This window comes from Oryctolagus cuniculus, chromosome 10 (genome assembly GCF_964237555.1).
Source record: "Oryctolagus cuniculus chromosome 10, mOryCun1.1, whole genome shotgun sequence".
NCBI lineage: Eukaryota > Metazoa > Chordata > Mammalia > Lagomorpha > Leporidae > Oryctolagus > Oryctolagus cuniculus.
Window position 1 is genome coordinate 14,787,280 of NC_091441.1, and position 144,179 is coordinate 14,931,458.

Below are 144,179 nucleotides of genomic sequence, written 5' to 3' on the forward strand. Positions count from 1 at the left end.
GCCAGGGAGTGCAGTGGAGGATGGCCCAGGTGCTTGGGCCCTGCACCCCATGGGAGACCAGGAAAAGCACCTGGCTCCTGGCTCCTGCCATCGGATCAGCGCGGTGCGCCGGCCGCAGCGCGCCAACCGCGGCGGCCATTGGAGGGTGAACCAACGGCAAAGGAAGACCTTTCTCTCTGTCTCTCTCTCTCACTGTCCACTCTGCCTGTCAAAAAAAAAAAAAAAAAAAAAAAGAAGAGTATTTCTGGAGGCTGGCATTATGGAAGAGTATGTTAAGCTTCTGTCCGCGATTCTGTCCCAGTTGCTCCTCTTCCAGTCCAGCTCTCTGCTGTGGCCCAGGAAGGCAGTGGAGGATGGCCCAAGTACTTGGGCCCTGCACCCGCATGGGAAACCAGGATAAGCACCTGGCTCCTGGCTTTGGATCGGCACAGCGCACAGGCCGTAGTGGCCATTTGGGGAGTGAACTAATGGAAAGAAGACCTTTCTCTCTGTCTCTCCCTCTCTCACTAACTCTGCCTGTCAAAAAAAAAAAAAAAAAAAAAAAAAAAAAAAAAAGCTACCATCTGCAATGCCAGCCACCAATATAGATTCTGGTTCAAGTTCTAGCTGTTCCATTTCTGATCCAGCTCCTTGTTAATGCATTAGGAAAGCAACAGAAGATGGTCCAAATATTTGGGTCCCTGCACCCACCTGGGATACCTGGATATAGTTCCCTGCTCATGGCTTTGGCCTGGCCCAGTCCCTGACATTGCTGTCATTTGAGGAGTGAATCAGCAGCTGGAACATTGATCTCTCTCTGTCTCTTTCTCTCTCTCTCTCCTTCTCTCTCTCTCTCTCTCTCTCTCCTCCATCCCTCTGTTAACTCTGGCTTTCAAATAAATAAATAAATAAACAAACCTTAAAGAAAGTATTTCTCCTGTGACGTAGCAGATAAAGCCTCCACCTGCTGTGCCAGCGTCCCACATGGGCACTGGTTCAAGACCCTTCTGCTCCATTTCTGATCTAGCTCTCAGCTATGGCCTGGGAAATCAGTAGAAGATGGCCCTAGTGCTTGGGCCCTGCACCCACATGGGAGACCCAGCAGAAGCTCCTGGCTCCTGGCTTTGGATAGGTGTAGCACCAGCAAATGGAATACCTCTCTCTCTCTCTGTTTCTCTCTCTCTCACTGTCTGTCTCTCTCTCTCTCTTTCTGCCTCTTCCTCTCTCTGTGTAACTCTGACTTTCAAATAAATAAATAAATCTTTAAAAAAGAGTATTTCTGAACCAGATTCTCACTGGATTTTCTTATCAGTTTAGCCTTGTTTGAAATCTTAAGGTATTCTGTTACTTTCTATGTTAATACTTATTATAATAAAAATGTTAGACTTAGTGGTGATTTTGTTTTATTTCCCTCGTTGGATGGGAAACTATGTGACAATCGAGACTAGGTTTACTGCCTCTTTGATTTCCTGAGGACTCTCATTATTCTCAGCTGCTATCATAAAATAATAATCCTGCACACCTGGATGAAGTGAGCGTTCCCAACTTCAGCTCTGTTGACATTTGGGGCTGCATAATTCTCGGTTGGAATAAAGGCTGTCCTTGCCATTGTGGCATGTTTTGTAGCATCTCTCACTTTCAATCACTAGATGGCAGTATGAGGCTCACCCACCCAATCCGGCACCCACCACATATACCTCGATGTTGACCATCAAAAAAACCAAAACCAAACAAAAACAACCAAAAAAACTCTCCAGATATGGCTTCATGTCACCTGGGGAATATAATCACTCCTGGTTGAGAGACCTGATAAAGAATATCACAGCATTTAAAATGTTTTCACATAAAAGATGATTATTGAAAGTTGAAAGAAAGGAGTGACAAAGTCTGACTTAAATTTAGCTAAATCATGTAATTTTCAAATATTCATTTTAATAAATTAAAAAGATATCAAATAAATGGAAGAAAAGTAACCAGTATTTATATGGTATACCCACAAAGTATTAGGTACTCATCTTATTATGACTTGTGTAGTGATCCACAAAATGTAATGAAATAAGGTAATACCAGAATGCAGAGGTCTTGCTCTTGATATTGTCCACTGGAGACTCACAATTACTTTAATGGTAAAGGATTAGCATAATAGTTAGACTTATGGGCTACAGAGGTAGATGGAGAGTCCCAAGCCTGGTGCCACCACTTTATAACTGTGGGATTTAGGTCAAGTTACATGAATTCTCTGAGCATCAGTTTTCTCATTCATGAATATGGGTTTAATCACGGTGTTTGCCTCAAAGGATTTTGTGAGCATTAAATAAAATAATGCATAGAAAGTGCTTAGAACATTTCCAGACCCTAGTACTGTCAACCTAGAAAGCAAAGTGAGGCATTCAAATATGAAAATAGATTATTGGAGCCCAAGTGAGAACAGCCATCCAGGAATACATATTCTGGTTGCCCAGAATAGTTCTCCTAAAAGATGTATGTGCAGTTTAACATAGAAACCAAAGAAAGGAAGGGAAATAGGATAAGCAGAAGGAGTTACCACAAATGGCTTATTACAATTGCATTGGTTGACAAGAATAACACAAGATGTTGATTGCCTATTCATGGAATAAATACCAGGATAAATAGCAATAAGTGGAGACATTCACTTTTCTTGAGTTATTTACTGCCCACTTTGCATCAGCAACTTAGCTAAAATAGCCAATTAGGAATGTATGTGACTGCTCTTACCTAGTTTGGCTCTTGATGGGATCCATGCAACTCCTGTCCTCTAGAGGTCAGCCTTGTCCAGAAAATAATGCATTAAACTGGTAAATACACTAGCTCATCTTCACCATGGAAATCAGCCTTACAATATATTGGAGAATGTGTGTGTGTGTGTGTGTGTGTGTGTGAGAGAGAGAGAGAGAGAGAGAGAGAGAGAGAGAGGGAGGGAGAGATTTACATCAAAAACTGGTGTGGTTTAATATGGCAGACACTCACACCTACACTCAAAAAATTTTCCCTAGAGTGAAATGGTGACAATAAACATTTGATGGAGGGGAGAGCCTATTCAAGAAGTTTGAGGGGATCTAAAATTAGCAGATCCTAGTTCTATGGAGTTAATAAGTTACAGGCACTTTGGGAAAAAATGGGCGTCGCTAGTTACATAGGTCAGAAGTGAACTGCCAGACGTGAATGCTGGAACAATTGAGTAAAGGCCACTCACTCCCTGAGGGTCTATGTTGTGCCTAGGAGATTACAAGGTGCTTTATATACAGCCTCATATTAATCCTCTTAACGACTCTCTGTGGCTAACACCAGAATTAGTATTTTGAGTGGGGAGGAAGCAGGGATCCAGTGAGGCAAAGTATTCGTTTTCCCATGGCACTGGAGACTGGCTTTGAGACCAGATCTTGTTGCCACCAAAAACTTAATGTTATCACTGTGCTGCAATATACTATATTTTAATGTCATCATGACTTCTCAGGCCTTAACCCAAGCATTAATATAAGCAATTTTCAGCCATGGCTGAAGTTCTTGACAGAGGCTTTTTTTTTATAGGCAGAGTTAGAGAGAGAGAGAGAGAGAGAGAGAGAGAGAGAGAAAGGTCTTCCTTCCATTGGTTCACCCCCCAAATGGCTGCTATGGCGGCGCGCTATGCTGATCCAAAGCCAAGAGCCAGGTGCTTCCTCCTGGTCTCCCATGCAGGTGCAGGGCCCAAGCACTTGGGCCATCCTCCACTGCCTTCCCGGGCCACAGCAGAGAGCTGGCCTGGAAGAGGAGCAACCAGGACAGAATCCAGCGCCCCAATTGGGACTAGAACCCGGAGTGCCGGCGCCGCAGGCAGAGGATTAGCCCAGTGAGCCACGGCACCGGCCTTGACAGGGGCTTTTAAAAGTTAATCATATCACACTGTAGGTCAGTCACTGGCTATGTTTTAATAACGTAGTTGAAGACATGAAGGACATGTTGCTTGAATTTTTATATGAAAAGAATATAGAAAGAAAAGTTTGGATAATACATTCAGGGTACACCAAATCAAAAGTGGGGCAATACATGTTAGGATGCGAATCTGGTAGCCCACGCTAGAAAGAGACTATCCAGGGTTCTCATTCATACTATTTGGGGAAGCAAGGGAGAGGGGAAGTCAAAGAAAACTTACCTATGGTTTTTGTTTTCAGAGATTAAAACACATGAGGTGTGTGATGGAATTTGGAACCAGTTGAAACCCTGTGTCACACAGACAGAGCTAAAGGGTCTGCTTATCAAGAGCTTCACCCCCTGGGGCCAGCGCTGTGGTGCAGCGGGTTAATGCCCTGGCCTGGAGCGCTGGCATCCCATATGGGTGCCGGTTCTAGTCCCAGCTGCTCCTCTTCCGATCCAGTTCTCTGATATGGCCTGGGAAAGCAGTGGAAGATAGCCCAAGTCCTTGGGCCCCTGCACCCCTGTGGGAGACCCAGAAGAAGCTCCTGGCTCCTGGTTTCAGATCAGCACAGCTCCGGCCGTTACAGCCAGTTGGGGAGTGAACCATCAGATGAAAGACCTCTTTGTCTCTCTCTGCCTCTCTCTCTGTGTAACTCTGACTTTCAAATAAATAAATAAATCTTAAAAAAAAAAGCTTCACCCCAGCATGGAGCACAATAGATATGGAAATCTGCAAGGGCCACACAAATGTAAAAATGACCTGCATGTACCACATAGCTTAGAGTCACAATGCTGAGGAAATCTGCTTATAGTATCTTATTCTTCTCAAACCATTCTATAAACAGTATTTTCTACTCAAGAGGAGCCCCAGCCTGGATCAACCAAACCTCCCAAGTCCTGATTTCTATGCTAAATTACTGTTGATCTCTTTGTTTCTTTTTATAAAATTCCACAACTGGGTAGTACTTCCACTCCTTCCTCTCCAAGGCAAAGATGGTATCACCTCAAAGTTTGGGAACAAAGGACAAAAATGTAATTCCAAAGACTCTGGTTGCCCTAAAACTGGCCTGAAACATGGTTTGGAGGACAACCCTGATATCCCAAAGCACCTAGGAAATGACCACATAATCAGGTAGCATTCAGCTTGAGGAATTCAGGTGTAAGTGACCAGTCAACTAAATCTGTAACCATTGGTCACAGCTGTAACTCATTGTATGCTTCCATTAAGACTTAATAGATTCATTTTATTATATTGTTACTCAGAGCTGATATTATTCTAGTCTGCAAAGTGTAGCAGACCAGTAGCAAAAGCGTTGCAGTTTTTACATACCAGTAAATTACTGACACACCAATTCTCCAAATACCACCTGTCCCTGCCCTTGTCCTTCCTGCAGGACTTCCAGGTCACTATGTGATCCAGTAACTACTGGGTGTCATATCAGAGGCCTCTGGGATGAGATTCTGATGCAAAGTTACGGCAAGGGTCATTTTGATGGGTTGATACCCACTGGCAAAAGTAATTAAAGAATTGACTTGTGTAACACCAGTTTCCCTTTTCTTGCTCGATTCAGTCACTTAGTGTAAATTATGTAAAGATACCATAACTTTGTCTACTAATTCAAAATCAAAATCAAGTGTGGCAAGGCACTAAAAATCTAAAATAGCTGATCTAATCATTTTTCCTGCCACCGTATACAGGATAGTGTGTGTTTTCAACACATGCTGAGGGACTGTGGCACAGATTAGACAGGCTGAGTGTTATGCCAACTACAACTTGGTAGTTCTTGGTCTGATGAGCTCTTTTTCCTTACACAGATGGAGGCCACCCGTGTGGCAGTATCCCATGGTTGAGCAGTGCTAACCTGGGGAATTATGTTCATATTAATTCCCTGTCTATTTCCTCTGAAGTCCTTCTACCATCTAGACTACAAAGCAGTTTATAATTCAATTACCTCCTCATTTTACTGGAATAGACAATACATAATACACCATATTGTGTGATGCTCCTGGCTCGTGGCTTCAGCCTGGCTCAGCCTTAGCTAATGCAGTTGTATGGAGAATAAACCAGATCATGGAAGACCTGTCTCTGTCTTTCCATCTCACAGCCTCCACACCTTCTCAGAGGCAATCTCGAACCTCCCCTGTATACTCACATTACTGGGCCTTTGTTCTGGGTGTTTCCTTGGCCCTTGGCCCTGGACAGCCTTTCTCACCTGCCATTGCCTATGCCAGCACAACTTCTCCTTCAAAGGTCAGCTCAGTCCCAGTGCTTCCATGACAGGTACCCTGATTTCCACATGTGGCCATCACCCCTCCACTTCCCAAATTTAGATCCAATCTATCTTTCACTCACATGTCAATTATTTGACTTTTATTGAATAGTAAATTACAATGCCCATCTCGCCTAATAAACCATGACTCCTCAGAAATGGGAAATCTCTACTTATTTCAACTTCCTCCTTGTATCTCACTCGGTGCTTTTCACAGAGCTATTTCTTAGTAAACAGTTCTTGATCCAAAGCTAACCTTTTACAACCTCCTGATGTTGCTCACATATGTTACTAGGAGAGATCACCACTCCTCTTTACCTCCTTTGGTTCAGGTTGGTGGTTTGTTTCTTTCTGCGCAGTTATGTCAATCAGTTCTGAAGGTAAGAAAAGAGGTGACTTTGTGATTTCCTCCTGTATTTGCCCTTTACAGCATGATACACTTATATTTCTTATAGTTTATTTTCTATCCAGAATATCAAAACAGTTATAACAAGATATAATAAAAATGTATGCATTATATAAGCTGAAAAACCAAAAAGGAGATTTTTATGAATGCACTTTGAAGGGTAACCACACTGATATTCACTGGGAAAGATAATTGCTGAAAATCATATTTGTGGTGCAGCAAAAACAAAACACACCAGCTGTGCCTGGCTCACTTGTCCATCTTAGTGATGAAATATACTTTCAGGCTATATTCATAATCCATAATTGTCATAATTGTTCTCATTTCAATATGTTGTAACTGACAACTGCATAGCAAGTGATCAGACTATAGGAAAAAGTTGTATAATCCTGGACAAGGAAAAAATATCAATAAATCAATCAAACTGAAAAATTCTAGTAGGAGAAGTGGATGTGTGTATTTCAGAAGTCTTTGTAACAGCGTTACTTGACTGAGTGTTCAGGTAGAACATTGGTGCATATTAAAGCATTTAGGAGAAAATATTCTGGTACACGTGAGTTTAATTTAAATTGTGCAGGAGAAAGATGATAGTTACATTGATAATGATGACCATTATGAAGATATATAGATGATGGTGATGATGACGATGAAGATAGATAGTAGATGTAATAAAATGCTAACATGGCGAATCTGGATGAAGTATATGCAGATGTCTACAGTATATGTCTTTCAACTATTCTGCAATTTTGATACCTCACAAAATACAGAAGGAATTTTTGCACCAATGATAATATTTTTAAAAATGAAGACAATTTTCACCTTTAAAGAACTTTATGTATAGTGCATTTGTGAAACAGAGGACAATGCCCTGCTCTTCATTCTGCCAAAAATAAATAGCCTAATGTTTTAAAACATTAAGTGAGGTTTCAAACTCATGACCTTTAAGTAAGTTTCAAACGCTCCGTCTGTGACACAGCCTTCCCGGTCATATGCACTGTGGTTATAGTTTCGATAGGGACACTCTGCAGGGACTTAAACAAAGGGAGGAGACACAAGTCCCCAACAAGCACAGAAGGGACCCTGCCACAACTGGCTGCTCACTCAGATGTATGTTCAACTCAAGTTGGAACTGACAGGGCAGGGGGAGGGACTTACAAACAGATTAATGCTATCAGTTGCTTGCTATGCATGGCACATGCACACAGGGAAAGTGGTCTTATGGTAATACTCATGCCAAGGCAGAGGCCTGACGTTCATCCAAATTAGGATCCTGTTTCTTTCTTTCTTTCTTTTTTTTAAAAAAAATTTACTTATTTGTTTGAAAGGCAGAGTTACAGAGAGGCAGAGGCAGAGGACAGAGAAATTTTCCACCTGCTGGTTCACTCCCCAGATGGAAGCGCCAATCTGAAGCCAGGAGCCAGGAGTTTCTTCCGGATTCCCAAATGGGTGCAGGAGCCCAAGGACTTGGGCCATCTTCCACTGCTTTCCCAGGCCTTTGCAGAGAGCTGGATTGGAAGTGGAGCAACCGGGACTCTAACCTGCTCCCATATGGGATGCCAGCACTGCTGGAGGCGGCTCTACCCGCTATGCCCCAGTGCAAGCCCCAGGATCCTGTTTCTAAACTCATGTATTTTCGTTGCAGACCCCTCTAGGAGGATTCACTTTGAGAAGATTCCTAATCTGGTTTCTCCCCTAGATTGTAAAACCTTTGCTTCATATTTTTCAGCTCTGCACAGGCAAGAGTTGGGCCTGTTTTGTTCTCACTTTGTAGCCAGGACCATGCCTGTGACTGGCACCACACAAGCATTAAGTATCTGTTGACAGAACGATGGTTGAGGTTGGCCACCCTGCACCTGAGTATCCACAGAGGAGAAGGCACTGTGTTTGAGATCCTAGGTGACCCCAGGTATGGAATCAATGCAGTTGTGGAAGCCACATACCAGCATTCACACCCTAGAAAGCAAGTGAAACTGCTGAAATCATGGGACACACTCCAAAAGACGAATAAGAAACTTCCTATGATTTTATTCTGGGTTCAAATCTGCACAACCCTGCCGTCACCCCCAGGAAGTCAGTGCACTCTGATTAGTGTCTGTTAACTGTTTTTCATACAGGCTTTTGCAGAACCCATGACAGCAAAGTAGATCAATGTTTGGGGCAGAAACTCACTGTCTTTAAAACATTATGAAAGGCCGGCGCCGCAGCTCACTAGGCTAATCCTCCGCCTGCGGCGCCAGCACCCCAGGTTCTAGTCCCGGTCGGGGTGCTGGATTCTGTCCCGGTTGCCCCTCTTCCAGGCCAGCTCTCTGCTGTGGCCCGGGAGTGCAGTGGAGGATGGCCCAAGTGCTTGGGCCCTGCACCCGCATGGGAGACCAGGAGAAGCAACTGGCTCCTGGCTTCGGATCGGTGTGGTGCGCCGGCCGCAGTGGCCATTGTGGGGGGGGGAGGGTGGACCAACGGTAAAGGAAGACCTTTGTCTCTGTCTCTCTCTCTCACTGTCCACTCTGCCTGTCAAAAAAAAAAAAAAAAAGCATTATCAGAAAATAAGCCAGTTAGCAACATATGCTAGATTCATGAGGAGAATTCTATCAATGTTTAGCTTCTTTACTTAGAAGAACATTTTGAAAGTATATATTTTGGGGCCTGGCATTGTGGTACAGGGGGTCAAGCTGCCTCCTGCAACAATGGCATCCTTTATGTGGAGTGCCAGTCCCAATCCCAACTACTCCACTTCTTCTTGTTTTTCTTTTCTTTTTTTGGGGGGATGTGGGGGGGCTATGGATTTTTTTCATTTTTAAAAATTTTATTTATGTTACACAGGTTTTGTATATTTCATATATACAGATTTAGGAACTTAGTGGGATTCCTCCCACCATCTTCCCTCTCCCCTACACTCCAACTCTTCCTTAATTTTTACCATGATCGATTTTCAGTATACTTAATGATCATGTAGTTAACCGTACTCTAAGTAAAGGAGTTCAACAATAGCATGAAGAGAAAGAAAACAAAACAAAAAAACACTGCTCCTAAATTGCAGAGACAAGGGCTATAAACAATCATCTATTCTCAAAAAAGTCTGTTTCACTCTAAATACTGGAAACTACTCCACTTCTTACCCAGCTCCCAGCTGAGGTACCTGGGAAGCAGTGAAAGATGACTCAAGTCCTTGGGCTCCTGCCACTCATTTGAGAGACCTGGATGGGGTCCCAGGCTCCTGGCTTTGTCCTGGCCCAGCCAGGGCCATGAGGCCATTTGAATAGAGACACAAGATGGAAGACATCTCTCTCTCTCTCTCTCTCTCTCTCTCCCTCCCTACCCTCCCCCATCTCTGTCACTTTCCTTGAAAGAAAGAAAAAAAATAAAGAAGAAAAAGCAAGGAGAATGGTAAGAAAAAAGGAAGGAAGGAAGGAAGGAAGGAAAAGGAAAATATCAATTTTGGTAAATAAATGAGCAAGCGGTAAAGAACTGCTAAAAGAAGAACTTGTGGCAACTAACTGTATTTAATTTCACTATTCTTTAGTGATGGGCATGAAAGAGATTTGTAGATAAAATATACATATATTCATAGACAAATTTTTGAGATTGCATGGTGAATTAAATATAGACAGTAGTAAACAAAGATTACCATAATGTTCAAGTGCACTGACACCTGGATGGGCATGGGAACCACAAACATAAATGTATATGTATGAGTATGTCAGGGTATCTGATCCTGGGATCCACTGACAATTTCAAGAGGCCCGGGAAATCGTGTGAAAGGTTGTGTGTGAACGTGCAAGGGTGTCTTTTTTTATGGGGAAATATAAATAACTTTCGTGAGACTCTCAAAGGATTCATGACTCTAAAAAGTCTCCTAGAATGAAGAGAGAGATTGCACTAATGCCTGCTACACTTATGTGAAGAGTGTGTGTGTGTGTGTGTGCACGCGCCAGTTCAAGCACTTCGCTTTATGAATGTATAAACGCAGTATTTATTTAATGGAGACTCTTGGAGCAAAACATATTACTGTTCATGACAACTATACCATTATGTCTTTTTGCTAATCCTAAAATAGTAAGATTTTAAGATATTCTGTATTTGTCCTCCAGTCCATAATCCTTCACTGGAGATGTTCTGATGACGGGGTAACTTTGAAGGATCCTCAAAAAGATCATCCAAGTCCATTTTGGGGGCCCATGATTTCTACCTGGTCATCCTGTGAGTCTAAGAACATAAAAACAAAGCAAGCAGAACTTGCATCATTTCTGTATCTGGCATTTTTAATAGAACTGCTATGATAAACAGGAGAGTGAGTTAATAGCAGTAAGTTTTCTATTATTATTTTAAGAGCTAGTGGGCATCTTGATGCCTACCCTCTAATTGTGTTAAACTTTTTTACTTATTTGAGTGAGAGAGGGGGAGGGAAGGAGAAAGAAAGAGAGCTAAGTAGTAGTTCCACTCAATTTGCTAACTTTGTAAAATATATGCAATACTAATACAATGCATATAATATATACATTAAATAGTAATTTGTGTAACATATTACTACAATGTCAAAATATCAGATTACATAGATTATTATTTGCAAATTCTACTAGAGTCTGTTTATGAAAAGAACTATATAAAAATAAACCACTTGTAAACTGAGAGTCATCTCGGAAATCTGTATGCTAAAGGAAATATTAATTTCAATATCTTTCACAATCTTTCCTCACTTTATTAACTAATGCTTTATTATCTCATTATGAGCAGTTATAACATAAAGAATAGAACATCATAACCTAAATAAAGATCTCCAGTCAATTTGAAAATCAAACTTATATGCTTGGATTATGCCTTTAAAATGATGAAATATCAGTAGTCCAAACTAAACTAACAATGTGGTCAGTACACACTGTATATGTGTATTAAAGTATCACACCATTATCACACATGAGTGCAATTGTTATGTGTTAACAAATTTATTTGAAGCCGGCGCCGTGGCTCAATAGGCTAATCCTCCACCTTGCGGCGCCGGCACACCGGGTTCTAGTCCCGGTTGGGGTGCCGGATTCTGTCCCGGTTGCCCCTCTTCCAGGCCAGCTCTCTGCTATGGCCAGGGAGTGCAGTGGAGGATGGCCCAGGTGCTTGGGCCCTGCACCCCATGGGAGACCAGGAAAAGCACCTGGCTCCTGGCTCCTGCCAGGATCAGCGCGGTGCGCCGGCTGCAGCGGCGGCCATTGGAGGGTGAACCAGCGGCAAAGGAAGACCTTTCTCTCTCTGTCTCTCTCTCTCACTGTCCACTCTGCCTGTCAAAAAAAAAAAAAAAAAAAAAAACAAAAAAAAAAAAACAAATTTATTTGAAAGTTTAAAGAGATGAAAATGCTTACTAACCTATTTGATCATTCCAGTTTATGTACATGTATCAAATTATCACACTGTACCTCATAAATATATAAAATTTAAATAATAATAAATTATGATTGAAATAATTAAGTCAATGGTTTTGAGAAAGACTGCAACCATCATGAAGGTGACAGGTCACCACAGGAGGCACATTCAGCTCCTCAGAAGAGTTGTTAATTCAAGGCATTTACCTCATTTCACATTTTTAGCTTATTTCCTTTGTGTTTCTTCTTAGATTAAAAGTCTTATCCAATTTTAGAAGTAATAATGACATCTGACCTAAAAATCCATGACCCAGATGAAATTGTTAATAAAGATTGGAAGTAAGTAAATACCACTCCTCTTATTTTAGTGATTTCACTATTATTGTTGCTTACTAAATACTACTGCTTCCAAATGTAATAATGGTTATTGTTTATGCTAAAATCACCACCAGTGTGGTGGTAGAGAGTGGGGCATGGTTTGTTATGGTGCTGTAGAACAGCAACAGCAGTAGGGAGATTTTTTTTCTTTTAGAAAACTATCTCAATAGGGAAAAAGTGAGAGTGTACAAGTTGCAGTCTACATCTTTTATGCTTCTGTTTTAGGAACAAGCCTAAATAGAAAACTTCCTTTTAGACAACAATTATTATTTGTGTCTAAGGCTTTTACACTCCATGTAGAAATGTAGGCTTTTCTATTCTGAACTTCTAATTATTCCCATAAAATTAACTACAAGGGTTTGCTCCCATATTTTGACAGTCTAGAGGTAGCACAAGGTGGAGCATGTTTTAAGAGTTCAATTTAATGATTTATTCACTATTTTGACATATTTTCAGCCCTCATTCATTTTCTGAATTTTAAATGTCAGATCAAAGAGATTAACATCAACACATTTAATCTCAAAGTTTATCTTTAATCTTATGCCAAAGTTTGCTTAAAACAGACATTCAAGGATTCAGTGAGATCTGCTGGAAGTGTTGCACCCAGAACAGCCCTCAGGCAGCCTCTCCACATTCCACCCCAGAATGTGAGCTGTGTGTGCAGGAGCTGGCACTGCCTTGTGCAACGAAGTCTCCTTGTTGCTGTGGCCGAGACTGAGAATCTTTGAGTAGCATCATGGTCCTGATGGATTCTCAAACAACAGGTTGGGGATGACTTTCTAACATCAATATTCTCATCTTCTCTTCAATAGATTCAAGTATAGCCACAATGAAGAAAATGAGTAAGCTACATACAAGGTGAGGCATGTGAAGATGTAAACACTGAAGAACAATAGCGAAATGTTATCACGTGCAAATTAAAGAATGTCTTTGAATCAAAGGCATGAGACAGAGGCACCATACAGTTGTGCAGCCCTGTGATTTTTGTCTATGTATATTCCACACACATTGCAGGTTCTTTTAAAATAGGTTTTCTTTATTTCAAGGAAAGGCATTTTTCCATATACAATATCCACTAGAAGTTGCTGTAAAGTTTTAAAAGTATTTATTTTTAAAATTCGTTGTTAGTAGGGATAATTCTAAATTATATTTAACTTTCTGAATCCTCTTAATTACCTTTTAATGGTTGGCTTTGCCATTTACACATGCGTTCATTCTCCTCCACCATACCCCTCCCTTGGAGGGATCTGTTTTTCTGTTTCACTTTTCCTGGTCCTCAAATAGGCATGTGGAATTCATAACACCATATTTATAATTTCAGTCTTTGGGTGTTAAGAAGTTTAGTGTATCCATGGGTAGTGGTTAGTTTATATGACTTCTAGTGTATCCTGCATGCAATACTGTTATCTGTTTTCAAAACATAGAAACTGCAATTTAATTTTAATTGCAGTGCATTTTCTTCTATCCAATGAATCTTACGCTATTTAAAATAATATATATCAATAAAAGATGTACAACTACTTACACATTTATCAATGACTTTATGATTAAAGTTAAGCTCTAATATTTTACAGGGGAAATAAAATTCCCTTATGCTTAGCATCATTGAGTTCTTTTTCTATAATGGAAGTACTGACATCCTAGTAGGTCCTGAGCAATCGCTCTTTCCCCAAAGAAGAAGCTGAAAGAAGCATAGTGGAGACAATGGAAATGGAAGAGTGAGAGAGGCAGGAGACTGGTGTGAGATGAAAACAATGGCAATGTTCTTGGTACTAATGGATGGAGTGATGTGTTGTTTGGAAGGAGAAAGTAGGGGACATTGGGGAAGAAATTATGAATATAAAGACCAATTTACAATCCCTAAACTGTCCAAACAACACTGAAGTGTAGGTCCAGGGATAAAATCAACAGAGAAAATACAGTGATGGAAGAAGCAGCCTCATCGATTAGCTTGTGACAAAAACCAATAGATTTCAGAAATATGAAAACCAGTGGATTCATTCAGGGACACATACAAGCACCTAGGGAATTCATCTGCAAAAAAAATCTAAAATTATTTCAGTATCTTTTCATCAGTAATATTTATTTTTTATGTGACTAGAACTGAAGGCACCACGTAAAAAGCCATGGCTAATTAGGCTTCATGATTCTACTTGTTGGGAAGAGCAAGGGCTGGCACCCCAGGACCACAAAGACAACTTTCCCTTCAGCAGAGACGGCTGCCACACCCGCCAGAAACATGTCCTTGGCACTGCAAGCCTGGAGGAGGGGTACATTATTATTATCTTTTGCCAGGTGTGGCATTTTCAGTATCATTCAGTTCTTGGGAATCTGCTTATTCTCTTTTCTTTGTTCTGTTTATGTTAAAGAGAGAATGACTTAGTACCCAGCCTCTGTGTGCCCCTTTTGAATGAATTAGACACAGGATTTTATTGTTATGGGAAGAGTTTCTGTAATTATGAGTCCCAATTCCTCCAATAACATTTTTATGTTTCTTTTATTTTTTTTTTCCTTTAGAGATGACCACAGGCAAGAGTGTAAAATTTTTAAAATAAGAAATAAATCTCTCAGCATTAAAATGCAGATTAAAAAATTAAAATATTTCAACATATTTCATCATTGCATGCTTTACTCTTGCTCCCTCCCTCTGCCCCATCTTTTTTTTTAACTTCCTTGGGTCAGCTAGCATTAATTGTCTTCTTGTACTTCTGTGGCTGCTTCTGGAAGGACTTAATCTGGAAATGGTGTCTACTTAGATAGTAGAAAGTATTTACACAAAACACCAGAAGTATTTCTCCCACCACCCTTTGTTCTGTTTCAACACCTACTACAGGGTCCTGGCTCTGGGTCTGTGACTAGGCTAGGGTTAGACTGTGGCTAAGGACTAAGGTCTTACATCAAAATTTGCAGGTTTGAAAATCTACCACTTTCCATCTCTGTGTTAAATTACTAAACCTAAGCCTCAGTTTCCCACCCTTATAAAGGAAAAAAACAATGAAGGCTCTTGATGTTTGGCTGAGAATTTTATGTATAAACAAAATGGGTGAGATTTTGCTGCAAACTAAAAGATTCTGTTTTATTAACTATTTCCTGTAGCACACATCTGGCTTCTGTCAGTGTATTTACCTCTTTAAGTATCTATCCATGGATCCTGCCAAAAGATACATTCCATTTTCCATACACTGTGATTCCCAATGGGACTGACCCTTGATAGCACTTGCAAATCAGAATAATACATTATATATATATATATATATATATACTGTAATTTCACTATTTTTCTTTTAGCCTCAAAATTTGACACCACTATTCTTTGCAAAAATATTACTACATACTTCCAGATGTGACTAATATGTTTGGCTAGGGGCTTATTTTTCCTCTTAAAGCCATTCATTTTATTTTATATGAAAATTTTTTATTCAGAAATAGAAATTCTATTTCACAGTTGACTAAAACAAACATTCAGTTTACTACAATTTCAAGTTCCTGTGGTAGGGTTGTGGGGCTGGCAGAACTCGTGTTGACTTGCTGCCTTCCTTAAGTGGCTGCTCACAACCACAGAGGGCTTAGGAACTCCAGGCCTTTTCAGAGGAGATAGCCCATGTGAGAGGGCAGTCCCAGGAGGAAGGACATTTTTCATTTCTGTCTTCCTTCCTACATTCATCAAGCTCTTCCTTGCTCTGGACACTGACTGGAGCAATGAGGCTAGAGGACAGTTCAGAATCCTCGCATTTCTGCTTCTGCTGGTATCTGTCACTGAATTAGCACCAGGTGGAATTAGGTGGTGGGAGTCCAGTCCCTGCAGAATTGTGTTCTCAATTCCCTTCCCTGTGTTGGGCCAGTCTGAAGAACCACAGTGGAGTTTCCAGCCTCTTGGGGTTAGTGCTGAGATTATGATGACAGAAGAGCCTGGGGAACAAATTTTAAGGAATGCTCCGCAGATAAAAGTCAGTACTTGCAGGACCCTGAGACCCTGGCAGTGAGCTTCCGTTTAACAATGAACCACCTTTTTGTGCAATTTGAGGAAGCACTTGTGCTCAGGGTCATACAAATACAGAGCTGGCTCCTTAAATTTGGCATCCGTGGGAGCCTTGTTGGCCTCCCCCTAACCCTGGCCTCGCTTGGGACCCTGGTCTGGGTTTTGGATACACCAGACAGAGAGCATATTTTTGGTGACTGTGTTGTCATCTTGTATATACTATAAGTACTTTAAGGGGCTTCTTCAAAGACATTTGAATTAAGAGTGATTCTCACCTCTGCTGTTATACAGAGCACCTCGGTTAAGGAGAGCAATAAGCTTCAGGAAAATGCTCCTGCCTGTTCTAAAAAGGGCACGAGGTTCTTTATGATAAGTTTCCTAAAAGAGCACTTGAAAAGGAAAACTTGTGGTAGCTGGGTTTGGATAAGAATATTAATAGGAAAGTTGTAATCCTTTCTTCTGAAAGATTTGATTTATGTGATGTCTTGCCAATACCCATAGGCCCGGCAGCCAGCAATTTTCCCAGCCTAGAGATGTGGTTCTGATAAAGTAGCCTGAAGAATTCCTACACAGAGAAGAGTCATCTAAGTACTTTGGCTGGCTGGCTGACCTATCATAAAGAACAGAAACGTCACCATTTGCGTGACAGCCTCCCACACTCTTCACACTGCACAGAAGTAAAATCCTGTGAGATTCCAGTGTGTCTCTGTTCCCAGTGTCATCTGACTTGAATTTTTATAACTGGGGAACAGGAAAGAGAAAAAAGTGTGTGTGTGGGGGTGAAGCTCCAGTCACAAGAAAATAAAAATAACTATGGAGATGAAGATATTTCTTTTTTTAAAATTATTTTAGAGAGTTAGAGAGAGAGAGAGAGAGAGAGAGAGATTTTCCATCCATTGTTTATTCCCCCTGATGGCCACAATGACCAGTGCTTGGCCAGGCTGAAGCCAGGAGTCTCATCCAGGTCTCCCTTGTGTGTGCAGGGACCCAAGCACCTGGTCCATCTTCTGATGTTGTTCCCAGGCCATTAGCAGCAAGTTGAATTGGAAGTAGAGCAGCAAGGACACGAATCAGTGCTCATAAGGGATGCTGGTGTTTCAGGCAGCAGCTTTACCTGCTGTGCCACTATACTGGCCCCTGGGACCTATTGTAAGACTTTGTGACACACTGACCCCTTCCTTAGATTTTTCTACCACTCATCTCTTTGGGAAGATTGTGCCCTGGTAATTCACATGATCACCCAGCAACCAAAAACCACCCTCTGGGATACACCAGGTAGTTCTGATCACATGTATAGAACCCAAGGGACGTATTTGCTCTGATGATGGGATAATCCATTGAAATGGTCAATCACACATCTTGATAACAGAGAGCTTGTATACAAATTCAGTTCTATTATGAACTTTGTCTTTCACTATATTTCTAGTGAGTTATTTGATTTCTCTGACCCAGTATTCATAAACTAGAGATAATAACAGATTTTTAAACAATGAATATAGAAAGTTCTCCTTCTAAGAAATAGAAGGATCACAGATTTGAAAAGGAAACTATCAGTCCATAAATTCATTCTACGAAATGAGAAAACCTGAAGTAAGTTTAGCATGATTAAGAGTGGCTTGACTTGGCAAATTCATGCAGCTAGAAAACATCAAATGTTTCAGAAGCTGTTTTGAGCCTGAGAAAGTTCCCACCAATTGCTGCTAGATCACGATTACGTGAAGAGCCCTTCTCTGGATGAGATGGGGCCTTGAAACATGAGATGGACTTACGAGCTGGACCAACAAACCAACATTGTAAGGAACATTTGTATTTAGTTGTTTTAAATAGTGCTGTTGTCTGAATGTTGGAATCTTCTCAAAATTTATCAAGTCTAACAACCATCACAATAGTGCTAAGAGGCGGGGCCAATGGGGTGATTAGATCATGTGGGCTCCACCCTCCTGAATGGGGTTTGTGGCCACATAATAAGTTATCAGAGGCCGGTGCCGTGGCTCAATAGGCTAATCCTCCGCCTTGCAGCGCCGGCACACAGGGTTCTAGTCCCGGTTGGGGCACTGGATTCTGTCCCGGTTGCCCCTCTTCCAGGCCAGCTCTCTGCTGTGGCCAGGGAGTGCAGTGGAAGATGACCCAAGTCCTTGGGCCCTGCACCCGCATGGGAGACCAGGAGAAGCACCTGGCTCCTGCCATCGGATCAGCGCGATGCGCCGGCCACAGTGCGCTGGCCGTGGTGGCCATTGGAGGGTGAACCAATGGCAAAAGGAAGACCTTTCTCTCTGTCTCTCTCACTGTCCACTCTGCCTGTGAAAAATAAAATAAATAAATAAATAAGTTATCACAGCTGTCTTGCCTCTTCCACCCTTTCTACCACTGAGGGTAAAGCAAGAGGGAACCACGTGAGGAGCAATCTCTCACTAGACACTGAATCTAGTGGGACCTTAATTTTGAACTTCAAGGCTTCATAACTATAAGAAACAAATTCATATTATTTATGAATTACCCAGTCTATGACATTTTGTTATAGCAACTTGGAGGCACAAGGACATAGCTATTTCCTTACAGCTCTCACTTTTACTCTCTCTGATGTGTACCTAAACCCCAGTGGAGTGGAGTGTCACCTCGGCTGCCCAGAGAGTCCTATCAGCAGGAAGAGTGGTCATGTGTGTGACTCCACGGCTACCATCAGAATGCTCGCTCCTTTCTTCCATCCACTGAGTGTTACACTAATTTTGATGGCATAATAGATGGGAATGGTAATCAAAAATATCAATTAATCCCCCAAAATATGCAACTGCATACCAGTAAAAGTTATTCCCATAAAGGTCCTTCAGAGATATAATAGTTACTTCAGGTGTTGCATAGTTGTATTTGAATTATTTTGATGAGGAATTTTCTACATATTTCAAATCATGCCCTATCTTCTCATTTATATCATGTTAATAGATTCTATAGCATTTGTTGAAAATCAAACATCTGCCAAAAACAGACCTAAGCACCCCAGTGCTGTATCATTGGCTACCCCCTATGTAAATCATTCTTAACCAAGTGTAAGTTTTTTTTGTAAATTTACTTATAACTTGTTTGGAATATTCATACAGGTGAATCACTTCTATTCTGAATTTAAACCCTGGCATTTAAAATTAGCTCATCAACTTATACAAGTATCTGTATAAACAACTTTCTATCCAATAAATAAGCAACATTGAGGCATATTAAGCTTATTCGTATTCTATTATTTCTTCCTTTCATTGCTTTCTTGGTTTGGAAAATTAAATGTTTTGGTCTCATAATTGGTCAGAGTAGAACAAACACATGTACCAGTATATTGTATTTATTCTGATAAATAGGAAAAAACTTGTAAACTACATAGCAAATGATATAATATATTGTAAATAATAGCTTCCAACAGTTGAAAGGTTTTTAATGTCTGAAAAACTATGTACACATTAAATCTTTTCAAGAAAAATCACAAAATATGTCAACTTAAAATTATCTTGCTTGGTTCCCAATTCCAACTCCATATTTTTTAACATCTAGAGTATACACTGATTTAACATCAAATGTTTTAAAGTAAACTATCATGTCTTCTTGGGCCAACCAGGAAAACTTACCCTTCATCCTTATTTCCAGGAAACAGATGATCTTACTCCCCAGATCCTTTACAATGAAACTGTATATCTGTGATAACTGCAAAAACCCAAGAAGATTCCTAGGGCTGCTGCTACATTCTCATTACCAATGGAACCCTCTCTATAATTCCCAGGTGGGCCATGGGGGAGAATAGTAGAGATGAGTGTGCATAGAAAGACAATGAAATCAGAAATGGGTGAGGCTAAGAGCAGGGATCAAGACAATCAACCAGGTGTCCAAGAGGAGTCAAGTCCCAATATCATCTGCTGGCCACTGTCAGGAAAAAATCAACTCAAGAGCAACACCACATGCTTCCAACTAAATCTATTCACTTGTGATGTTTCTTTGCTGTGGCAGGGACTACAAATAGAAACTAACAGGATTTTCAAGGGCAAGAGACTTTGCCACTAAACAAGATGATGTCATCTTTCCTGATGACAAATAGGAATGGGTGATCAGCTCTGAACACTGTAGATTCAGGAAGTTGCTTTTCTACAATGTTGTTTCCTGTGGCCGCTGTTGCCTCGGTTCCCTCCTCAGAAACCTCTATGAATGATTTGTGCATCAGTTTCGATATGTAGAGGCGACCTCCCGAGGCGATGCCAGAGAGATCAGCTCTTGATTCATCAAAGATATCACTCAGCCCCAGGGCTCGCAGGTGTTCTTTGATTTCATAATTCTTCTCTATCTTGAACCGAGGAAGAAACACCTCAACATACTGAGATTTCATTCTTCTTGGACTGGTCCAGTCCATTAGATTCCGAAAGGTCAGTTTGTTTTCAACCTGCAGAAATAATTTAAAAGTAATTGAACTTGTATGATTAGGAACCAGATGAAACAAAATCTGTAAGGATATGTGGTTTTCTAAAACTACCCTTCCTGGAATTTTTTGCTTATGTTTGAGAATGGGTCCTGGGGGAGTCTGGAAAGGGAAAATGATTTAAATTAATAGGTTCTAACACATCCATGTTTGTTTTGTTCTGCTGTGACAAAGCATAACTTGCTTGCACTTCAGGGCATTTTTGCTCTCTGCCCACATGTGAACAGACATAGCCACCATTGAGCAACGGGAAATGAAGGAATACAGGAATCAGAAATCATTGTAGAGAATAAAGAGCTCTGTTGTAAAATAAATCAATGTTTTCTGATGATCCTCTCATGAAAAACATAAAAATCCTGCATGGATTGCAGGAGTAAATTAATGGAGTCCTAGGAGATCCTAGTGTTGGGAGCGCAGAGCACCAACCTCAAAAACGTGGGTGATCAGTATCTCCTAGCAAAGCCACCTACGCTGTCTGGGAAACTTGGATCTGAACTGGCTTTTTTATGCCATGGAGGAGACTACTGAAGCTCTAAAGGATGTAGGGAGATCCACTTAGGCTACGTAACAAGCCACCCTAGTTACATAGTTAGGAACCTGAATCTCTCTAACATCTTACCAACCCCAAACCATTCACAAATCGAATTCACCAACTCCTGAATACCGATAATTGATCATAGATTCTCCCAGATTTAGAATGATAAGATTTTCTTGAAGACTGCTTAGAAATATTATATATGGGCATTTTTCTCAAATTCAGGTTCACTGGAACTCTAATAAAGCTTTTCATAAACTTTACTTGTATTTGTATCAAGGATCTAAATCTGTATAACCAAACTTACCCTAACTTCAATTTTCTGCATGAAATTTTTCCAGTTATAAATATATTACAATGTTTTATTCTGAGTTTTAATTATTTTTCCCCATTTAGCCCACTGAAGAACTAAGTTCATAATAAGTATCTGGCTTTGCAGAATTAGATAAGTATTTAAGCTTATATAGTATGCAGGCTTATATCATTATGATTCACATATTGTTAGGTAAATCTATTATAGAAAAGAAAATTCAGACAAAAAGTACAAAAAAATATACCTTTTGAGCTATGTACTGTTTGTTTTATCTGGCTTACTTTTCCTATTAACACAGATTATTTTAGATTAAAATAATTGATATTCCTAATCAAATTGTTATGGAGAGTCTCTAATTATTTATTTAATGAGTATCAATATTTAATAATGTGACTTTAGATTTAACAGCGCCAACTCTGTGACATTTCTCTTGCTTCTCATGTCAAAAAAGATCTTTAAAATGAAAATCATTTTGAGCCTAAATAAGTAAGCTTGATCTTTAGCAAAAAAACAAACAAACCGTATTTCTAAAGCTTGAATGTTTTTAAGCCATAGGAAAGACAAGTAAAATTAATGTCTCTGGATGGTAAGAGCATCAGTTTCTTTATATTCTTTCCACTTTCTAATTATATAATAATAAATATGTATTATTTTATAAACCAAAACTTAACAAATATTTAAAACTGTAATTGTAGCTTTTCAATGTGGCTGACATACACACACACACACACACACACAAATACATTTTCGTATATAGGTGTCTATCAAACAAACTAACTAAATTCCTGGAGCCTCCTTTCCTTATCTCATATGGTTGCTGTTGATCAAATCAGTGAAATGAAGAGTACATGGGCTAGCATGTAGCAGGGGTCAATAGACAGTGTCTGCATTTCTTGTTATTGGAAGAACAGAGAAAAGTAGATAATATCTATGCCTCTGGATTACAGATAACAGACTTAAAGAGTCAAATTCAGGAGGAGAAGAGAAAGAAGACCAGGATTTGAGAAGTGTGAAGGCATCTTTCTGGCATGGCCCCTTGCACTGTGCTGCTCTGTTCCTCCCCTTATCTTAGACACAGGGAAGACCCTCACTATTGCTTCATGCTGGAGACAAAGCAGCACAGAATGGAACCACACATTTTCATTCTCAAGAGCTCAGGACTCCATGTCATACCTGCCATAAGATTCTTAGTCTATTACGAGTTCAATAACACCTAAAAGACCATTTTCAAGGCCAAGCACAAAGATCTCAACTCTTGCCTTCTGAACCCAACAGCTGAGATTTGAGAGGATTCAACTTTACAGCTACTCAATTAAAATTATGAAAAACAGAACTAAGTCAATCTATGATGGTGTCTGGTACATAGTCGATATCCCTTAAATATCTATCAAATAAATAAATAGATAAGATTCTAATATCCCAACAACTTGAAATAATAGTCAGTAGATGAAAACACAATCAACATTATCCCAAAAGTATTTTTATTCCCCAATAGTGAAAGTGACAATGATAACCTACTTGTGACAGGTCAATCTCAGGCAGCAAAATGTACATGCTTATGCCACCATGGTATCTGAGCTCAAGAACTTGCATGGCTGGGTACTGAATGGCAGACAAATTGAACCTCCGTTCTTGATGCATCATGGCCACTGATTTCCCAGAACACTGAAATTTAAACCACAAAATATTATTTATAATCCCAGCTCATTTTGCTTATTGTCCATGGACTTATAAGGTCATCATACTTGGTCAGTAAGATTTTGCACATTTGATCCTATGCATCCCTTTAGTTGTTGCACTGGGGTACATCTTAGTGGTAAAATCATAGACCTTGCATTTTGTTGAATGAGTATAAAATTTCCTAACTGTGACTTTGGTAAGTGAGTTCACCTTTCTGTGCCTCCACATTCTCAACAATATAGTGGGAATGACAATAGTACTTGCTGCCCAGAATTACTGTAAGGATTACATACATTTTCTCTCTAGCACTTGGAACATTGTCTTGTACTTGATGCTTAATGGAAAATTTTTATATAATAAATAATTGACAATTATCAAAGCATTAAACTGAAAAATGAATCTATAGATTTTTTTTGACAGGCAGAGTGGACAGTGAGAGAGAAAGAGAAAAAGGTTTTCCTTTTCCATTGGTTCACCCTCCAATGGCCGCTGCGGCCAGCGCACTGCGGCCGGCGCACCGCACTGATCCAAAGCCAGGAGCCAGGAGCTTCTCCTGGTCTCCCATGCAGGTGCAGGGCCCAAGGACTTGGGCCATCCTCCACTGCCACTCCACACCGGGCCAGAGCAGAGAGCTGGACAGGAAAAGTAGCAATTGGGACAGAATCCGGCACCCCAACCAGGACTAGAACCCGGGGTGCTGGCGCCACAGGTGGAGGATTAGCCTATTGAGCGGTGGTGCTGGTCGAATCTATAGATTTTTATCTCTTAGAAATAAAATGCAGACTAGTAAATAAGAAATATTGGGGCCGGCGCCGCGGCTCACTAGGCTAATCCTCCGCCTTGCGGCACCGGCACACCGGGTTCTAGTCCCGGTCGGGGCGCCGGATTCTGTCCCAGTTGCCCCTCTTCCAGGCCAGCTCTCTGCTGTGGCCCGGGAGTGCAGTGGAGGATGGCCCAAGTGCTTGGGCCCTGCACCCCATGGGAGATCAGGATAAGTACCTGATCAGCGCGGTGTGCCGGCCGCAGCGCGCTGGCCGCAGCGGCCATTGGAGGGTGAACCAACGGCAAAGGAAGACCTTTCTCTCTGTCTCTCTCTCTCACTGTCCACTCTGCCTGTCAAAAAATAAATAAAAAATAAAAAAAAGAAATATTGGAAATTAATAAAAATATGTTTTGTAAAGGTCAGTAATGTTTCAGATAAAAACAGATTTAAATGAATAAAGAGATAAAACTAATATTTGGAAATGTATAACATTACCAAATATAGATTTATTTTCTTGTGAAAGGAAAACATATCCTGGCTCTGACTGGCAAGAATCATTGATGGCAAATGATTCCAACTGTAGATTCTATAATTAAAATCACAAAATATTAAAGGTATGTTTTGTCATATTTTCTTTTTATGGTCTGAAACTTTAATACTTCTTTACATTTTAAAGATTTTTTAATAAACACCAATTTTTGGGACTTTTTTTGGTTGTGTTTCATAGGTTACTAGCAGGAAAATTAAAAGTTTGCTTTACAAAGCAACTGAAAATATAGTAATGGTAATGCTGAAGAATAAATGAGGAAAAAAAAAGATAAAACCAGCCTATGTAAATTCCAAAATTACTTGCAAGGCATACTCATTTTTAATTTTTATTTAATGAATACATTTTTCATAGATATAACTTTAAGAATATAGTGGTTCTTTCCCCCATACCGCCCCCCCCCCCGTCCCACACAAGGAATACTCTTAAGAAAAACTTCCCAAATTAAACGGGAGATTTGCATACCTTGGGAGATCTGAAGCGGCAGTTTAATGTCTCACTCTTGGTGAAGGCAGACTTCCACTTGCCTTTGAAGTATACAGCATTCACCAGCACCATGACAGCAGATGAGCTTATGCTACCATCAGAAAACACTTTCTTAATTTTGCCTTTAGGAAAATAAAGTGGTAAAAATGATAACTTTTAAAGCAAAAATTTTAAAATATTTTTCAGACCATTCATGAATCACTTTTCTTATGCAATACCTATAACAGTAATTAAGATATTAGTAACAACTTATGAGTAATTAATGTGTCCAGCATTTCCTAAACCCTTTAGAGGTAATATTTTGTTTAATTCTCACAAAATTCAAACAAGGTAGGCTCTATTATTGCTTCTGTTTCCTGTTGAAGAAGCTGAGGCACAGAGGAAGTGAATAACACATACAACATCACACAACAAAGCAGTGGTAATCAGGAAGACCATCCCCAGAGCCACTACTCATAGGCACCAAATTTTTTTTTTCTAATTGATTAGTCCATTGTGAATCATTGCAACACTACAAGTATAATTCACCTGTACTCAGTTGAAAGAACCAATTCCCTCCTTAATTAAGAAAATTTTTGCCAGATGCCATGTGTGTCAAATTAAAATTAAAGACAAAGCTCATGCCATTATTGGGCTCACAATCTAGCACAAAGAAGTCAACAATCACCAGATTGGATGTAACACAAATAGCACACCATGGAGGTGTGATGAGTGTGTTGTGGGAGCAAGACTAAGGGCACTGGACTCTTTCTGGGGCTATTTGCTATTGGTTAAGTCGAGGAGAGTTGAGTGGTAGGGAAATTTCCAACAAGCAAGAATTAGTTATTCAAAGACACAAAAATCTGGAAGACCAAAGTGCATTTTGGGAAACCCAAACTTATCCCTGTGTTTTAGGGATGATAAGGCAGGAGTTATATAATGAAGAGCCTTGAATATCTGGTAAGGATTTCGGATTATTCTAACAGCAATGAATTGGTTCGTGATTCATTAAAAGACAAGAATGGCATGGTCACTAGCCTTTCAATGGGATGGCTCTAGTAGAGGAGAGGAGTCGTAACACCTGGTTGGGGTTGTTCACAATATTGGCAACAGTTCCAAGTGCTTTCTCAAATAAGTATTGAGAACATACGCTTTCATAAATTTCATAAAAGAATAGTTAGGGCTGGCACTGTGGCATTGTGGGTAAAACCGTTGTCCGCAGTGCCAGCATCCCATGTGGGCGCTGGTTTGAGTCCCAGCTGCTCCACTTCTGATCCAGCTCTCTGCTATGGCCTGGGAAAGCAGTGGAAGATGGCTCAAGTCCTTGGGCCCCTGTACCCACGTGGGAGATCCAGAAGAAGCTCCTGGCTTCTGCCTTCAGATCAGCACAGCTCCGACAGTAGTGGCTATCTGGGGAGTGAACTAGTAGATGGAAGACACCTTTCTCTCTCTCTCTCTCTCTCTCTCTCTCTCTCTCTCTTCTTCTCTCTCGCTCTCTGCCTCTGCGTCTCTGTAACTCTGCCTCTTTCAAATAAAATAAATAAATCTTTTTTTAAATGTGAATAATCACACATGCATTCACATGAGTAAGGAAAGATGATAAATAAAGGATCCAAATACCTAAAAGTGTTAGTAATCTGATATCTGTAAATGCTAAATAGAATCTCACTCAGTTATTAGTAAAGTAACAATTAGGTTCTCTTGATTTGTGAGTTCTGTATTTGAAACACATGGTGGCTACAGATCAGAGTAACCCATTGCTGGTATAACAATGAATTAATGAAAAAATGAAATTTGAAATAATGTATTTTTATTCCCAGGACTAATTGTATCCCTTTAAAGGTTTGCACAGGAGAGTGCAAGTAACAATGTCTCACATTTCTGGAACAGAGCGAGACCAGAAAATGCATGCACAACATTCAGATTAAAAATTGAGGCCAATAATCCTCCACCTTGCGGCGCCGGCACACCGGGTTCTAGTCCTGGTCGGGGCGCCGGATTCTGTCCAGGTTGCCCCTCTTCCAGGCCAGCTCTCTGCTGTGGCCAGGGAGTGCAGTGGAGGATGGCCCAAGTCCTTGGGCCCTGCACCCACATGGGAGACCAGGAGAAGCACCTGGCTCCTGCCATCGGATCAGTACGGTGCGCTGGCTGCAGCGCCCCGGCCGCGGCGGCCATTGGAGGGTGAACCAATGGCAAAAGGAAGTCCTTTCTCTCTGTCTCTCTCTCTCTCACTGTCTACTCTGCCTGTCAAAAAATAAAAATTTTAAAAAAAATGAGGCCAAATTTTCAGTAAGCAAATAATTGTCTTTGTAATCAGCTAATAAACAAAAGCAGAGATGAATAGATTTTCTGATTTGTTTTATACCAAACCAAAATATTGGTGGGATTCAGTTTTTAGTTTTGAGAGACTTATCAACTAGGATTTTCACTTTTTGGAAGATACTAATTTGGTCACATATATTATTTTGATAAACATCAAGAATTTTAAAAGGAAAGATAAGCTGTATACATCCTTTAGAAAAAGCAATGACATGAAAACATGTCTGGCAGGAGAATATTATAACTTAGTAAGGATCAACCCAAGAAGGATCAATAAGATATTAAAATCTGCACAGTAGTATAAATATGAGTTTATCATTAGAATGAAATATTATGTTGTAGTTGTTAAAAATAATGTTATATAAACCAAGCTTAGTTTTGTTCATTAAGAAGGGTGAGAGATTGAAGTTAATTCAGTAAATTACCCCAGCATTCTATTAATTTATGAAATGATCCTGTTTGTCTTATAGAGTTATTATTCAATAAAAGGAGATCATGTAAAAGGTAAAATCTTTTTAAAGTATAAAACATTCAAATTTTTAAGATTACTCAAAATCACATTGCAGACAAATACTAAAGTAATTTTTAACATAGCAATCATTATTTTGAATTATATGTACAAAAGACATCCAGTATTGAAATTCTCAGCATTCACTCATAACTTACAAATGTCACAGAAAAATATTGTACTTACCATGTGTCTCATTTTCAATCCATTTATTAATTTTATATCTAGTATCCTCTACATCATTTGTAAAGTCAACTCGTTCCACTTTGGCATTGTACAGTTTTTCAGCACACTCGATGTAATTCTATAAATAAGAACACAATTCTTGTATTTATAGATCATCATTGATTAGTCAGCTACAGCCTTGGCTTTATCATTGCTAACTGGTCTCACTTTCTGTGCCATCCTCTTCCTGCTGGAAACCCTTCAGGTTACTCACTGCACTTCAGCCAAAGCCCGAGCCCAGAGCACCTAGCTTAGGAGACAGTGCTGTTCCACAACTGACACCTCATTTCAAGCCGCTTCCTCCTTCATACTCTCTCTCTTTCACACCCAGTTCCTTACAGCTCCCCGAAAAGTTCCATGTATCTTCTCTCCCTTGAAGCCTTTGAACATTATTTCTGCCTGGATCTGCCACATTTCTCATGGTTGTCTCTTACTCATTTTCAGGTTCTAAGCACTGATCTCTCCTTGATAGATGTCTTCCTTACATTTCTCCTATGTCATCTAACAGTCCCTTTACCTTCACTTTTCTTTATAGCTGTTATTTTAACACATCTTACTTATGAGCCCTCCATACAACAGTAAATTCTGGGAAGTCAAGTCCACTTAGGCATACTTAGTGCTTTATTCCTAGCACTTAAAACATTAGGTTGTACATATTAGATTCTCAAGAAATATTTTTAATTAAAATTATCTAATTTATTAATATAACAGTAGTACAACAAAAGCATATATGCATGTTTTGGAAGAAATATTTCATAGTTGAGAAATAAAAGATTCATTACAAATCATGTATTGTCAGAGATCATCAATAAATTTTATAAGATTTTCCACTATGATAGTGAGGACTGGCGAGGCATCTGCTATCTATCTGCAGGAAAACACCCACAGAACATTCATAAACTCATTCTGGTAGGTGTGAGGTGATATCTCATTGTAGCTTTTAGTTTTCATTTCCCTGATGATTAGTAATGTTGAGGATACTTCCATATATCTGGTAATTTGTATGTCTTCTTTTCAGAAATGTCTCTTCAGATCTTTTGCACATTTTTGACTTTTTTTTCTGGCCATTGAGTTTTTTTTTAAGCTCCTTATACATTTAGAATGTTAAGCCCTTATCAGAAATGTGATTGGCAAATATTTTCTTCCATTCCATAGATTGTCTCTTCTTTCTGTTAATTACTCTCTTTGTCATGCAAAAGCATTTACTTATATGTAATCCCATTTATCTATTTTTATTTTTGTTATGTGTGATTTTAGAATCATATCCAAGGAATCATGGTCTGGTTCAATGTATTTGAGTTTTTCCAACATGTTTTCTTCAACTAGTTTTATCTCAGGTATGAGGCTTAGTTGATTCTTTGTTACCTCGGATGAGAAAGGAGTCTAATTTCATTGTTCTGTATTTGCCTATCTAATTCTCCTCATTCCATTTATTGAATATGCTGTCATTTCCACATTGTATGCTCTTTGAAATGTCAAAAATAAACTGCTTGGGACTCATGTTCTGGCGTAGTGGGTTAAGCCACCACCTGTGACACTGGCAATCTATTTGAGCACCAGTTCAAATCCTACATGCTCCACTTCCAATCCCACTCCCTGCTAATGCATATGGGAAATCGGTGCAAAATGGCCTGAGTGCATCCAGATGGAGTTCCAAGATCCTGGGTTCAGCCTGACCCATTCCTAACCATTGTGGCCATCTAGGGAGTGAACCAGGTGATGCAAGACCTCTCTCTCTCTCTCTCTCTCTCTCTCTCTCCCCCTCTGTAACCCTGCCTTTTAAATAAACAAAAAAATTTTTGAATATCAATTGTAAATGCATGAATTTATTTCTGAACTCTTTATGTGATGCTGTTTGTATTACTATAACTTTGTACGCTATTGTAAGGTCAATGTGATATACTTTTGACTCGAGGATATTTTGGCTCTTTGTTGTCTATATGGCTTCATCTGAATTTTATGATTATTTTTTCTATTTCTGTGAAAAATGACATTGTGATTTTAATTGGGATTGTATTGAATCTGTAGATCAGTTTGTATAGTATAGACATTTTAACAGTACTAATTTCTAATATACAAACACAGGTTATCTCTTCATTTATTTGTATATACTTTCAATTTCCTTCATGGATGTTTTACAATTTTCAGTATACAAATCTTTAACCTCCTTAATTAAGTTTATCCCTAAAAATTTTTTTGGTACCTATCGTAATTGTGAATGTTTTCTTGATTTTTTTTCAAATAGTTCATTTTGAGTATATAGAATTGATACTGACTTATTGTAAGTTAATTTTTTGTCTTTCAACTTTAATTTGTTTATTAATTCTAACAGTTTTTTGATAGACAACTGAAGATTTTCTATTTGTAAGAGCATGTTATCTACACACAGGGACAACTTAATTTCTTCCTTTCCAAGTTAAATCCTTTTATTTCTCTTATAAATTTATTCATCTAAACTTTCCAGTGATACTATATTTAGTACAAGAGATGAAGGTAGGCATCCTTGTCCTATTCTTGATTTTTGAGGTAAAGCTTTCAACTTTCATTGTTGAGGATGTCATTAGTTGTATGCTTGTTATATATAATTGTTACTGTGTTGAAGTACATTCCTTCTATATGCAGTTTGTTGAGAACATCTTGTCAAATTTTGTTGGATGAATTTTCTGCATATTTTAAGGTGATAATAGGATTTTTGGCCCTCACTCTGTTAATAGATGACAATTATTGATTTGCATATATTGAATCTTCTTTGCATCCCTGGAATAAATCCCACTTTGTCATGATGGACGCAATTTTAATGCACTGCTGAATTCAGTTTTATAGTATTTTTTCAAAGAGAACAGGTTTCATGCATTTCATATATACAGTTTTAAGAATGATACTTTTCACCCTTTCTTTCTCTGTCTCTCACTCCCACCCTCTGTGGGGAGCAACTCGGACTAGACTAAGTTACTGGAATTAAGACTTATTCTATGCATCTGCTCTCCCACAATATGACACTGGGAGAGGAGTAAACAACTTCTACACAGCTGCCTCCAGTTCGACAAATAACCTGCAGGAGCTGATCCTGCTCCTGATTGGAGGAGAGCAGCGTACTCGGCGTGTGGGTAGCAGAGTTGGGATTGGTGGAAGAGAACTATAAAGGAGGAGAGAGACAACATGCACCAGGAACATCTAAGAGGAACATCCGGATAACATCTGAGCAGCCCCCGAGAGAGCCGGCCGGTGGTGTGCTGCTCCCCCGCGGAAGTGGGGAAAGTGGCAGGGGGAGCCGCCCTTCCACAGAGGTGGAAGGATCTGCAGCCAACCTGGGAAGAACCAGCAGCAAACCCGGGAAGGGCCGAGCAGGCAAAAGAACAGCACAAGGTCCTGTGTCGTTCCTCCGCGAAGAGGGGGAGCAACATAATGGTGCCATGACTCGGATATGAAGCTTAGGAGGGATAATGGTGCCGTGACTCGGATAGGAAACCTAGGCGGGAAGAAGCGGGAAAATACCGGAGAGAGAGACTAGCAAAGAGCCTAGGGAAAACCCAGACGGAAAAAGTGCCAGAAGAAGTTAGGATTGAAAGCAAAAGTGAAAGCTGGAAGAAACATAGACTCGGATATGGACTATGGCGGGGAAGTTAGGAGAAATCTATGGTTGAAAGCGAAAGTGAAAGCTAGAAGAAACTTAGACTCGGATACGGACTGTGGGGAGAAGCCAGGAGAAATGAGAGGGGAATATTGTTGGAAGAAAAGTTAGGAAACATACCGGGTAGAGAAAAATATGTTAGGGAAAGTGAAGCCGCGAGGGCAGGCTGAAGCGGAGACGTAAGCTAGGTTGGGATTCGTCAAGTCAGCCCGGGGAGCAAAAGGCGAAAAACTAAAACCAGAAGCGGAGACGTAAGCTAGGTTGGAATCCGTCAGATCAGCCCGGGGAGCAAAAGACAGGAAGCCAAACTGAAAGGCGGAGACATAAGCTAGGTTGGATTTCGTCAGGTTAGCCCGGGGAACTTAGACTGAAAACCGAGAAGCAGAAACGTGAGCTAGGCCCTGATTCGCGGAAGCCGCCGCGTGCAGAGAAAGCACGAGGGGCACAAGCAGAGAGAGTGCACGGGGCGCGAGTAGATAGGAAGTGCAGGGCTGGTGCGGAGGCCGTGGTGCGGGCGCGAAGGGCGCTGAGACCGCGGAGCGCGCGCGAAGCCGGGAAGCCGCGCAGATAAGAGAAGCGTGGGCTGAAGCCGCACAGAGCTGGGAAGCCGCCACGGGGCGAAGCGCCGAGAAGCAGCCTCGGGGCCGGCGCCGGGAAGCCGCGGGGATAAGAGAAACAGAAGTATAGAAGTAAAATGAGAGAAATAGGAATGGTGGCAGATAGAAGTAAAATAGGAGAGATAGGAATACCCGGAGATAGAGAAATAGAGAAAAATAAGGCCTCCCCACAACACGGCAATGAGAGAGCTTGGATTCGGTCTGCCTGATTAGTAAGGCGATGAGCACCTGCGGGCGGCTAGCAGCTTATCCGCTGCAGGTCACCAAAGACAGGCACGTTATCAACACCAATAAGTCTCCCCACAACCCTCCATCATCTTTCTTATGTTTCCTTTAATTTTTGTCAAACCTTTACCTAGCCAGAAAAAAAGACTAAAATAAATAAAATAAGAAATGACAAAGGAGACACTACAACTGATACAGAAATAAAAAGGATTATAAGGGACTAATACGGACAATTGCTCACCAACAAATTGAATAACCTAAAAGAAATGAATAAATTCCTTGGCACATACAACCTACCAAGGTTGAATGATGAACTTAATAATCTGAACAAATAATGAGAAAGAAGACTGAATTGGAAATAAAAAGACCCCATCAAAGAAAATCTTGATGTTTCTACTAATTAACTCTGTTAAAAATTTAATGAATAACAAATACAATCCTTAGCAAACTTTTCCAAAAAGTGGTAGATGATGCATTCCAAACCCATTTTATGAAGATGGCATTATCATGATACCGATGTCTCTCAAGGACAGTAAATGAAAAGAAAATCACAGGTCAATAGCCCTATTGAATACAGATGAAGAAATTCTCAGCAAATGTGGTACACACACACACACACACACTTCGGGTTTAGTTTATTCTTCATATTCCTTCAAATGTAACATCAGGAATTTATTTGAGAGCTTTCTTCTTTTTTATTTAAGCGGCAGAGAAATAGAGAGAGGAAACTAAATCTCATCCATGGATTCACTTCCCAATTGCATTCTGTGGACAAGACTGGGCCAGACTGAAGCCAGGAGCGGGGAGCTCAACCCAGTCCCCCGACATGAGTGTCAGGAACCCAACTACTCGAGCCTTCACCATTCCTTCCTATACTCTACACTGGCAGGAAGCTGGAATTGAGAGCTGGAACCAGGATTTGTATGTAGGCACTCTCATGTGGGATGCAGGTTGCTGCTTCTTTTTATTTTTAAATTCTTGTATAATTTATTTTCCTTAAATAACAATTTGCTACAATCACAAAATTTTTTTAAAAATTAGCACAATATTCACAAATGCAGAATTCTCTTGGACAATCAAAATCATGGTGTTCTTGGAGTAAATTAACATCAAACTGCATGTATATTCTGGTAGGTCTTCTCCTTTGAAGTGAAAGGGAGACATTTGTAACCAAGGGCAAATGCATAATTTTGTTTTTCTATACAGACTCTCTTTTTTTAAACATTTATTTAATGAATATAAATTTCCAAAGTACAGAATATTGATTACAATGGCATCCCCCCCCATAACGTCCCTCCAACCCGCAATCCTCCCCTTATCCACTTCCTCTCCCCTTCCTTTCATATCAAGATTCATTTTCGATTCTCTTTATCTACAGAAGATCAGGTTAGCATATATTAAGTAAAGATTTCAACAGTTTGCTCCCACACAGAAACATAAAGTGAAAAATACTGTCTGAGTACTAGTGATAGCATTAAATCTCAATGTACAGCACACTAAGGACAAAGATCCTACATGAGGAGTAAGTGCACAGTGACTCCTGTTGTTGACTTAACAAATTGACACTCTTGTTTATGGCATCAGTAATCAACCTAGGCTCTTGTCATGAGCTGCCAAGGCTATGGAAGCCCCCTGAGTTCACTGACTCTGATCATTTTTAGACAAGGCCATGGTCAAAGTGGAAGTTCTCTCCTCCCTTCACAGAAAGCTACCTCCTTCTTTGATGACCCATTCTTTCCACTGGGAACTCACTCGTGGAGATCTTTCATTTAGGTTTTTTTTTTCCCCCAGAGTGTCTTGGCTTTCCATGCCTGAAATACTCTCATGGGCTTTTCAGCCAGATCCGCATGCCTTAAGGGCTGATTCTGAGGCCAGAGTGCTGTTTAGGACATCTGCCATTCTATGGGTCTGCTGTGTATCTCACTTCCCATGTTGGACCATTCTCTCCCTTTTTTATTCTATCAGCTAGTATTTGCAGACACTATTCTTGTTTATGTGATCCCTTTGGTTCTTAGTCCTATCATTATGATCAGTTGTGAACAGAAATTATCACTGGGACTAGTGAGATGGCATTGGTACATGCCACTTTGATGGGATTGAATTCGAATCCCCTGGTATGTTTCTAACTCTACTGTTTGAGGTAAGTCAGCTTGAGCATGTCCCGAATTGCACATCTCTTCCCTCTCTTATTCCCACTCTTATATTTAACAGCAATCACTTTTCAGTTAAGTTTCAGCACTTAAGAAGAATTGTGTATTGATTACAGTATTCAACCAAAAGTATCAAGTAGAACAAAAAAAAATACTAAGAGGGATAACGTATTAAGCTGCTCATCAACAGTCAGGTTGAAGGCTGATCAAGTCACCGTTTCTCATAGTGTTCATTTCACTTTAACAGGTTTCCTTTTTGGTGCTCAGTTAGTTGTCACCTATCAAGGAGAACAAGTGGTATTTGTCCTTTTGGGATTGGCTTATTACACTCAGCATAATGTTTTCCAAATTCCTAACAGGGATCACTTTTCAGTTAAAATTTCAACACCTAAGAATAATTTTTCTGTTAATTTACAGAGTTCAACCAATGGTACTAGAACAAAAAAAATACTAAAATGGATAAAGTATTACATTGTACATCAACCGTCAGGACAAGAGCTGATCAAGTCACTGTTTCTCATAGTGTCCATTTCACTTCAACAAGTTTCCCCTTTGGTGCTCAGTTAGTTGTCGCCAATCAGGGAGAACATATGATATTTGTCCCTTTGGGACTGGCTTAATTCACTCAGCATGATGTTTTCCAAATTCCTCCATCTTGTTGCAAATGACTGGGTTTTGTTGTTTTGACTGCTGTATAGTATTCTATAGAGTACATATCCCATAATTTTTTTATCCAGTCTACTGTTGATGGGCATTTGGGTTGGTTCCAGGTCTTAGCTATTGTGAATTGAGCTGAAATAAACATTAATGTGCAGACTGCTTTTTTGTTTGCCAATTTCATTTCCTTTGGGTAAATTCCAAGAAGTGGGATGGCTGGGTTGAATGGTAGGGTTATCTTCAGGTTTCTGAGGAATCTCCAGACTGACTTCCATAGTGGCTTAACCAGTTTGCATTCCAACAGTGGGTTAGTGTCCCTTTTTCCTCACATCCTCTCCAGCATCTATTGTTGGTAGATTTCTGAATGTGAGCCATTCTAACTGGGGTGAGGTGGAACCTCATTGTGGTTTTGATTTGCATTTCCCTGATTCCTAGTGATCTTGAACATTTTTTCATGTGCCTGTTGGCCATTTGGATTTCCTCTTTTGAAAAATGTCTATTGAAGTCCTTGGCCCATTTCTTCAGTGGGTTGTTCGGTTTGATCTTATGGACTTTCTTGATTTCTTTGTAGATTCTGGTTATCAACCCTTTATCAGTTGCATAGTTTGCAAATATATTTTCCCATTCTGTCGGTTGTCTCTTCACTTTCCTGACTGTTTCTTTTGCAGTACAGAAACTTCTCATTTTGATGCAATCCCAATAGTTGATTTTGGCTTTGACTGCCTGTGCTTCTGGGGTGTTTTCCAAGAAGTCATTGCCGGTACCTATATCTTGCAGGGTTTTTCCAATGCTCTCTAATAATTTGATGGTGTCAGGTCATAGATTTAAGTCTTTAATCCATGTTGAGTGAATTTTTGTGTAAGGTGAAAGGTAGGGGTCTTGCTTCATGATTCTGCACGTGGAAATCCAATTTTCCCAGCACCATTTATTGAATAGACTGTCCTTACTCCAGGGATTGGTTTTGGACCCTTGATCAAATATGAGTTGGCTGTAGATGTTTGGATTGATTTCTGGTGTTTCAATTCTGTTCCATTGGTCTATCCATCTGTTTCTGTACCAGTACCATGCTGTTTTGATTACAACTGCCCTGTAGTATGTCCTGAAATCTGGTATTGTGATGTCTCCGGCTTTGTTTTTGTTGTATAAGATTGCTTTAGCTATTCAAGGTCTCCTGTGTCTCCATATAAATTTCAGCATCATTTTTTCTAGATCTGAGAAGAAGGTCTTCGGTATCTTGATTGGTATTGCATTGAATCCATAAATTGCTTTTGGGAGAATGGACATTTTGATGATATTGATTCTTCCAATCCATGAGCATGGAAGATTTTTCCATTTTTTGGTATCCTCTTCTATTTCTTTCTTTAAGATTTTGTAATTTTCATCATAGAGATCTTTAACGTCCTTGGTTAAGTTTAATCCAAGGTATTTGATTGTTTTTGTAGCTATTGTGAATGGGATTGATCTTAGAAGTTCTTCCTCAGCCATGGCATTGTCTGTGTATACAAAGGCTGTTGATTTTTGTGCATTGATTTTATACCCTGCTACTTTGCCAAACTCTTCTATGAGTTCCAATAGTCTCTTAGTAGAGTTCTTTGGGTCCCCTAAATAAAGAATCATATCATCTGCAAAGAGGGATAGTTTGAGTTCTTCCTTCCCAATTTGTATCACTTTAATTTCTTTTTCTTGCCTAATAGCTCTGGCTAGAACTTCCAGAACTATATTGAATAGCAATGGTGAGAGTGGGCATCCCTGTCTGGTACCAGATCTCAGTGGAAATGCTTCCAACTTTTCCCCATTCAATAGGATGTTGGCTGTGTGTTTTTCATAGATTGCTTTGATTGCATTGAGGAATGTTCCTTCCAAACTCAGTTTGCTTAGAGTTTTCATCATGAATGGGTGTTGTATTTTATCAAATGCTTTCTCGGTGTCTATTGAGATAATCATATGGTTTTTCTTCTGCAGTCTGTTAATGTGGTGAATCACATTGATTGATTTGCGAATGTTGAACCATCCATGCATACCAGGGATAAATCCCACTTGGTCTGGGTGGATGATCTTTCTGATGTGTTGTTGCATTCTATTGGCGAGAATTTTATTGAGGATTATTGCATCTATGTTCATCAGGGATATTGGTCTGTAATTCTCTTTCAATGCTGCATCTTTTTCCGGCTTAGGAATTAAGGTGATGCTGGCTTCATAGAAAGAATTTGGGAGGATTCCCTCTTTTTCAATTGTTCTGAATAGTTTGAGAAGAATTGGAGTTAGTTCTTCTTTAAATGTCTGGTAGAATTGAGCAGTGAATGCATCTGGTCCTGGGCTTTTCTTTGTTGGGAGGGCCTTTATTACTGTTTCAATTTCTGTCTCAGTTATGGGTCTATTTAGGTTTTCTATGTCTTCCTGGTTCAATTTAGGTAGATTTCACGTGTCCAGGAATCTATCCATTTCTGATAGATTTTCCTGTTTGCTGGCATACAAGTCCTTGTAGTAATTTCTGATGATTCTCTTTATTTCTGTGGTGTCTGTTGTTACACTTCCTTTTTCATCTCTGATTTTATTGATTTGGGTCTTTTCTCTTCTTTTTTTAGTTTGTTGGGCCAATGGGGTGTCAATTTTGTTTATTTTTTCAAAAAACCAGCTCCTCATTTGGCTGATTTTTTGTAATGTTTTTTTGGATTCAATCCTGTTGATTTCTTCTCTGATTTTAATTATTTCTCTTCTCCTACTAGATTTGGGTCTGGTTTGCTGCAGTTTTCTAGATCCTTGAGATGCGTTGAAAGCTCATCTATTTGGTGCCTTTCCAACTTCTTGATGTAGGCACCTATTGATATAAACTTTCCTCTTAACACTGCTTTTGCTGCGTCCCATAAGTTTTGGTATGTTGTGCTGTTATCCTCATTTACTTCCAGAGAATTTTTGATTTCTCTTTTAATTTCTTCTATGACCCATTGTTCATTCAGGAGCATGTTGTTCAATCTCCATGTGTTTGCGTATGCTTTAGGAATTCCTGAGTTGCTAATTTCCAACTTCATTCCTTTATGGTCTGAGAAGCTGCATGGTATGATTCTAATTCTTTTGAATTTGCTGAGACTTGCTTTATGGCCTAGTATGTGGTCAATCCTAGAGAAGGTTCCATGTACTGCTGAAAAGAATGTAAATTCTTTATGTGTAGGATGAAAAGTTCTGTAGATATCTGTTAGATCCATTTGGGCTATAGTGTCATTTAAATCTACTGTATCCTTGCTGATCTTCTGTCCTGTTGATCTGTCTATTTCTGAGAGTGGAGTATTGAAGTCCCCCAGTACTATTGTATTGGGGTCTAAGTCTCCCTTTAAATCCCTTAACAAATCTTTTAGATAAACCGGTGCCCATAGTTAGGTGCATATACATTGATAATCGTTATATATTTCTGTTGAATTGATCCCTTAATCATTATATAGTGCCCCTCTTTGTCTCTCTTAACAGTTTTTGTGTTAACGTTTATGTTGTCCGATATTAAGATGGCTACGCCTGCTCTTTTTTCATTTCTGTTGGCATGGTATATCTTTTTCCAGCCTTTCACTTTCAGTCTGTATGGATCTTTGTTGGAAAGATGTGTTTCTTGTAAGCAGCAAATAGATGGGTTTTGTTCCTTAACCCAATCAGCCAATTGGTGTCTTTTAACTGGACAGTTCAGGCCATTAACGTTCAATGTGACTAATGATAAGTGGTAACTTTGCCCTGCCATTTGCCAAAGATAAGTTCTAATATATGCTTTGAATTCCCTGTGATCTTTTGCTGTGAGGTTTCCTTCCTTTACCTTCTTTCATATTGATGACCGTGTTTCTGTGTTTCTGTGTGTAACACATCTTTAAGCATCTTTTGCAGGGCTGGATGAGTGGCAACAAATTCTTTCGATTTCTGTTTGCTATGAAAAGTCTTTATTTCACCTTCATTCACAAATGATAGCTTTGCAGGATATAATATTCTGGGCTGGCAGTTTTTCTCTCTTAGTACCTGGGCTATATCTCGCCATTCCCTCCTAGCTTGTAGGGTTTCTGATGAGAAGTCAGCTGTGAGTCTGATTGGAGATCCTCTGAGAGTAATCTGACATTTCTCTCTTGCACATTTTAGGATCTTTTCTTTATGTTTCACTGTGGAGAGTTTAATTACAACGTGTCATGGTGAGGATTGTGGGGAGCCATTGCACCGCGCCCTAAAGATGGCGCTGGCTCCTTTCTCCCGGAAGGACTGGCAAGAAACAAACAACTCCTAATAAGGAGATGGCCTAGCTCCCTTCCGGCTTCCGCATTGCTGTACCTATCAATCCTTGCCACTTGGCTGCTTTTGATTGGTGTGTTGATGGCTATAAGAGGGATGGGAGAGGGAAGGAGGCGGAAGAAGAAGCTTGTTCAAGGTTCCTGAATAAACTGCTTGAAGAAGAGTTCGGGTTGCGTCTTCCTTGCTGGTCGAGGGACGCGACAACTGGTGGCCCGTACGGGGAACCATCTCAAACGCGAACTCAGAACTTCCTGCAGTCAGGGCAGCGCTGGTAAGTCCCCCAGGAAAATAAGGTGGGGATCCGCGATAAGAGCGGGCAGTCCTGCGACAATAGCGGGAGGATAGCTCTGCGATTAAAGCAGAGGAAGTTCTGCGACAAAAGCAGAAGGACTCTGACCCGTGGCCAGGGAAAGAGTACAATTTTTGACGATGGGTAATTCACAGTCCCATCCAATTTTTCTGGCGCTGAATGCGCTGCTTTGAGAAAACGGTTTGAAACTTAAGCCTAGTACATTGCATAGGTTTTTACGTAACTGCGATACCATTGCACCCTGGTATGGGGTTTCGGGAAGCCTTACTATCCCTTCATGGGACAAACTAGGCAGGGATTTGGATTTTGCATTTGAACAGGGTAATCTCGAAAGGGGAGTGAGACCAATATGGAAGTTAGTGCGAGCATGCCTCGAGGATGAGCAGTGTAGTGAAACTATTCTGAGCAGTCAAGCTGCCTTGGAGGAGCTTCAGGAAGAGCGCTCCGAGAGAGCTGCCAGTGAAAAAGGGAAAACTTTGAAGGAGAGTCAGAAAAGAACTAGGAAAAAACTGTACCCCGATCTTTCCGAGTTGCGCAGCCCCTCCTCAGTAAGTAGTACTAGTGCAGAAAGTAGCTCAGAAAGCAGCAGTGAGTCTGAAGAGTGTGGTGATAACAAAGAGTCTGGTATAAAGCAAGTACGGGAATTGAATCGGCAAATGAGGATTTCCAAAAATTACAGCTGCTGAGCCATTACCAGTTGTTGTCAGATTCCTTATATGTGGTGAACGCATTAAAGATATTGGAAACCGCAGGATCGATTAAACCTTCTAGCCTAATTGTATCCCTAACGTCAGGTGATTGCTCATTGTCTGGATGCATGGGCCGCCTGGGGGAGACCCCAGGTGCTAAAAACTGATAATGGCCCGGCCTATACATCTCAAACCTTTACCACCTTTTGCCAAAAAATGGAGGTTCAACTTGTCCATGGATTGCCATACAATCCTCAGGGTCAGGGCATAATTGAGCGAGCACACCGCACACTGAAAGAATATCTTTTAAAACAAAAAGGGGGACGTGACAGGCCAGGAGAAAGAGAGAGGAAAAATTCCACAGGTATCTTGACCTAGAGAAAAGTCTTAATTCGATAACCCTTTCCAACTTGATGGGTTTTTCTCTTTACAGTTAATAAAAACTTAAGCAATGGGCTCATACGCTAATAATCAATTCTTTTCTGTGCTGCTGTAGCTAACTTATCTAATGAGAGTTTTCATGTGTCTTGAAGGTTTCCCATTTTTCTATTGCCAGTATGAGTCTGGATTGGAAAAACTGCACCATGAAGCTGTTTACGTTATATCTTTAATGTTTGAGTGAGTACCTAACTTTGATCAGATCTAGTCCACAGCCTTGGTTAAACGTACTAATTTTTGACTAAAATGGTTTGACTCTCTGATAGTTTAAATTCTAAACTGAGTCTTTCAACTTTGGGGCTTCCAGTCGGATCCCTGGAACTCTCAAAGGATGGGACTCTAAATTTGTTAAAGTAACAGCTGTTTGAGTCAATTCAAATTATACAAAGTGTATTAAAATGTAGTAAATGATGTCAAATCTATGTTGTATTCATGTTTTTGCTTTTCAGCTAAAGTAGTCTTATAAAAATGAGAGTAAATTCTGTGTATACAAGCCTTTATGTTGTTAACTCAAGTAAGCCAATACAGATTGGTTCAGAAAATTGGGTTAATGCAAACGCCCTTTGGTTTACTTGCTCAGTTTTACATTTACATGTCTTTGATATGCTTTAAACTTGTTTCTCTTAAGGATGAAGATCTTTTCAAAGTTGTAAATATGCACTAGTGACTGTTGCTGCCCAAGTGGTGTTATCCTTATGTTACTTAAAAGCATGGAAATGTAATTTTGACTTTTAATTCAGATAATGGTGTGGTATTCATTAATAGCTCAGTGTTTTAAGTTATCCAGGCGTCGGTGCTAAGTAAAATATGGAAAACGTATTATGTGTACTTTTAACATCTTAAATTTGATAAGAGAGACTTTTAAGTTTGCCAGCATGTATTCTCATAGGTTGTCCATACATGATAATTCAAGACTGTAAAAGTAACTACAGGTATAAAGTTTCAGAAGGTGTGAGCAAGTCATGAAAAGTTGTAAAAAGTTTACGATTTTAAAACATTGTTTACAGAGTTTTCTATAAGTTAAATGTTAATGCCAAAATTACACTAACCTAAAGTTGAAGTCTGATCTTCTGTTATAACAATGGGATTTTTTTAAATGTGTACTAATGTTAGTAATTATCTGGAAATGGTCTCAATTGTAAATCTTAAAATCTGTTGTTGCAAAAACTGTAACGTCTCTTTTTAACAGTGTCTGCTTAATCAGTTACTCTGCCATTTCTAAAGTTAGGTCGTGTAAGCTCTTTTTAACTCTGTTAAATAGTTCTGAGTTATGTGATAATTTCATGTGCTAACTCTTATGTTCAAGGTTTTTGTATTTCTGGTTTACCTAAAAATTCATGTTCTGCCAAGTAAATGTGTACTCTACTGTCTGTTAAGTTATGATTGATAAAAAGCATTAAGTCTTAAAAAGTTATGTTAAATATTATTATGATCAGATCTGGTCTAAAAGTGTTAAAATCACCCTGACTAAATGTTAAGGAATTCTATTTTGACCAGATACTCTAAGTTCTCTTGGCACCTTTAACAGACTTTCTGAAAATCAAAGTTCTAAATTCTCTGGACTTTTGGTATCTCCAGAGGGCCCCTGGAGATGTCAAAAGATATATCTCTCATCTTGCAGAGATAATAACCAATCGGGCTGTTTAGATTAAAAGTGGTGCCAAGATGTGAAATGATGCTAAACTTCAGCTATAAGCATGTTTCTTTCTAGCTGCTCCAGTCTCTGGCTCAGAAGCCAGATCCTTTAAAGAAAGACTGACAAAGTCTAAGAAGCATCCCATGGTCATGATTTGCATCACCTCAATGTCCAAACCTTAAGCTTTGGCAGATGGATGTTACCCATTTCCCTGAATTTGGTAAACTAAAATACATACATGTCTCTTTAGATACATGTTCAGGTTTTGTTTTTGCCACCCCGCAATGTGACGAGGCTGCCAAACATCTCTCATGGCCTTCAGGCCTTTGCTGTTCTAGGAACCCCTATACAGATAAAAACTAATAATGGCCCAGCGTATACTTCCAACTCTTTTAAGCACTTCTGTACTAACTTCCACATCTCTCATCACCAGGATTCCTTATAATCCCCAGGGACAAGGTATTGTGGAACGAGCACATGCCACATTAAAAAATTATTTACAAAAAATAAAAAAGGGGGAATACGGGACCATGGCATATTCCCCACAAAAATGGCTATCACATGCTCTTTTCATTTTAAATTTTCTAATACTGGATAATCAAAGGAAAACTGCAGCTGATCGTCACTGGCATCCTGAAACCAAAAGACAACAAGTCTATGTGAAGTGGAAAGACCCTCTAACTGCTCAATGGTATGGACCTGACCCTGTTTTAATATGGGGACGTGGACATGTTTCTATATTCTCGATGGTTACCTGAGCGACTGGTGCGGCAAACAGACAATGTCACAAAGCAGCCCCTCTATCTTCATTATGATAACATTGCTGATTGGGATCGTTACTGCAGCCGTTATAACCGCCATTTCCATTGCAGCTGTGGGCACTACAACAGCTGCTATAGTGCTCACAGGGCAGTTCAAACTGCTAATACCCTGAATAATTTAACAGCCTCCGTGGCTGCTGCTTTGGATACTCAGACATCCTTAAATGCACAAATAAAGGGAGGCTTGATGATTGTTAATCAGCGTGTGGATTTGGTACAGGAGCAGGTGCATACTCTCTGGCAGCTTGCTCAGCTAGGATGTGAGTGGAAATTTTCAGGGTTGTGTGTGACCTCTGTTCAGTACGATAACATGACTCAGGCAGCAAATTACTCTAAACAGTTGTTTCAGATGCTCTTGCAGAATTGGTCCGCAGAATTTGACTACACCTTGAAGCAACTGTGCCTTGCTGTGGTCACCATCAACTCCACATGTGTGGATGTCTCCTTCGCATCTGGATTGTCATCCTGGATCCACACAGCTGTCTCCAACCTGAAGGAGTGGGCGGGACTTGGAGCTTTGACGGGGTTGCTGTTACTTGTTGTGTTATTTTGCCTGTGGTGTTTGTGCAGGATGAGGACAGCTCATCGGCGGGAATTGGCTATGATAGCTCAAGCCTTTTATGCCCTTGAGGCTGGACAATTGCGGCAAGCATGGCTGGCCTTCCTTGAATGCTAGGCATGGGTGCAGGGTGCGAGGCAAAGCACTGCAGAGAGAACGAGCCATTACGTTCTCTGGAAGGCAAGTCTGTCTGCATGTGGGTTGGCATCCCAGATCCCACCCCCGCGAAAAGGATGCTGTTCCAGGTGGATGCCTGGCAGTGGGGGACAGACCCCTACCTTCTCCTGTAATCCTTAGATGCCTGGTTCTAAAACAAAAAGGGGGAACTGTGGGGAGCCATTGCACGGCGCCCTAAAGATGGCGCCGGCTCCTTTCTCCCGGAAGGACTGGCAAGAAACAAACAACTCCTAATAAGGAGATGGCTGAGCTCCCTTCCGGCTTCCGCATTGCTGTACCTATCAATCCTTGCCACTTGGCTGCTTTTGATTGGTGTGCTGATGGCTATAAGAGGGATAGGAGAGGGAAGGAGGCGGAAGAAGAAGCTTGTTCAAGGTTCCTGAATAAACTGCTTGAAGAAGAGTTCGGGTTGCGTCTTCCTTGCTGGTCGAGGGACGCGACAGAGGATCTCTTTTGGTCATGTTTATTAGGGGTTCTATGAGCTTCCTGTACTAGGATTTCTCTGTTCTTCTCCAAACCTGGGAAATTTTCTGCTAATATCTCACTAAAAAGGCCTTCTAATCTTTTCTCCCTCTCCATGCCTTCAGGAACTCCTAGAACCCGAATGTTGGTTTTTTTAATAGTATCCTGCAGATTCCTGACAATATGTTTTAGATTTCTAATTTCCTCTTCTTTTCTTTGGTCTGACTGTATCCTTTCCTGTTCTCTGTCTTCTAAGTCCGATATTCTCTCTTCTGCTTCACCCATTCTGTTCGTAAGGCTCTCTATTGTGTTTTTCATTTGATCTATTGAATTCTTCACTTCATTATGATTTCTCGTCACTATCACAGTTTCCTGTTGTACTAGTTGTTTTGTTTCATTTTGATTCCTCCTTAATATTTCATTTTCACAAGAGAGATTTTCTATCTTGTCCATTAAGGATTTCTGTAGTTCAAGAATTTGTTTTTGAGAACTTCTTAATGTTCTTATCAATTTTTTGAGATCTGCTTCTTGCATTTCTTCAGTGTCATCATCTTCATAATCTTGAATTCGGGTGTCTTTTTCATTTGGGGGTGTCATGGTGACTTCCTTGTTTTTGTTGCCTCGGTTTTTGCGTTTGTTATTTGGCATATTGGAGATATTTGGTTTCTTCACTGTGGTGCTTTTTCTTGTTATACTATGACTCTAGATTAAGTGGACTGTCTGTTTTTGATGGAGCCTTAGAGGCTTGAGATGGGTGTGGCCTGAGAGCTCTGTTTGGTGTGCAAAAGGTGACACTCCCAGGTTAGGCGTGGTAGATCTCTCTCTCTCTCTCTTTCTTTCTTTTTTTTGATTCAAAAGGGAAGTAATTCCGCACAGCTGAACAAAGTTGGAGGTAGTTAGCCGGCAAATGATATACCCACAGGAGCCAGAGATCGGAAGCTCTTTCCCAAGGACCACACAGGGAATCTGTTCTGCCCTCAGGGTGGGCTCAGATTCTCCTTCAGTCTCCCACTGGGTTGCCAAAGTTACGGAATTGTAGCATCTCTGGAGAGTACTCACGTGAATTCCGTGAGTTCTCTCCCCCATCGTCTCTTTTTTCACAGTCTCAGTTCAGTAGCACCACAAATTTACTAGGTCCTAATCTCCTGTTAATTCGCCCCGCCCAGAGTCAGGTTTTTCTGCTAGGCTCAGGGCCGGTGCAGACCTGAGGTCGCTCTGCTTATGACGTATGTCCAAGATGGCGTCTGCTCTTTGTCTTGCTCGCCCTTGAGAGGTGAGCGGAGAGAGAGAAACCCGTGTCCATACCAGTCACCTTTTTTTTTTTTCTCTCTCTCTCTTCCAGTTAGCCTGGTGAACTTCCCCCCCCGGGGGGTCGTTCCCTCTAGTCTCCTCTCTCCGCTTGCCTGCCGGTGTCTCGGGCTATTGAGGTTCGGCTCACCTCGCATTCCAGCGCTGGTGTGTTGAGTCTGCCGCTGGTGTCCCGAACTGTGGGCTCCCATGCTCTCCACACAGGTCCACTGTGAATCACGCATTCCGGAAGAGTTTCTTCTGCTGTTTCCTCCCCTACTCTTCTTTGAATCTGCAGTATCTCCACTTTTATTAAACTGTCCCTTCCCGGACTATCAGTGTGCTCCCTTCCTATTCCGCCATCTTGTCTCCTCTCATATTTCTTGTTTTATTTGTTTGAAAGGAAAAAAGAGCAAAACAGATCTCCCAACTGCTCATTCACTCCCCAAATGCCTGCAACAGCCATGGCTGGGCAAGACTAAAGCCAGGAGCCTGGAACTCAATCTAGGTCAGCCGTGTGGGTAGCAGGGACCCAGGTACTTGAGTAATCCTAGACTCTCTTTTAATTCATAAACTCAATGTTAATTTGAATCAGGTTAACCAGTGTCTTCTTTTTCTCACGAAGGTAGGAATTTCTGTAAACTGGTTTTGCTGCATTCATAAGTTTGCATGTGTCATGTTTCCATTTTCATTTGCCTCCAGTGCTTGTTTAATTTCCCTTTTAATTTCTTCACTGACCCAATTTTTGTTTAGGGAGAAAATGTTTTTTCTACGATACTTGCAACTTTAATGTGAGTTTGAAAATATAAGGAAGATCTAATAGGTCTTTGTCACTGATGGACTGTGAAGGTTGGGAAAAAGGGAAGTCAAAGATACCTGATGAGACATTCACTAAAAGACAATAAAGATCGGGAAGATTCGGGGTACAGGTAAATGTGTTGAGGAATCTGCAGATCCTACATGAGCACTTTCACTAGGCAGGTATAAAGTTGAGGCGAGAGCTAAGTGATAAGGTATGACTGATCACACACCTTTAGAGAGCTGCACAGATACGAAGGACACTGCCAAAGGACTGTAAACTGTCTCAGTAGATAAATTCTTTCTGAGTAAGGAGGTAAATTGAAAATGGAAGATGGCTGAGTCAAAATCCTAAAGAACCACCAAATTTTAAGGATGCTTGGAGGGATAAAGAAAGCCAAGGACTCGTGATATGAGCCAGCCAGAGGAGAAGGTAGAAAAACTAGAGAAACACCGTAGAAATTGCAAGGGGACAAAATTCTGAGCAGCATCAACCTGTATTGACCACTTGGTGTTGGGAACCACTGAGGGTGTAACTGGGATGGTAGGCCATGATCTTGCAGTAGTAATGATACACTTTCAACCTTTCAACAAGTATCATCTAATGGACCAAGAACAATCCCTGAGGAAAGGCATGACATTGATCTAGATTTAGAGCCGCTGGAGGAAGAAGTATGCTGGTTAAGAGAGTGGTTAAGGAATGAATCCATTGGTAGTTTGGAGCGATGATGACTATTTTGAAAGAAAGTAAAACAGTCAAGAAATTCAATAACTTTATACTTGAATAACTAAAAATTGAATAACTCCATTGAAGACCAGGTAGAATGTGAGTGAAAGAATAAGAAGTGTGGACCATTGTGGCCACAAAATGGGAAACCGGGTTTGTGTATTTCAAAAAAAGTTAAATGCATTGGATGTTGATGAGATTCAAGACATGGTCTGGGTGTCCGTTTCTAAAATGGTAACTAATACCATGTGAAGAAAGGGTCAGGAAATTGTAAGGAGGCAAGTGGGTGGGTCATCCATAGGAACTTTGAAATTTCCCAAATAATGGCAGATTTGAGAGAAATACATAATGACACAGGCATAGTTAGCCAAGATTGGAACAGAAGGGATAAACAGGGATAAAGATGTAAGAGATAGTAGTTGAGTCTTCTACAATATCATGCTTCTTGTAAAGACAATTTTATGATTATCATCATCATCAATTCTAGCAGACTCATCCATATTTAAATGTGAGTAAAAAAGAGAATTATAAACAAAATGTAAGTATCTTGGAGATTATCTAGCTTTCTGTCAATCTATGATTGAAAGTTTACAACTCATTGCATGTAAAATCAAAAACAGTTTTTAGAGTAACTAACTGTCTTATAATTGAGAGGGAAAATAGCAGTGGCTCTATTTTCCATGTCTTTTATCAGATTTTACCCTCACTATGCTTCTGGCTGCATTGGTTTTTACACACTCTGAGTGCCGGAGGTTGGGGGAAATAAAATAGAACTCTGCTATATCTAGAAGCATGACAGACAGATCAAACTTCTAGTTGAAAAGAGTTTGCAATACCTAAGGAGCACAACAGGATGCATGGGAGTATGGAAACAAAATATGAGGCTGAACACCCAGGATGGTCTTTGTAAAACCTATGCAGGATTCTCTTGGGAAGACTGAAAAATGAAAAATGGCCTCATGCTTCATAATTGACAGGCTACCAAAGTATTTGGGAGTGGTGCTGGAAGGTGCAAAGAATTTGAGTGGGTGACATACAGAGGGAACCATAATGGTTGGGTGGAAGACAGACAGAAGGCAAAATTGCAAGTGGTGATTAGCTTGAGATGTCATTGAGGTGGAGTTTTATATCTATTTTGGGAGTGAACAATTTAGGGGGAAAAACATGCCCAGAGAACCATGTGTTCATTTAATAGTACCAACCAGGTGAGCAGCCTCTGGTACCCATAGTAACAAAGCCCCCAAAACACAGACTACATATAGTAGCATGGAGACTGTATTCTAAGCCTCCTGGTTCTTGGGGTAGGCAGGGTGCTGTGATGAATGCATTGTCAACACAAACACCATACAGAAGGATGAGAAATTAGGTTAATGACCTCAGGCAAATCCATTTGCCACCTCTTTGTTAGGTCTGAACTTCTCATCTTTAAAAGACAAGTATGTGACTACTAGAGAGATGAAAAGTATAGCAGAGAAAAAAAAAGACTAAGAGGAAGAACTCACATTAGGAGTACCAAGCTATCAGTAGACCTGGAATTTGGGAAATGCAGATGGACATTTTCCTCTGCTACGATTGATTCCTACAAATGGGCTGATTCACTAACCATTACAGCTCCTACATTACATTATATTACATGTGGGCAAGTTCTCTTCTGTTTTGAAACTCATCGGTCTCGTGACTGAATATGTGAGTTAAACAGAAGGAAAATTAAATTTGAAAATGGTGATAATTTTTTGAAGACACCTGGGAACATAATTAACAGCCAAAAAAATAAAAGATCAACTGAAGCAGTTTTACTTACCTTATGAATGTCAAACACCTTTTCTGCAAAAAGACCGTTGACAATGCTGAGTTCATAATCCTTGTGAGATGCATTTATATTAGCAAGGGCCCTTTTCAATTGAGATTGTAGTCCTGGCTGTAATTTTAAAATATGTAAAAGATTATTCTTTAACTGCAAAGATATGGACAATCTCATTTACACTTAAAGTAAATCATGCATATTATATTACAAAAGAATTAAAAAATAATGATACTATAAAAGCAGCAAAAATGCCACATACAATGTCTATCTTTCCTACAATATCTTACCTTTCCTACAATGTCTTACCTTTACTTTGATCAAATTATTTACTCAAGTAACCAATCTTTGAATAAAATTGTTAACTGGATAATGAATCTGCCTAATATTTATACCAAATTATTATGTTTTACCAATGTAGTTGACTGTGAATATCAAAGGGGGAAAGGGAAATGTTTAGTTCTATGCTATCTTGCCAAAAATCCATGCAATATGCAAATAAACTATTAGCAAATTATTAGTTAACAAGCAAATTAACAAAAATGTTATTTGAAATATCCACAATCTGGAAATCTAAATGAAATTTGTTCTTTTAACTTAAAAGGCTAGAGAACAGATTTAAATATATTCATGAGAGTAAGTTTTCTCAATTTCAGCTCTTTTTCTTAAAAGAAAACCATGTTGTCTTTACCTGACTATTTGAAGAGTTTCTGTGTCTTGAGACAGTGTTGAAATAAAGCATCTGCAAACAGGATGCAAGCAGAGGTTATCAGAATCAAAGGTTTTATGGGAAACAGCAGGAGATTTTAACAATAAAAATGTTTCTTTCCCAATACGTGAATGTAACTGTTACTCCCAGCTCGCTAATACCCTAAAGCTAATACTCTCCATGACTCCAGGTGCACATTAAGAGGCTCAAAAGGAGAGAAATTGCTTTAATATTTATCCTATTTCCTCTTTCCCATGCCTGTTTTCTTTTAGGTTCACCATGATTTTGGAATAGGTATTATTTTACTAAATAGTATAGTAACATTATTTCCACTAAAACATGCTTGTATGGTGGTCCGTCCACACACAGACATTAATATTGCATTGTATATCCCTCCCAGCTTAACTGAATGAAAATCTTATGTAAGAATGATGCAGTTTCCAGTATTGTCAATGAAATGTAATCATGGTGCTCACTCACACAACAAAACTCAGAATACTTGTAGACTGTCTTGTGCCTTTTTAAAAATGATGTGGCAGCTATAATTTTACAACTGGACCAATGCAGATAAGACCATCAACTCATGTGTTCATTTAACATTAATTTAAGTTTTACTTACCAGGTTTAGCCTTTTCATTTTTTTCATTATGGAATCACAAAACCCATCAGCATTTCCTACAAATTACTACCCATGAATTTCTTAAAATTTGTATATAGAATGGCATTAAGTTTTAATTAAATAGGTACAGAAATGCTATATCGTCACCATTTGAATACTTAGTCTTTCTCCTCCCGTGCCCATCCCATATTTTATAGGGGTCTCAAGATGTAGAGTTCCTCCTTTCAAGTTATCAATAACATGAAATTCAAAATTATTTAATATATGCCTTATTTTACCCAATATATTTCTTTGAGCACAGAAATTCAGGTTTTTGCTAGCATTTCTGTCTGACTTTTGATCTATACACACTGACTCACTTAAATGATGCACTAAACAAATGTAATTCGGGTAATCATTTGTATTTATTGAATTTTTAAAACTATATTTTGTGTATCAAAGCATACATGTAAGAAAAATCCTTTTAAATGAGGAGAAGATTTTTTCATGGTGATAGCTATAAAATATCTCCGCCCAAAGCTAATTGTTTTAAATGAATCCCACTGTCACTGCTGTCACCTCCTCACCAATACTTGCTGTCCAAGTAGTTGTGGAATCTTAACTTGATGTCACACTTCAGTGGCTTCTGGCAAAAAGAGATTTCAGACGCTAGGTCCTTCTGTTCTCCTATCTCAATCATATCTACTCAGTGTTTCTTAAAAGTTAGTGTGCACCTGAAGGCTTATTAAGCCCCATACTGCTGGGCAGCACACCCATGTTTGAGAGGGAGTATTTCTGTTGTGGGGCCCTAACACTCACATTTCTAACAAGTTCTTCAAATGATGTTGATGTTACTGGTCTGTTAAACACTCTCTGAGAACCACTGCACTAAGGAAAATAATAAAGGCTGTGGTTCTGGGAGAACTCCCGGAGTATCAAGCTCATAAGCAAATACAACCAGCTGCATGCTATCTTCACATCTGCACATCAAGATGTGAGAAGTGACATCTGTGCCTTCCTGCTTCCCGGCATTGACAGAGACCATTGCTGTGAGAACAATTTCCCCCCACAGTTTACTGTAAAAGCCAAGGCTGACCTTATCAATCTGAGCTGCACAGTCACCTCTGGCACCCAAACGGACCAGGGCCAGGGCAGTGAAGAGGCTCAAAGAGGAAAAGAACACATTTCCATTGCCGTGATTGTTATCCATCTCTCTGAAGAGATTGAAGCAAAATTCTGCATTTGCTGCAGCAAGGGAGGCCATGGCGAAACAGAGTGCAGCCTAGGGAACAACGAGAAAATTAAATTAGCTCTGAGTACATTTCCTGGGAATGTGGTGGTTTTTATTTCCATTTTTTTCTTTCAATTTAAAGCTTCAAAGCTTCAGGCTTTTTCAACCTTGGGTATAATCATTGAGTAACATAACAGAAAGGAAAATGTTTCCTTGACCCAGCCTCCTTGTCATACTCTGAAACTATCTCCTCTGGAAAAACAATGACTATAATACTCTTATTTTTCTCACACTGATATCTCTTAGTGCAACATTTCTACCAATGCTCTCCTATTCATATCCATGACATAGCCCTGATTCGTCTTGATGTGGCATTTCTATGTTCAAAGGCCTTTTAACAAAAACATCTTGTATTTATTTGTGTATTTTACTTGAAATACAGAGAGACAGGAGAGACAGACAGAGCTTCCACCCATTGGTCACTCCCCAGATGTCTTCAAGAGCTGAACCCAGGAACTAGAAACTCAACCTAGGTCCCCCACACTGGTACCAGGGACCAAAATACTGGAGCCATCACTGCTCCCTCCCAGGGTGCACTTAATCTGGAAGCTGGGACCTAACCCAGGTGCTCTGATGTAGGACGCAGGTGTCCCAAACAGCCCCTTAACCACTACGCCAACCATCTGCCCCTAAATGGCCTTTAAACTGCACACATAAATAGTCATAGGAATTACTAGTTCTCAGATCATCCCATATTTCTACACTGAAATAGAGTGAAAAATCCTGCTTAAAGTAAATATTACAACATTAGACAGACTTTTCTTTCTTTTCTTTTTTAGAGAACAAGGCTAGATTTATTGATCCCACTACAAGGAATCAAGAAAGCAGGTCAAGTAGGCACTGACTATGGTTCCCTGGACAGTTTTTTCAAGATATTATATAGCCTAAACCATCTGATATTCAATAAGATGGTAAAATTTGGAGGTTTAATACCATTATGGCTAATTACTATTACGGCTGCTATATACATTCTTACAGTGATCATACAACCAATTTATTTGAGGACCAATCTTGATTTCAAATATCATACATCTTTGTACCTATAAGCATGTTTATATTATTCTAATTTTAACAGAAATTGTGATTATCATAATAGTAATTAGCATAAACATGCACACAACTTTCCCCAACACAGAGTTTTAGTCTGTGCTAGAGAAACTCAGTACAGTGAAGAATTTAGAATAAAGGATTAAAATGAGATTGCCTTTGAATTCTTGGCAGTGTTATTCCTGAAATTTAGAAGGCTGCCACCACTAAGGAATTATTCAGGGACCTGCTCTTGTATTTCTTTGCAGAATTCCTCCACAGTTCAAACTGATCTTTATACCATAGTTAGGGTTGCCTCAGATTAAAAAATGAAACTCTAGGGCTGGTGCTATGGCATAGGGGGTAAGGCTACCACTGGCAGTGCTGGCATCCCATTTGGGTGCCAATTTGAGTCCCGGCTGCTCCACTTCCAATTCAGCTCTCCACTATGGCCTGGGAAAGTATTCCTCAGGCTGCACCCACATGGGAGACGCAAAAGAAGCTCCTGACCCCTGGCCTCAGATCCGTGCAGCTCTGACCATTGTAGCCATCTGGGGAGTGAATCAGCAGATGGAAGACCTCTTCTCTCTCTCTCTCTCTCTCTCTCTCTGCCTCTCTGTAACTTTGCCTTTCAAATAAATAAATAAATCTTAAAATAAATGAAATTCCATGCATTGTCCAATTTTAAAGTTGCCATTGGGTTGACTTTGTTTACATCATAAATAAATACCTTTTAAAATTACAAATGAGATTGAAGTGAATTTTTTCCTTTTTATATTTTATCAAATGAAAGTTTTTGTTGAAAACAATACGTGAAACCAAGATTCTTGTATAATGCCTGATCCAAAGTACACATCCAGTGGATTGAAGCTACTGCATGTAGTATCTATAAAATGCTAATAACCTGTTCTGTCATAAAAGTCAACAAATTGGACATTTCCAGAAAGAGTGTTTTTGAGAAACTCAACACCCTACACTCCGAAATTCGAAGTCTGAGAATGTCATTGAGCCAGGAGACCATAACCAATGGTGTTGTTCAGCTATTTATAATTCGTTACGTCCCCTATTTCTCAGTTACAACCCAGGAACACAGTAAGAAAGTTGCTCACAATCAACAAGTCTTTTACTCCAAGAAAGAATATCTATGTGCTTTTAAATTAAGTTTATTTCCTATCATATCCGCGTATCCAAGGTCAAGAGTGGCAGTTGGTGGGAGCTACAGGAGAGACCTGACTGATAGGCTCCAGGCAGTTTAGTGGGTGACATTGGCAGAGTCTAAGGTGTCCCCCAACTTTTCAGAGACCTAAATAATATTTTAGACCTAAAAATAACTTTTTGATGAAATATAGAAAAAATAAGATGAAAATTAACTAGTGTACAATTCAATATATGGAGATGAAACATGAATTGGTTTTACAGAAAAACATGAGCCAAGACATTCCTAGACAATTATGAATTCTTAGGCGGTAGCTTTTATAATATGGGTAGCACTAAATAGTATATGCTTAAACACTCTTCTACGGACATGTGCGTGCATGTTGGAAATAAATTCCAAGAGATATGTTCCACTTCACATACTTGCTTTTATTACTTTTCTCTATGCAGGTTCACTGTGGATTCCAGAAATGAAAGCAAGACTTTTTATCCTTCTCATCAAATATAAACTCAAAATATCACTGGAAAATAGATAACTATATGAATTGCTCTACATTCCAATATTCACCTGGTAACAGCTGAATAAAAATTATCATGGTACCAAAACAGTGATTTTCTTTTTTCCTATAATTACTTTCATAGCAACTAAGAAATGAGCAAATACAACACCAAAACAAATCAAATGTAAGCATGCCAACCAATACCAAATGACTTGAATCCTGGTTAATTAACTAAAAACAACAAAAAAGGAAAGCAAACTACATTAAATTTGCAGAAGATGTCAGTGTGACACTACATTATATGCACCTATTCAGAGATGAAAATAAAGAAATCACAGAACAACTGGCCTTAGAGAATAATTTTTCATTTTACCATAAATGTGATATATTTTATGCTTCTTGCATAAATATTTTATCTTAATATAGAAGTAAGTAATGAATTTATGATTTTCAAGTTAACACAAATTAGAAAATATTCATAAAGTTTTTAAAAACCCAAACTTCAGACTTTAGAATTTAAAATCCATGGCATCATGAAGTCTGATTTTTTTGGTAGTTTATTTAAATCTGAGAATGCTTTTGTCCATTTGTTCCTGTCACCAATATAGTATTTGTGTCAAAATAACAACAGAGAAGAATACATTCCTCACTGAAACATTTTTAAAGTCTACTAAAAAAGTCAAGAAACAAAATTATTAAAATAAGACATAAGAAAAACTAGAGATGAAATGCATTCAATAAAACATAAATTACAATGAAAATATTGCATAAACATAAACTTATTATACCAAAAGAAAATTATGTACCTTACATGCTTAACAAAAACATCATCTTACTTAGGATAATTCTGACAGTACAAGGAAAATGAATCCTAGTTCATGGAACATTTCTGGAAATAAAGCTTTTATATTCGCTGACTTAAAATACACATGGAGGAAAGTGAGTAACTAATTATCGAACATGCTTAGTTTTTATTCCTATCATTAAATCATATGCAATGCTCTAAAGATAGTTACTGCTCTATAGAAATATTTTCAAATCTTTCCATTTCTTTTAAAAACATATTTTCAAAAGTTTATAAATCGCTAATCTGATGAGTACCTTGCTGTGTAATTTAAAAAGAGTTCAATTCTAATTTCAAAGATTAGTATACTTCAACCTTACTGCCTTATATAACAATATTGGCAATACAGAATTTAGATTTGTAAATAATTCCTCATTTATAGGCTCAAAGATGGAATCCAAAGTTCCGACTGGGGGCTGCTGCCCTGCACCGTGGTATGTGCCATTCCCCCACTGTTCCTCTTAGAATTAGTCGCAGGCAAGCCAAAAGGGAGAGAAGCACACTACGAGAGAGTAATTCCATTAATGTTTGAGGAGTTTAATATCTCAGATACAGAGAAGCAGCCAAGATTCGTTTGTTTCTCTCTTCCTCTTTCCCTCTCCTGTTCGCTCTCGCTCTCTTTGCTTTCTCTCTCTCTCAGTGTCTTGCCAGACTTTAAGTTGTGGGCTTTAGAAATATTTACCTTCCTGTCTTCATAGAGGGAGTTAGCAGCTGGTTGGGTGAGTCTGAAAGAGTTCCCTGCATTACTCTGAAATATAAAGCCTCTGACTCAGACACTCCCTACGTCCCTTGGTGATGACCATGATAGTTTTAAATAATGTCATTAAAGTGAAATTATGTTCAGCCCCTTTATAGTGAAATTAAAAGATATTTTGGAGTATTAGCTATGGCTCCAATTCAAGGTATTCAAAATAGATATTACAAATGAGTCAAACTCTGGCATAACTTTTTTGTATTTCCTATCATATGGTATTTTTGTATGGTTTATGTAGAGAGTCCTACAACGTGGCACTACTGGCACTTTTTATGTGTGGAAATTCAGCCACTAATTTTGGTTATTGTTTCTTCAATCCTTCTCCCTCTGATATTGATATATTAAGAGAAATGGGACAGAACTCCACCTTCAAGAATTTGTACCCTAGTGCCCATAAATGCAGGCATCATAGAGAAGCAGAAACGTAGTGCTGAAGTGTGAAGAAAGCAAGACATATAAAAGAGCCAGCATGGTGCTGGGGCTAAGATCCGGAGAGCCACTGCACTTAGGGAGCCAGGTGATCCTTTTAGGAACCACAGCGTTCTGCCTGACTTGATCTCTTCACTTCACACATCATTCCTACAAATGCTTGTCCACTCTGCCCTCCATTCAACTGTATCATTTAGTGTGGAAACTCAGTATCTTAATCATTTGAAGGTCTCTAAGATGAATATTCTATCAGAGGGGTAGCTGAACATGGTGATCTATCTCCTTCAGAAGAGGAATATATTAATTATGGAAAGATGAAAACTCCATTTTAATGCACTTTAACACCAAAAATATTATGCTGTGAAATGTGTATCATAACACAATATTTAGCTCAACTGTGAGTACAATTCTTACTTGTAATTACTTAACTATTGAGCTAATAGGACCATATGATATATCTCTCTGGATGTGGGATAGGGAGCAGAGTTTTCAAGAGGCACATCAATCTTCCATGAAAGGCAGTCTATAGATAATCTCTAAAAGAAAAAGGCAAAACAGCAAAATGAGCATATTATTTAGGCACTGGGGAAGGGACAACTAGAGGCATTAGAAGCAGGTGAGAGTTGCCATTCCTGTTACAGGGGAAGCAGAGAAGAGGCAAGGGAGTGGGGGGATGGGAGCTGTAAGCAGTGAGCTGTTTTACACAGGCTTTGCGGTCTCGTGGGGATTCCTTACTACTGAGATCATACACTAGCTGGAAATAAAGTAAAGGACAAATTACTGATCTGGGGACAAATCCAAGCTCAGCAACTCTACTAGCAACACTACTACCTTCAGCAGGTACCTTGATTTCTCTGTGCCCCCATGTTCTTATCCATAAAATAAGAGCTCATATCAATTACAACTTCATTTTATGCATGAGTATATAATCACCAGCATGGGTTTTGTTAAAGGATAGGCCCTCAACAATTTTAATTCCCCTCTTTTACCTCCACTCCAACACCTCTTTGCCTTTATTAGGTAGTATATTGTATATTATTACCAAAAAGGTAAGAAACTGTGTCACTTTGACCTTTGATATACAGCTCTTTACTTTCTGAAATATAGGGTCTTTTTGCTACTATCCCCCAGTGTTAAAATTCCATTCTTCTGAGACATATAATGCCACGGTTTCTTTGTGGGAACATTGATCACAGGAGGAGTGGGAAGGGCTTTTGGTAATAATAGGCATTGAGGAGTGAAAGCTCAGAGTCAACAGTTGCAAGAAGGAGTGATGGATTTGAACATGTGGAGGGAATGGCCAGGGTAACCAACTTGCCCGAGTTTTCCTGCAACCTTCAAGGTTTTAGCATCCTGGGAGCCCTCTCAGTACTTGTTACACGCTCCATGGGGTCCATTTCCTTCCTTCAGCTCCAGTTCCCAGAGCTTCCCACAAGAGGTTTGCCTATCTAGTATATTTCAGAACTGTGCTCCATACCAGGACACAGTCACTCAATTCCCATGATCTTAAGGCACACAGAAAGTATTCCTGACCCTAATGTATGCCCTCATCTACTCACTGATGCCTGAAATCACCATGACAGTAGACAGAAGGTTTAGGAACCAAATAAATGAAGCACAAAAAAAGACATATGATATAATTCCCTTATGAAAAACCCAAACCAAGCAAAACTGTGTCTTTAAATATACTTCCTTATGTGGCCTAACCATGTCAAAAGAACGAGTCCTTAGGACCTTTTAGTGGAAGGAAAAGTTTTGTCAGTAAAGAAATGGGAGAGAGATGATTTAGAGGTTCTACAAATATGCTCTCTGTTGAATTATATTCATATGTTGAGAGTGCCTTTGTGTATCCAAGTTATGCTTCATAATTTTAGAAAGTTATTCAAAAACATAAAGAAATCAAAAGCCTTAGAGATAGGATCATGCCATGTTATATATGAGAGGTCTTCAAAAAGTTCATGGAAACATGTATTACAAAAAAAGTATGTGTGACTTCCACAGTTTTGCTTCAAAATAAGTCTATATTTTAGATCCATTTTCCCACAAACTTTTTAAAGTGTGCTTATATATAACTGACAAATGACCCACTTTTGAGAACAGAATCAAATGGAGAATGGCTGAGAATCCATGCTAAAGATAAACAATTAGCAATTGGGTAAAGAATAGGATATAAAACAAGACCTGGAAGGCTTGTAACTGTAGCCCATGATGGAGATCAGGGGTCAAACACAGTCTTTCTTCCTGCAGCCTCCAAACTTAAGCAGATATGTTAATGGGGGAACAAGCAGTACCAACCCAAGATAAATCCTCCAAAGAAGTGAGTTGGAAAGATTTCAGGGCTCTATGCATGGCCATTGGCCATCCACATCATTCTTGAAATTCAAAAGTGAATGATCTCTCATAACAGCAGACAGGTGAAGCAGACTTGCATCACACCAGTGTCCTTACACTCAGAGGCAGTGATGCGAAATTTATCTTCCTTCTGTAAGTGAGCAGTGCTCATTCACAAAGAAAGTGTTTCCACATAATTCTGGGCAGTGAAGTCCTAAATGTTCACCCCACACACTTAGGAAGATAACAAAGAAGTGAGGTGGGAACATGGTTTTCCACTATCTGAAGCACCCAAGTAAGCATTTCTAGATAAAATGGTTTTGTTCTAAGATCCTTAGATTTGTATTAAAAGTCTTTGCATGGGTTCAATCTGCTCCCTGACCAATTACCTGATTACTGATGTGTAGACCTAGCTCCTGGGATGATTTCCCTATGACTCAGAGCACAACACTGTCCTGAAAGAAGTTTACAAGCATTGAGCTTTTGCACCAGGTTTCAAAATAGTGTCTGACTAAGGCAGTCGTTATGTGGTTAATTTAGTTTGTATGTGAATCAGATTTAAAGAGGTAATTTTCCCATCTCTGTCTCTATCATGAAAATTTTTTAAATGTATTTTTAAAATTCTGTATTAAATGAAGCTATTTTACTGTAATCATCCAAACAAATTTCAGAATCAAGAGAATTTATCACCTGTCTCAAAATATATCCCTTTATTTACAGAAGGGTTTATCAATAAAATATGTACAATTACTAAATGTTCACCAAAAAAAAGTCTGTTATTGTGATTATTTGTGCTTTGTATATATTATGAAATGTTACACTGTAACCCATGAAATATGAAAGTATGTCAATCCAAAATTTTTAAAAAGAAATAATTTTTAAATTTTTGAAATCAAAATACTAACAAACTGATTTTTTCTTTACATATTGCATACATGTATTGAGTGCCCCATAAATAGGTACTCCATACTGTACCCAGTGAATATGTATAATTAAAGTAATAAGTATATAAATAATGGTAGGATAAAATAGTTATTGATAGACCAAAGCAAGACAGCAGTGGTTGTGAGTTTATTATCCAGTTTTATTGCAAAATATCACTGACCTCTCATAACCAAATTTCCTTCTATCCTGTCCTGTGTAAATTTGCTTTTAATAATGACCTAAAAGAGAATTTGCTATAATGTCCGTCATTCTTCAAACTCAGATATTCCTCTGGATCCTTTACTTTCTTGCATGTCTTCAATGTGTACTGTTTCCCATGCTTCCCTCTTCCCTCTTTTTCCCTGTTTTCTCTGGCTTGGAATTTTCCATGGTTACATCTGTTGCACTAGTTATTTCACCTGACTTCTCAAGATACCTACCTGAACTATGTAGCTTCAGATGGTAGCTGAAACTTGGGGTGTCAGTTCATTCTTGTCATCCTGCCAGCCTCTCCTCCACCCTTGTGATCTGCACCACCCAGATTCTGTCTGCTCTAACACAGGCTCAAGTTCGTTGAGGTGGGTTTGACCTTGAAAAGTGGCCAGATGGAAGGGAGGTAGATTGAGCTCAATTGATTGCTTATACTTTTGTCTTCTCAACACACCACAGAGGGGCAATAAGGTATTTCAGTCTCATCCCTCCTGTCGTGATGTCAAGCTCTGTGTTGCACTCACCTTCACCTTCTGTGGACAGAAACCTGGGTCTTCTAAATTTCCAAAGTTTACCCAAATGACTGGCCTTTTACTATAAAAATCTATTGCTTTAAGAGGTACCATCATAGAACTGTTTTTTGGCTCAATCGTGTCTAGTTTTCTGTCTCTCCCCAAAAGAAGAGAAAGCTGCTAACTTATCCATTATCAAAAAGAGAAGTTACTGTTCACTCCCCTAACAGTTTATGTATAATAATAGGGAAAAATGGAGTTACGGAAATCCCTGAAACTTAATTTGATTTAGCAATTGTAGTTGCAGTAAAGCTTTTAATGGAAAAAAGTCATTGTTAAACTGTTAAATGTTTAAAATCTTTCATGTCCTCTGTATTCTAACTGCAGTGATGAGAGTTAGCTGAAGTATTTCTAACCCCACAGGTTTTCTATTTTTTATCCATTATAAGGATAAAGTACTTTCAAGTGGCAAAGTAGTCAGCAGATTAAAAATTATGGACCCAAGTGACACACAAACTGGATAATCCTCCTGAATTACTGAGAGTCAAATCATAATTAAAGGTCTACTCACCATTGTTTTCTTCTCCACTTAACCTGAGACATGCCTCCCACCTTCTGTGTGCAACAGTTTATTTACAACTAGCCAACCACAGAGTGACATAAATCTACAAAGGAAACTAAGCTATGGAAATTGGCTTGTGGCAATTCTTTTTCCTTGCCATAAATTAGTGACCCAAATTTCCACAGACTTTCCAACTTCATGAGCACAGATGAGGCCTCAAGATTGTAATTATCTAAATTTTATATCTGTTGTCCTCACTTACATACCCAGAGCTGAAGTGTGCTATAAAATATGATGGTTCCCAAGGAAATAAACGTGCCCACTGGCTACAGCCAAAATATGGGACATCCATCTTTATCCCTTGCTGGCTCCATATCAATGTTCTTGGTACCCATAAAGCAGGACTGTCATTGCCAAGAATACCAATTCCTGTGCCCTCAAAGATGTCAGCTCATGGAGGATTCGCACCAAAACTTGGTCTCACAAAAAAAAAAAAAAAAAAGGGGTGGGGGAAAGGGCATTCCTATACTTGGAGTACTGTGTTGTCAGACACCTAGTGGGGTTGCCTATTGTTCCTGTATCTTTTACAGCTTCTCATCTAAACCATTTCTAAGGTTGATGCTTATTTTGGGCCAAAAGAGTAACAAAGACTTTTCTATGTTTCTTAATCCACTCCCTCCTGTACCCATAGCTAGTCAAGCATAAACATTTATTTTATTGTTTCTTGCCTGAGTTAAAATTAACAATTATACATAGGCACTTTGAGGGACTACCAAATCATTAGGATTACCAAACCATCATATGACTTTCTGTGTGTCTTTATTGTTACCACTGATTTTTTTTTTTTGACAGGCAGAATGGACAGTAAGAGAGAGAGAGACAGAGAGAAAGGTCTTCCTTTGCCGTTGGTTCACCCTCCAATGGCCGCTGTAGCCAGCGCGCTGCGGCCAGCGCACCGCACTTATCCGAAGGCAGGAGCCAGGTGCTTATCCTGGTCTCCCATGGGGTGCAGAACCCAAGCACTCCACTGCACTCCCTGGCCACAGCAGAGAGCTGGCCTGGAAGAGGGGCAACCAGGACAGAATCCGGCGCCCCGACCGGGACTAGAACCCGGTGTGCCAGCGCCGCAAGGCAGAGGATTAGCCTATTGAGCCACGGCACCGGCCACCATTGAATTTTATACCTCTAAAATTTTATCTGAAGCATATTCTCCTATAATTATCCCCAAATGAGTCACTAACTATCCATTTTATTTTGTTTTTAAAATTTCCATCTTTTTAAAATTTATTTGAGAATTAGATAAGGACAGACAAAGGGAAACGTTCTTTCTGCTTGTTGTTCACTTGCAAAATGCTCACAACATCAGAGCTCACAACATCCAGGCCAAAGCCACATGGATGACAGGGACACAAGTATTGGACCATCACTTGCTATCATCCAGGATGTGCAAATGCAGAAATCTGAAATCAGGAAATAGAGCCAGAACTTGAACCCAGGTATTCCAATATGGGATGTGGGCATCTCAAGTAGCATTTGAACCATTGTGCTAAACACCCATCCCTACCCTATATTTCTTCTTTAAAGATATTACATAGAGTGATTTTTAAATTTTCACACCAAAAAGTCTTGAAAATATTTTATAAATAATTAGAGGAATGCATCCTGGGTCTTCCACATGGTTGGCAGGGATTTGAGTATTCAATTATCATTTTCTGCCTCCATGAGTGAGCATTAGCAGGAAGCTGGATCAGAAGTGGAGGATCCAGGATTTAAACTAGACACTCTGATATGGGATACAAGCATCCTAAGTAGCAAATAACCACAGTCCCAAATTCCTACCCCTTACAAAGTTTTTATACCTAAGAGTGCACAAGATATCTAAATATTAAAATAAAAAAACTAAAATTCAATAAACGGGGTGCCCACAGTTGTAAAACTGTATGCTAGACACTGGGAAATATAAACCCCTTCAATCCTAAAATTAATCATATTCTTTTTTTCTTCTCCCATATTTAATAAAAGGATTATTAGATACAGTTGAATTAATGAAATTATCTGGGGTAAAATGGAACAAGTGTTAGGACAGAATGGCAAGCAAATGGAAGCCCTGAGAAGGGAATAATTAGAAGAGGAAATCTTAAATTAGATCTGGCCAAGGGAAAGGAAGACGAGAGGCATTATAGCGAGAAACAGCGGCACAAGTAAAAGTCCACTGGAATTAATTTACATATATTCCAAGAATACTTGGCAAATAACAACCCAATGCTCAGCAGTGGAGGCCCTTCAAGTTCTGTTTTCTAGGTGGATGATGATATCATTAACACAGAGAGAGAATTCAGCAGGAGTATGCATGATGGAGGTAGGAAGAATATCAAGTTGGGCTTTGAACACATTGAATTGGAGATGTTCATAGGACATCCTGTTGGAAAAAGTAGTTGAAAATTCAGGTCTGAATATAAAATCTGGCTAGAGCTTTATGGTTCAGCTGAGGATATAAAGTTCTTGGTGAAAGGATCTAGGAGAAGGGACATGGCAAAGTGTGCTAGATTTAAAGTGGTGCCAAAAAAGGATGACCTGGTCTTCTTAATTATTTCAGATTAAGAGAGATTCTCTACACACCCCAAAATATGTTAGCTTATTCCCCAAAAGCTGAAGTCAGTTGTGTTTTGCTTGCTTGATATTTTTTTTTGTTACAAATTCCAGGCATTAGAATGTTTTATACAATCTCTGCTTACCATACCTAATGCTCTTAAATTATTTATTTGAATAAAATCTTGTAGCAGCAAGTTCCATGGCTTAATTGTATGTTTTGTCATGGTTAATTCATTCTAAGTGATTGCATGTTAGTTCTATTTTTATTTCTTAATGTATTATTTGTTGTTTTAATGTGGGAAGGGCACAAAGGAATTCAATTGGTCTACATCTTTTGTTTACATGTAAATATTTATCCTACCTGTTCTTCTTGCTCTACATTTTCGCTCCACTTTCTTCTTCTCTTTCTCTCCTATTTGCAAAGTGAATAACCTTAGCTTTCACTTCATGATAAAGACTATGATAAAGTATTCTCAGATATTGAATGAATGCAATCATTGAGACTTCCTATAACCTCCTCTCATTAGAATTACAAATGCTGGAGGCCTTCTTGATTTCTACTTATCTGTGCTTTGTCATTCTAACATGCTGCTATGGTCATATTCAATAGAATAATGAATGATAAATTCCCAAATAATTAAGCCATCAATGTTGCTTATTAGTGATCTTTTCTATTTGAACATTTTAAGCTATACAATATTTACAAACAGATTGATAAAGAGAATTATCCAATTCTATCCTTGTTTAATTTTATAAAAATATTTTAATTTAGCATATAAAATTATACATATTTCTGGGATACTATGGGATATTTTGCCACATGTATACATTGTGTAATATCCAATCAAGTCAATATATTTATCTCTTTAAACATTTGATATTTATGGCAAAACATCCAAAATCCTGTCTTCTAGTTCATTTTGTTTTGTTTAGTATTTTATTTTATTAATTAATTTTTTAAGGAATACAAATTTTATATGTACAACTTTAGTAATATAGTTACTCCCACCGTACCCAACCTCACACCCACATTCTCACCTTCTCCTCCTCCCTCTCCCCTTCCCAGTACCATTCTCCATTAAGATTCATTTTCAATTAACTTTGTACACAGAAGACCAACTCTACACCAAGTAAAGATTTCAACAATTTGCACACACATGCACACACACACAAAAACAAGTATCGCAGTTAATTCTCATAACAACTCATTGAAGACAGAGGTCCCGCATGGAGAGTTAGTGCACTGACTCCTATTGTTAATTCAGCAACTAACACTCTTGTGTATGACATCAGTGACCACCTGAAGTTCCTGACATGAGCTGCCTAGGCTGTGGAAGCCTTTTGAATCCACAAACTCTGTCAGTATTTAGAGAATACCATAAACAAAGTGGAAGTTCTCTCCTCACTTTAGAGAAAAGTACATCCTTCTTTGATGGCTACTTCCTTCTGCTGAGATCTCACTCACAGAGATCCTTCATGTAGGATATTTTTGGCCGCAGTGTCGTGGCTTTCCATACCTGAAATGCTCTAGTTTATTTTTAATAGAGAAATACATGATACATTGACATTATCTATAAAACACTACTATGTAATAGAAACCCAGGACTTCCTATTCTTAATTAGCTATAATCTAACACCTGTAATTAGCCTTTGAGGTTTTCTACATATAAGAACATGACATCTTCAGACAGCAACCATTTAGTCTTCCTCTTTTCTTATTTGGCTGCTTTTTTAATGCTTTCTCTTGCCTAATTGCTCTGGCTAGGATTTACAGTAGTGTATTTAATAAAAGTGGTAAAAGTGGGCGTCCTTGTATTGTTATAGTTCTTATAGCATTAAGACTTCAAGTTTTCTACCTTCAATGGGATGTTCACTTTGGTTTGTTATATGTGGCCTCAATATTTAATTTGTTCAAAATTTTTATCATGAAAGGATGTTGAATTTTGTCAATTGATTTTTCTGTATCTATTGAGATGACCACATAATTTTTATCCTTTATCCTGTTGATGTGGGTGGCATGCTTATTGATTTGCATCTGTGAACTATCCTTGCATCCCTGATATGAATCCTACTTGATTATGGCAAATAATCTTTTAAAATCTGTCATTAGATTTGATTTGCTAGTATTTTGTTGAGGATTTTTGAATTCATACTCATCAAAGACATTACCTGTATCTTTCTTTTTTGGCTGAGTCTGGTTTGGGTTTCCAGGTAATGATGGCCTCCTAAAATGAGTTTGGAAGAATTCCTTCCTGCCACCTTCTATTTTTGAAATAATTTAAGGAAAATTTGTATTCATTATTCTTGAAATGTTTGGTATAATTCAGCAGGTAAGTCAGTGGGCCTGAAATTTTCTCTGATGGAGTTTTTATTACTCATTATTGGTCTGTTTATATATTATATTTCTTCATCATTCAGTCTAGGTAAGGTATATGGTGATTTGTCCATTTCTTCTACATTATCAGATCTGTTGCTGCATAATTTTTTGTAGTAACCTCTAACAATCCTTTGCATTTCTGTGATATCGATCACAATGTCTCCATTTTCATCTCTGATTTTAAGTGTTTGAAACTTCTTTTTTTCTTAATCTAGCTAGTTATTTAATTTTCTTTATATTTTCAAAAAGCCAGTTCTTTGTTTGATTTATTTTTTGTATTGGATTTTAAGTCTCTATGTCTTTTATTGGTGCTCTGAAAGTTTTGTTTTTTCTTTTGTTCTATTAATTTTGGATCTGATTTGGCTTGTTTTTCTAATTTGTTCAAATGCAGTGATAATTTCAGACATTTAGTTGCGACCTTTGTGCTTTTTTCATGGAGACATTGATTGCTATAAACATCCCTTTTATTACTGCTTTTACTGCATATTATAGATTTAACTATGATGTGTTTCCATTTCTATTAATTTCAAGAAGTCTTAATTTACTCAATTCTTCCTTGATTCACTGCTTTTCACAAGTTGTTTATTTCCATGTATTTGTGTAGTTTCCAAAATTTTTCTCTGTCAATGATTTTTAGTTTTATTATACTCTGGTCAGAAATAAATACTCAATGTGATTTCTAACCTTATAAATATGTTGAGACTTACTTTGTGACCTACATTATGATCTACCCTGGAGAATGTTCTATGCATGCATTGTTGAGAAGAGTGTGTATTCTGCAGCTTGAATGGAATATTCTGAAGATGTCTGGTATGCCAAATTGACCTATAGTACAATTTAACTCTGATGTTTCTTTGATGATTTCCTTCCTAGATACATATCCATTTATGAAAGTGGACTGTTAAGTCTCCTACTATTATTTCATTGGAGTTTATACCTCCTTTAAATATTAATATTTCCTTATATATTTGGGAATTCTGAAATTGGATACATGTATACTTCATTTCATCCTCACTTATAATGTTTCTAGTGTTCACACAAAATATATGAATGGTGTACACAGCATTTTTACAATACTAGAGCATTCTGAGTTTGTATAGTTACTCTAACCAGAGAGTTTTCTGCTTTCTGATATTTCTTATTTGTTAGCTTCTCTTTCGGTTTGAATGAGTCCCTTTAGCATTGCTTGTAACATAGGTATGATGGTGATAAATTCATCAGGTTTTGTTTGGGACTGTCTTTTCCTTTCCCTATTATCTGAAGGATAACTTTATTCGGTACAGTACTTGCTAGTACAGTATTCCTGGCTGGTCATTTTCCCCTCAGAACTGTGGGAGACTCATCAGACTCAGCTGGGAAGGTTTGTGCTGAGAAGCAGCTTACAGTCCAGTGAATTAAGACCCCTTTGTGTTTCAGTTGCTTCCTTTTTGCAGCTTTGAGAATCCTCCTTGTCTTACCTTTAGAGAATTTGATAATGATGTGTCTCGCAACACATTTGATTTAGGGTGAATGTGAGTGTACCTAGACAGTTGTATCTTTCTCTAATTTTGGGAGGTTGACTATCATTATCTCTTTAATAGCTTCTTTACCCCTTTAATATTCCCAAGTCACTCTTAAACCCCAGTATTTGCTATTTTTATGCTGTCCCAACATTTCAGCAATTGTTTTTATTCCTCAATTCTTTTTTCTTTTCCAGTGTGTGTTTTCAAATGCCCTATCTTCCAGCTTACTAATTCTTTCTTCTATTTCATCTGTTCTGTTACTGATGTTTTCTACTACATCATTAATTTTGGTTAGTGTACTCTTCAGATAAAATATTTCTGTTTGATTTTGTTTCATTACTTCCACCTCTCTATCAATTCTCTATGTTAGAATCGTTGCTCCGTGTTCTTCTGAAGTCTATCCAAGCATTTGAAGCTTCTCAATTTCTGGATGACTGGTTTTCTGGCATCTTATTTTCTTCTTTAGATGAAATCATGTTTCTCTCAAAGTTCTTGATGCCTGTTGGTATAACATCATCCTCACATTGAAGAATTGTATGCATCAAGCTTTATTTGTGGCCATCCCTCCGGAAACTCTAAGCAGTCTGTTTATTTTCTCTGAGTCTATAGATACTTCTGCTATGTCAGCAATAGATAGGACCCTGTGTTTTCAATCCTGTGATACTGTGCAAGCTCAATTTTTTTTCTGAATCTTAGTTGATGTATTGTACAGAATGAACTAGGAGAGTGCTAAAAATGAGCAATCTGTTCCTACAAATCCCTCTGGGGTCTGCGATAAATTCAAATGTGCCCTGTGTTCACCAATGCCATAATCCTAGCTCACTCCTGAAGTCAACAACCCACTGAGAACAGTACAACCTGGACTCAGGACCAAAGTCTACCCTGCTTTGTTCTATTTGCTACTGCAATGAATTCATTGCCTCACATCCCTCCTATAAGCCACTGATACTGTTGGTCAGATATAAGACTGATCAACTGGAGCCAAGGTACTCTGACACTGAAGCAGGTCCAGAGGCTCTATCTGCAGGAACTGGCCTGGGGACAAGGACCAATAAGATCTGTTTAGTATTGTACATTACCAGTCTGGAACTGAATCTCAAAAGTCTTGTGACTCCTTGCTGCAGGTGCAGCCTGGAGGCAGGAGCCGCTTGGCTCAGTCTGACTGAATTTTATTATAGTGCACCTGGCACTGAGAGTCAAGCCCTTTTCCTTCCCCAAGCAGAGGCATCTTCCTCCATGCTGCACTCAGAGCTGGGGAATCAAGACCTACACCACTAACAATAAAAACATTGATATCATGAACGTTATACCATTTCTGTGGTGTTCTTACCCAAAGTACATGACCTCATTCTGATGAAAAGCATCATAGAAGCCCAAATTGAGGAACGTTCAACAAATAACTGGTCAGTAGTTTTCAAAAGTATTAAGGTCATGGCAAAAAAAGAAAAATAATGAAATGTCAGACTGCAAGAGTTTAAAACTATAAATGCAATGTGGGAGCCAGGGTAGGATTCTAGTGAGAAAAACAATGAAGTAACTGGTGAAATTTTGCCTTGTGGATTATCGTATCAACTATTTACTATTAATATCAACACTGTTTACTCAGTTTTGCTCATTGTGCTATGCTTATCTAAGATATCAGCAGAAGAGGATGGTGGTGGGAGATGTAGAGGAGCTTTCTGACCTGATTTTTGCAAATTTTGTGTAATTTTAAAGAAGTCAAAATAAAAATACTTTAAGAGAAAAGCAAATTATTCTGGTTGTTATATGAAGATTGGATTGGAAAAGACGACAATGGAAACAAGAACCTTGGGCATCTAGCATGTTCAAATAAGAGGAATGATCATGACTTTGAACAGAGTTCTAACAGTGGAGATGAGGAAAAGCAGGTGAATTTACTCAATGTTGAGGAATTTTCAGCAGAACTTACTGGAAAATTGGATGTGGAAGGTGAAGGAAAGAGTAGAAGAAAGAAGCACTTCAATCAAGATTCTCTGGTTGAGTAACTAGGTAGATAAATGTCATGCTTTTTATTTAAATAGGAAAAACTGGAGAGAATTAAAAGTTCTGTTTTGATAATGTAATAATGTGATAATTTGAACCATCATCTAGATGGTTATGTCAGTAGATAGTTATTCCCAGTCAGGTAGTATATCAGAACTGGAATTGGGAATGTAGCAATTAGCATACTGATCATTGCAACTCCCTGGCACTGAATGATGTCACGTAGGAACAGACACCAAATTGGAGTAGAGGACCATAGGAGGAGCTTGGAAGTCCTCCAAGTTGAAGGAGGTGAAGAGATGAAGCCAGTAGAAAGTACTAAAAAAGAGTCACCAGGAGAAAAAGGAAGTCATTGGTCCCAGAAAGAAACACGTGGAGAGCCCTAGTCATCTGGGTTAAGTGATTCTGGGAAAGCAGTTCTTGTGAGCATAGAGGAGAGATCATGAACTGAGTACTAAATATGTAGCTGTGAGGACTGAAGTCCTGAACAGTGAACCAAGAAGAGAATGGGAGGTGAGGAGACATTATTATGGACACCACTTTCAAGAAGGATATGAAAGCAATGTAGGATCAATATTTTTTAAACTGAAAGATACCAAAAGATCTTGTTTGCTCACAGGAATAATCTAATAGAGGGATAATTAATAGGCTAGAATGGTGATGGAATCAAAAGAAAAATGCTACAATGGACAGGCTATAACATGATTCAGAAGAGCACTAGCAGAAGTGTAGCCTTTAATAGAAAAATCTGCCCAATGAATCATCCCTGGACTGGCATGTTCAGGAAATGCTATACTATAATCGCCCATTATAGTTTTTTATTCAACAATTTATTGAGTGCTTAGTATAGTGTGAGTATGCATTTTTTACAAAATAAAACATAATTCCTCGTTTAACAAATTTAGGATCTAATGCAAAAAATAGGCATTTTAATAAATATAATCCTGTGGCTCAGAATGTTAATTGCCTACCCAATATTTTTTTTATCTCTTTTCCTTCTAAATAAACCAGATTTTTTTTTTTGACAGGTAGAGTGGACAGTGAGAGAGAGAGACAGAGAGAAAGGTCTTCCTTTGCCGTTGGTTCACCCTCCAATGGCCGCCGTGGCTGGCGCGCTGTGGCCGGCGCACTGCGCTGATCCAATGGCAGGAGCCAGGTACTTATCCTGGTCTCCCATGGGGTGCAGGGCCCAAGGACTTGGGCCATTCTCCACTGCCCTCCCGGGCCACAGCAGAGAGCTGGCCTGGAAGAGGAGCAACCGGGACAGAATCCGGTGCCCCGACCAGGACTAGAATCCGGTGTGCTGGCGCCGCAAGGTGGAGGATTAGCCTAGTGAGCCGCGGCGCCGGCCCAGATTTTATAGAGGGAAGCCTTTGTGTCCAGTTAAACATTCTTTATTTCCCGCTGTCCTTGCAGATGAGGTGAACATGTATCTACATTCTGGTCGATAATAATACAAGTTGATGCTGCTAGGTGGGGCTTCCAGTAGACTTTTGGAAAATAAAGATGATTCAGTTGTTGTGTGCCTGTCTTGTTCTTTGCTCTTTTCCTGCCTTCTTGCATGGAATGTAGGATGCTGGGGGTAAGCAACCTCCTTGTGATCAAGAGGCAACCATGCAAGAAAGAACAAAGAAATCAGAGACTGTTATCCCCATAGCTTTGAGCCACTAAATGGAATGCCAGAAATCTCTGCTCTGACTCTGAACTTCTACTTACATGAGAAAACACTGTTTATCAGTAGCTCGAAACGTGCCAAATTAATCCTAACATATGAAACACAGTCACACACTAATAAGAGTGTACTAAAGTTTTAAAAAAATTGGTTTCTAGAAAAACAATAATGGAATGAGAATCACTCATTTAGACTGCACAGTCAAGGGAAGCCTTGCCAAGGAAATAATAACCACTGAATGGGGGCCAGCGCTGTGACGTAGCAGGCAAAGCCACCGCCTGCAGTGCCAGCATCCCATGTGGGCGCTGGTTCGAGTCCTGGCTGCTCCACTTCTGATCCAGCTCTCTGCTATGGCCTGGGAAAGCAGTAGAGATGGCCCAAGCCCACATGGGAGACCCAGAGGAAGCTCCTAGCTCCTGGCTTCGGATCAGCGCAGCTCCATTGCGGCCAACTGGGGAGTGAATCAATGCATGGAAGACCTCTCTCACTCTCTCTCTCTCTCTCTTTCTCTCTCTCTCTTTCTCTGTTTCTCTGCCTCTCCTTCTCTCTGTGTGTAACTCTGACTTTAAAAGTAAATACATAAATCTTAAAAACCACTGAGTTATGATTAAATTGTGAGTAAATGTAAACCAGGTAGTTTTGTTGGGGAGGGAGTAGTGATGGTGAACTGGAAGGGAGAGAGTATCTGGAAGGGAGAGAGTATCTGGAAAGAAGGAGCAGCGAGAAGAGCAGCATGGGATATAAAGGGCTCAAAGAATGAGGCTCAGATGATGAGAGGCTGTGCACCATCAGTGGAACTTGGATTTTATCCTCAGTGGGAAAGGAAACCAGGAAATATATTAAGAAAGAGAATGGCTTTTTCTTATTTTATTCTTTATTTATTTACTTGAGAGACAGAGAGCTCCAATTAACTGGTTTAATATTCAGTGTGGGTCTCTCACTTGGGTGGCAGGGACCCAAGTGTTTGAGCCATCACTTGCTGCTAGCCAGGGTACACATTAGCAGGAAAGTAGAACTGGGGACAGAGTTGTGACTCAAACCCAGGAACTTAGTCTTCCTAAATTGTGTTTTATGTACCATGTCAAAGGCCTGCCTCTGTTTTGCTTTATAAAGAACACTCCAGCTGTTCGTAAAGAACCGATCAGAATTGGACAATAATTAAAGCATAGCAAATAAAGTGAAACAAGCCGGTGTTGCAGCTCACTTGGCTAATCCTCTGCCTGCAATGCTGGCACCCGGGGTTCTATTCCTGGTCAGGGCACCTGTTCTGTCCCGGTTGCTCCTCTTCCAGTTCAGCTCTCTGCTGTGGCCCCAGAAGGCAGTGGAGGATGGCCCAAGTGCTTGGGCCCTGCACCCACATGGGAGACCAGGAGGAAGCACCTGGCTCCTGCCTTCAGATCGGCGCAGCGTGCTGGCCGTAGCTGCTATTTAGGGGGTGAACCAACAGAAGGAAGACCTTTCTCTCTGTCTCTCTCTCTGTCTAACTCTGCCTGACAAAAAAAATAAATAAATAAACAAATAAAAAATAAAGTGAAACAAAACAAAATAAGAGGTTGTTTTTAACAGTCAAGAAAAGACATAATAGTGATGTAGCCCAAGGAATGACATTAAAGATGGGGGGAAGTAACAGTACTTAAGAACATTTTAGAGGTAGAATCTGCAAGCAACATTGAAGGATTTGATATAGGAAATGAAAAATATGAAAGAAACAAGACAGAATTTGGATTTATAGCCCTAATAGTTGAATAAGTGTTCAAACATTTATTAACATGTGGGAAATAATGGAGAATACTGTGATTTAGAGACTTAAGTTTGAGGCACTTGTCTTGATAGTCTGGGAACATAAGAGAGTCTTAGTTTGTTATGCAAATTTGGTCCTGGAAGTTCCAAGAACAGCTGCCATGATCGAAAGCTAAAGGAAAGGACCCAATGCAGAGTACAACCACTCCAAACACTTGGGGGTTGAACAAGGGGGTGTGGATCCATCACAGGAGACTCAAAAGGAGAAATCTAAGAATGAGGGACCTGGGTGTGGTGGTTTCAGTGAGTTCAATTGTTGAGAGTCTTTTGAAAAAGAGGGAATATTTAGGATGTTCCAAGAGGGCTGCTGGGAAACTTGTCTACTGGACTCAGTAATACGGTGCTGACCTTACAGCGTTTAAGTTTGGGCGCAACAGTGGAAGTGAAGGCCATTTTGGGGAAGGATAAAGATCGAATGAGTTGAAGATATGAAGAAAGCACGTGCTTGATCACTCTTTCAAAAGGTTTGCTACAATCATAAGCTGAAGGATTCACTGCTCCCTGGAGGGAATATGGGTCAATGATCAATGTGTGTTTTTAAGATGAGTGTCAATAGAGCACAATTAGACCTTGGTAGGTAATGACTGAATCAGCAGAAGGAAGTTAAAGATGAGTAAGAAAGGAGCTGAAAAAGCTGAGTATTTTTATTAATCATTTATATTTAACCTTTCCTCTGTTTTTCCACAGAATATTTAGCCTTTAATTTATGCTAATTCTTTAGAAATATAAGAATAAGAAATTTTATTTACCATAAAGAGATTGTTCCAATTATTATTTGCCTTTTAATTTTTCAGTGATAATTTTTGCATGAACATAACTTATATTATGTTAGTTAATACACATATGGTTTACTGTATACTATCTTTAAAAACTGCTTCTTTGCTCTGTGATTTGATGCCTAATTATTCATCCAGGTGTTTGGTTTATTCTTTTTTAATTTTGTATATGATACGATTAAATATTCATATTAGTAACATTCATAAATAATACTGTTATTATTTATTTAAACCTCCTTTTCCCTCAAAAATCTGTGACATTCATTCTTTACAAGCTAAATTTTAATTACATAATAATCTATTTCTAAGCTATGCTCTGTGCCATTTATATGTCCACTTGTCGCCATTAGAATAGTCTAGTTAAAGTATGTTTCAGGGATGGGTGTTTGACACACTGGTTAAAACATCACTTGGAATGCCTGCATCCCATGTTGGAGTACCTGGGTTCAAGTCTTGGCTCCACTTCTAGTTCCAGCTTCCTGCTAATGTGTATTCCGGGAGGCAGCAGATGATAGCTAAAGTACTTGGATTCCTGCCATCCACATGGGGGACCTGGATTCCCTATCACTACTCTACCCCAGGCATTTGGAATCAAGGCTGTAAATGACTGAGACACATTCATCCAAGCATATCCAATCAGCCATTAGTCACTAGAGTCTAGCTCTTGGAAGAACTCATCTCTTCTCCTCTGAAGGTTGGGTAAGTTTCTCTGTAGAGCCTGTCTTTAACTTAGCTCATACCATATAAATGGCATGCGGAGTTTCTGCTTTCATAACTTGTGAAATGCTACACAATTGTAATTGTAATGCAATTCCTTATTGTGACCTATTTAGTAACACAGGTCAAACTTGTTCTTTTCTGGGCTCCTCAACCTGGAAGAATTTCTCAAGTCATGGAATTCTCAAAGTGTCACATGGTGAGATGTAAGGACTTAAGATGGCAAAAATTAATCCTTGCTTTAGTAAAATAACCTAATTAGTGCATGATGTGACAAAGGACATGGTCCTTAACAAAAGAAACTAATTATAGTATTTCTTTGCCCACTGGCCAGTAATTTCTCGCTCACTGAACCCAAATCAAAAGAAATGAAAACTGTGACTCACCCTAAGTTATGGTTGTTTTGCCCCTATCCTCCTTCTCTGACTTTCTAAAACTTATATAACTCCTCATAAATCCTTTATAATCCTATGATGACTTCTAATCAGCTACTTAAATTTAAGTAACGATCCTTTCTTTTAAGCATCTGATGAATTTGAACACTACCAAATTTAGTTTCTGGATTACTTCAAAACAGAACTATGGTTAGACATTTTATAAATATAATGTGTGTTATTTACCAATTTTTAAATATTAGAAAATTATATGAAATTATCTTAGGTTGAAAAGCTTTAAATAATAACAACAAAAACCCTGTATAAGTTTATTCTAATGACAAAATTACTTTCTGGAGAAAGCATTGTTTGTTTCTACTTGATAGCATACCATGTATACTTATTTAAAGAAATTACTAGAAGGGAATATTGAAGCACAAAGCTACAGGGTGGAGATACAGAATTTTCGACACTCCCTGTGACAACCCAGAAACAATGCATAAACATCTTGATAATGAAAAGCACAAATTTGTGTTATAGTAACAGTGGTGCTCAGTCCTTGTCCAGAAAAGGTTTTCACTCATCCTTTTACTCTAACCAACCCAATTGCATCCAAATCCCAAAGTGACAAATGTGCTTAATGCCAGATAACAATAGCACAAAATCCCCTTTTATCTTACACAATCTAAAAAACAAGGATAAGGCCTAATGTTAATAAAATACCATTTACATCCTAATCCACACTTATCTTCCAATAGTACTGGCATGAATGTAGTTATATTCAATATTTAAGCAAAATTCTTGCCTTCTGACCAGATAATGATAATAGAGAAATAAGAATGAATGTATTGCTGAATGCAATGAAAGACGTCATATATTAAATGACTTCTCACAAACATTTGTATACAAGAAGGCCAAGGTTAATAAAACACAGGGCTGGCACTGTAGCATGGCGGATAAAGCTGCCACCAGCAGTGTCGGCATCCAATATGGGTGCCGGTTCTCAAGACCTGGCTGCTCCACTTCTGATACTGCTCTCTACTATGGTCTGGGAAAGCAGCAGCAGATGGCCCAAGTCCTTGGGACCCTGCACCCACATGGGAGATCTGAAAGAAACTCCTGGCTCCTGGCTTCAGATCAGTGCAGCTCCAGCCGTTGCAGCATGTGGTGAGTAAACCAGCAGGCAGAAGAACTCTCTCTCTCTCTCTCTCTCTCTGCCTCTGCCTCTCTGTAACTCTGCATTTCAAATAAATAAATGAATATTTTGTAAAAGATTGATATGCAAATTGGTTAAGCCACTATGGAAGTCAGTCTGGAGATTCCTCAGAAACCTTAAGATAACCCTACCATTCAACCCAGCCATCCCACTCCTTGGAATTTACCCAAAGGAAATGAAATTGGCAAACAAACAAGCTGTCTGCACATTAATGTTTATTGCAGCTCAATTCACAATAGGTAAGACCTGGAACCAACCTAAATGCCCATCAACAGTAGACTGGATAAAGAAATTATGGGACATGTACTCTATAGAATACTATACAGCAGTCAAAAACAACAAAACCCGGTCATTTGCAACAAGATGGAGGAATTTGGGAAACATCATGCTGAGTGAATTAAGCCAGTCCCAAAGGGACAAATATCATATGTTCTCCCTGACCGGTGACAAGTAACTGAGCACCAAAGGGGAAACTTGTTGAAGTGAAATGGACACTATGAGAAACAGTGACTTGATCAGCTCTTGTCCTGACGGTTGATGTACAATGTAATACTTTATCCATGTTAGTATTTTTTTTTGTTCTAGTACCATTTGTTGAACTCTGTAATTAACACACAATTATTCTTAGGTGTTTAAATTTTAACTGAAAAGTGATCCCTGTTAGGAATTTGGAAAACATTATGCTGAGTGAAATAAGCCAATCCCAAAGGGACAAATACCACTTGTTCTCCTTGATAGGTGACAACTAACTGAGCACCAAAAAGGAAACCTGTTAAAGTGAAATGAACACTATGAGAAACAGTGACTTGATCAGCCCTCACCCTGACTGTTGATGAACAACTTAATACGTTATCCCTCTTAGTATTTTTTGTTTATTTGTTCAACTTAATACTTTTGGTTGAATACTGTAATCAATACACAGTTATTCTCAAGTGTTGAAACTTAACTGAAAAGTGATCGCTGTTAAATATAAGAGTGGAAATAAGAGAGGGAAGAGATGTGCAATTCGGGACATGCTCAAGCTGACTTACCTCAAATGGTAGAGTTAGAAACATACCAGGGGATTCCAATTCAATCCCATCAAGGTGGCATGTACCAATGCCATCTCACTAGTCCCAGTGATCAATTTCTGTTCACAATTGATCATAATGATAGGACTAAGAGCCAAAGGGAGCACATAAATAAGACTGCAAATACTAGCTGATAGAATAAAAAAGGGAGAGAATGATCCAACATGGGAAGTGAAATACACAGCAGACCCATAGAATGGCAGATGTCCTAAACAGCACTCTGGCCTCAGAATCAGCCCTTAAGGCATGCGGATCTGGCTGAAAAGCCCATGAGAGTATTTCAGGCATGGAAAGCAAAGACACTCTGGGGAAAAAAAAAAAAACCTAAATGAAAGATCTCTGTGAGTGAGATCCCAGTGGAAATAATGGGTCATCAAAGAAGGAGGTACCTTTCTCTGAAGGGAGGAGAGAACTTCCACTTTGACCATGGCCTTGTCTAAATATGATCAGAGTCGGTGAACTCAGGGGCTTCCATAGCCTTGGCAGCTCATGACAAGAGCCTAGGGTGATTACTGAGGCCATAAACAAGAGTGTCAATTTGTTAAGTCAACAACAGGAGTCACTGTGCACTTACTCCTCATGTAGGATCTCTGTCCTTAGTGTGCTGTACATTGAGATTTAATGCTATAACTAGTACTCAAACAGTATTTTTCACTTTATGTTTCTGTGTGGGAGCAAACTGTTGAAATCTTTACTTAATGTATGCTAAACTGATCTTCTGTATGTAAAGAGAATTGAAAATGAATCTTGATGTGAATGGAAGGGGAGAGGGAGTGGGAAAGGGGAGGGTTGCGGGTGGGAGGGATGTTATGGGGGGGAAGCCATTGTAATCCATAAGCCGTACTTTGGAAATTTATATTCATTAAATAAAAGTTAAAAAAAAGAAAAAGAAAAAGATTGATAAAACACTATTTTACATATCTTTTTCAAAAGGTAATGATATCCAAAGTACTTGGTTCTGAAGAAAGCAGGTGCTCAAAACCGCAGAAGTGAGGGCTGACTTATGAACAAAACAGGCCTTCTAGTGCTTATTTTCCTGCTTTTCCTGTTGCCACACACAAGATTCCTCTGAGCCAGATAAAAGGCAAATGGGAGCTACACTAGGTCCTTGCAGTATCTTTGCTGCCTCCTCTTGATCCCTTTTCGCTGCAGATACCAGTGCCTCTCCTCTTCTGAATCTCACCTGAGAAGACTCACACACCCCCAATAGTTACAGTCACACTCACCCTAGATGACTCCCAAATCCTTATCCCCAACCTATGCTCTCCTTGGACTCCTATATCCAACGTGTTCTTAACATCTCACAGGAGTATCAAACCCTCTCACGTGAAAATATGCATTTGGATTCTTCCTTCCTACTTGCTCCTCCCTCCAGCCTCCCTGTCTCAGTAAAGTGCACTTCCAGCAGCCCAGTGGTTAGAGTATGAAATCTAACAGTGCTCTTTCATTCTCTTCTCTCCTGGTCTCATGAAATCCACTGCCAGCTGCTTCAGATTCCTCCTCCAAAATCTGTCTCAGTTCTGGCCACTTCCCATCATCTCTCCAGAGGCTTAGTCTCAGTCACAACCACTTTCACCTGAATTCTTGCAATGTCTCCTCTCTGGACGTGCCTCTTCCTCCCATACCCAGAGTGATCGTCTTTAGACAAAAGGTAGATCTTGTTACACCTCTCCTGGGAGCCCTTCAAACACTTGTCTGTATTCTCCTTAAAGTCCTTGCATGATCTGACTGTGCCCACTCTTCTCCAACATTGTCCTCTTCACTCTGTGTAACAGGTCAAATTGTGTCATTCAAATAGATATGCCCAACACCAACATGCCTGTGAGCGTGATTTGACTTGGAAATAAGGTGCTTGCCAACTTAAATAAGAATTTTGAGGTAAGATCATCCTGAAATACACAGGTGGGCCCTGAATTCAACGACTGGCACCCTTATAAGGAAGGGAGAAAGAGACGTCAGACTCAAAGGGGCAGAATAAAAGATGCATGAAGAAAGAGACAGAAATTGAAATGATATGTTAGCAATTAAGGAAGCTTGGAGCCACCAGAAACTCCCAAAAGCCGTCAAAGAAGTTTGCTAGACCCTTCAAGGGAAGGTTAGCTATGCCAACTCCTTGATTTCAGTTTTCTTGCCCTCAAAATAATAGAATAGATTTCTATTGTTTTATTTTAAAAACTATATACTCCCTAAAGCTCATCTGGACTCACCTTACAATTTTTGAAAAGGTCCAGCCTCTTTTTGTTCTTAAGACCCTGTCACAGGTTGCCACCATCAGGATGAAAACTGAAACTTTGTTATAATTGTTAGGCCCCCTATCTAGGCACAGAGAAGACACTAAAATAGTTCTTAAATAAATGAAATTGCAGACATAAAAAATGGACTAAGTGATCTCATTTCACTGATGAGAATCCTGAGATCCAGAATTGTGAAGCATTTTGTCCCATGTTGTGTTATCTGAAATTCATTGACCATGTTAAAGTTAACGTAAGATAACAAGTTATAACCCATGGATACAGGATTATTCTGAATGAATCTGTGTAGAATTTGCCTTGAAATACCATTGTGGGAAAAGAAATACTTCCTCATGGATAGTTCCTCTGTTGGAGAATCAAGGCTAATTGCTCATTTGCATCAATCAAGTGCCCTGTGAACTGGCTAAGACAGCCAAAATGCACAATTCAGAACCACACCAGGGAAAGCAGGCACACTGGATCCCTGGCACGTAAGTTGCTGTTTTTCATAAAAATACCTAAAGATAGGATCCTTAATCCCTTCCCATACCTTTTATCCCATAAGAATACCCATGAGGCCTCAATGTCTCCTGGCACCTGATACTCACACATAACAATCTACAAAGCAGACTCAATAAGAGTGAACTATATTAGGCAAGTGAGTTCTGAATCAGTACAAAGACCATATTTCCAGAGATAATAAAAAATGCCACCAAGTTGTTTCAAAGGGAAATACCATAGACATTTTTGGCTATGTACAGGAAGCCAAAAAATATTAACTAATAGTATTTATTTTAGTAAGTCTCCCATTCTAATCCTTCATCTTGAGGACTTTCCCGCTTCCTGTGAGTAGACTCATTCATCCACTCATGCAATGAGCAGATTTTCATTATTGGCCTAGTAGGTGCTGGGTTTTATTCTTCAGTGTAAGGATGCTGTGGAGAAAGAGACACCGTCCTTGCCCTCCAAGGTCCCAGAATCTGCTAAGGGGGCAGTTTACAAGCAGTGACACATCAACATGAAAAGTACCACAGGGGATGATGTTTGGACACCCAATAAATGCAAACCATCACATCCTAGAGGGGCAACATTTGCTGGCTTGGGGATAGCAGAGAATAAGGCAGCCCTTAAAGATACCAATGGATGGCCGGCGCCGTGGCTCACTAGGCTAATCCTCCGCCTAGCGGCGCCGGCACACCGGGTTCTAGTCCCGGTCAGGGCACCGGATTCTGTCCCGGTTGCCCCTCTTCCAGGCCAGCTCTCTGCTGTGGCCAGGGAGTGCAGTGGAGGATGGCCCAGGTGCTTGGGCCCTGCACCCCATGGGAGACCAGGAAAAGCACCTGGCTCCTGGCTCCTGCCATCGGATCAGCGCGGTGCGCCGGCCGCAGCGCGCCGACCGCGGCGGCCATTGGAGGGTGAACCAACGGCAAAGGAAGACCTTTCTCTCTGTCTCTCTCTCTCTCACTGTCCACTCTGCCTGTCAAAAAATAAAAAAAAATAAAAAAAATTAAAAAAATAAAAAAAAAAGATACCAATGGAGCTGGTGGTCAAAGACAGAAAAGGGGAGAGAAAGAAAAATAAAAACTGGCTAACAAAATAAAAATAAATAGGATCTGTTTTAAAGAAAATGTCTTCGAAGGAAAACAAATGTGCATGCCCAAAGTGGTCTCAGTGCACTCAGTTAAGTCCTTGTGTTATTATGAGTGAAGGAAAGTAAAAATTATTTTGGAATTATCAGTTTTAGTCGGCAAGAATTAGTAATGCTCATATGACTTTAAACCTTATTTTTCAAACTGCAGGTTACTATCCATTGGAAAGAATGAAATAAATTTAGTCAATGGGTGCTAACATTTTTTAATGAAATACAAAAATAAGACAAGATGGCAGGCAGGGTATGAAAATCAGAACAGAAGGATATAATAGAACAGTTGGTAGAGCCTGTTCATAGTAATGGCAAGTATGGGTTGGCGTACACTCACTGTACTCGGGGTCAGTTACACTGGTACTGGGGGCTGTCTGTGGTCAGACTCACTCTCTGTAGCTACTCACCAAGAACTAGGTTTGCTTCCAGTGATGATTCTACTCAAGTCTTGACATTCCTTTGAAATTTTTTCTAAATATTTATGGCTTCATACTAAAACTCTTGGACCTTAGCCAAGTAGCAAAATTCCTGCTCTTTGCTTTCAGTAAGCGTGGGTCCTGTGTGGAATCCTCATGGGGTATACCCTTTTTGCTGAAAGAACTGGTGTTGGAAGGGAGTGTGCCTAGCACAAATTGCCACCAGGGATGCTGAGTTGTCTTCTATTCTAGATGTTATACGAGGAAATCATCATTTGAGGGGGAAGACCCTAAAATATTGTTTCCTTATAATTGCTCTGGATGCACCTTCCTATTGCTTCTCCCAGACCCAGCTGCAGAAGGTTTGAGAATGGCTGACAATAAGTAATCACTGAGGCTAGCGCTGTGGCGTAGCGGATAAAGCCGCCGTCTACAGTGCCGGCATCCCATATGGGCGCCGGTTCGAGTCCTGGCTGCTCCACGTCTGGTCTGGCTCTCTGCTATGGCCTGGGAAAGCAGTGGAAAATGGCCCAAGTCCTTGGGCCCCTGCACCCACATGGGAGACTCAGAGGGGGCTCTTGTCTCCTGGCTTTGGATCAGCGGAGCTCCGGCCATTGTGGCCAGCTGGGGAGTGAACCAGCAGAGGGCATATCTCTATCTCTCTCTGCCTCTGCCTCTCTGTAACTCTGCCTTTCAAATAAATAAATAAATCTTTAAAAAAATAAGTAATCGCTTTCATTTAGTGTGAGTTTCCAGATGTGGGCAGGTTCCTGAGTGCTCCAGTGAAGCAGAGAGCTTCTTGGAGTTCATAGGGCAGGTGTTGTGATGCAGCCAGTTAAGCCACCATCTGGGACGACCGCATCCTGTTTTGGAGTGTCTAGGATTGATTCCCACCTCTGCTTCGGATCCGTCTTCCTGATAATGTGCCTGTGAAGCATCAGGTGATGACCCAAGTGTTTCACTTCCTGACACCCACATGAAAAACCTGGATGGGGTTCCGGGCTCCTGGCCTCAGCCTGGCTCAGACGTGGCTGTTGCAGGCATTTGGGAAATGAACTAGAGGATGGAGAGGATGGAAGATCCCCCCCCGCCCGTGTGTGTGTGTGTGTGTGTGTGTGTGTGTGTGTGAGAGAGAGAGAGAGAGAGAGAGAGAGAGAGAGAGAGAAATGAATAATTTTTATTAAAATAGAAAGGAGCTCAGGGCTTTTTGCTCCAGTTGATAATAACCTATCTGTTTTAGACAGTAAAAGTTTGGCCACTATCACATTTAAGTCCCATGTGGTACTTTTCATCAGCCAGGATCTGTATAAATACCTGAGGGAAGAAGAACTCATTGCTATAGTGGTATCTGACTCTGGGCATCATTGGTCAGTTAGGATACATTATGGTCATGGAAATTTTCTGGGGCTTAATATCTGTGAACATATCACATTGGTCGTGCCTTTTTTGTCTCCTTATATCAGGCTAAGTTGGCAATACCAGTGATACAGGATGTATGTGTGTCTGTGTGTGTGTGCATGTGCTGCTGTATGAGAGACATAGAGACATAGAGACAGATACAGAGATAGAGAGAGTCTACATGCCCTGAGAACTTAGCAATGTGACAGTTACATTTTGGATGAAGAAATGCTTGCTAAAATACAAGGACAGCACATCTTCCTGGTGAAACTATTTGTGTTTGAAAGAGCAGATTAGGGATGAACAAGTAAAAAGGAGAGAATCCCTTGGGAACTAAACCTCATCAAGAAGACAATGTAGATTGTGAGCCTTGAGCCGGCGCCGTGGCTCAATAGGCTAATCCTCCACCTTGCGGCGCCGGCACACCGGGTTCTAGTCCCGGTTGGGGCGCCGGATTCTGTCCCGGTTGCCCCTCTTCCAGGCCAGCTCTCTGCTATGGCCAGGGAGTGCAGTGGAGGATGGCCCAGGTGCTTGGGCCCTGCACCCCATGGGAGACCAGGAAAAGCACCTGGCTCCTGGCTCCTGCCAGGATCAGCGCGGTGCGCCGGCTGCAGCGGCGGCCATTGGAGGGTGAACCAGCGGCAAAGGAAGACCTTTCTCTCTCTCTCTCTCACTGTCCACTCTGCCTGTCAAAAAAAAAAAAAAAAAAAAAAAAAAAAAAAAAAAAAAAAAAAAGATTGTGAGCCTGAAGAGGAGCTCTGCTAATATTCTGCTTAGCATATGACCCAATGCTTACAATTAAATAAAAAATTAAACAATGCACTGTAGAAGCTTACAGAGTGTTTCATCTGGAAATCCTGATAACAGAGGCTAGCAAACGTTTTCTGTAAGGGACCAAATATACTGGGATTCAGAGGAGCATTTGTTGTGATACAGTGGGTTAAGCAAGCTCTTGAGACATCAACATCTCATATCAGCACACCTGGTTTAAGTCCTGGCTACTCTGCTTCTGATCTAGCTTCCTGCAGGTGTGCATCCTGGGAAACAGTAGACAATAGCACAAGTACTTGTGTCCCTGTCATCCACATGGGAGACCCAGATGGAGTTTGGCTCCTGGCTTCAGCCTGGCCCAGTCCTGTCTGCTGAGTGAATAAGCACATGGAAGATTCTCTCTCTCTGACTCCTCCAAATAGATGGAAATAAAAGTAAATAAATATTTTTAAAAAACATTTTTGGCTTTGTAGTCTATAGGATCATTTGTTGCAACTTCATTTTTTGGTGGTGGAAAGAAATCAGACAAAGATAATAAGTAAACACATAGACATATCTGTGTTCCAATAAAACTTTATTTACAAAATAAATGGTGAACTAGGTTTAGATTGAGAACCAGAGTTTGCCAACCCCTACCCTAGAGAATTAAACAGTACTCTGCAAGTCAGGTGTGGGCTAAAGGCCTTGGCAAAGCACACAGTGTCTTCTTGGCAAATCTGTATCTGCTTTACAATCAAAAACTATTGCACCAATTCAGCCTAGCAAACAAAAATAGTAAATTAGCATCCCAATTGACCCTCATAAGCACTGGCATTATTACCACTATTTAGCTTATGTTATCATTCCCACTTTGCAACTTGGAAATGAAATTTCAAGCTACTCAATTGCTTTTCCAAGGATATGCATGGAACAGAATTGACATCCAATATAGAATGCAGCATCAAAATTTTCTTTTTGAAGATGAATAAATTTATTAGACAAGAAAAAAGAAAATTTCTGTGTTACTCTTATCATGGAAGAAAAACTTTCAAATTGGTAATGGTACTTAATATAGAAAGAGGTAAAGACTTCAGGGAAGAAAGATTTTAATTCACAATAATTTTAATTCACAACAAAACAATTGGAGTCTTTGTAAGTTTCTCCATTTCATTACACAATGAACACACAGAGTCCATCCTAGGACCCTAGAAACAACTAGCAAAACCTAGAATTTTGGACGACTTTAGCAAGAAGCCAACAAGCACCAGGCCCGCCTGCCCTACATAATTGTTCAAGACTTCAAATCTTGCAGTCTCCTTCATTCACTCTGATCATCCACCCAATTCCCTCCAAGGTGGAGAGGAGACCTGAACCCACTGTCTTATGGGCCACTGACATCCTGTGTGGTTTTAAAGAGCACTGGGCTTTGCAGCCCTGATTTCTGTGATTGCTCTGCTGGATCTTAGAGGAGTGTCTGGAAATGACCCCTCACAGACTGCTGCTTCATGTCTCATGGGCAGAAATGACAAGTCACTTCATGATCTACAGAAAAGTTCCTGTAGTCCAACCAAACACTCCACACACCCAGAATGTAATGATTTTATGGAACCGGCACATGCTAAATTTCACAATTTAAGACTAATACAGGTATCAACGTGTGGGAGAAAATATTTCTTGTCTTTATTTTGCATCCCCTTAGGCATTTTCTTATTACATAATATATGTGCACATTGAGAAAAAGAGTCTTTTAAGTTCTTGTATAAATCCTAAGTATATTGTCATCTCTTGAAATTTGTGAGATAGGTATCGTTTCTAGGAAACCCCTGGGGAACCAAAATTTGCAGGTGCTCAAGTCCTTTATATAAAATAGTGTAGCATTTGCATAGAATCTATCAATCTGTCAATCCTTATGTACACTTCAAATCATCTCTAGATGACTTATAATACCTAAGACAATGTAGATGCTCCATAAATAGTTGTTATTCTGCATTGCTTAGGTAATAATGACAAGAAAAAATGTCAGCACATTTTCAGCTGAAATTTTTTCAAAATATCTTCAGTCTGTGGTTGTTGAATCCACAGATGCTGAGTTCACAGATTTAGAGGACCAAATTAATATAAATAAGCATATAAATGCATTGTTATTTGTTTTCACTTGTTACCATAGGTAATAACATAATCATAAGCTAGTATGATTACCTTATATTGAGATCTTTATGCCTTTCATTCATAAAGTGATGCAATTCTTATCAATAGCTGAATAGATATTTTAAAAGTGCCTCAAATTGCAGATCTGTTGATCTCTGCTTGCCCCCACTAACTCATTTTCTAAATGACACTGCTTTGCAACTTAGTTTTGATCAGCTCACCCTAAACTCCAGCGCCTCCCAGGGAAACAAGCTACCAGTATAAGGAAACGAGTAGGAAGAAAGTAGAATCAAGCTATTAGTTTCCCCAATTTTTGTCCCTATTCATGCCTCCTACAGCCCATGAATTTCTTTTGACTTCTCACAGAAGCAAAGAAAGCCAGGGAGTACTGAGGTGAAAAGCAGCAGCAAAGAGTGTTTTTCCATCATTCCATAAAAAATAGGGGAAAAGTTAAAAGTTTCTAGTTATGAAGAAACACCACTGAATTTAACACCTCAGTTTACACACTGCTGAGCACTAGGGAAGTATCAAGACACTTTCTCTGTCCCGCCCCAACAATGGCCCATAATCCAGAAGTAAACTTGAAAGTTAGACTACACTATGAGAAAGTGATGGTGAAAATATTTGTAAGGTGCTTTGGGGAGCTGTGGGCGGGGGGCTGTGAACAGCTTGCTGGTAGACATGATGTCCCAACACCAGCTGGCAGGAGGAAGGGGAGAAGGTAGCAATGGTCACAGAGACGTAAGGAAGGACCCAGATGAAGAACATGCAGATGCTGAGCACTCTTTGTTCCAGCCTCTTTCTGGACATCCTGATGACCAGCATGAGCCACAACCAGCACCTTTGACTCCTCCAGGGAAATCCCTTTGATAGTATCAGGGGCTTGTCCCCACTAAATGTCACCTACGAGATTTTATCTCTTTATTGGTGTGCTACTCAGCATTATGCATGACTACACAACCAAGTTCAGGCAGGAAAACATATCTGACTTGTTCTCAAAATAAGGAGGAAATGTGTGTTTACTTTTACCAAACTCAAGCCCAAACCCAAACCCAGCCTTCACTGATATGACAGCCTTCGTTTACATGACACTACACATTCTCCTAGAGTAGAATTGATTTCATCCTGTATCTACCATCAGCTGACCACTAAAGCACTCAAGACAAATAAGAAACTTTATACTTCTTTTGAAGAAACCTCCTAGAATCATTTTACTTCATCTCTGTCAAGGAATCAATGTGATTTTATGTATCAATATGAATATAAGCTTCTCTTCTCATCAAATAGCACTGAAAACTCTGCTACACACCTTTGATCAAAATCTCCAAATGCAACTATGATTGCATGTGAGGTTTCCTGCTGTTATAATATAATTCTAACTGCTCCAGATGCTAGGTCCCCACAGATATAATTGTGCTTTTCCTCCACATGAACAACTCACTCTCCAGTAGGTTTGTATTTAGTGGAAAACTACTTGCCAAGATATCAAGGCTATAATTCACTATAGAAACAATAATTATGGTACAAAGACATTCTAAATATCAGCTCTACCCAGCTTTGGATTTATTGAAGGACCTTGAACTCTGAACAAGTCTATCAAGTACTAATTAATATTGATTAATTAATTTGCAGGTATTTATACAATATTGCTGTTACTCCTGGGGATAGAAAGCCCAGCTACAGGTACTACATATAGTCGGTGTGTAAGTTATCTTTTATAAGCTTCAGGGTCTGTTCAGCAGTTGCTAGGCTTTTTTCTCATAAAGAGTAAAGCTCAATTTCCTATATTCAACACGTTGTCCAGTGTGATATATGCTGCCATCCACTGTCATTCTAATCATGAAGATCACTCTACAACACCTTGGAGACTGGAGATCAGATAGGTGAGCTTAAGATGACTTCACGGGAGTACAGGAGGGTATGGTTTACCAAGCAAGGAGGTGTCTGAGTGCCAGGAATCCAGATGCTGGATGCAAAGCCGTCACTTTGACAGTAGAGGAACATTCACAACCTACAAAGCCTTGGGCACCAGGGTTGTTCATGCGTTTTTTGGGAGTTTGAGCACATTTAGAAGCCTAGAATAACCCAGCATACATAAGAATGCCACTCACCTCCTCCCACTGCAGTTCTGTGGCCTTCACTGTCGGGCTCCAGTTCCTCCTGCCTCCTCCCTCCTAAGACTCTGCACTCCTCCCAACATACCTGTGCCAAGGTTCAGAGAAAATTCACCAGACTTCCCATTGGCTCAATTCCCAAGGGAGAGGTTGCTGACAAGCGCAGCGGTGGTGACAGCAATGAATGAAAAGTTCCTCCCATCCTCCCAGACTGCACTAAGAAATAAATCATGGAAGGGACACCAAGGAGGGGCTCCGGCATTCCTGTCCAGCTCTGGAAGGCACCTGACATCTCCTCACTCAGCAAGAAACATAGAGCAGTGTCATGGGGCCATGTTCTTCATCCTTCCCCTGCTCATGAGGAAGGAAACCCAGCAAAGAAAAGCAGCAAAAAATTCTGAAGACTCTTTTCACATGCCCATCTGAGTGATGTGGAACTGGACATAGGGCAGGCTCCAGAATGAGAGCCAGCAGAAGAGAACACGGGGAGCAGATGGACATCCGAGTGAGCCAGAGCCAAGAAGGGACAAGCACTGGGTTCAGAATTGGTACAACCCAACCCTCCACCCGAGACTAAGGTTGGATGCCTCTGTTTTATCCATTTCCAGGGCAGTCATTATCTAGGGTTCAAGTGGCATCCCTGAAGGATGAAGTGACTCAAGTCTCAGATCTCATGATAAGCTTGCAACATATGGGTGTTTTTCACAATAACAAGTGGTAACGTGATACTCTGGAGAAAAACTGACAGCCCACATACACACACAGCAGAGACCACCCATTCTGTGTCAGATATTGGGATATATCCTCTGGGAAGTGTGTGTTTGATGTCAGAACACAAGAGGTGTCATGTGGTAGTGAAAGCTTTGGAACCACACAGAACTGGGTTCAAATCTGGCTCCTCACATTGTACCCCTACGACCTTTGGAAAGCTACTCTGCACTTCTGTGTCTTTCTTTATTCATTTTCTAGAAATGGAGACAATTTTTAGTAACTTTATATTTGTGAGGATTATAATTAGCATGTAAAGTATATAGTACATTGTAGGGACTTGATGACCATAGCTATCATAATGATAGGTTGAGACAGCCCTGGAGCATCCTGGATGTGTAAGTACTCCACCTAGAATGTCTTCTCCCTGTACAGGACCTATTACTCAAGGAACTCCTCAAGTCACAATCTGCACCACCTTCCATGTTATCAAAAGCCCACGTTAATTCCTTTATTTCTTAATAATATGTTTGATCATATAATTTTATTCAATTTCCCCCTTGTTATATATAATTTTACATCTTATAAGTCATCTCTATAAGATCTTTTCCTGAACACAGGAAACAGGTCATGGTGTTTTAAATCTCCCATTGTACTGAATATACTATAATAGGTACAGTATATCAACTAGGAGGAATGAGTTCTGCTCTCTTTTTGCACAGTAGGTTAACTATAGTTAATGATAAGTAACTTTTTTTTTGACGGGCAGAGTAGACAGTAGAGAGAGAGATAGAGAGAAAGGTCTTCCTTTTCCATTGGTTCACCCTCCAATGGCCGCTGCAGCCGGCGCACCGCACTGATCCAAAGCCAGGAGCCAGGTACTTCCTCCTGGTCTCCCATGCGGGTGCAGGGCCCAAGCACTTGGGCCATCCTCCACTGCACTTCGGGGCCACAGGAGAGAAATAGACTGGAAGAGGGGCAACCAGGACAGAATCCGGGGCCCCAACCAGGACTAGAACCTGGGGTGCCGGCGCCGCAGGTGGAGGATTAGCCTAGTGAGCTGCAGCGCCGGCCAAAATAACGTATTTTTTAAAATAGCTAGAAATCTTGCTGAGACCCCTTTCCACATACTGAAATCCCATCCCTCCCACCTGTGCTCCCAGGTTTAACCCCTATTACTCTTATAAAAATCCCTTTGCAACATGTTGTCAGTCACATTACCCATGTTATGTTCTCATTTCAAAATCCTTAAATCATCACATCTACAGTATTCCTGTAGGATGCCAGGTGCATTTTTACAGGTTCCATGGATGAGGATATGGATATGTTGGGGAGTCATTCTTCTGTCTACCGTAGCGACCTAGAGCAGGCATTTCTCAGTCTACATATTCAAACACAAAACACTCTTCCAAACAAGGAAGCTAGATTAGGAAATAAAACCAGGCACACCAGTCTCCATATTGAAACTTGGGGATGGTTACGTCTTGCATTTTGATCCCACTTGTACAGACTTTCCATACTTTATTTCTAATATATGATTTGTCACTTAATATGTCTCTCTTGCTTTGAAATTAAAGAACACTAATTTGTCAAATATATAGTCTAGAATTTTTTCAAAAAGTTCTTAGAATAATTAACGATAAAGCTAGTATTCAAACAGTACTTTATACTATGTGTGTTTGTGTGGGTGCAAACTGTTGAAATCTTTACTTAGTATATACTAAGTTGATCTTCTGTATATAAAGATAATTGAAAATCTTAATGAACATTGAGATGGGAGAGGGAGTGGGAGATGGGATGGTTTGCAGGTGCGAGGGTGGTTATGGGGGGAAAAACTGCTGTAATCCAAAAGTTGTACTTTTGAAATTTATATTTATTAAATAAAAGTTTTTAAAAAGTTCTTAGAATCAACTATACCCAAGTACAATTACTGGTATTCTTGCTGCAAACTGATGGCATTCCAGGGCAGAGTGACAGTGGAACCTAGAAGTTCAAACAGATAGGAGACCAGAAAGCCCCTGAAGGAGGATTCTCTAAGATGCAACACACATCCTCATAGGGAGTGACTGACTGACAAAAGTGGCCTTGAAAGACAGGGGAACTACAAATCACACCAAGAAATACATCAATGGCAAGGGTGTGTGTGTGTGTGTGTGTGTGTGTAGGGGGCAAACAAATACAAATACAGAGAGGGAGCTCCCATCCACTGGTTCATTCCCCAAATGCCCACAACAGACGCAGTCATGCTGAGGAGCCTGAGTGCTGCTCAGTATCCCACATGAGTGGCAGGAACTCAAGGACTTGAGTCATAACAGCTGCCTCCCAGATCTGCATTAACAGGAAGCTGGAACTGGAGCCAGGGCTGTGAATCAAACCTACTTACTTGAATGTAGACTGTGGGCATCTTAACCATTAGACTGTCAAGGTTTTTAAAGTATAAATTCCCAAGGAGGCTTTGAAAATAAGATAGTGAATACAGCAGTCAAAAATGGATTGCATGCACAGCCTCAGAGGATTCTGCACCTAGCTCCAGGCTTTGCAAAACAACAATCACCAGGAAACCAAGACAGACAGAAGTGATTGTACAGAAATCAGTTCTCCCTACCAGGCTCACCCATGACTGTGAATTTCCATCTGCATCACCAAATTAGCAAATTTTAAATATTTAAATTATAAATATTGATAAAATCAAAGTACGTGTAAGGTTTCAGACAACATTGAAATTGTAATTGAGAGAAATGAAGGAACACTTAAATAGCAGACTATATCACGTCTATGAATTGTAACCCTCAACATTGTAAATTTGTCAATTCTCCAAAATTTTTCCATCAATTATTTTCTGCTCCTTCAATAAAAATTCAGCATATTTGTGTGTGTGCATGTTTGCAAATTGGCAAGCCAATTCTAAAATTTATTTAAAAAATAAGCCCAAGAATAATGAAGATAACCTTGAAGTATCACAATGACTTTATTTTTTTAACTTTTATTTAATGAATATAAATTTCCAAAGTACAGCTTATGGATTACAATGGCTCCCCCCAACACACAACTTCCATCCCACCTTCAACCCTCCCCTCTCCCGCTCCCTCTCCCATTCCATTCACATCAAGATTCATTTTCAATTCTCTTTATATACAGAAGATCAATTTAGTATATACTAAGTAAAGATTCCAACAGTTTGCACCCACACCGAAACACAAAGTGTAAAATATTGTTTGAGTACTAGTTACAGCATTAATTCACATTGAACAACACATTAAGGACAGAGATCCTACATGGGGAGTAAGTGCACAGTGACTCCTGTTGTTGACTTAACAAATTGACACTCTTGTTTATGGCGTCAGTAATCTCCCTAGGCTCTTGTCATGAGTTGCCAAGGCTATGGAAACCTTTTTGAGTTTGCGAACTCTGATCTTATTTAGACAAGATCACAGTCAAAGTGGAAGCTCTCTCCTCCCTTCAGAGAAAGGTACTGACTGCCTTCTTTGATGGCCTGTTCTTTCCACTGGGATCTCACTCACAGAGATCTTTCATTTAGGTTTTGTTTGTTTGTTTGTTTGCCAGAGTGTCTTGGCTTTCCATGCCTGAAATACTTTCATGGGCTTTTCAGCCGGATCCGCATGCCTTAAGGGCTGATTCTGAGGCCAGAGTGCTGTTTAGGGCATCTGCCCTTCTATGAGTCTGCTGTGTATCCCATTTCCCATGTTGGAATGTTCTCTCCTTTTTAATTCTACCAGTTAGTATTAGCAGACACTAGTCTTGTTTATGTGATCCATTTGACTCTTAGTCCTATCAGTATGATCAATTCACAATGACTTTAGAGCTTTACACTAGCAGATATCAAACTATAAAGCCACAGTAAGACAGTGATAACAGTAATAGACAAATAGACAATGACAGACAAATAGACAAAAGGAGCAGAATAGAAAGATCAAAAACAGACCAGTCTACTTTACATTGCTTTAAAACAAAGTCATCATTAAGTGAAACAGGGGAAATAGAGAGTCTTTTCAATCGGTGGTCTGGATCAATTAGATAGCAGTAACTTTTTAAAAGACAAATGAAGTTTAATCCATATTCAACAGCATTCGCACAAATAAAGTGAAGATGGATTATAGATCTAATGCTAGAAGGTTGTTATCTAAAAGATAACAAAGGGAATATCTGCATCAACCTTACTTAGACAAAAATATGTGGAATAGATCACAAAAAGCATTAGCTATAAAGGAAATATTGATAGACTGACTTCATTAAAATTAAAAAGCTTCTGATCATCAAAAAGACTCATTTAAAAGAGCAAGAAGACAAGCCACAGACTTGCAGAAGATATTTACAATGCATATTTCTGACAAAGATCTGTTATCTAGAGCACATAAATTACTTCCACAAATCAATAATAAAAGGAAAGAGAACCCAGTACCAAAATGTCAAACAGGAAATTCACAAAAGAAGAAATTCAAATGTCCAACAGCATATGAAGAGTCTCAACGTCTTTAATCACCAAAGAAATGCAAATTAAAAACACAATAATGTACCATTGCAAACCCACTAGAATGACTGTTTTTAATAAAGCTGACATTACCAAGTGTTGTTGAGGTTACAGAGCAACTGGAACCAATTTGGAATACTATTTTTTTTTTGCAAAAAAGAAGTATAAAATTTATCTAAAATCACCCACAAAGTTCTGTGTAATCAGGAATGATACAATTTGCAATAGTTTTTTTTTTTTTAAAAAAACTCATGACAAAGATTTAAAATATATTTTCAATTACAGTATTCATTTAGCCTTATTCAGTTAGAACAATTAAGAAAAAGAAACTTTATGCTCTAAACAAATGACACACAAGGAAAATATAATAGACAGTTTCCACAACTATCTTTACATGTATTTTTGACAGGCAGAGTTAGACAGTGAGAGAGAGAGAGAGAGAGAGAGAGAGAAAGGTCTTCCTTCCGTTGGTTCACTCCCCTAATGGCCGCCACAGCCGGCACTGCACTGATCCGAAGCCAGGAGCCAGGTGCTTCCTCCTGGTCTCCAGTGAGGGTGCAGGGCCCAAGCACTTGGGCCATCCTCTACTGCCTTCCCGGGCCACAGCAGAGAGCTGGACTGGAAGAGGAGCAACTGGGACAGAAACCAGCGCCCCAACCAGGACTAGAACCTGGAGTACCAGCACTGCAGGCAGAGGATTAGCCTAGAGAGCCTCGGCGCCGGCAGTTGTGTGTTTTAATACTAGTACCTTTCAATTCATGTTGCTACATAAACATGAAATCATGTGCAACTGCTGTACACCAAAATTATCTTAGTTAATCTTTCAAGTAACATGCAAACTCACAAATCTTCAAGTACTGCTAGTAAGTGCTCCCTTGCTGCAGAGGACTAAATACTGATCATGAGGTGAAATCATGATCATCCCTTTCCCTTCTACATGGTGAAATGCTTTTCTTTGAACTGTTTCCTCCATGTATTAAGAACTAAAATGGATACTTGTGGAGTTTTAAAAGCATTTCCTTACTAACTTGTTTCATTGTTGGGAATATTTAATACAGTAGGATGGCAAAAAAAATCAGAGGTAAAAAATAAATAGTAAATGCATCCAAGGAGAGAACAGTCAGCTACGGAAAGGAATTATTAATTTATGAAACTGATGTTTTAATTGGGAATTCAGTACTACTCTATTTCACCATGACGAAGAATCTGTGAATATGTTACTCCCACCAATAAGAATTCTGGCTTCTCCTTTAAACCAACGTAATAATATGCACTTGAGTTGACTTGGTAGTGCACAAGATAGCATGAGAGAAAACCAACAAACTAGAATTCAATGTTTCTCTTTCTGTAAAGGAGTTTTGCAAGTTTTTGTGTAGGGAACACTTCATGACTTCTTACTAACCCAATTATGACTACCCACCCATACGTCACAATGCAAAACCTGCCCTTAGTCTTTACTATAAAACCGTTTCTGGAAAAATATTTCTCTTAAAGCACCCACCACAATGTCATCTCATAAAAGTTAAAAAAAAAATGATGATACATTGCAGTAAAAATATTTAGTTATTGTTTTTGTTCCATTGTCATCAGCCATGTGATCAAAGCACAAATAGGTGTTGGTGGTGAAAGGCAGTTAGTGAACTCACCAAAATGGGGGCTTATTTGAATCTTCAAGACTGTTTGTCCTGAGTTTTTTAAGTGAGACAGAATATACTGATAGGATAGCCAAAATATTCTACCTCTTTATACAGAGAGGTCACCAAAATATGTTATATAAAGAGGTCACTAAAAACTTTACAAATATATCTGATCACTTTTCATAACTGTCAGGAAGAAAGGACTGTTTAACATTGGACTCACAGATTTATGTGGTTAGAAACAAAGAGAATCAAGAGACAAAACAAATTGAAATAAGTGAGAATACTATCTCTTAGAGATGCCAATAATTGTGCATGTTTATCATGAGGGGCTGGGAACTAAAACTGCTTATCTAGCACCTTTCCTTCAGTACACTTGTATTTCACTAAACTTCACTAAATATATTAAACTTTGATTGCAATGAGTTGATCTTAGTCTTTTTTTTTAAAAGTAGTATATTAAAAAATTATTTAGGTTTCCCTCTTTTTTTTTTTTTTTTTTTTTTTTGACAGGCAGAGTGGACAGTGAGAGAGAGAGAGAGAAAGGTCTTCCGTTGCCGTTGGTTCACCCTCCAATGGCCGCCGTGGCCGGCGCGCTGCGGCCGGCGCACCGCGCTGATCCGATGGCAGGAGCCAGGTACTTATCCTGGTCTCCCGTGGGTGCAGGGCCCAAGCACTTGGGCCATCCTCCACTGCACTCCCTGGCCACAGCAGAGAGCTGGCCTGGAAGAGGTGCAACCAGGACAGAATCCAGCGCCCCGACCGGGACTAGAACCCGGTGTGCCGGCGCCCCAAGGCTGAGGATTAGCCTAGCGAGCCACGGCGCCGGCTAGGTTTCCCTCTTTTATCAGCATAGGGATATTTTTTATAAAAAGAGCTATTCAAGGGAGAAAAATTACAAAACTTCATAAATCAAAGCCCTTACGCAGAAATCCTGGGAATGTGGGGAGGTTTCTCAACTATGTTATGGGAACAAAGTTTGCTAACCTTCAAAAGCTGCACATTGTAACAGTTTGACTACCTAAAACATTATAAAATATGATTATAATATTTATTATCAGATTTTCTTTCAAAATGGTTCTTCATTTTTAACTGCTTTTTTATTTTATTTTATTTATTTATTTATTTATTTATTTTTGGACAGGCAGAGTTAGTGAGAGAGAGAGACAGAGAGAAAGGTCTTCCTTTTTCCATTGGTTCACCCCCCAAATGGCCACTACGGCCAGCACGCTGTGCCGATCCAAAGCCAGGAGCCAGGTGCTTCTCCTGGTCTCCCATGCGGGTGCAGGGCCCAAGCACTTAGGCCATCCTCCACTGCCTTCCAGGACCACAGCAGAGAGCTGGACTGGAAGAGGAGCAACCGGGACAGAAACAGGTGCCCCAACCGGGACTAGAACCCGGGGTGCCGGCGCCGCAGGTGGAGGATTAGCCTAGTGAGCTGGGGCGCCGGCCTTTAACTGCTATTTTAAAAATAAAATTAATGTGAAATGGAGAGAATATTGAAAGTATTTCTTGGTTTTCAGTTGGAGGTGTGAAGACTCAGATGAATGAAATGAATGGAATACTCTTTGGTAGTATCTTCTTTTTTTAAGATTTATTTATTTGAAAGTCAGAGTTATACAGAGAGGGAAAAGGTAGAGAAAGAAAGGTCTTCCGTCTGAGGGTTCACTCCCCAATTTCCCCCAACGGCCAGAGCTGTGCCAATCCAAGGCAGGAGCCAGGAGCTTCTTCAGGGTCACCACGCAGGTGCAGGCTTCTTTGCTTTCCCAGGCCACAGCAGAGACCTGGATCTGAAAAGGAGCAGCCGGGACAAAAACCGGCACCCATGTGGGATGCCAGTGCTTCAGGCCAGGGCGTTAACCCGCTTTGCCACAGTGCCGGCCCCGTAGTATCTTCTAAAGCTAATCTTAAGACTGACATAGTTGAGCTATTTCAGTTCTCAATAGAAATGTGCTTATATATATATATATATACACACACACACTCACATATACATATATACATATATATATGTATGTATATCTCGAATTAACTGCATGTTCTGCTTCTCTCACAGTTTGTGCCCTATATATTTAGTGCCAAATTTCAAATTTGGTATGTACAAGCAAAGGTTTGACTTTCACAGCTGCTGTCACCACTGTGAGTCCAGTATCTCTTGAGATCCTCTTCTCCCATGAAGGCCGTGTGCCTAGACAGTGGATATGGGGAATCAAGGGGGGAAGTCTCCCTCAAATATTTTCTCAAAATGCTCTTCATTCTATTTAAAATTTTTAAAGCAAAGCAGTTGATAAGTATATAACAAGGACTTAATTGTATAAATCCTGTGTATGAACATAGTATAGTTCCTAAGAACCATACTAACATGTAGAGAATTCTAACTGACACAAAAATATGTCCAAAATTCATTGAGTAAGGGCAGGCATTTAGCTTAGTGGTTAAGATGTTCCTTAAGGCACCCACACTCGCGTTGGACCACCTGCGTCTGATATTTGCTGCCAGTTCCTGACTACTTTCCTGGTAATGCAGACCCTGGGAGGCAGTGGTGATGGCTCAAGGAACTGAGTTCCTGCCACCTGTCGGGGAGACCCAGATGGAGATCCCTGCTCCTGGCATCAGCCCAGTGCAGTCTCAGCCAATGGGAGCGCTGAGAATGAACCAGAGTAAGACCACCTGCCTCTCCCTCTCTTTCTCTCTGTCTCCTTTATCTCGCTCCTTCCCCTCCTCTGCATCTAAAATACATAAACAAATTTTAAAAGGTGTTCTCACAAAGTACAATCTATTGTTTAAAAAAGAAATATTAAATGCAAAAATCAAGTTTAATATGGTGTTAGCAATAAAATATTTTTAAAACAAATTGACTTATATATGTATCTATGATTGCAAGAATATTTGCATGATTTTATTGAGATAGAATTGAGGAGATAATTAAATTATCAATTAAAAGTTTTTGTGATTATTTATGCTTTCTAATGTTTTTATCACTGTGTAAACTTTTGTATATGTAATGTCTCTTTATGCTTTCATGAATTTGAGAGGGAGGGTCTATTCCATTAAAATGGAATTTGCTTCTGAAATTTTTTAGGCATAGCAAGAAATATCAGACCAGAGATCCAGAGAGGTTTAATAGGAGAAATTACACTTCAGTAAAGAAAAAATTTTATTGGATAAAGTGATTGCACTTCAATAAATAAAAAAAAATGTTTTATCTAAAACTAGTCACCAGAGTGCAGGTGTACAGTATATGCTCACTTCATTTTCTCTTACACTAACTCTAGAGGAAGTATTACTGGTCATATGAGCATAAAAATAAAAAAAGGACTGCAGAATAGCAATTTGGCTAAATGGGTAAAGAGTATAATAATAGAACTAAAAAGATTCCAAAGTTTGGGAGAAAAAGTTTGAGGAGAAGTAGGATTTCCATTTCCTCAAAGAATCTTCTCACAGACACTTATTATATGTAAAGTGGAAGGAAAGTAACTTGACAGTACAGAACCCTATTAATCCTCAAATTAACCAAATGGTCAAGGCATCCGAAACACCCTGGGAAAGACACAGCATCATTTATCTGGGTGTTTCTTTTGTTTTGCCAAAATTGCATAACCTCACTCCAATTGGAAGAAAACAGCAGACACATCCAAATTCATGGACAAACTGTAAAATAACTGCTCAGTAGTCTTTAAAACTGCCAAACTCACAACATAAAACAAAAGACCAAGAGACTATTACAGAGGAGAAGAGACAAAGAAGAAATGATAACTAGTTCTGGGAAAGATCTCAAAACAGAATAAATCATCAAGTGGGAAAGGAGGTGAAATTCAGAAATGTTTTTAGCTTAATTATTAAGATAGTACTGATACCACTTCTTACTCTGAATATTTGTACCATGGTAATTTAAGATGTTAATATCATAAGAACTGGAGTAGGAGATACAACAGAACTGCTTGTACTTTGTTTGCTACTTTCCTGTAAAACTAAAATTCTTCTAAATAAACAGATTTTTTAAATAAAGTGTTTCAAACATAAAAAAGGAAATAAAAGCTCAAAAGTCCCCCCTGTCAGCCAGATACCATTTGAGATGTGGAGGTGAATGAGGCTCACTGAGCGTTAACTCCTTTTACAGATTTGGTACACGTTGAACGAATAAATAGGAAAAAAGATTAGATTCATACTGGAAAAAACTTTAATGAGGATCCATTTAGCAGAGATTTATAACACCTGGTTTGAATATCATGAACTGTTTTTACTGGGAAGAATAGAGATATACAAATTAAATCCCATACGTCTACGTCATACTTCTCTCCCTCCTGCAACTAACTCTGCCATCTAGTGATGGAACTGTGAAATGCCATCCAAAGTTCAATAGAAACTGCGCTAAACTTTCCCAGGATTTTAGGCTGACTGTTAGCATGCGTGAATTAAACATGGTAACTTCCTTAATCAAAATGTCAGCTGTTTCCTACTGCTTTCAAATAAGGTCCAGGTGTCTAGGTTTGAAATTCAAGTGAGTGCACAATCTAGCCTTTGTCTACCAAATGTAAGAAAATAAGAATCTAGAATTTTAGTACCACTGTATCACTAACTTCCTAAGTGATATTGGACAGATCTCTCATCATAGCGGTGTGGGGGTGTGAGGTTAGGTGACTTGTGTCTAAACGAAGATATTAGATCAGATAGTCCTAAAGTAGGGTCCGTCTCAGACATACAATAGAGTATGCTATACCTATTTCTCTAGCCTCTCCTTCTGCTCCTGTAGCAATACGCCACTTGAATCAGATGTAAACATTCGCCCATTCCCTGATATCTTGTTGCCATTTGATCTCCTAGTCCTACCCATTACTTCAAGACCATCTAAAGTCCCAACACCTCCACAAAGCCTTTTCAGACAAACACCTCTCTGCATCTGAATTCAGATGCCCTCCTTGACTATATCGTTCAAATCCCGAAATAAGAAACATGAATTTGCAAATTTCTTTCTGACATGTCAATATTACATAAAGTATTTTCAAAAGTGCTCAGAATGAACGACTTTTCATTACGTAGCCAATCAATCACTTGTTTCACAAAATTTTTTATAATATATGTATTATATAATATATATTATATTACATGTGATATATATAAAATATATATTGAAGCTACAAAGTCCGGCATGTGGCTGAAATCCTAGCACCACTTCAGCTGTAGTGCAATGTAGCTGTGTGGGCATGATCCCAGGCTCTGGACTCAAGAGATCTGCGGAAGATTTTATTTTGCAAACTGTTCGTAATAATAATTCCCACCCTATGTTATCTTCTAGAATTCTGCCACTTGTCCTTAAGTGGTAGGGGCTAATTCCCTTTGAACCTGAGCAGGCTGGGAATTTATTTATAACTAATGGCATGCAGTGGAATTAGGCTGCATAATTTCTGAGAGTAGGTCATTTAAGGCACTGAATTATCTATCTTGTCAGCTGAACCCCATGTTACCATTTTAAAAATCCAGTGCCTGGAAGCTGCCAGGCTATGAGAAAGGCTGGAAGAGTCTATGAGGAGAGAGCAGATGGAGAAGCCCTGAGACTTCATGAAGACAGTGACGCAGCCAGTCCCCCACTTCTCAGATCCCTCTGTCCTCACACTTCCAGCTCCAGAATCGTCTGACTGAACTTGCATAGGATCTTGTGAGCCAGAACCTCTGAACCAAGCTCTTCACAAAATGATACTGTCTTAAGTCATGAAAGTTTTGGATAATTTGATTTGCAGCAATAGCAACAAAGACCAGATCTGAATTTAGATTCTGAGTCTTCCACTTACTATGTGAAGTAAATGTATTCTAATCCTAATCTCTGTGCCTACATTTCTAAACTTGAAAATGGGATTGATCATATCAGCTAATTTTTTTAATTGTTTTGCAGGAAAAAATGACTATAAAACACTTAGATACAAACCAGGCATAGAGTAACAACTCAATAAACATCAAGTCGTTATCATTATTATATCTGAGTCTCTTATATAGCTCTTAAGATATTTTAATGCATTATTGATTATTTGCATATATTTGGGCACCTATTTTTCTTTGCTTTCTTCACCCTTGGAAATAATAAAAAATCTTAAGTGACACAAGGCAAGTGGCAGAATCTTAGAAGCCCATTTACAAAAGGACCGGTAGAGTTATAATTCCCTTGAGATCGGCTGGCCCTGGAGCTAAGGGTCTAGCTGCTGCTGTCACCAGCTTACACTGCAGCCAGACAGCGCTCTGGCCAGTCCTCCAGTCTGGGTCCGTCTCTCCTGGAACTGTCCACATGGGGAGGAGACAAAGATCCTCAGAGGGACCATCCCCAAGTATGGCAGGTGTTCTGGTATGTTACAAGCTCATCACTTCTCAGAGATCATTTAAACTCTACATACCACTTACTTGCCTTCAGAGCAAGCCTTCCCTAGATCTCCTGCAAACAAGTCCAAGTTCATCCTCTAGCAACATATTTATGGAAAGGTGTTGAATGGGACTTTTTCCACAGCTGAGTTTGACTGAAGGTCCAAAGAGATAGCTGCAGATAAAAATTCTTTATCATCTGTAAAGAGAGCTTCCAGGGCTTCCACTCGAGGTAGATCTGGAGTCCGTGAGCCTGGTCTGGTGACAGTGAGCTCATGCTCTGTATCCAAGGTACTGGGGAGGATGCTGAGGGTTTGATTGTGGAGGCAGAGAATGAGTTTTTCCTTGAAGGAAAATGGGAATGGGATGCTTCTCTCTGTGTGGGGAAAGAATGGAAGGGAAATTCCCCAAGCTTCCGTGAAGGGCAGGAGGTTTCATTTAAAAGAAAAACAATCATAGAGAGTAGGTGTTTGCCACCAGGAGAACCTCACATCTTCCAGGCAATTTGGATGGTTTCCGGGTTGTGGAAACCTTGGCCCTTGCGAAATTAGGGAATCAGAGTGAAGTCAGAAAGAACTTCCCAGCACAAAGGCCAGTGGGGTATTATCAGACACAGCAGCTGAGACAGAGAGGATGTGTCTGTATGATGGGCAAGAAAGTGTAACTCTGTGAAAGTCATAGGTTCCATCTCCCAAAGAGAATGGCCTAGACTGGAGATGAGAGGCTCATTGTGCTAGCAGCCCACCTGTGTGCTCAGGTCATGAGTCAGGATGAAAAGAATCCATGGAACAGTTCAGATATTCTTGCCATTGTTTCTGGGCAAGTGTCGCTCCCCCTCTTCGTGGAGGAACGACACAGGACCCTGCGCTGTTCTTTTGTCTGCTCGGCCCTCCCCGGGTTTGCTGCTGGTTCTTCCCGGGTTGGCTACCATCCCTTCCACCTCCGTGGAAGGGCGGTTCCCCCTGCCACCTTCCCCACTTCCGCGGGGGAGCGGCACACCGCCGGCCGGCTCTCTCGGGGGCTGCACAGGTGTTCCTTCAGATAGATGTTCCCCTTAGATGTTCCTCGGTGCAGGTTGTCTCTCTCCTCCTTTATAGTCCTTTTCCACCAATCCCAACTCGGCTGCCCACACGCCGAGTACGCTGCTCTCCTCCAATCAGGAGCAGGTCCTGCTGTTTATTGGTTGAACTGGAGGCAGCTGTGTAGAAGCTGCTTCTCCCTTCTCAGCGCCATATTGTGGGAGAGCAGATGCATAGAATAAGTCTTAATTCCAGTAACTTAGTCTAGTCCGAGTTGCTCCCAGTTGCTCCCCACAGGCAAGAATAGGAGGAAGGAGCCATAAAGTGAGATACAGCCAGCAGGTGGCGAGAGTCACCCCAGATTCCACTGAGAACACAGAAATACCTGCCCACATCAGATCCTCAGTCCCTGTGGACTGTAGCAGCAGATCCAGGAATGGAGGGAGACATGGTCTGATGTGGTTCTAGATGTGGCACCAGGAAGAGGTGGTACCTTCATGGAACTGTTGGTGACGTCACCCAGGCTTCACCACTGCTCCGCAGGAACCAGGGTACAGGAGTAAATTCCACACTGAACTAAGCATCATGAAGGGAAGAATGATGAATCCCAGAGAGAGTCTGGGAAGACAATAGCAGGGAGGAGTTGAATTCTGAAGGACCTACAATTGTCTGTGAGATCTAATCCAGATACAGAGTATTAGCATGATGTGGTCTTGGAGATAGGTCATTCAAGGTACAAAGGAGCAGAAAGCGATAGTCACAAAAATAAATCTGTGTCTTACAGGTAGCATCTGGAAACCCTGCCATATCCCAGACAGGTAATGCTATCTCAGTAGCCTCATTACTCCTTACCAAAAGGACTTTTTAATATTGTTGGGCAAAGATGATTAGGGACCAGATGGGAATTTTTGTTGTGACCAAGTCATGACTGCAGCAGATGACTCTGACCCATGTCCACATTACTGGACAATTCCATCACTCAATTAAGCACCCAGTGGTGCCTGTCACTGTAACACCCAAATTGTCAAAGATGCTATCTACATATAACCAAAATAAATCATGAACAAGTATTTTTATCTACATCATTAAATGATTTTGGTTCTGCCAATGTGATTAATAGCATGGAAAATGCTCCTCTGTGATTTACGTCATGAGGGTATAATTTTCCTTTCCTGTCATACATATGACCACTTGCAAGCCCAAATAACTTTCCTCAGAGGAGAACTTCACTCCCTGAGATGGTTTAATGGACTGTCTACTAAGACAACACTTTCCCTAATAATCTCCTACAATATCTGTCACCCAGTTATCGCTGCTGTTCCAAAGTCTATCTTCTCTGCTAAGACATAAGCTTGTGAAGGCAAGAACTGGGGTTCTGTGTTAGTCAGTGTATATATAACTCAACATGGTGTATGAAACTTAGCAGGTGCTGAAGAAATATTTGTTAAAAATCAGAGTATCAGTGAATTATGAAATCACCATGATCTTTTAAAATTTTTCACTGTGAGGCAGTGAATCTGGTATTGCCTGCAGGTATATGTGCACTTTTGTCTTCTTGAGGTTGAACTGGGAACCACATTGATCTTTGCTTTCTCTATTGACACAAGAAGAAACAACTCCAACAATGGCAAGGATAAAAAGGGGCACTTCCTCTGGGAACGTGAGCCTCAGAGGAAGAAGACAGAAGGTACTCTCAGAAACAGAATGAAAGGAACAGGAGAACAGTTGGCATCAATTTCCAGGATGACTAGAGCCTCATACTACCAGTCTTCATTTGCAGCCTTTGGTAATCAATTGTCCAGAGATAGGGTAGCCTCAGACCATGGCATACCATCTGGTAGTGTTCAGACAGGATGACTGTATAATTCCTCATCCAAATCAGGACACTTCCAAGAGTGAAATGGGAAGCTATTATCATTACACCATGACAGCAGGAGTGGGCCAAGGCAAGGGCAGTTATACCAGGCAAATAGTTGCCTTGTTAATCCAGGCACAACACATGGGGAAGGAACCAGATTCCTCAAATGCAGAAGTTTTGGGCTTTTCCTCCAGAGAGTAGTCTCTGTTAAGTCTTCATTTCTACTATTCCACTTGGCTCCTGAAAGATTCTAAGAAAAAATTAAAAAGACAAATCTAGAATCAGTAAAGAGAAAAAAAACTAGACTCTTGGATAAGGACGTAGACAAAGTTCTCACTGAACTGCTGCTCAAATGATGATTTTTTTCACTTAGTCTTAAATTTACAGTAAGTTCACCTGGAAGAGTCACCTGAGCAGAGATTCTGTAATTGCTTCCCATTTTATGCACTATACCCTTTCTACGACCCAGTGACGCACCCTGACTCAGTAACTGGTCTGGTATTACTTCTTACCATGGGGAAACACCATGCTCCTACAGCCATTAAGGGTGTGGGTGTGAATGTTCTTAGGAAAACAGCAATTTTTCTGAGTCACTACAGAATGGTAGATGGGCTTGGGGGTTCAGTGTTTGTACAATAAGAGGGGTAAGAAAAGATCACTTATAAACTGAGCAGAACTTCCAAGATCCAGAAGTACTAAAGACAACAAAAATTAAAACAAAACATGTCCAAGAACATCTGAAAAATAATATAGAGACTTTTGTTTCATTTTTTGAAATCCAGATAAGGAAGCTCTACCTCACTGTCTTCTCAATAACTTTTTAAAAATTAATAGTACTTACTTTTTTGGAAGTTTTAGATTTGCAAAAATAGTCACCAGAACTCCTGTGTATCCTCTTGGATCTCTCCTACTGGTGCCATCTATTGTTAACATTTTTCATTATCATGATACATTAGTTACAATTGATAACTCATTATTATTATTAACTTAATATTTACTAATTAACTGAATATGCTATTATGAACTAAATTCTATAGCTTACACTGGGTTTTAGTGGTATGTACAAGAGTACTTCCAAAAGTTCTTGAAAAGTGTCATTAAACAATGTTTATTTTAGTGCAATCCATACATACTATGAGAAAACTATGCATGTATTTTCATTCTTCGCACCAAAATAAATGTGTCTTTTAATTCCAATTTCAATGAACTTTTTGAAGTATCTTCGCATTCTCCAGTACAATATCACACAGAATACTTTCACTTCCATAAATATAGATGTGCTTCTCCCATTTATCTCTTCCTTCCCCCACACTGTGGATCTTTATGGAGTCACCATAGTTTTGTCTTTCCCAGATTGTCTTAAATTGGAATTATGCAATATGTAATCTTGGCCAGTGCCATGGCTCACTAGGTTAATCCTCCGCCTGCGGTGCCGGCACCCCAGGTTCTTGTCCTGGTTGGGGCGCCAGTTCTAGTCCCGGTTGCTCCTCTTCCAGTCCAGCTCTCTGCTGTGGCCAGGGAAGGCAGTGGAGGATGGCCCAAGTGCTTGGGCCCTGCACCCACATGGGAGACCAGGAGGAAGCACCTGGCTCCTGGCTTCGGATTGGCGCAGCGTGCCGGCTGCAGTGTGCCGGCCAGGGGCCATTTGAGGGGAGAATCAACAGAAGGAAGACCTTTCTCTCTGTCTCTCTCTCTCTCTCACTGTCTAACTCTGCCTGTCAAAAATAAATAAATAAATAAAAATGAAAAAATATGTAATCTTTCAGACTTGCTTTTTTTTACATAGTCATATGCCTTTCAGGTTCTTCCATGTCTTTTCATCACTTGATCATCCATTTATTTTACTGATGAATAATATTGCACTGCAGGAATGTACCAGCATTTTAAAATCCATTCACCAGTTAAAACACATCTTGATTGTTTCCAAGTTTTGGAAATAATGAGAAAGCTACTATAAATATTTGTATGCAAGATTTTGTACAGACATAAGTTTTCAACTTATTTCAGTTATTACCAAGGAGTACAATTGTTGAATTATATGCTAACAGTATGCTTACTTTTTGAGGCAATATCCAACTGTCTTCCAAAATGAGTTTTGTATTCCTGCTAGCAATGAGTGAGAGTTATGACCACTTCACATCATCACCAGCATTTATTGTTGGTGTTTTGGATTTTAGTAATTCTAACAGGTACACAGTGGTCATAACTTGCAATTTTCTAGTGAGATAAGATATTGAATATGCTGTCGTTTGCGTATTTGTCATTTATGTATCTTATTTGGAAATTTATTCATCTCTTTTCCCTTTTTAATTGTTTTCTTGCTATCAAGAATTTTTAAATATTTATTTATTTATTTGAGAGGCAGAGTTATAGACAGAGAGGGAGAGACAGAGAGATCGGTCTTCTATTCTTTGGCTCACTCATCAAATGGCCAAAATGGCCGGATCTGAACCAATCTAAAGACAGGGAGCCAGGAGCTTCTTCCAGGTCTCCCACATGGGTGCAGCAGCCCAGGGACTTGGGCCATCTTCCACTGCTTTCCCAGGCACATTAGCAGGGAGCTGGATCAGAAGTAGAGCAGCTGGAACTCAAACCTGTACACATACAGGAGGCAAGCACCCCAGGCAGAAGCTTAACCTATGACACTACAATGCCAGCTCCCTGTCATTGAGTTTTAGAAACTCTTTTTATATTTTACTTATCAATATTTTATTGAATATGTTTTTAAACATTTTTCCACCAATATCTTGTGGTTTTATTCTCTTCACAGCACGTTTTCAGACCAGAAGTTTCAATTTTAATAAAGTCCAACTTATCTATTTATTCTTTCATGGATTATACCTTTGGTGTTGTATTTAAAAAGTGTTGCCAAGTACAAGACCCTCTAAATTTTCTCCTATGTTATTTTTAGGAGTCTCATAACTTTAGATTTAAATTAATTCTATGATCCATTTAATTCTATGATCCATTTTGGGTCAATTTTTGTGAAAGGTGTTTAGTCAGTGCTGAAATTTATTTTCCTGACATGTGGGTGTCCAGTTGTTCTGACACCACTGCTTTATGCTTTTTTCAAAGATCAGTTAATTTTATTTGCATGGGTTTAATTCTGGGCTTGCTTTTCTGTTTCCTATTTTGCTATTCTTTCAATAAATATCACACTATTTTGATTACTATAACTTTATGACAAGTCTTGAAATCATGTAGCATCTGTTCTCTTACTCTGTTATTCAATATTGTGTTACATATTCTGAATCTGTTCCAACATCTTTTAATTCAATAATACAAGTGAGAGAATTTAGGAGTGTTTATTCTCTTGGTCTTACATTTTGACATGATCTCTGACCAAAGGCTTCTATTCATATGAGTGAGCTAACATTTCTCCACTTCCATCATTTTTCTTCCATATTTTGAAATATTTTATTCTCCAAATTTCATTAGCTTCACAGATTTGCTTTGTCAATGACATCTATAAATTCCAATAAAATGTCCTGGTCAGCATGAGACATTATCAATGATACTTTCTAAACTACTGCTATAAAAGTAAACAGCAACAGGCAATCTGATAAAGAGAGTAAGAGGGTGCCAAGTTCAGGAGAAACACCAAGATAAATTAGACACTGTCTTCCAAAGGAAGTATTTTTGCCAAATATAATCTCCTCTCCCCCACAAAAAAAGGGTTGGAGACTCAAATGCCCTTATTTACACTGTAGATAGTAAGAACTTATGGTATAGATACACTATGGAATATTACTCAAAACAAATGAAACCCTGTCTTTTGCAACAAAATGGATGCAACTGGAAACCATTATACTTAGTGAAATAAGCTAGTTCCAAGAAGATAAATAACAAATGTTTTCCCTGAGCTGTGGTAACTAACATAGTACCTAAAATGTAATGTGTTGGGGTGAAATTGACATTTTGAGATTCAGTGATTGTTACAACCCTTGTCTCTACTGTTTAAGAACAGTGTTTTTTCCTTCATACTATTTGTTGAACTCTTTACCTAGTATAGGGTTAATCTTATGAGTAGAAAATAAACTGAAAATAGATCTTTGTAAAAATTAAGAGTGGGAGTAGGAGAGGGAGGAGGAAGAAGGGTGGGAACATGAGCAGGAGGGAGAGCAAGGTGGGAAGTATCACTCTGTTCCTAAATCTGTATATATGAATACTTAAATACGTATACCTTAAATAAAATTTTTAAAAAAGGTCAAGAGGAAGGACATTAAGGTGGGATTCATAGAAAGGATTTCCTTGAAGAGAATTGTGAAGAGACTCACCTGTTCTCCTTGGTGAAGGTCACCTCCAGATCTTCAGAACTGCTTCAACAGCAGTGCCAAGAGGACATGGAATGTGTTCCACCTGGGAGACCCTGGCCTGGGAACACTGCAGTGACACAGGAGGCAGTTTTGCTGAAAGTAACTGCACACACCGTCAAGGACCATCCAAGGGCTAAGTCTGCCAGCGGCCAGATGAAGACTGGAGCAGGAGTGTTGGCCTGGGGTCACAACAAAGGGGCCTTCGACCTCTGTTCTGGCCTTCATGAAGCAACAGATGTCAGATGTACCTTTCTATGATAAACAACTGCAAAATTGGACAAAGTGCAGGGGACTTTTGTCATAGCCATTAGACTAGAAAGCACACAGAACGCAGGAAGCTTCATGTGGGTTGGTTTCCTCTGGCCAATCTTAAGCTGCGCATCCAAAATGAGGTTCCCTCAGATTCAGTAGGGAATAACCACTTGGAAGCTGTGGGACAGATGGAGATTTCAGAGGTTGCAAAGATTTGGGAAATGTTGGAATTCTGACCAGATGCATTGTTGGAACCTCTGCAGAACTGCTCAATAAAGACTTCAGAGTGACCTCTGCTGAGGAAAAGGACTGTTTAGAAGCCACCAAAAAATTTTCAGAAAAGAACTGGAGAGTAAATATGTCAAGCTGAGCTTACTGTTGGGCAAAATGTGCTTATATAAACTCTGACCTGGCCCCTCCCTGTTTGCTTTGTGTCCGATCAACTACCTTGGGAGGTAACATGATTTGTGCTCAGCTGTCACCAGCTTGAGACTCTTTTGGATGAAAAATGACCCACCCAAGAGGGAGGGGTGGTGGGCCAGGTTGGAAGGTGGGAGGGTGTGGCCACCCAGGTCAATTTCTTTCTCAGTCCCAGCAACACCCAGATCCTGGGGTTTCTTCTCTCCTCCTGGAGGGTGTGGATGTCTCAGGTGAGTCACCGGTTCAGGACATGTTTCTTCCATTCAGTGCAATGCCAGAGAGAGCAGCTTTTGGGAGCAAAGAACAGAACTGAGTGGAGGGACACCCTCCACCCCCAGCTTGATTCTGCAGCCCATAGGACCAGCCTTGTGGCAGTAAACAACAACATGGTAAACTGAGCGTGGCCTTTGGGCTGTGGGTGCTCACCCCTGCCCTTGAGGCAGAGCTGTTCTACATATACCCAACAAAGCCCCAAGTCAAATTTCAATAGGCTCAGATTCTGTTGTCAGCAAAATATTTGAAGGAAAAACTACATATTTGAAGAAATAAGGACTGAACATTCTATAAATCTGATGGAAATTATTAGCCAACAACTCCATGAAATTCAGTAAATCTCAAATGGGAAAAAAGGATCCTGTCAAAAAGGCAAGGGAACATAGTGATTATGTTTGTAGGGTATATCACTGGGGCCAGTAGCTAACCAGTGGGAACAGCATTACCTGCAGGAGGCAGCAAAGGGACCCTCAGTTCAAAAAATCCACAAAAGCTCCTAGAAGCAAAATGGCCATTCCAGAGTTTGAGATTCATTCATAAATCAACAAAATATTCCATCCCTTCTTAGCTCCTCCCCACCCCACTCCTTAGAAGCCCACTCATGGCACATGGCTGAGTTCTGGCCCAAAGGAAAAGGAAAGACTCTCACGGGCTTATCCTTACACCTAACTAAACAGGGAATGGGAAGAAGACTTACTACAACATCAGGGTTCCAGTTAGAGCCAGTGCTACCTAAACCTGCATGTGCACACTGAATGCCTGGAGATTTTATCAAAACATAGGTTCTAATTCTGCATTTCTTATGTATGTATGTATGCATGTATTTATCTATCTATTCCTTTATGTGAAAGGCAGAGTTAGAGAGACAGAGGAAGACACAATAAGCTCACAGGTCAGGTTAATAATGTTGGTCCCCAGACCACTCTCTGAATAATGAGGTTTAGATAAATATCTCGGCCTCAACATATTGTAATTACTGCACTGAGACTATGTTTGTGATGTGAAGCAACCACAGACTTACTAGATTTTAGGTGTGACCAGAAAGTCATGAGAACTGCTAGAGTTTTCAAGCTGGGATTAGCATAGAGAAGGATTTCCTGCCAAGCAGTGTTACAGAGATAATGGCAAATACCACTTAGTTTGTTGCATTGTTTATCCTGGTAAAAGGCACAATTTCTGTTAAATCTTTGAAAGCAAGAAAATACCTCCCTGTCCCAATTACATGGCACCTGTGATGGGTCATGTTAGGTCAACTTGGTCAGACCACAGCACTCAGATATTTGGTCAAACACCAGTCTGGATGTTGCTATATAGGTATTTTTTAGATCAGATTAGCATGTAAATCAGCACCCTTTGAGTAAAGCAGGGGGCCCTTCATAGGGCGGGGTAGACCTTATGTGTTCAGTTGAAGGCCTTAAGGAAACATGGAAGTCCCCTGAAGAAGTGAGAATTCTGCCTCCAGACTCAGCTGCAAGATTTACTCCAACATGTGCTTAGAACCTATCCTAAGGATTTGAGTTTTGCCAACCACAGAAATGCATGATCTTTAAACCTTCTCCATTTTGTATATAAATACTAGATTGTCGCTCCCCCTCTTCGTGGAGGAACGACACAGGACCCTGCGCTGTTCTTTTGTCTGCTCGGCCCTCCCCGGGTTTGCTGCTGGTTCTTCCCGGGTTGGCTACCATCCCTTCCACCTCCTTGGAAGGGCGGTTCCCCCTGCCACTTTCCCCACTTCCGCGGGGGAGCGGCATACCGCCGGCCGGCTCTCTCGGGGGCTGCTCAGATGTTCCTCAGGTGTTCCTAGTGCATGTTGTCTCTCTCCTGCTTTATAGTCCTCTTCCACCAATCCCAACTCTGCTACCCACACGCCGAGTACACTGCTCTCCTCCAATCAGGAGCAGGTCCTACAGTTTATTGGTTGAACTGGAGGCAGCTGTGTAGAAGCTGTTTCCCTTCTCAGTGCCATATTGTGGGAAAGCAGATGCATAGAATAAGTCTTAATTCCAGTAACTTAGTCTAGTCCGAGTTGCTCCCCACACTAGATGAATGAATGGATGATAGATAGATAGATAGATATGATAGTGAAAGAGAAATGGAGATACAGACAGAGACAGAGAGACAGAGGTGGAAATGGAGAGAGAAAGAGAGGGAGAGAAAGATGATGAGGATGACGATGATGGTGAAGAAGTAGAAGACATAGATATTGGCAGGAACCATTAAGAGCACTATATCCAGGGGTCAGTGCTGTGATGCAGTAGATTAAAACCACAGCCTGCAGTGCCACATCCCATATGGGCCTTGGTTTGAGTCCCAACTGCTCCACTTCAGATTCAGCTCCTTGCTAATGTGCCTGGTTGGGGGTGGGGGTGGAGAGCATCAGAGCTCTTAGAGTTCCTAGAGCCCTGCAACCCATGTAGAAGGCCAGGAGGAAGCTCCTGGCTCCCAGCTTTGATCTGGCTTAGCCCTGGTTGGTCATTGTGGCCATTTAGGGAGTAAGCCAGCAGGTGCAAGATCAATCAATCAATCGATCGATCTATCTCTCCTTCTCTCTCAGTAACACTTTCTTTCAAATAAATAAATTTTTTTTTTTAAAAAAAGAGCACTCTAATCCATCAGGATTCTCCAAAATACATCTGAAATTGGTTCTGTTTTCTGGGGAACTCTGACCAGTAGAGTGCCCTTAAAGTCTGCTTCCCTCTCTCTGTTAAGTAACTCAAGGGCAAGACCCTAGAAAGCCCTCCAGCTGACCCCAATTTCAGTGCTCAGAACTTGTTTGCACATAGTCCATCCAAGTCCTGTCTCATTATGGCTTGGCACCCACATTTGCACTCTTGATAGCTCCTCTCTATAAGAATTCCCCTTGGCTTTGATTCAAAATGATGACTTTCAACTTATTCCCCACCATTTCCAGGGAACATGGAGATTCTGGAACTGAAACTTGTGATCACGTGTTCTGAGGCTTTTTAACTGGTTGTGGCCAAACTGAGTGAGGGCCACACAGCTCTGCCATTATCACATCCAGGGTGTGTAGACCATGTGGAACTCTGAGCTCCTATGTAGCACAGGCCAAGTGCCACCTAAAGGGACCCAGCATCACTGGACAGACTTCATTCTGGTATCCTGAGGATGTTTAAGGTGAAAATTGGGACTACATTTATATTGTTTTTTACACATCAGCACTGTTTCATGTCTATCCATGTCACCCCCACTAAATCTATGTTAGAACTCCATTGTCTGATTGTTGTTCCATGGTATCTTACATAGAAAATAAAAATATTTATTTATTTATTTGAAAGGCAGAACAACAAAGAAATAGGCAGGGGGTGGTGGAAGAGAGAGAGAGAGAGAGTCTCCCATGTTCTGGTTAACTTCCCAAATGGATGCAAAAAGCCAGGTCTGATCAAAGCCAGAAACCAAAAACTCCATCTGGTCTCCTACATGGATGACAGGGGGTTAAAGTACTTGGATCATTATCTGTCACCTTCTCAGGTGCATTATCAGGAAGCTGGATAAGAAGAGGAGCAGCTAGGACCCAAACCTGTACTCCCATACAGGATACTGGCATCACATTCAGTGGCTCAACCTCCTACACACCAACACCAGCCCTTAGGAAGCTTTTTTAACATAAAAATCTAATGGATATCTGTCTTTGGATATTATGAAATCTCACTCACTGAATTATTTTTAAAAACAAAGAAACACACTATTCAATTTAGTACCTAACAAAGATTTGGCAAAAACTCTACTAAAATGTTCATTCAATAGAATTCTCCTTATCCAAAGTCTCCCTGTGGAAGTCATTTAATTGTGTGTTACAAGTCTTCAAGGTGCTTAAGGCATTGAATGAATTTATTAGAGTCAATATAGAATTTTGAACGCAAATTCTTGATTTTATATTTACATACATGAGTGAAATCAAATATTTAAAAACCCAAGCAAAGTCACGGCCCTTAAAATGGCTTTTTTGAAGGCAGACAAGTCACTTATTCAAGATCTCACTGATATACACAAAGCAAGAGAATCCAATCCTTTAAAACAGTTCTCATTGACTTTGGCCATGTCACTCAGGCAGCACTCAAGTAAAACCCCACAAAGTCAGAACAGAATGTGAGACTGTATCTTCTCCCATGATTACCAATCCAAAGAAGAACTTGGAAGAGAGCCTAGACTTATTTTGCACATACGCAGACTGAGGCACAGAGGTGTGTGAGGTATGAACTGCTTTGGGGCCACAAGGCAGTTCCCTGTTGGCCCCTGCACCTCCTTTGTGACTCAGCCTAACTTAGCCCTGTCTCATGGAGAGGCAAATTTGCCACAGAAGATGATCATCTCAGAATGGATGTCCCTTATAAAGAACAGAAAGGGCTTATTCGCCATGAACTGGTATCGGATGGGCAGTCGTTTCACGGTGATGATGTCCCCGGTGGCGGCTGCCGCCTCAGTGCCTTCTTCGTTGACATCCACGTAGGATTTATGGATCACCTTTGATAGGTACAGACCCTTGGCTGACGACATTCCAGAAAGATCAGCCTTGCCCTGGTTGAAGATATCTGCCATCCCTAGGGATTTTAGCAAGGAATTGAGCTCATACTGGATCTCGAGCTTGAATCGAGGCAAATGCACTTCAACTTCTCTTTCCACCATGTGGGAAGGGCCGATCCACTCCTGAAGTGCGCGTGCGTTCAGCTGCTTTGCTATCTGAGCAAAAACACAGATGAGCCCGCATGAGCAAAGTACCCGGCCTCTACATTGAACACTGTTGGCTTTCATAATTCTCAGTGTGAACGGGTCAATTTCATTACTTTCTTTTCTGCCTTCGAAACATACTCAAACCTTACCTGTGGAGGGGAGAGCTTCTTGCATTTAAACCCACCCTCACTCTCCCGCTTACGGCTTTGCCTCCATAGCTCATCACAAAGCTCAGGATGATCCCCCAGGTTTTGGCCTTGTGTCCCTCAGCGTGTGTCCCTCACCTGAACTTCTTTCTCTACCGCCCCTGAAGTCAGCACAGGCCCATTTTCAGGAAGAATTCAACTACAGCTTCTTGCTTCTCATTTGGCACCCTCCTTTATGAACTCAACCCTCATGCAACTCCAAGGATGCCAGGTCCCCGTTCCACTCTGACAGCTCCAGTCCCCTGGTGTCCTCCTGCTTTGCCTCTCCCTTCTAAGGAATTTGCAGGTGCTCCTTGCTCTGCTTCACCTGTACATCTTCTGCTCAGCCAGAGAAGGGTCATCCATTGTGTCCTCTAGGGAAACCTTCCCTGAGCTCTTCATTGTAACTCAAGCCATCCCCACGTCCACAGGACTTTCCACAGGGGTTAAATGGCTTCCAAACTGCTTGAAAACGCCCATGGAAAGGTATATTGCCACAAAACTATGCATGATTTTTGAACATTTCTGCACCACAATAAACCATCTTTTTAATTTCATTATCCCTGAAATTTTTGAAGTACCCTCCTATTTTTCCAAATATCGTCCACTCCAGCTGACCACAGGCTCCAGGTCCAGATCCCTTCTGAATTGGTCACACCTGTAAGCACACCTGTTCTCATGGCCATGCCCTGCTTCTCTAACCATAGTTCCCTCCAGATTGGTGTTCCTTTTACTGTCTAATCCCCGGCCAAGGCCTTTCAGGAAGCTCTCCCTGTGCTCACCCACTGGAGCCACATTGTTTTCACCTTAAGAGAAGCATTCCTTGTCTTAGGAACCCTCCAACTGGGGCCACCCCACCTGGGTGTGTGTCAGTTTGTGCAGCCTCCCTAAGAAACCATCTGTCATTCTAGCAGAGTGTTGGGAGGTCCCACTTCGGGGGGGGGGGGGGGCATGGTCGCTCCCAGACTGCCAGCCCTGTTCTAGGCAGCTTCAGCTGCAGCCAGGGAGAGGGCATTTGACCCAAATTCTCACCATGAATCTGTTTTCTTTACGGTTGTGGCACGCATTTCCCAAAAAAAAACTAATGACCAGTATGTGTGTATATTTCTGCAAGAGGCTCCTTCTGCCTCCATGTGCCTCTTCTCATATAAGAATAACTTCTTTTCCCTAAGTCCATTGTCCCAAAGCACAGGGACTGTGTGTTGCCCTTTGCTCTTGCTTTCCCTAGGGCAATACCTAGATGGTGACTCAGTGACTAACATCGGCACCAACATCTTGGGATGCACAGAGCGCGTGTGTGCCCATGTGCACACACATGCACAGGCTCTTTCCCTGATGGCAGCATTCTGGCCACTGTACCTGTTCTAGCTTAGTTGTGCCTGTTGGAAGCAGAATAATCATGCTTAGTTTGTTGTTGACGTAGGGCAGCTCGAGAACTTGCATCTGAGGCCTCTTTATGACAGCCAGCTTAAACGTTCCCATCTGGTACATCATTTCCACAAGTACACTTCTGCCCTAAACAATAAAAAATAGAAAGATTGCAATTAAGCCATACAGTTGCAGAGGTACATATGTGAGTGCATATGTATGCGTTCTTGTTTTCTTGTAGAACATGAATGCCTGCATTAACACTCTAAAGGCATGAGTGGACCCTTTTATTTCTTCCCTTTGCAAAAGTTATCATTATTTTTTAATCTGAAGGTAAGTCATGGCTAGAGATTAAGTAATTCTAATAATACAGTCTTGAGTCAACCGAAAACTGAAGCATATTTCTAGCAAAAATTATGCATGTAGGAAAATGAACGTGTATTATTTTCTTTTTTTAATCAAATTAAAGTTTTTCTAGGATAAAAATGGCAGATAATTTTATTGTGCTGCTTGAGAAATTAACAATATATATGGAAAGAGTGGATAGTTCTTCTCTGCCAGGAAATCTGGGAAAGGTTACTGACACTTAATATGGAAAAAGTAAAATTTCATAGAAAACAAAAATGAAGAAACCTATGGAAACCAAGACCATATTTACTAAACCTTTCTGAATTTTCCATCTAAAAATTAACTACTTACCTCATTTAGCTGAAAAGGGGCTTTAACTGTCTCTCTTTCCTGAAACTTGTTCTGCCATTGTCCTTTGAAATATATGGCATTCACCAGGACCATTACAGAGGAAGGGTCAATTGTGCCCTCTCCAAAGAGGTTTGTGACTTTTCCTGGAATTAAAATAAGAAGATAGATGTATTTGGATTTGACCTTAATAATCTAGAGTTGAATAGTCACAAGAAATCTAGAGCCGTTTCCTTTATAAGACTAATTAAAAGTTTGACATGCCAGAAGAATTCCTTCATCTCACAGCCATAGAATCTTTCTTGTTGAATGAGTGCATTAGTATTAAATGCTTTGTTATTTCTAATCAGAAGATGGCATCCAGGGAGTAAGGAGTATGTTAGTGATGGATCAATTAGTCTTATACATAGTTATACCAATGCTCTCTCATGTATTGCGTCTTATTTAGAAAATTCTGTGATAATTTCTTGTGGCTTATCTTTAACAATTATAAGCTTTATAAACACCAAGTCCTCACTGGGGAAAATCAATTAAGTATTTAAAAATATTTGCTAATTCTTTAAATGTGCTAGGATCAGCGTATCTCAAATATACAGTTCACTTGAAGTAAACACATCTGAACATCAAGATTTACAAAAAGTCACCAGGAGGTGCTTGCTTTGTAAATGTAAGAATACTTCAAACAGTTCATGGAAAATGGAATTAAAAGCTAAGTTTATTTTGGTACAAATGTTTTTGAGACCCAGGCATAGTATTTTCATAATACACATTTTCCATAAAGTATTTGAAGACCCCTTATACTAATAAAAATGGAACACCCAACCTCTTGGTGTATTTTGGCACATCAATTTACAAAACCTTTTTGTAATATAGTCACAGAGATATCTGAAGTATCAGACTCCATGCTTGATGAAGGCTATAATTTCCACTGAACATCTGGGCCTCACACAGTAACTAGCTTGTGCTATAAATATCTAACCTGAAGTGCTGCATGCCTAGACTCTTAATGAATGTGTAAGTAAATATATAACTGGGCGATTGAATAACAAGCACTCTAAATAAACATGCACTTATTCTAAATAAATATCATAATGCACACATGACAAAAAATAGCATCAATTTAATTTCTGATTTCAAAAACATTATCAAGGCATTTCAGTGTGCCACTGTTCTAGGGACCACAGCACTGAGCATATGACAAGAACCTAAATACAAATTCCTGTCCCAAAGCTAATATCTCAGCTGAGGGCTTTACTGAGTAAATTTATATTAAACCTCAGACTCTTTTCTCATGATCGGTGGATCAGCGGATCAGAGTTTGGTACATGACATAATAATACACAATGGGATATTATTTAGCAATACGAAACAAGAAAATCCTGTCATTTCCAGAATGGAGAGCATCATAGACAGACACAGTAAGACAAATACCACATATTCTCCCCCAAATGTGGAAGCTAAAAACAAAACAAAACACCTCAATCTAAATGCAGAATAGCGATTATCCCAGGCTGGGATGTGGAGGGTGGATAGAGGGAATCCAGATAGTGGATACCAAGTCAGAGTTAGAGCAAAGGAGTAAGTTCTTACTGCCACACAGCATAGTGGAGTTAGTTCACAATAACCCAGTGCATGTTTTATGAACAAACAGAAGAGCTCCAAGGCCCCAGTCTTAAAGTAAGGTCGAAGAAGGAGAAATGTTTACTACACTGATCTTATCAGTATACACGGCATATATATATTGAAATGCCACACTGTGGCACAAAAATTTGTAAAAATGTTGTCAATATAAATTTTTAATTTATTAATGATGTTTTTGGGGCCATCATTGTGGTGCATCAGGTTAATAAATATGCCTGAAGCGCCAGCATCCCATATGGGTGCCAGTTAGAGTCCCAGCTGCTCCTCTTCCTGTCCAGCTCTCTGCTACGGCCTGGGAAAGCAGTAGAAGATGGCCTAAGTCCTTGGGTCCCTGCACCCATGTGGGAAACCCGGAGGAAGCCCCTGGATCGTGGCTTCGGATCAGCGCAGCTCCAGCCAATGCGGCCAATTGGGGAGTGAATCATCGGATGGAAGACCTCCCTCCCTCCCTCTCTCCCTCTTCCTCTCTCTCTCTCTCTTTCTCTCTGCCTCTTCTCTCTCTGTGTATCTCTGGCTTTCAAATTAATTAATTAATTAAAAAATGATCTTTTTAAAAACACATTTCGCATGTGTGGTTTATTTAGTATGACTGTGCTAAGTAAACTATCATATCTAAAAATATTTGTTTTTACAAGCATTTCCTAATTTTTTAAAAGATTTATTTATTTGAAAGTCAGAGTTACAGAGAAAGAAATAGAGAGAGCTCTCCCATCTGCTGATTCACTGCCTAAATGGCCACAGCAGACAAGGCTATGCCAGGCCAAATCCAGGACCCAAGGGCTTCACCTGGGCATCCTACATGGTGGCAGTGGCCCAAACACCTGGACCATTTTCCACTACTTTTCCCAGGCCATCAACAGAGAGCTGGCTTGGAAGTGGAGCAGCTAGTACAGGAACTGGTACCCATATAGAATGTCAGCGTCACAGGCAGTAGCTTTACCTGCTACGCCACAACACCAGTCTGAGCATTTCCTGATTTAACATCAGCTAAATGGATAACATATTTGTATATGTTTGTCTATGACTAATCAGTCATAATGTCTGCCAATCCATCAGTCAAGAAGAGACCTTGAGAGCTCCTCATTGTTAAGCAGTTTGGTGGGAAAAAAGAAAGCATGGTCCTTCTACTCAGAGAAGTATCTATTTCTCCTACTGACATACTCTACATAAATACAGTTAACTCTGACTTTGTACTTTGATGCTAGCTCATCCTTATTGTTTTTTCTTTGTCTTTTTTTTAACTTTTATTTAATGAATATAAATTTCCAAAGTACAGCTTATGGATTACAATGGCTTCCCCCCCATACCGTCCCTCCCACCCGCAACCCTCCCCTTTCCCACTCCCTCTCCCCTTCCATTCACATCAAGATTCATTTTCGATTCTCTTAATATACAGAAGATCAGCTTAGTATACATTAAGTAAAGATTTCAACAGTTTGCTCCCACACAGAAACATAAAGTGAAAAATAATAGATGATTTTTTAAATGATGATGAAATCAGATCAGACCTATTGTCATGTTTAATCCCAGTGAGAGTCAAGTTGGGAATTGATAATTTCTTTTTTTTTTTTTTACAGAAGATCAGTTTAGTATACATTAAGTAAAGATTTCAACAGTTTGCACCCCCATAGAAACACAAAGCGAAATATACTGTTTGAGTACTCGTTATAGCATTAAATCTCAATGTACAGCACACTCAGGAAAAAGATCCTACATGAGGAGTAAGTGCACAGTCATCCTTATTGTTTAATCAATTCAATTCTCTCCCATATTAGAAAATATGATTGCCTGAGTTCTGAGGCTTCAGCAACCAATGGTACAATGCTACTGGTGGCATGATCTCACAGAGAGGGATTATTCCAACACGATAAAGTTGACTATGCACTTCTAGTGGGATACATCCTAAGACTAAAAAGAATTGCCAGAAATATCTTAAGAACAGCTTTTCATTGTTTTATTAGTATTGTTATTTTAAGGCTGCATTATGGCGTGAGGTAACTGTACCAAATATAGGTGACATTAGAGGGCGGTGATTTTAACACAGGATAAAAGAGAAACAGGTGTAAGGAAGCATCAGGTAAAAATCTCAAGCACTTAAATTAAATAGGAAATATCAGTAAGAGATTATGCTGTAATTTATATATTTTTCTGACAGGCAGAGTTAGATAGTGAGAGAGGGAGACAGAGAAAGTTCTTCCTTCCATTGGTTCACCCCCCCAAAATGGCCTCTACAGCCGGCGCACTGTGCTGATCTGTAGCCAGGAGCCAGGTGCTTCCTCCTGGTCTCCCATGCAGGTGCAGGGCCCAAGGACTTGGGCCATCCTCCACTGCACTCCCGGGCCACAGCAGAGAGCTGGCCTGGAAGATGAGCAACTGGGACAGAATCCGGCGCCCCAACCGGGACTAGAACCCGGAGTGCCGGCGTCACAGGCAGAGAATCAACCTAGTGAGCTGCGGCGCAGGCCACTGTAATTTATCTTAAAATATATATTTTGAGGGACATCATACTGGTGCTGCAGGTTAAGCCACCTTTTGCAATACCTGATTCCCATTTCAGAGTGCCAGTGCAAGTCCTGGCTGCTCTGCTTCCAATCCAGCTTCCTGCTAACATCCTTGGGAAGGCACTAGATGCTAGAAAAAGTATTTGGGTCCTTGCCATCCATGTTGGAGACTCAGATAGAGTGCCTGGTTCCTGGCTTTAGCTTGGCATCGCCCTGACAGTTGTAGCCATTTGGGTAGTGAACCAGTGGATGGAAGGTCTCTCTCTTTCTTTACATACAAATAGATCTATTTTTACAAGATGTATTTATTTTTTAAAGGTTTTATTCATTTGAGAGATAGAGTTACAAACAGAGAGAAGGAAGGGCATAGAGAAAGGTCTTCAATCTGCTGGTTCACGCCCCAAATGGCTGCAAAGGCCAGAAACTGGGCCCATCCAAAGCCAGGAGCCAGGGGCTTCCTCTGGGTCTCCCACATGGATGCAGGGGCTGAAGCCCTTGGGCAATCATCTATTGCTTTCCCAGGCCCTAGCAGAGAGCTGGATCGGAAATGGAGCAGCCAGGACATTAACCAACACCCATATGGGATACTGGCGCCATATGTGATGTAGTCAACTACACCACAACACCAGCATCCTTATTTATTATTTATTTGAAAGGCAAAGTTATGGGGTGGGGGAGAGGAGGGAGAAGGGAGAGAGAGAGGGGAAGGGGAGAGACCCTCCATCTGCTGGTTCATTTCCCTAATGGCCCTACTACCTGAGTTGTGCCATGCCAAAGCCAGGAGCCCAGAGATTCCTCTGGGTTTCCCACATGTGTGGGTTCAAGTCCTGAGCCTAACTCCAATTCCAGCTTGCTACTAAGTTGCACCCTGGGGGGCAGCTGTGATGGCTTAAGTATTGAGCACCTGACACATGAGAGAGAGATCTAGATAGACTTCTAGGCTCCTGGCTTTGGCCTGGCCCATCCCCAGCTATTTCATGCATTTAAAGAACAAATCAGAAGGTAAAAGATCTCCCTACTACCACCCCTCTCACTTGCTTTCTCCCTGCCTTTTATATAAATAAAATTAAATAAAAATTTAAAGTAATAAAAATAGTTCATATACAGGGTTTTTTAAATTGTGAAAAATGCATTTAAAATTTAATTGTAGAACAATACTTACATAAGGTGGAAATGGTGTTCATTCTCATTTTCTGAGTCACTTGGGCATAAACCATTCTGGGAAAATGATTGTAAGAGATATTTCAAAATATAGCCCTACTTCCTTCATTTCTGATCTACCTATGTCAAGTTCAAGGCTTCACTCAGCTTTCTTGTCAGCGCGTTGACCCAGGGAGTTTATCAATACAGCACAGATAAAGTTTGGAGAAACATATGTGACTTATCCTTACCATTTGTTTTACTTTCAACCCAAGCATTAATAGTTCTCCTTGTTTCTTCTGTAGACTGTTCAAAGTCAACAGTCTGCAGCCTGGTTTGATACAATTTCTCAGAACAGGTTAGATATTGCTGTGAAAGAAAGGACAATTAATCAATAACAGAACAGTAGTGTAAGGAAAACAAAAACCTATAGCTCTGAGCCGGCGCCGTGGCTCAATAGGCTAATCCTCCACCTTGCGGCGCCGGCACACCGGGTTCTAGTCCCGGTTGGGGCGCCGGATTCTGTCCCGGTTGCCCCTCTTCCAGGCCAGCTCTCTGCTATGGCCAGGGAGTGCAGTGGAGGATGGCCCAGGTGCTTGGGCCCTGCACCCCATGGGAGACCAGGAAAAGCACCTGGCTCCTGGCTCCTGCCAGGATCAGCGCGGTGCGCCGGCTGCAGCGGCGGCCATTGGAGGGTGAACCAGCGGCAAAGGAAGACCTTTCTCTCTCTGTCTCTCTCTCTCACTGTCCACTCTGCCTGTCAAAAAAAAAAAAAAAAAAAAAAAAAAAAAAAAAAAAAAACCTATAGCTCTAAAGCTCTAACATACAGACAAAAGTATCTCATATTTATAGCATGAAAGATGTGCAATCCACATGAGCTTGTTTTTAATAAAACAAAAATGTTAACAAAATCTAAAAAGATTGTTCAGAAATGTTTGCTTATTATTTCTATCATATCATTGGCTTCTTTTTTCTAGAATGTTCCAGGGGCCAGTGCTGTGGCAAAGTGGGTAAAGTCACTGCCTGCAGTACTGGCATCCCATATAGGTACCAGTTCGAGTCCCAGCTGCTTCACTTCCAATCCAGCTCTCTGCTATGGCCTGGGAAATCAGTAGAAGATAGGCCACGTCCTCAGGCCCCTGCACCCACATGGGAGACCTGGAAGAAACGGATAGGTGCAGCTCTAGGCTCTGCAGCCAATCAGGGAGTGAGCCTGCAGATGGAAGACCTCTCTCTCTCTCTCTCTCTCTCTCTGCCTCTCCTCTCTCTGTGTAACTCTTTCAAATAAATAAATAAATCTATTAAAAATAAAATAAAATAAAATGTTCCAAGCAAAATAAAACAAATTGAAGTATGGTGAGTATGGTTTCATCTATCTTTACTCTTTCCTTTTCAAAGCAGACAGATAACAATTTTTACTGTCATGCTATAGACAGAAAAATTTAGAGCCAGAGTGATTAAGTGGCTTGCTAGTTTGAAGTCTACCAGAAAGTCTCTCAATAAGCAACCTTAATAAAATGAATAATAACAACATTCGGGCCGGTGCCGTGGCACACTAGGCTAATCCTCCGCCTTGCGGCGCTGGCACACCTGGTTCTAGTCCCGGTCGGGGTGCTGGATTCTGTCCCGGTTGCCCCTCTTCCAGGCCAGCTCTCTGCTGTGGCCCTGGAGTGCAGTGGAGGATGCCCCAAGTGCTTGGGCCCTGCACCCCATGGGAGACCAGGAGAAGCACCTGGCTCTTGCCATCGGATCAGCGCAGTGCGCCGGCTGCGGCGGCCATTGGAGGGTGAACCAACGGCAAAGGAAGACCTTTCTCTCTGTCTCTCTCTCTCTCACTGTCCACTCTGCCTGTCAAATAATAATAATAATAACAATAATAACAACATTCTCTGATGTAGATAATTGACATTTTAAAAAGTTATATAAAGTGTGAACATATGCAGGACTTTGCCGTTTTTCTCACCTAAAACATATTACCCAAATGAAAGTAGTATATAAATTCCGTATATGGAATCTATAATTCTCTTTTAAAATCCCTTGCACGTAGCATTCTGGAGCCAGTATTAGTTATCAGCTATTGCCCTTGATTCCTAGAACTGGCAACTGCCAAGACAGCAGCCAAATCTACATGAACTCAACTAACCTGCCTTGATTCTGCTGTTGACAACGTGGGAGCAAACCTCCACAGGCCACCAGGACCGTGTCCCACCATAAACTGAACCAGATGATAAGAGACTTACATATATGGAAGTTGTGAAAGTGGCTGCCTGGGGTTTGGTTTTCCATTTGCCTAAATGGTTCTTTTGTGCCTAAATCCAATGTAGAAGGAAAGTGAGCTTAACTAAGAACTAAAAACAAGCCTTAGGATCATTCTTGTCCTAAGTTGGTTCCAATTGCCTCTGGAACACATCCTTTTGTGGCTCCCTAAAGCCCACAAGATAGGAGTTTTTCCAGCCACAATCCTGAGATAACAAGGTCTATCTATCTCATGACACAGGTTACAGCCATCACCATCATGCTAATGAGGAGCACCTCAGTTCAGGAACAGTTGCAATGACCATCATTCCAAATCAACATTTATTATGATTATGTCTGGGTCAGTGTTTGCAGAAGTAAGAGAGAGGGCTCCAACTTAAAGGACCATAATTGTCTACCGCTCCCACTTCAGGAACTCTCTATAAAATTTTCCCTACATTGCCCAGGACAACAAAATAAAATATCCCTGAGATGTTTGTAGAACCAAAGTGGGCTAGCCACTCCTAGGTCAGACCACCAGAATTTTATCAGACTAAGACACGGCATAGGCTATTGGGCTAGCGAAGAGCTTCTTCCTTTCTTTCTCAGCTGGCATTTAGGTTATAGTGGTTAAGAAAAAGCTGCACAGCTGGCCCTAGCATTTCAACCTCAGTCACAGCAGGATGATTTGGCAATTCAAAGCAAGAAGATGAATTTGGAGAGGGCTCACACCCAGGTGTTGCCATTTAATTTTATCTGTGAAACTTGATTTTTCTGCCTCATGATCTAGAATTAATGACAATACTGTACCTGTATCTCAGAATAATGTAAAGATAATACAAGATCATGCCTGCATTGTTGAGGCATTAGAAAATAGTACAGGGATTGGCAAATATTAAACATACAATAAAACTACATATTGCAATGCTGTTGGGATAGGATATAACTTGCATTTCAATTTTGGGGCTAGAATTTAGTTTAATCCTATCATTTTAAAGATAGAAGTGGAAGCAAGCAATTTAGTCCAGCAATTAAAAAGCTTGTGCTCCACATCCTTGTACCTGTATTCAATTCCTGCCTGAGGCTCCTGACTCAAGTTTCTCACTAATGCAGACCTGGGAGGCCATGGTGATGGCTCAGATAATTGACTTCCTGTCTGGATTGCGACTCTGGCTTTGATCCAGCCCAGTTCTACCTGTTGTGGCCATTCATGTAGAGAATCAGCAGATAGGAAATTCTCTCTCTGTCTCTCTGTCTCTCTCTCTCTCTGTCTCTCTCTTTCTCTCACTCTCTCTCAACCTCTCTGCCTCTGAAATAAAATTTCAAAATAATGTTTAAAAAGCTAAAAAGACAGGAGAAATGATCTTTCTAAAGTCATACATCTGAATGAGAGCAGACTTTAGGCCTCTTGGCTACCTGTCCAGAGCACTTTCAACTATGTCTTTTTTTTTTTTTTTTTTTTTTTGACAGGCAAGTGGACAGTGAGAGAGAGAGACAGAGAGAAAGGTCTTCCTTTGCTGTTGGTTCACCCTCCAATGGCCGCCGCAGCCGGTGTGCTGCAGCCGGCGCACCGTGCTGATCCGATGGCAAGAGCCAGGTGCTTCTCCTGGTCTCCCATGGGGTGCAGGGCCCAAGGACTTGGGGCATCCTCCACTGCACTCCAGGGCCACAGCAGAGAGCTGGCCTGGAAGAGGGGCAACCGGGACAGAATCCAGCACCCCGACCGGGACTAGAACCAGGTGTGCCAGCGCCGCAAGGCGGAGGATTAGCCTATTGAGCCAAGGTGCCGGCCTCAACTATGTCTTGATGCTCTGCCACTAAGGACCTTGAAGAAGATATGGAAAATGTATTTAGTGAATCATTCTTACCTACTTTACTTTATGCTTCATCCCTAACCTTGATTCATGTCAGCTTTAGGGATTTTTGCAGAAATAGGATTTATGTAATATTTCACTACTTTAAATGAGAGTTTGGGTACAATCATTTCACTGAAACTCTAAGTTCAAATTGAGTCTCTTAAAGATAAATACATGACTCTCCTCACTCTTCATTCATTTAATGGTATGAAATTCACAGGGTGTTAAGAAAGCTGTTGACCACCATCTCAGATGGACTTACCTGATGGAATGCTATTTTTTTGGTCCCATAGAGTCTGTTTGCAATGCTGAGGGTATAGTTAGAGTCTAGTTGGTTGATTTGCGAGATTAGAACTCCAAAGTCTGAATGAATCCTTCCAGCTTGGCTGCACTAAAGACAGTAAACAAAGAATGGTGTATTAAGTTGCTTTATTTCTTGCCAGTGGAGAGTTATAAGCAATGTGAAAATAATACTAGAGAGCCTGAGAATAAAAGGTCAGTGGATATAAGAAGTTGAAGAGTTTAAAGCACTTTTCTCCTCTAGATTTCCTTTAGCACAAAAATCTCATAACTCTGTGACTGGCTGCCATCTGTGAGCAGAATTATAACTACTGCAAAAGTCCACATGGACTTGTTAACTCTAATGGTTTAATTCAAAGGCACTTTTCATGAATAAAGAAATTCCAGTGGATGATATTCAAGGCACTAATCCAAAGTTTTGTTTCTCCCTTTATTCTTATGGGATCATTTCTTTTCTCTATCACATGCTTTCCAGTGTCTGTTTTCTATATGGCAATTTAATCAAACACCTCAACCTTTCATTGTATTTACCTTACGCTCTGATCTGTCTCTCAGTGATAACAACTCCACTATACTTGCAGCTTTGATGCTTTTGAAAAACAGTAAGAATTCATGGACATTACAGGGGTTTGCCTAAATTCTCTAAAGCAGTTGTGATCCAACTATGGCCTTTGATCTCCTAAAATAAGTTGGGTTCTGTGAAGCAAGTATTCTGTGAATCTATATGCATTTATGTATTTTCTCTACCAATGACTGCCAAACACAGTGATTTTCACATAGGAGTTCTGTATTACTGTGTTGTCAAAAATCATACTCTTACTTGAAAAAACTAAGCACTAAATTCCCAAAGTGTATGGATTGGGCAACATCATCATAATTCAATTATATGGAAAAGCATCAGGGTGCATTCCAGGCCTTTCAGTGGGCTGAAAAAAAAATCCAACACTGCGTAGATGATGCTGGCAGAGCCTAAAGGGGCACAGTGCATAAAATACCAGAAAAGTGTCAGTAAGCATGACAATAAATCATGTAATAAAATCTGGAAATTTTATTATTTTTATTGTCATTATTATCATTGTTAAGCTCTCTGGGTTGCAGTGCTTATCAGAAGGATTAAAGGGGGAGCCCAGGGATGTCATCACTGGTTCTCTAATGGTCAAAAGAAGGGGCCCTGCTGCCCCATGCCTGGACTGTTATTTTCTGTGTTCTTATATGAAAGAGCACTTGACAACTCTGCAATGGTACTGCCATACCTCTGACGAGTCCTTAAACTCTGCCTTTGCTGATTCTTCATGATTAATGTGAAGCACCTAGAAGAGGAAAAAGGGATTGAGTGGCATCAAAGTCACTGTGCAGCCTATAAAAGGTTAACAGTTATAAATATTTATCTTTCCATATCACAGCAAGACCAATACACGCTAACCTTTGATATGGTTATGCTCCAAGTCCTGAATTAAGTCTTAACCATATCTTACTTAACCCTCCCAACAGTGTCATGAGTAGATTCTGTTAACCCCATTTTCTGTTAGGGAAATTGAGTTCAAGACAGATCAAGCAGCTTGACCCAGGCATTGTATCTCAGGCCCCAGGTACTGAGCTCACATAGCCCTCCTACCATCCTACCCCTCTCCTGCTGTTTCTAAGCCGTTTTCCAGGGCAGTGCCTATCAGAGGCTATCTCAGACACCACTTGGTTTCCAAGAACAGATGATAATAAGATATGCATGATTTCCAAGAACAGATGATAATAAGATAGCTTAGTAAACATACTAAGAGCCATTTTTTCTAGACTTCCACAGCATCATATAACATGTAATATAAAAAAGAAAATACTGATGTTATCCTGTGTAATCTCAGTCTACATTTTCTCATCTATAAAATGGGGTTAACAATTCCTACCCAGGACTATCATAAAGAAATGTAATAATGAGTGTCTTTTAAAATATAGTAACTTCTGGGCCGGCGCCGTGGCTCAATAGGCTAATCCTCCACCTTGCGGCGCCGGCACACCGGGTTCTAGTCCCGGTTGGGGCGCCGGATTCTGTCCCGGTTGCCCCTCTTCCAGGCCAGCTCTCTGCTATGGCCAGGGAGTGCAGTGGAGGATGGCCCAGGTGCTTGGGCCCTGCACCCCATGGGAGACCAGGAAAAGCACTTGTCTCCTGGCTCCTGCCAGGATCAGCACGGTGCGCCGGCTGCAGCGGCGGCCATTGGAGGGTGAACCAACGGCAAAGGAAGACCTTTCTCTCTGTCTCTCTCTCTCACTGTCCACTCTGCCTGTAAAAAAAAAAAAAAAAAAAAAATATATAGTAACTTCTAAAATGCCACCAAGTTTTAGTATAAGTTTAAATGTCTAGAGGATAAGAATAAACTCATGCACATGTTCTCTGTCACATTTAAATCATTGAAGAAAGAACTCTAAAACTGCATAGATGTATTTGTGGTACCACTAATAGTAGAGAAGAGACCATTATTTTCATTGCATTACATTATTTAAGCCACATTCTTTTTTTAGAAAAATAAGTTGTCCAAATGTGTGTTTTTTTATTTCACAAGATAGAAAAAAATTTATATAAAAGCAGAAATAATAATTTGGCTGACCCAGAGGGGACTCCTGAAAGACTCCCAGGATCTAGGAAAATCTCCACTGCATTCCATACCTTTTTGATTTGCTCTGCACTGTTTCCTCTGGCACCAAGAAGGATCATATGTAGAGCATAAAGCAGACTCAACGGGGAAAAGAAGATGTTATCTCCTGCATTGTTACTGTTCAGTTCTTTGAACACATCAAGGCAAAATTCAACATTTGCTGTGCTCAGGGAACTCATTTTTATGTTAGGCCCTGCTTGAGAACAGAAAGAGGGGAAATATCAGAACATTTCTTGAAAGAACAGGTAATAGGTACAGTTCAGTTATTACATTTCATGAATTTCGTTGTCTGAACAAAGTTCTTCATGAAAAATTGCCTATGTACCATTACCACATTTTCTAACAAATTAGTAAATGCTAGAAGGCAGAATTCACAATAGCTTCACAATCTATGGAATGGAAGACTTACTGTTCATTCAACCAACAGTTCAAAGTTACCTCACTATCAATTGTGTACATTTAAGAACTATCTGTAATTGTTCTTCAGCAAAAGCACAGAAGGAATTGGATCTTTGTGCTCCTAATTTTATGCTTTAAGATTCTCTTTATTCTGGAATGTGTTCCGCAAAAGAGTTCTGCACAGAAAAATTTTTGAGCTCTAAAACCTCAGCCAAATGAAATATTTTTCCACTTGACTGCCCACCTTGGCAACCCCACAGGAGAACTACTTCATACTGGCCATTCTTGCACAGACAAATAGCATTTCTAAAAACAAACTCAGGCAAAATTCTCTCCAAGTTTTTATCTCCTTGATGTTATACCCACCCAAAAGTAAGGCAACCTAACAAGTATATCATGCCATAAGAAGGTGGTCCAATTCCTCTATCCTGAGGTATAGTCATCATGTCACTCAAAGTCGAGGAATGGAAGAGGCAAATCTCAGAGAAGAAAAGATGATGCTGGAATGTGTGAATGTGTGTTATCTTTCAGCAAAAAGCATGTCAGTTTCTCAAACATTTATTGAACACTGCTAATTGTAGGGGGCTACAGTTATAAAATGATCAAGACTAGTTCCTGTCCTTGGTAGGGAGGGTTGTGAGTTCAATCTTCAGGACCCTCACTATCACCAAGCATTTCTTTCATTTAACTTCATGTCACCATTTTCCGTTGGTTCACCATGTATATCCTTGACCACTCTTTCTCTGTCTATTTTGCAAGGATTTTTCCCCATTTCCAAACTCCATATATCATACATCAGGATTCAGAGCTCAGACCTCTTCTCTGTATATGAACATATTCCAGGTGATCTGTCCAACCATATGCTTTAAATGTCACTTATGTGCATCAAATTCTTGAATGCTTGCTGAACCTGAATTCAAGACTGATATATCCAACTACTTACCCAACATTTCTACCTGAATGTATAACAAGTATCTCAAACCTAACATGTACAAAACCTCTTAACTTCCTAACACCGTTCTCCAGCCTATTCCCAAACAGACACCTTCACCTTTGTAATGGCCATCCCATTCTTCCATTTTGTTAGGCTAAACACTTTGGGATCATCCTTAAATAATTTCTCATTTTCATTCATATTCAATCTATCAAAAAAATCTTCTTTCCCATATCTTCAAAATCATTCACTGTCTGCCCATTTCTCTCTGTTTCTGATTTTACCACTTTGGTCAAACTATCATCTCCCCACTCCTGGATCATGGAAATAATCTCCTCACTCATATTCCTAGTATTTTCCTCCTTAATAATCTCTACAAAAGCTGGAGCAATATTTTTATATACAAGTTACTTAAATTATTTACTGCTCTGCTCAAAAACTCCAAGGGTTTCTTGTTCTCTCTGAGAAGAAACTGAAGTCTTTACCATAACCCACAAGGCCCTCTATGATCTGTCCCCGGCTACCTCTCAGACCACATCTCCTATCATAGTCCCACTAGGTCATTCTGCTTTAGCCATATCACCTTTTCATTACTTCAACATGGCACATCTCAGGGTTTCTGTACTTCCTATTTCTCTTTTGAAATGCTTTCCCAATATGTTCAACTGGCTCACTACAGCCATTCATTCATCTCTATTCAGATAACATCTCATCAACAAGGCTTTCTCTGACAATTCTATTTGAAATATCAGCACACATCTCTCCATTCCATTACCCTACTTTACTTCTTCATAACACACATCACTACCTACCTCATTATACATGTGTTTATTGCCTGATGGCCTTGTTTCTACATCCTCCATTAGAGGAAAGACTTTGTCTTGTCTAGACCAGCCCTGGCCATATCCTAGCCACTCAAGAAACCTCTGTGAAAGGAAAAAAATGAAGGGAGGGAATTTCAGTCCAGTTAAATGCAACAATTGGCCAATGTGGACAGAATAGTGTGAAAGCACAGAGAGTCACAGAGCCAACCAGAGAATTATGGACAGATTTCCTGCATGAAGCAATGTCCCTTCTGTTTCTTCTTTTTTTTTTTTTTTTTTTTTTTTTTTTTTTTTTTTTGACAGGCAGAGTGGACAGTGAGAGAGAGAGAGAGAGAGAGAGAAAGGTCTTCCTTTGCCATTGGTTCACCCTCCAATGGCCGCCGCGGCCGGCGCACCACGCTGATCCGATGGCAGGAGCCAGGTGCTTCTCCTGGTCTCCCATGTGGGTGCAGGGCCCAAGCACTTGGGGCATCCTCCACTGCACTCCCGGGCCACAGCAGAGAGTTGGCCTGGAAGAGGGGCAACCGGGACAGAATCCAGCGCCCCGACCGGGACTAGAACGCCGGCGCCGCAAGGCGGAGGATTAGCCTATTGAGCCTGGCGCTGGCCCCTTCTTCTTCTTAAAGAAGGAAGTAAGAGTCATCAGATGTATACATGTAGGAATATAATTCTAGACAGGAAGAAAAACATTAGCAGAGACTCCAACACCTGAAAGAGAAATTTTGTATTTCAAGAACATGAAATAAGAAGCCAAAGTTGTGGGCAGTGGGGTGGAGACAGGCAGGATTGCATCCTTGGAAGCTTTGCAAGTACTGCTAGTACCACTGAGAAATCAGAGCCAACTCTGGATAGTTCATGGTGGAATGTGTCTCTACGTCACCTAGTCAGGAGATTTTATCATCTCTAGGATATTTGTATACTCTCCCTCTCCCCTCTCTCCCCTCTCTCCCCTCTCTCCCCTCTCTCCCCTCTCTCCCTTCTCTCCCCTCTCCACCCCACCCTCTCTCTCCCTATCTTTCTCCCTCCATTCTCCCTGTCACCTCCCTCTCCTCAGTGGCCTCCCTCCATCACACTTTCAGATTGCTCTGGAGGCTATCACTGGAATTATTCAGCACTCTATTGACCACGTCTTTCCTTTTTCCAGATCCTTCAAATTCTCCCCAGACAGCATATTTTTTTAAATATTTTCTCCTCCCTACTTCTGTGCTTAAAGAATCTGCCTTAATGTAGCTTTCATGGAGCCACAGGCTTCAAAGAATTCTTCACCTATTCCAGCCCCTAGGAACAAGCCTTGGCCGGTCTACCCATCAATGAGATTCTGTATCTCCTACCTGAAAGACAGGAGGGAGTTTAATGAAAGCTTCTGGACAAAGCCTCCCCATGACGAGGAGAGACGCTCAGGAGGAAACAAGCCCTCTTCCTTCTCTTAGAGTGTACAATCTGTACGTGACTGCTGTTGCAGAGCTGTTTTGCGACCATAAGGTACCCAAACCAAAAGGATAAGCCAGGATGTCAAAGAGGAAAGATGGGAAGAATTTGGGTCTGTGATGACACCCAATTGAGAGGACAGATTACTCAACCCTGGATCTAGATTAACAAATCCCTAACTTGGGATTTCTTACCATGTGAGGTGATAATTTTCCTTCTTGTTTATTGAGTCTTCTTGCAGCTAAATGCATGCTAACTCATTTTAGTGACTTCCTTTTCCATCCTGTCTACTAAGGTCAATTAGCCCATTTACTGCACATTCACACTTTTCTGTCATAGCTGCACTTTTTCCTTTATTTAGTCCCTGAGAAATCTGAAAATATTTCATGCTTTTACCTCTGATCTTCCAGGATGAAGATTTTCTCTCTTTTAGAGTCCTATTCTAGGCCATTGTGCTCTGGAATTTTATGACTATGACATAATGTGTGTGTGTGTCTGTATGTGTGTGTCTCTGTGTGTGTATAATTGTTTCCAAAAAGAACATATGTCAGCTAAGCTCACTAAAGGTATGCTCTTCGGGTCTTGTTTGTTACAGTTGTAGGTATTTATGCCATACTTTTTAATGAAACGTAGTGCTGTATGTCCTTCTTGTCACAGAGACAAAGAGCACATCCCAAGAACTGGAGGACGTGGGAGAGAAGGTGGCACATTGGTTATCAGGCAGGCATGGATCAAAAAGAAGTGTGTCATTTGCAGACTTTCAAATACCAACCCATGGCATTTATATGGTAAAATCAATAGTCATGCACTCCTGCAATTGAAACCAGTTGTGATAAAATGCTCACTAGGGAGCTGATGCTGGGGATTCCATGGTTCAGACCACCCAGCAGAGTATAAAGGGCTCACACAGTTATCCCATACCAAACTTGGATTATACTTTTCTTTGCTCTTGATTTTTTTAAAAGATAGAACAGAGGACTTTACTCCTCTTTTTTCACTAAAATTCTATTATATGCCTTTAGCAAGATGCTATTTTTCAACTTAATTTTAATACAGCTCTCTGTAACATGTGTAATAACAGTGGTGACCTTGATAATCTTGCAGTTACATTAATAATGGAAACATACCCAATAATGAAGCACGTCCAAGCCAGGTGCTTGTCATGCAGCGTTCCACAGCCTAGTGAGCAGAATAGATTGGTGGAGTTAGATTCTGAAATGTAATTTCAAATATACAAGTAAATTTATTTTCTTAAATTTATGTTATATAATTATTATATAATGACCATTCCACAAATCATAGTTATTGCTGTCATAGTTATTGGGACACAGAAGAAAATAGTTTGGAATATACTGATAGACCATTATTACCTGTGAGGTATTTTTATTAATCTTTTTGTTGTTATTTCTTCTTTTATAACCACGAGTGTAGAAGATTGGACTCATCACACTCCTCAGGACTTGGCCTTCCTTAGGTTACAAAGTCTGCTCTCTTCTTGGCTTATTTCTGGATCTAATTCATTCCCTTCCCCTCTGCTCCAGTAGGAGACATTTATAATATATTTAAAGCCTATCATTTGGTTTACATGTATATTTTCAAAATATTGATTTCCTTTTTATGCACTTTTTAATTTTCACAAATGAGCTTCTTCTAAATGGACTTTCATATACTTCTATATTTCACTTCTTTCTGCATTTTTAAGATCTATGCATTTTACTCTGGAAACATAATCCATTACTTCCAACTGCTGCATTCTGGTTCTTCCACTGTAGTCTTGTCCAACCATTCCCCATAAACAGAAAAATATGTTCTCTCACTTCACAACCACCACACCAGTACTGGGACAAGCATCCTCACACACCTCTGTTTACACACCTGTGTTAGACTTTCTTGTAAGGGAAGTGGTTGACAAGGCTTTTGTATGTGACAAACACCATATGTATAAGCACCATATCATTCAGAACTCTAAGTCCTGAAAGTTAGGTGACGTTTCTGCCGTTTTACAGGTGAGGCATCAGGGGCTTGGGAGGTTACACTCTGTAAGTAGAAGAGTAAGGATCTGAACGTGGGTTCATTTCTTCTGAAATCTGTACTCTTCTCACTTGTTACCATTTGCTCTTCAGGTAAGCTATTATTTGTGATGAAATTATTCAATTTTACTACACTGATCTTATACTCCTATTGAGAATAGTATCTTACCAGGAATATAAAGAAATTTTGTCCACTACATAAAGCATCAAAAGGCTTAATTTCCATAGCTAATGTTTATTAAATAAAGTTCCATCTGCCTAGCTTCACAGTTAGATATTGCAGTTCTTCCAGGATCCCATTCACAGAACCAAGAAATGACACTTTAGGTTCAGGTTTTTCCTCAAAAAAATTACCAGAAATACATAAAATACATGGATAGAATTAATTCATGCACTTTTATATTTGGCACATTATTGGCAAGACAGAATTTCAATTTTCATTAAAGTAGCACTAAAAATAAATGCTTTATTCATTTTCCAAAATTCTACCTTTAACTGTTAAAGAGTTCTTTCACAACAGAGTTTCTATGCTAATCTTATATCCAACTGATTTTATGCAGTAGCTTTTATTGACAATCCCTTCCACATCAGCGTAAGTGCCCTTACATGTCCAAAGGTGTAGTTAGATGGATTTACAAATTTGCTTCTTCTAATCTACTGCTCTTTCTCCCTTACTGACTTGAACATTCCTTGAGGACAAGGAAAAATGCACTGGAAGGCTATCAGTGTCTTCCACATTCACCCAGGAAGCAACATCTTTTAGCAATGTCAACATTTAAATATTTTTTGATTTCTTTTCTAATTAGTGTTGCCCAGTCAGTTTCAGGAAGAAGAAACCAACAGAAGACATAATCTTATCAAAGATTCATAGACTCCTGATGAGGTCATACTCAGGTGGGGAGTAGAAATAGGAAATATCCTAGTAGTAGAAGAGCTTAAAATTGAAGAGGGAGAAAATGGCAAAAAAAAATTTCCTTGAATGTCCCTTTCTGCTTTCTTTTATGGAAAAAAAAGTCTGCCAAGCAAATGAGATGTGCTGTCTAGAAGTAAATATGACATTGATAGGGGAGAAGGAAGGTCCAGGCTGCAACCCTTCCAAGTTAAGAAGGGGGAGCTCCAGAAGAGACAACTTATCCCGGAGACAGAAGGCGAGGCAAAGGTCTCAGAGGGTGACACTCACACTGCAAAAGTGCAGAGGGTCTGGGTCTGCCCTTCTTAGGAAATTCCCTCTCTAATGCAGGCAAAGACCCAACTTCTTAAGACCTGGAGTAAGTTCCCACCACTCACAAATCCCTTCTCTCATGGCAGCTTATCTGATCCTTCTTCCCCTTCCTTAAATTAGACCTTTTCTTTAACTTTCACTATCTATTTTTCTAACTTTTCAAACCTCACATACCTATTCCTAGAAATATAAGGAATTCTGGAACACTCATTTCATCATGCAAACATGAACTTTGGAATTTTACACCCATGTAAATAATACATGTTTTATTTAAGGTGTTAATTTTAAAGCTACAAGAAAAAAAGCAAAAGCCAGGAAAATAAAGAAACTCATTCTAAAACACAGTAATTAATGAGGCTGGTTCAGTGGTAAGCTCTTCTCAGGAGCTAAGAAGTGTTTCAAGACACAGAGGCCACAGCCACGCATGAGAAACTCTGGTGTGGAAAAGGATTATTTGTAAGTAGAAAATATCAAGAGTTCCATTTTGCTAAGCAAATCAGAGATTTAAAATAAAGTCAATCTATCTCAAAGATTTTTAAATGAATTCTCTCAATTACATTCAATCATCTTCATATACTCATCAAAGGATCAACAAAAGCCGCAACCAATTAAATAGGCTGCACCCTTATTTGCCTCATGATCTACCTGTCTAAATGCCATATTTTACTTCCATTTGTTCCCCATTCACAGCAAGCACAGCTAAGGTAGTAAAGTACAGACATTTTTCTCTTTACCTTTGCTGCTTTCCGGTAGTGAAGTGGACAGTTTAGCAGGTTAGACTACAGCTCTGTCTCTGAAAAGGAAATATAAGCCTTCACTTTTTGCCCCTCCCTTTCCATGCGTCCTGAGTGATTCAGCTCTCCACCTGCCAGACGGAAAGTACAGCCCTGAGAAGGAAGTCCACAGGAAGGCTCACAAACTCCTGAGACTCTCAGGATGGCACCAGCTCTAACTCTCCTCCTGCCCTTTAGTGCTAGCCTCTATTCAAGACAAACAAGCTGTCTCTCTAGTGAGAACAGCATCAACACGCCAAGGAGGCAGTGGCATATTCAAAATCCCCAAGATTGCCAGTGGTGGAGTATATGACACAAAGCTACTCAACAGAAAAAATTCCTGTTGTGACAGATGCTTCCTGGACTGAGGCACACACATGCTGAGTTTCTGTGCTCTCTTAAAAGGAGTGTGTTTTTAAGTACAGCTTCAGCAATTGGCTGGCAGGTAAATCCTGTCCCATAAACAGAGCACAAGTGTGTACTCAAGCATGAATTAATCTGCGGTTTCAGTTTAAAAGCTTGGTAGGAGCAACAAGCTACCCTCACCTAATGTGAGTTCAGAGTCTGAGGCATGATCCAGAAATGTAGAAGAAAAATTGTAGATTAGAAGTTAGGAATGAGAGCTGCAGATAGAAAATATTAAGGGTATGCAGTAGACAGAATGAACACTGTAAGATAAGCCTAACTTCCCAAGGCCAATCTGCAATACACAACCCAACCTCACAAGGGTAGTACTACTGCCAATCTTAAACTCCAATGATAGTCTGTACTGCGTTTGTGATATGAGACATTTTAACATGGCCAATGATTTCCTCTCCATTTTCAGGAAGTAATATGCCTTCACTTAGCCAAAATTTAACTATTCTATAAGACAGGAGAACCAGAAAATCTGGATCTAAAATTGTGTCCCACAAGGCTCTCATAAAAATAATTGTGCACCCAACAACATGGAACTAAAAGGGACCTCAAAGCAGTCCAGTCTGTTTTCTGTTCAGGCAAGTGTTTCTCGACATATCCAACTCAAGCTGGGGGCTTCCATGGCTTGAAAGGTTCCTATCCACTGGTAGATTTGATCCTCTACTTTTTGAATTTGTTTTCATGTATCTTGAGATCTCATCTCTTGAGATCTCATCAGAAAGGGATTGGACTCAGCTTTCTTGATGTCTAATAATTAGAATCATCAGAGAAGGCCTTCCTATGCACTTGATTTAGGTTGCATCCCTGTTATTTTCCTTATTAAAAAGGAAGTAATTATTTCTAGCTCTTCCTTCAAATTGGAAGGCATTCATTAGCATAACACTCTTTCACCTCTTTCATCCTTTCATTCACTCCTCCTCCTCTGGTATCTTCAGTTGGATTCCCTGAGAGCAGAACTATAGGTAAAGTCTCATGTGTATATGATTTATTTAGGAAGTTATATCAGAGAACAGAAGTAGGAGAGAAAGAAGAATGGAACATGGCAGGAGTGAAGGGTGAAAAAGACTGCTCTCAAGTTGACCTCTAGTGCCTGATGCCTTGGAACTTCAGGGGAACCTTACAAACTGCATCTCAGATCTGTCCACTTACAGTAAAAATGAGGGAAAGCATCTATCTACGGCTCTTCAACCCTGGTGGCCTATGAGAGCCCTATAGGTGTCAACATGGGTTGCACTGTGTGTGTCTAGCATGCACATCCCACACCAAGCATCAGAAAATCCCAGTGCACAAAGCATAATATGAGGTGCAGTGATGTGAGGTTGCAACACATGAAGTTATTTAAAGCCTATAAAGAACTAGTACTCTCAATAGCAGCAGGATTAAGAAGCACAGTGATTACAATGATAGGGTTGAAGCAACCCACAAGAAGTGGTTAATACACTGAACTCATGGTATGATCTATCAGTGGGTTTCAGAAAAAGATGTTTTCCAGTTTTCTTTTGTGGAAGTCACATGTCCAAAGGAAATGCACTTACTTGCTCATCTGTCCCTCCTACCCTATGCATTCCCAGGGTAAGACCATGTTGAGATTCCAGTTATCCCTAGGACCAAGTTGCTATCTGTATAGTTCTGAGGACCAGATTCAAAAAGCTCCTGCCTAATAGCCATCCTTCAACCTATCTTTACCTGGAATATATATTTTGTGTACCTCCATCTAAATTCTTTTACTTTATCTGTTTTTTTGCAGAACACAGGGTAGGTGAAAAAGATTACTTATTAGGGTCCTCATCATTTAGGACAGTGAGCATGCCTGGAGAGCAGAGTGGATTCCGAAATTCTATCCCAACATCCCTCTTCTCTCAGGAAGCACATTCCCTGTACCACCTGTAAGAGTTGGTCCTCCTCAAAAGTTAAAGAAAGAGAGCCGGAGCCGTGGCTCAATAGGCTAATCCTCCACCTTGCGGCGCCGGCACACCGGGTTCTAGTCCCGGTTGGGGCGCCGGATTCTGTCCCGGTTGCCCCTCTTCCAGGCCAGCTCTCTGCTATGGCCAGGGAGTGCAGTGGAGGATGGCCCAGGTGCTTGGGCCCTGCACCCCATGGGAGACCAGGAAAAGCACCTGGATCCTGGCTCCTGCCATCGGATCAGCGCGGTGCGCCGGCTGCAGCGGCGGCCATTGGAGGGTGAACCAACGGCAAAGGAAGATCTTTCTCTCTCTGTCTCTCTCTCTCACTGTCCACTCTGCCTGTCAAAAAAAAAAAAAGTTAAAGAAAGAAAATTTTAAGAAAGAACATGGAGGAATCAAGGGGCATAAGTGATATTAGTAGAATCACTTTAGTGATGTGCTATAATGGTAATGTGCTGTAGAACATGTGAAATAAGAACATAACCTTCTGAAAGTTTAGCAGAAAGATTGAGTTGTGACATAAGACTATGCTAGAATAGGCGGAGCTGAATTTCTTTAAGTGCAAATTACCCTATCCTGGCAGAGAAAAACCATGGATGGATTGTACTCCCAACCTCAATCACTCCTCTGCCCTCCCATAGGAAAGCAGTCCCTAGAGATGTTGATTCAAGACTCCTTCTTTGGTTTCAATAGAAATGACAGGAACAGGGTGGGTGTCGGCACAAAAGGAAGAAGTAAAAAATGTTTTCTGGAATTGGGAAATTCCAGTGGGATTAAAAAACATAATTGGACAAACAGCAACCTCTATAGATGATGTTAGCTGTTCTTGGGAGATGAAGAAGACATTGGGAGCACCTGTATGTGTAGGAAGGGTGGAGAAGGATGATTTGGGGGAGTTATATTTGCATTATAAATGCCACTTTGTAGAATTGTCAAATTTAACAAATAAAAACACGGGTTAAATAAAAATTAAAACCAGTATATATGTCTGAGATACACTTATTCTATAAAGGTATCCACAGTTTATCTGAAATTAAAATTTAACTGTTGATTCTGAATTTTTTCTGGCAAATGTTCACCTTCTTGGCAATTTTCTTGAGAGATATAGTAAACATTTGTATTTATATTTGCTGACATTTATTTGAGCTAGCCACAGTATAAAGAAAGATCCTTAGGCAGTTCAGTGTTAAGCTGGGTAGAAAATCTGTGTACGCTGAGAAAGCAACAAATGAACCACAGGAGCCACTGTTATAGGAAATAAAGGGGACATTTCATGGGAAAAGCCACTCGACGATATGTAAGGGGTCAAGACACAGCAAGCAGAAGAATCAACTGGACACAGAGTGAGAGAACCTTTCCCAAACCCAAAAGTAGAGATGGGTGGCCACATATGTAAATTAATTTACATATATGAGAGGATCATGTTTTTTGTTAAATACCTGACATTTAGTTATCACTCAAAAACTATCTGCTAAGCTAAACCAATCACCCTCTTATTGATGGAAGTAGGGGTTGTAGGAAGATGCATTTCAGCTTGGGATGAGGCAAGAAACAAAAGTATAGAGTAACAATCTGGAAAGTTGAAGAAAGGACTGACCAAAAACACAAAAGGGGTGGGTGCTGTTCTGTAATGAGTTAAGCAGCCTCTTGGGATGCCTGCATCCCATGTCAGGATGCTTGGGATGGAGTACTGACTCTGCTTCCAGTCCAGTGTCCTGCTAACAAACACCATAGGAGGCAACAAGTGATGGCTCATGTACCTGAGTCACTGCCACACATTTGTGAGACCTGGAAGGAGTCCCTGACTCCCAGCTTCAGCTTGATCCAGCCCTGGCTGTTGCAGCTTTGGGAATAAGCCAACAAACAGAAAATCTCTCTTGTTTCTCTCTCTCTCTCTCTCTCTCTCTCTCTCTCTCTCTCCCCTTTAAAATAAATAACTAAATAACTTTTTAAAGAAAAGGAAATACAGAAAGCTCCCTCGCTGACAGCAAGCATAGGCTGGAATCACACACTATTAGTAACATAAAGTAAGAATGATATGCCAGCAAGCACATTTTGTTGTTTCTTGAAAAATTCTCCTTTCTCAGGCTTCCCTCTTTCAATGTGATCCCCACAACCAACCCCTATTTGTGGAAAAGTTTCACGGTTTACTAACAGAACAGTATCAAAGAGACAAGGCTTTTTCAATGGAACACTGCAGCTTTTACTTTCCCATACATAAATCAATTCTATCAATTGTTCCATCATGTAAAAATCAAAAGTTTCTGCAACAATACCTAGAGCACTTTCCATTTGGTCAATCCATCGCTTGACAAAGTTCTAGATAGGCAAAAAAAAAAAGTGTGAGAGGCACAGACCAAAGGAAAATAATCAACAATTAAACTGTTTGATTTTCCAGGAGGAATAGAGAGAGCCTTTGAGCTACAATGAATAGCTCTAAGTATCAGCAGGGTGGATGCCTCAAGTCTTGCAGAGACCTCATTACTTTAGAATACACTCTTGGAAAATTTTTCTCAGGTAAGTCAAGAGGGATCTACTACTTAAAACATACACTGAGAAAGAACTGGCCTTTTAAAAATATCCTATAAAACTCATTAATAGACATTATAAAGAAATGAAATAAGCCATAAGCTAGGAGAAAATATTCACAATGCAGACTATTAAAAATATATGTGTGCAGAACACACAAATAACTATAGCTCAAAAAGTTAAAGAGAAATAGTGGATAAAATATTTGTACAAGCACTTCCCTGAAGATTATGAACAGCCAAAAGCACATAACAACATGTTCAACATCATCAGTCATCAGACAAGTGTGAATTAAAAACACAGAGACATGCCACATCACACCCATTTGGGTGAGTAAATAAGAAGGATTGATAAGAAGAATTGATCAAATGTTGACCAGGATATAGTACAACAGGAACTCTCCTACATTACCCACCTACCTTGGAAAACTGTTAGATTCTTTAAAAGTTAAATATTTCTTTATTCCATAATCTGGCAATTCCTCTAAAGAATTCTCCCAAAGCAAATAAAATATCTACAATAAGCCTTCCTTATAGAAGAATGTTGATACTAGCTTTAAAAGCAGAAACAAAACACTGTCTATCAAAAAGAGAAAATCATTTAAAAAAAAAACTGTTGTATTCATCCAATGAAACACTACTAAGCATCGAAAATGCAGAAACCACAGACTCACATGCAACACAGATGACTCTCAAAAGCATTATGTTGAGATAGAGGAAGCCAGACACAAAAAGTCCAAATTTCTAGCAAAATTAATATATGATAACAAAGATCAGATCAGTTGGTGTTATCTTGGGGGAAGAGTTGATTGGAAAGGGACATAAAGAAGCTTTCTGGAACAATAGAACTATTTCACTTTTTTTTAACTTTTATTTAAAGAATATAAATTTCTAAAGTACAGCTTATGGATTACAATGGCTTCCTCCCCCTCCCATAACTTCCCTCCTACCCACAACCCTCCCCTTTCCCACTCCCTCTCCCCTTCCATTCACATCAAGATTCATTTTCACTTTTTGATAGGAGTCTGAGTTACATGAGTTTATGTGTTAAGATTTAACATTTCACTATATATAAATTATGTCAATAATAAAGTGTTATTTTAACTTTTTATTTTTAGACAATTGAAGATTTGCTCAATAAGTTATAAGAAATAATACAGAGATCCTGCATACCTTTTAGCTAGTTTCTCTAAATGGCAGCATCTTACCAAAATGTTGGACAATGTCACAATCAGAATACTGGCATTAATGAAGCCAAGACACAAAATATCTCCATCTCTGAAAAGATTCTTGATGTTACCCTTTGATTGCCACAACCACTCCACTTTAGCTTCATCCTTGAACTTGGACATCTACTAATCTTTTCTCTATTTTTTATTTTTTAATTTCAAAATGTCAAATAACTGAGATTGTACAATACATGTAATCTTTTGGGAGTGGCATTTTTTCACTCAGCATAATTCTCTGGAGAGTCATCCTAGTTGTTGCATTTATCAATAGTTAATTCCTTTTTATATAAAGAGAATAAAATAGTCGGCAGTTGCCAGAATTTGACTGGGAGAAGATAAACACACGGAGCACATGGGATATTTAGGGCAGGGAAACTTCTGCAAGGCACTGTAGTGGTGGATACTTGACATTATGCATTTGTTAAAGCCCACAGAAATGTATAACACAGAGTAAGCCTTAATGTACACCTTAGCTTTAGCTAGTGATTATATATCAATGTTGATTGGTTCAATGTAACAAATGTACCACAAGCTATGAGTAGATAAAACCATGGTAGAGAGAAGATCGGGTATAAGGGAAGCTTCTATATTTTCTATTCAATTTTTCTGTGAATCTAAAACACCTATTAATTTAAAAAGTGGTAGTGATGTTGTTCCTTTTCTTGGGCCTCAGCCTTAAAAACATCTGATAGTTTCCACCTCTAATTTGTATCTTCAAGACAACATCTTCATGAACTCTACTGGAAATGGAATGCTTTCTTCCACAGCTCCTTGAGCTCTGCTGCGTGAAGAAAACACTTTATCCTAGGACACACTGTGGGTCTCACAGCCTCTGTCAGAACTTCAGTCTAAACTCACACCTTAGCTGACACTGTGCAAGATGGGAGCTGTTGATCTTCTGTGTATTAAGATAATCGAAAATGAATCTTGATGTGAATGGAAGGGGAGAGGGAGTGGGAAAGGGGAGGGTTGTGGGTGGGAGGGACGGTATGGGGGGGGGAAGCCATTGTAACCCATGAGTCATACTTTGGAAATTTATATTCATTAAATAAAAGATAAAAAAAAATGGGAGCTGTAATGAAATGGAATGTCCACACTGCCAAAACTAGCCCCTCTGCTCTTCCCACAGCCACTCCTCTGATGGTCACAGAGCCTGGGCAGAGAACATTTTTGGAGGCTCAGGACTGATCAGCTTCCTGGGTTTCTCAATCTTTCAAAAAAAAAAAAATCACCTCCCCTCCTACCTAGACTGTCACCACTCCCTTGTATCTCTTTCCTTGCGCCGTGAAGAATGAATTCCACAGTGTTTGTGTTCTTGAGAGAGTGAGGCAATATTCAGCGTCTCAAAAAAAGGCTTACCCAGAGAATACACAAGTTGGTTGTCAGGGGTTACTATGCCCTTGTGTTATTTTTAGATTGTCAACCTATATGTGACTAAGGAAATAGTGAACACTGTGTGTCACTGTCATTTGAGATTTGTATATACAAGAGAGTCTTATCCAAATGGGAAGGGAAGAAGTAAGAGAGGGAGGAAGGGAGGGAGGGAGGGCGGGAAAAGAGGGATTGAAAGGAAGAGAATAGAGCAGAAAGAAAAGGAAGTTCCTTTGGGCTTCATGTTCTAAATTTCAGTCACATTCTAATCACAGAGTAAATGTAAGGTCACACAGCAATTTAGTTAATGTACTCTTTTTAACAGAGATAAATGTAAAATATTCCACATACTCACTTATAAAATAGAAAAGCTTCAAAATAGAATACTGACTTTTAATACAAGGATATAAAAATGTCTTTAGAAAGAAGAGTGGAGAAAACCAGAAGTCACAACGGAAGGATCCAAATGGAGCAGGGTGAGAGGGAGGGAGGCAGAGGCAAACCTGGAGGAAAAGATGACTCAGGAGCCACAGCAGAAGGGAACAAGAAACAGGTAAGAGGCTGCAGCAGGGTTCTGGGAG

The 144,179-nt window shown here is 40.1% G+C and overlaps 2 protein-coding genes across 8 annotated transcripts; both read right to left on the reverse strand.

Moving 5' to 3' along the window:
• Positions 1–19,584: 19,584 nt before the first annotated feature.
• SERPINB7 (serpin family B member 7) lies at positions 19,585–88,070 on the reverse strand. 3 transcript variants are annotated; one of them, XM_008261388.4, is made up of 8 exons: positions 87,958–88,070; positions 51,720–51,905; positions 50,008–50,058; positions 49,317–49,433; positions 28,036–28,153; positions 25,023–25,165; positions 23,086–23,232; positions 19,585–20,683 (listed from the first exon to the last, which is right to left on the reverse strand). In XM_008261388.4, the coding sequence occupies exons 2-8, from the start codon at positions 51,885–51,887 to the stop codon at positions 20,285–20,287; spliced, it is 1,143 nt and encodes a 380-aa protein (XP_008259610.1). In that variant the 5' UTR covers positions 51,888–51,905; positions 87,958–88,070; the 3' UTR covers positions 19,585–20,284. The 3 variants fall into 3 exon arrangements, with proteins under 3 accessions (XP_008259610.1, XP_008259609.1, NP_001164757.1); XM_008261387.4 differs by lacking the exon at positions 87,958–88,070 and adding an exon at positions 56,122–56,211; NM_001171286.1 differs by lacking the exon at positions 87,958–88,070 and having other exon boundaries at positions 20,285–20,683; positions 51,720–51,887.
• A 25,044-nt stretch (positions 88,071–113,114) lies between these two features.
• SERPINB11 (serpin family B member 11) lies at positions 113,115–136,396 on the reverse strand. 5 transcript variants are annotated; one of them, XM_008261386.4, is made up of 9 exons: positions 136,111–136,396; positions 133,252–133,336; positions 128,551–128,735; positions 127,148–127,204; positions 125,857–125,985; positions 121,755–121,872; positions 116,225–116,367; positions 115,517–115,672; positions 113,115–113,981 (listed from the first exon to the last, which is right to left on the reverse strand). In XM_008261386.4, the coding sequence occupies exons 2-9, from the start codon at positions 133,286–133,288 to the stop codon at positions 113,577–113,579; spliced, it is 1,230 nt and encodes a 409-aa protein (XP_008259608.2). In that variant the 5' UTR covers positions 133,289–133,336; positions 136,111–136,396; the 3' UTR covers positions 113,115–113,576. The 5 variants fall into 5 exon arrangements, with proteins under 5 accessions (XP_008259608.2, XP_008259607.2, XP_017199140.2 ...); XM_008261385.4 differs by having other exon boundaries at positions 133,252–133,303; positions 136,111–136,395; XM_017343651.3 differs by having other exon boundaries at positions 128,551–128,732; positions 136,111–136,394.
• Positions 136,397–144,179: the final 7,783 nt, after the last annotated feature.

Coding starts and splice junctions, on each gene's coding strand:
- SERPINB7 (XM_008261388.4), bottom strand. CDS start 51,887: ATGGCCTCCCTTGCTGCAGCAAATGCAGAATTTTGCTTCAATCTCTTC. Junction 50,059..51,719: donor GTGCAGCTCAGATTGATAAG/GTCAGCCTTGGC, acceptor TCCTGTTTGCAG/ATGCTTTATTTCAACACTGT. Junction 25,166..28,035: donor GATTGAAAATGAGACACATG/GTAAGTACAATA, acceptor ATTTTCCTAAAG/GCAAAATTAAGAAAGTGTTT.
- SERPINB11 (XM_008261386.4), bottom strand. CDS start 133,288: ATGACAAGCACCTGGCTTGGACGTGCTTCATTATTGG. Junction 125,986..127,147: donor AGTTTAAGGACTCGTCAGAG/GTATGGCAGTAC, acceptor TACTGTCTTTAG/TGCAGCCAAGCTGGAAGGAT. Junction 116,368..121,754: donor GGTTGAAAGTAAAACAAATG/GTAAGGATAAGT, acceptor TTTTAATTCCAG/GAAAAGTCACAAACCTCTTT.